Source organism: Coturnix japonica, chromosome 2 (genome assembly GCF_001577835.2).
Source record: "Coturnix japonica isolate 7356 chromosome 2, Coturnix japonica 2.1, whole genome shotgun sequence".
Lineage (NCBI taxonomy): Eukaryota > Metazoa > Chordata > Aves > Galliformes > Phasianidae > Coturnix > Coturnix japonica.
Genome location: NC_029517.1, coordinates 119,049,382 through 119,161,895, shown reverse-complemented (window position 1 = coordinate 119,161,895; position 112,514 = coordinate 119,049,382). Strand labels below are relative to the sequence as shown.

At 39.4% G+C, this 112,514-nt stretch overlaps 1 protein-coding gene across 2 annotated transcripts; it reads left to right on the top strand.

Moving 5' to 3' along the window:
- The first annotated feature begins 17,926 nt into the window (after positions 1-17,926).
- RSPO2 (R-spondin 2) lies at positions 17,927-110,858 on the top strand. 2 transcript variants are annotated; one of them, XM_032442879.1, is made up of 5 exons: positions 17,927-18,649; positions 65,862-66,050; positions 75,260-75,403; positions 77,153-77,338; positions 108,266-110,858. In XM_032442879.1, the coding sequence occupies exons 1-5, from the start codon at positions 18,556-18,558 to the stop codon at positions 108,373-108,375; spliced, it is 723 nt and encodes a 240-aa protein (XP_032298770.1). In that variant the 5' UTR covers positions 17,927-18,555; the 3' UTR covers positions 108,376-110,858. The 2 variants fall into 2 exon arrangements, with proteins under 2 accessions (XP_032298770.1, XP_015711646.1); XM_015856160.2 differs by having other exon boundaries at positions 17,931-18,649; positions 77,150-77,338.
- The last annotated feature ends 1,656 nt before the right edge of the window (positions 110,859-112,514 follow it).

Below are 112,514 nucleotides of genomic sequence, written 5' to 3'. Positions count from 1 at the left end.
GTCTTGGTTACATCACTTGAAGTGCCATTGGAGCCCTTTGGATAAAGGTGCTTCCTTCAATAGTATGCTGAAGAAATACCCTGATGTGAAATGAACTTTTCATTTTGACATCATTCAATCTTCATCCTCCCAAAAAACTATCAGGCAGCATCTTGTTATGTAATTTGTGTTAGCTCTGTCAAAAAAGAGAGCTTGTGTTACTTGGAGGGCCTTCATGCCAATTCCAAAATGAAAAGCAATGCACACTGCCAGTGCAGCAATTGCCTTCGGGCTTATTGAATTGCTGTCTTCGCTCCCACTCACCATCAAATTCGACTCAGGGAAAAAAGAATCCCCAAAAAAGCTTGTTAGAGGGCAGCAGAACTGAAAGCTGACAAAATGCTAAAACCAGAGTTTCCTGGGGAGGAAAAAAAAATTGCATATTATTTATAGCCTGTCATATAAGTGCTTTATTGGTGTATAGCACTAGATTCTATAGGGCTGTTTAACATACGGGCTGAAACCACAACGAGGTGTCCATTGTGTTAAGAACACAGATTTTGGTAGCCCACCAAGTTCTCTTTATCTTTGCTTTGTCTGCCAGATTCTGGATTTATTTTTTGGAGGGGATCATCACAGACCCCTCCCTCTTTTTACTCCCTTTACATGTTAACTCTGTATATGTGATGAAAGCAAATAGGGTATAAAAATATATCTACCATCTGGCATTATCCTTCCGTTTAGCTAACAGTATCCATCGATTTGTGCAGACTGCATCAACTTGGAAGTTGCTGACCACTGCATTAGGGAATTTGAGATGCACTGTGTGCCCCACACAAATTCTTTTCAGCTCTGTGATACGCTTGACCTGAGGATTTTTTTTAGAGTCTCACAAGGGAGTGCAAAGGGAAGCAAGCCATGGGGGAAAGTCTCTGCTCTAGAGGAGGGTTTGGAAGAGATGTCTGAAGAAATGGGATGCAGCAGTGGAGAAGATTGGAGAAAGCACAAACTATGGAATGTGTTGTGGAGAAGGAAGGCAAAAGAAGCTGTTAGATAAGAATCAGAATGTACTGAGCAAAATGGGAGGAAACTAGAGCAAAGGTGTGGACATAATAAGAAGCGTTAATGGCCATATATATGTGGAAGAAGTGTTAAATTTGCATTAGCGTAAGAGGATGTTGGCCAATGGTCTGGCAACTTTTTCTCTTAATATCTTTCTACTTCAGTTAGTGGTAGTGATGGGGCTGGAGAGCCAGGCAAAGCATTTGGGAAAAGAAAGAGGGTAAAGTAGTCTTTAGTGTTCATCTCTCAATTTTATCTCTCTGTGTGTGTATCCGTTGGCTCATTAAGAATCCCACCCATATTCCAAGAGAGAAAGCAGTTTGGTTTCTCCTTGATAAGATATTTCAGGCACACCATACTGTTTGCATGGAAATATTACAGTTGAGGAGTTAAATGGCAGAAACAGAAATGGAATAATAAGCTCGGGGAAAGTAGTCTCTGGCAGCTGGTTGGAGGTTTTGGTTAGTTCTTATAACAATCCAAAGGCTTCTAGTACCACAGGCTTCTTCCTTTCCTCTTTGGTTTACTTGTGATGAGAGAAGAATGACAGAAAAGATCCAATTCTAAATTTCCAGCATACTTTACTTTTTTCTCTTGTGCTGGAGCACTGATTTATTAAGTGACACCGAAGCAAGCTCTCTGCTGGGGGAACAGCTCTTGCTATCAATCTGATGAAGGCTCCAAACTAGAATTTTCATAGGAGCTATGAGTAAATAATACAGCGTGAGTACGGCTGAGAGCAAGGAGTGAGCACTGTCCAAACCTCCCGGAGTTAGAGGAGCAGACTGGCTGGGAGATCGTTGGCTTGAACAAGGGTGAGAATACTTCTCATACTGAAGTGGCCTGCCAGGAACTGAAAGAATCAATTTATTATTGCTAGATTGATCTAAAACGAGGGCAAAGATTTACAGAGTGTGATTGTTCCAGGTGGCTTGTGTGTCCTGGTGCTGTCAAATCACAGAATTGGAGGGATTGGAAAAGGCTTCTGGAGATCATCGAGTCAAATCCCACTGCTACAGCAGTTCTCTACAGCTGGTCACAAAGGCAGGCGTTCAGACAGGTCTTGAATATCTCCAGAGAAGTAGACTACAGCCTCTCTGGGCCGCCTGTTCCAGTGTTCTGTCAACCTTGCAGTAAAGAAGTTTTTCCTTGTGTACATAAGGAGCATTCAGTGTTCCAGCCTGTGCCCATTGCCCCTTGTCCTGCCCACTGAAAAAGAGTCTGATCCCATCCACTTTAGATATTTATCAACAGTGATGAGAAATCCTGCCTCAGATTTCTCCAGGCTCAGAAGTCCCGGGTGTCTCAACCTTTCCTCATAGAGATGCTTCAGGCCCCTCATTATCTTTGTGGCCTCACCAGGCTGGACTAGAGAGGGAGGATCACCTCCTTCGACCTGTTGGCTGCACTCTTTTTAATGCACTCCATGTCATATTGGCCTCTTTGGCCATAAAGGGCACACTGCTGGCTCATGGCCAACCTGTTGTCCACCAGGGTACTTACCCAAGTCCTCTGCAGAGCTTCTCTCCAGCAGATCAGCCCCTAACCTGTACTGATGCTTTTCTGCTGCCTGCCTGCCAGGTGATGCTCACAGTGCAGATGTAGTGTGTTAAAAACACCTACCTCAATCCCCAAAGCTATAGCAGAGCTAGGATTACTCAGTAAATACCAAGTAGTCAGGTCATGCCAAGGCTCCTATAGCAATACTGTCCTAGCCACACTGCACATTCCTAAAATTTTCTGCCTGGCTTTCTAGTGAGCACTGTGCTAACTGTACTTTTATATCCAATGTCAAGTAAATGGGGGATTTACTGCACATATTACTTGGATACTTAAAGACTTGCATTAAGGTGTTCTCTCCACGTTTCATTTTTGTATTTAAACATAACTCCATTGACAAAGAAAGAAACCAGAAGGAAGAAACGTGCTGCTTAGCACTCCAGGCTGCGTGTGTTGGTTCAGCAGGCAGAAACGCTTTAGAGCAGTAAGTATTCAACCATCTTCCTTCAGTCAGCCAGTGGGATCAGAGCGGTTTGGGCATCTAGCTGATAACCATTACAGCTTTTGTCAACAGCAGTGTCCCTGTGTGACCCCACAAGACGAATTAGTGGAAATCCCTCCTTTCACCCCCAGGTGCTTAAATCCACAATTTAAATCTGTGCTGCCTTTCCCAGCTGCAGTCCAACCTCTGGGGCTGCTGAACTCCCTGCGTGGCTGAGCTCCCAAGGCTGTGCATGCAGGCACAGCTTTCCAAGCACTCCTGGTGAGATGTGCGTGCATGCGGCGCCCAGCCTGCGTGGTTCACACCCTGAGTGCAGCCCTCAGACCTGGCCAAGCAGGAAAACAGAGAAACTATGAAGGAGGGAGGTTATGTATGATGCCTTGTCTCAGTATGTGCCTCAGCTGTAGGCATAATCTGTCATTTGCCAATTTAGAACTTAAATATATCACCTCTCAGGAAAGCACTGGAGTGGCTTTTTGTCTTTCTGTTTTTGTGCTTCCTAAATGGTTTCTTGGAGCAGTTCTACTCCAACAAGTGTTAGTTATTCCCTTATAATCAGTGTTTGCATGCTTTCTTGAAAGCCAAACAGCTGTCTCAAGGAAAAATAAACAGTCTATTAACCTAGAAGCCAGTAACACGAACACATACTTTTTATACCTCACATACAGAACAGCACGGTTTAGGGAAAGGTTTTAGCAAAACTCCCCAGCAGTTTGTCAGTAATGTCAAAGTTTTTGTTGAGACGTCAATTAATGATATCAGAGATAACTGAAATAACCACAGGGCAAATTATTCTTAGCGTAGCCATGCTAATTGCTAACTTCACATGGTTAACTCAGAGTTAACCTTCTTCCAGTGTTTGTTTGTTTGAAAAAATTAGCCAATACCACAGGATTTTTCTTATGTGTCCTCAGTCTTAACCTGGGCACATATGACGTGTATGGATGCATTTTTTACTAAATATATTTCGCTATTTTCATTAGCTGTTATGGTGTATTTTATCTGTTAAGATACTGTTTGCTTTCATGAAAGCTCTCTGCTTCCCAAGGAAGACTGAAAAACCAAACAATACTAATGAATCAACTCCTTCATCAATGTTATAAGCATTATAGTGACAAAAGCAAGAGCAAAACCAGATGCAGACCACTGGGGATATAATTAGGCAAGCTGCAGCTACCTCAGCCAGATTTGCTGACCTGGTGGTACAAACAGACTAGTCAGGTGCTGAGATCATACTTGTGTAATATTTATGTCGCCTCTATGCTGATGAATCTGGGACTGTATGTCATGGTGGCTTATCAGCCTGTCTGATAAGGTTCTCCATAATAAGACTCAGACCTGTTGTCTTTGGGCTTCCTGAGCAGAGTCAGGCCTGTGTCCATCTCAGCTGGCATTTCTGTGCCACCATTCATCTATCCCATTCAAGAGAGATATGGACGTACCCAAGTGAGCCCAAGAGAGACATGGACTTCCTGGAGTGAGCCCAGAGAGTGGCTACAGAGATGGTGAAAGGACTGGAGCATTTGACTGTGGCTGCGATATTCATCTCTGGATTTCAGATAGCTGAATGGAAATGTGCCAGTAGCAAGCAGTGCAAGTCACCCATACTTAAACAGAATGACACAGCCATGCTGCCATGCCAGAGATAAAGTCAGGCCCCAGGATGGGGCCACAGAGCTTGCTAGGAATGCATTCCCCAAGGCTGGTAGTATGTGCTCCCTCTTTCCTTGGAAGGAAGTCCAAGCTCTCTACCAGTGCAGCCTGTCCACATAAGGGCGATGTCCAAGATAAATTGGTCCCTACCCAGCAATTGCAGTATGAGTGCAGCCAGGATCTGGCACAGGACTGGCCAAGGCTGAGTTCTGGTGGAGGTCTGGAAAAATGTTTTAAAGGCACTGATGGGATCTCTGTAGACAGGGGGATGTCCTGCTTCTGTTCCAGACATCTGAGTCATGCTCTGGGCATGAAAGCAGATGGAGAGCGTTCTGGAGGAGCCACCTTCCTTCAAAATTAGTTTGCATTTCTCAGGAGAGAAGTTCAATACAAGAATGACATACAGCTTGAGTAAGTGAGAAAACCATTGCTGGCATAGAGAGGGCTGCTCTCTTGCCAGCACTATTTTGTGCTGCAACACTATTACCAGTGTACAGGTAAAAAAGATGATTTACAGCCCTCCCACCTGAAAGTGTAGAATTAGCTCCTCAGAAGTTTTCCTCTCTTTCCACATCCCTCTTTAATTATGGCTGATTTTACAGTTGGGTGTTGTGGGTTTGCTGTTTTTCAGCAGGTGATGCTGCTTCTGGCTGGCCCTGGCTCCTACTTGTGTCCCCCCCCCCCCCCCCAGCAGCACAATTTGTCTTTCTTCAGGCATCTTCCAAACAGGAATGAGCAGTTTGGTTGGGCAGTGAGCAGGATGAGCTTTATTGACAAAGCTCTATGTTGTGACCCCACCAACTTGGTCTTAGGCCTTTTCCATACCCACTGCTTTTGTTCCAGGTTGGTCACATTCCAGCACATTGTGACAATCTTGAGAATTCAAATGCAGATACAGAAACAGCAAATATTGCTTGTTACAGAAAGAGGAACATGGAAAAAAGTTGTCTAGCCATGCAGGTGTATGTGCTGCTCCCTGCCTTCCTATACCATCCATTCCTTTCAGACAAGGAAGATAATTTAAGCACTAAACACCTGACAAGACATCTTGGTGAATTTTAACCTGAAGTTGCAAATCAGTGCCATTTATTTCACTTCTTGTCTAACCTGGCAGGCAGCTACTTTGCCATATCAGTGCATCAGATGATATCAGGCTTGTAGATACTGGTCTGGACTTCCTGTAGCTTGGATGAAGAGGTGTTTCCATGCTCTGGATTATCACATTCTGCAGTGCTGAGGACTACAAGATTTGTACCAAAGCAAATGAGCAAGGCTCAGCAAACACTATTCGTGCTGTCTCTCTTTTTGACAGTTTTCTCACCCTTGACTCGTGATAGGTATTTTTTAAGACTTAGTAGGTGGATAAAAGCCTGCAAACAAAAGAGTTCTGCTCCCTTCACCAGTACCCCAAAACCTTCCCTGATCTGTTGCGTGGAGGGTTGCTCAGGAAACCGCTGAAGAAGTCCAGGTGGAGATGAGAGTTAACTATTAGCAGCACTGTGATTCAGGGTGGTGAGGAGGCAAAATAGGGTCCTGAAGACCAGCAGGAGATGTGTTACTTCCTTCACTTCCTGCAACTTCAACATTATTGACCACAGAGTGTTTGCATTCTGACTGCTCTAAAGGAGACACAAAGGAGGCTCCCTTCTGAAATGGTTTTAAATCAAAGAATCATAAGGGTTGAAAAAGACCACTAGGAACATCTTGTCCAACTGTCCACCTATCACCAGTGTTTTCCACTAAACCGTGTCCCTGTGTACAACCTTTAAACATTTCTTGAACAGCTGCAGGGATGGTGACTCAAGTACCTCCCTGGGCATCCTGTGCCAGCACCTAGCCACACTTACAGAGTAAAAAATGTTCCTAACATCCAACCTGAATCTCCACTGGTGCAATTTGAGGCCATCACCTCTAGTTCTATCACTGGTTACATGGGAGAAGAGACTGACCCCCACCTTGCCACTGCCTCCCTTCAGGTAGTTGTAGAGAGCAAGGAGGTCTCCCTGACCCTCCTTTTCTCCAGACCAAATAATTCCAGTTCTCTCAGCCATTCCTCATAATACTTGTGCTCCAGACACCTCACAGCTTCATTGACCTTCTCTGGACATATTCCAAAACCTTGATGAAGCCTTGTAGTGAGGGGCCCAAAAGTAATCACAACACTCGAGGTGCGGCATCACCAGTGCTGAGTACAGAGGGATGATCACTTCCCTGCTCCTGCTGGCAACACTATTTCTGATACAAGCCAGGATGCCATTGGTCTTCTTGGCCACATGGGCACACTGCTGGCTTGTGCTCAGCCAAGCATCAACCAGCACCCCCAGGTCCATTTCTTCTGCTCAGTCTTCCAGCCATTCTGTTCCAAAGCTGTAGTGATGCATGAAGTTGTTGAGGTCAAAGTACAGGGCCCAGCATTTGGTCTTGTTGAAGCTCATACAGTTTGCCTCAGCCCAGCTATCCAGCCTGTACCCAGGCAGACTGACACTTCCTCCCAGCATGGTGTCATCAGCAAACTTGCTGAGGGTGCACTGAATGTCCTCATCCAGGTCACCAGTAAAGATATTAAACAGGACAGGCCCCAGGACCAAGCCCTGGGGAACACCACTCATGACTAATTGCCAACTGGATGTGACTCAATTCACCACCATTTTCTGGGCCCAGCCATCATCCAGTTCTTTTCATAGCAGAGTGTACCTGTCCAAGTCATGGGCTACCAGCTTCTCTAGGAGAATACTATGGGAGACAGTGTCAAAGGCTTTGTTGGACAGTAGGTAGATTTCATCAACAGCCTTTCCCTCATCCTCATCACTGGAACGGGTTGCCCGAGGAGGTTGTGATGCCCCATTCCTGGAGGTATTCAAGGCCAGGCTGGTTGTGTCTCTGGGCAGCCTGGTCTGGTGGTTGGTGACCGTGAACATAGCAGGGGGGTTGAAACTGGATGATTAATGTGGTCTTTTTCAACCCAGGCCATTCTATGATTCTATGGTTCCATGATTCTGTGATATTGACTGAGTCTTCAAGCAAAACAGTTTCCAACAGTTTCCAAGTGGACCATTCCAAGAGATTTTCTCAAAATGTATTCAATAGAACACTCCAACAGGACAAGGGTGATAGACTGAAAATAACAATACACCTTTTGTGCCTATTCTGCATTTGGGGTTTGAGAATGATGCTGTCAGAGAAATGCTCTGCGTTTTGCTGGTTTGAAATAAATGCCAAACTGTTCTTAAAGGATGTTTGAAATCAAACTGAAAGTTACTACTGAGGTGACAGACTACAGGATGAGGAGCAAGTTGGGAAAGGCTTTAGTTTTATCATCATTTCAGTTTGGGATTTAGGTGCAATAATTCAGGTGAAATTTAGGTGCAGATATTCGGATACTTGATCTATCCTTCAGGGATTCAGTCCCCAGTTTCTATTCCACAAATATGTAGAACAAGATATATGGCGTCTTATCTTTTCCAAGTACTTAAAAATGTATTAACATTTCCAATCTTCAGAAAAACAGTGTCACTGCAAAGGGGATGGCAATAGCACAAGATGAATTCACTTTCAAAATCGGTTGCTTGAAGCTTTCCCAGCTACATTCCATGATGAGCAGATAAAATGTGGATTTTGATACTGCAACAACTTCTTACTGTGCAAGATGCTGTTCCACAGAAGAACTAAGCAGCAGGGGATGGGCTGGGGCCCAGCATTATTACTGGTTGTGTTCACCAAGCCAGTTATCAGTCCGAAAATATTCAGCCTGCAGTGGTGGGCCAAACCAGGGCTGGGGTGAAGGAAGGTTTGAGAGTGTCGTGAGGGCACTGCAGCTGATCAATAGCTGTTTTTAGACTGAGCCATGTGCTTTGTTATATTCCCTTTGTTAAATGTCATGCTATCTGAAAACCCAAACCTTGTGTTTTACCCGGGGAGAAAAGCTGATATTAAGCAACAAAATCATCACAAAGTTCCATCTCCAGTCCCAAAACATTCATTTAAGTGGTAATAAAAACGTCAGTGTTGATTTCAGGGAAAGCAAAGTGAACTATCTCTGGCATGGCCTCACTAATTCTGTTTAAAAGGGCCCTATTGAGAAAAAAAAAAAAAGAACAGTCCAAAAGGAAGCAGTAATTAAAGGTGGATATAATTTACTCCATTGCTGTTTGTATTATTCTGCCAGTGCAGGACTGAGTCCCTTAATACTTATTTAAATCTTTCAGTCCCTAAAGAGGGAAATTTATGGGCTCTCTGCTGGTCAGCAGAACATAGAAGCACAGAGCTATAGAACCACTAAGGTTGGAAAGACCAATAAGGTCATCTAGTGCAACCATCAGTCCATGCCTGTGACTGCTCTAGACCATGTCACTCAGCTAAAGGCGTGGTTAAAGCCTTACTCTTCTTATGGGGTGTGGTACCTCTAACAGTCTTCTGTCATCACAGTTCTTCTATTTTATAATTTCACACTGAAGAAAGGTAACCTTAAGATAGTAGTTTATCCTGCTGTAAGGACAGAAATGGGTTACATGTTTGTTCCAGAAGCTGTGTGATTTATCTTTCCAAAATATAATAGAGCAAAAAGCCATTTGAGGCCGCACCTCGAGTACTGTATTCATTTTTGGGCTCATCACTACAAGAAAGACATTGCAGCCCTGGAGCATGTCGAGAGAAGAGCAGTGGAGCTGTGAAGGGTCTGGAGCACAAGCCTTATAGGGAGTGGCTGAGGGAACTGGGATTGTTCAGTCTGGAGAAGAGGGGGCTCAGGAGTGACCTTATCACTTTCTACAGTTACCTGAAAGGAGGTTGTGGTGAGGTGGGGGTCAACCTCTTCTCCCATGGAGGTTCAGATTAGGAAAAAATTCTCCAAAAGGGTGTTAATGCATTTGCACAGGCTGCCAGGGAAGTGGTGAAGTCACTGTCCCTGGAGGTGTTCAAGAAATAAGGAGATGTGGCACTGAGTGACGTGGGTTAATAAGCATGGTGGTGATGGGTTGATGATTGGAATAGATGATCTTACTGGTCTTTCCCAACCTTTATGATTCTGTGAAAAACTGGCATTCAGCTCCCATCGTTATTAGCAGAGTATAGAGCCAAGACAAAACAGGATTCTACTGCGGTTTTTGCAGTTTTTAAATTAAAAACTGTTATGACTCTCAAGTTGTAAAAATACTTCCTTGGGGACACTGGTGAAATTCCTCTGGCAAAACTGAATGTAACTCCTTTTCTTGATCTGTCACTGAAAACCTTCTTTTCAGTATGTAGATATTTGACCCAACACCATGCCAAGGGCTGGTATCCTGAACAAGGTGATATTGCATGTCTGTTTCCTATTAGCATCACCACAGGTGTGACACTGGCTCCTCTCCGATCCCAGCTCTCTTCTCAGATGGGCTAAAGCAGGTAACAGGGTTTCAGAGAGAAGGATAATGAGTCCTCTTTTAATTTCTTTTCCTCAGCTTTGTTCACAAGATAAATAAGACATGGGGTAATCAACGAGGTGACAGTGGAAAAGTATAATATTCTGCAGATTATGCAAGTATCTTGGACATATGTTTTTATATTAATGGAGGCAGTTTTTCTTCGTAAACTCATTACAGATTAACTACACAATTTGTTAGGATTTTATCTAGGGATTCTTAACTGTCCAAAATTCTTCTTTAACTCCTTTCCTTACTATCACTTGGCAGAAACACTTCTCATATATTCCAACAAATATTGTAATCGCTTTATTGCTAAATATATATACTGGAGAAATCATGTGGTTAACATCACAACATTTAGAACTTTATTAGCAACAAATATTAAAAATCTCTAAGTTGTACTGGATCACTCCTCCAAAACCAGTTACAAAATCAGATTATTCAGATAAGTAAGTTGTTTTATACAAAATCTATCTATCTGTACAGTGCCTCTGCTACAAGTAAATAATCTGCAAACTCTGATGTTTTCACAGATGCTTTTTATTGCCAATGCTTATCCTTGAAACAACTCTCATTTTGTAGGTACTCAGTCATCTTTGTTCCTTTTTTCTTCTGTAATAAAGAAAAACAGAAAACATGAGGTAGATGTAATGTTGGTGAGTCTTGAAGATGTCAAAAAATAACTTCACCAGTTTCTCTGTATGATGTGTAGGTAGCAAAGGAATAGAGAAAGTTAAATGTAGAAGTAAAAGGAAAATATTTAAAATAGAATATGCCAGCATCAATACTTGGGACATGGTTTAGTGGGAGCTATTAGTAATAGCTGAACGATTGGACTGGATGGATGATCTTTTAGGTCTTTTCCAACCTTGGTGATTCTATGATTATATGATTCTATATTGATGTATAAATATAGGTAAATATAATACTGACATACAGATAAGGGTGGATTAAAAGAAGATGATGTGTACTGAGAAAGGCCAATGGGTAACGTTCATAGTTTGCACCGGATATATGGCAGTAATTTGAGAGGGTGAACTCAGAAGAGGTCTCCCAGAAAGGCTGTGGAACATTCATTTTCAGATATCTTCAAAACTCAGGTAAATAAGGCTCTCAGCAACCCAGCCTAACTCTGAAGTTAGCTCTGCTTCGAGCAAGGGGCTGAACTTGATGATCTTCAAGCTCTCTTCCAAACTTAATTACTCTGTGATCCTGTGTGGATGTCTATGTATGAGTAAAAGCAAGAAAGCAGTGGTTATGTGAAGCTTGGGGGAAAAAAAAAAAAAAAAAAAAAGGGAAATCTATGTAAAACTATGTAAAAAAATATGTAAAAAAAACAGTTCAGTTTTCAGCTTTGCATTCAAAAGGTCCATCCTTGTGAAGCCAGTTTTCTGAAGCTGTACTAGAGCAAATATAAACTCATATGTGCATGTTGCAAACCACAACTCTATAGTTTGAGTGTGATGAAAAGTATTCCAAAACAGAAAGTGTGGTAGGCTTGGTATGCAGTGATTTTTTTTTTAAAGTCATTTTCTCATCTATATGCTGGCAAATTGATTCACCATTCTCCAAGAGAAAAGGATTGTCTGCTACTGCCAAGCTGGCATTTCAGCTCTCACCTTAAGAATGTGATATCCATGCATGAGGAAACTGTATCGTGCACTCTCCAAGAGAAATATGGTGTCCACAGCTGGCAGACAGGATCTGGCTGTCTTGTGCCAGTCCAAATTGGAAGAGAACGACACACATCATTTACAGCATGTTTTTCTCATTACTTTTCCTGTGCTTCTTTTTTATTTATTTAATTTTGGTTTATTTTCTTGAAAGAACTGGAATAAGATGTCACCCCTTCTTTCCACATGTTTTGCTGTTAACCCTTCTTTCCATTTATTTTGTTGTCATGAAGACATTTCTTTTTAATGAATTTGTTCTCATTCAGACAATGTCTTCATGGATATTCTTGGAAGATTTTCATGAGGAAAACCTGAATAATTGGGTCAGAAACTGTGAAGTTTGATTGTTTCAGAGAAGTCAGAGTCAAAATGGCGACAATCTTTGATCCCTTACTCAACTGGTAAGAGAACTGAGTTGGACTGCATCTAATCTCAGACTCTTCATATCTACAATCTTCTTCTATATGTCATAGGATATTTTTTCTGAGAGTAAACTTTTTAAAAATGAAAATAGCTTTCCACAGAGATTATTAACATTTCCATAACCTGACAAAAGAGTATGGGATAGTTTTGTTTCACTGGCTTTATGCATAAAATAATTTCTATTGGTCATTGTAGCTTAAAACTAAAAAGAAGATGATTGGAATTCTTCCTGTTGTTTCAAAACCAGGGGACAGTTTTATGAAGATTTGTTTCTTTGCATACTGTGGATATTTAAGATTAACCAGGTATGGCCGGTTAGAGCTTGAAGTGAAGCAATGCTGGTGTCAGAAGGATGCACCAAGCAGACTTCTCACCCTATTTTGGGAACTCGTGGTTTCTGTAGAGTTGTCAGGGATGCTGGGAAGTCCTTCGTGCAACTTCCTGCTAAGAGCTGGGTCACCAGAGCTGAGATGAGGTTGCTCAAGGCCTTTCCAAGGAGAGTGAGCGAGCAGCTTCTCTGGGCAAACCTCCTCCAGAATTTATTCATTCCCATAGTGAAATTTCTATGCTGCAACTGAAAACCCTCCTATTTCTGTGCCATTCAGTGTCTCCTATTCTTTTGCCTGTCACGTCCATAAGCAGCCTGGCTTCACCTGTGCAGTATCCCTCTTGTGCGTTCAGGAAGGGGCCTTTAGGGCCTCCCCAGATGTGCTCAGCTCCCTCAGCTTTCCCTCACAGGGCCATACTCCTACCCCCAGATGTGTTGGTGGTCCTCCCATGGCCTTGCTCTAGTTTAAAAAGGCTTAGAACTGGGCAGAATATTCTCATACTATTAGTTCAGATCGTATTTTGAAGAATTCATGAATTAAGTATATTTCAAGAATTTAAAGGAAGTAAAAATTGACTCAGAAATACAGTGTTGGAAACAAGGTTGTATATGAATATTTCTTTCAGTTGTAAAGCTTATCAAGATAAGAACTCATTTCTTTCTCTGAAAATAAAAGATACATCTCCTCTACTGCAGTATAAAACTACATAGACTTTCATAGTCTTGCTGATACTCTGGTCTTGGGAAAGAGAGTGACTGAAGCGTGGAGGAGTTGAGTCTCCCAGGTACAGCAATTTGGAGTGATGTAGCAATTTCCCTTAAAATTAACTTCGGTATTGTTTATTTTAAATCTCTCTCTGCTACATGATGAAGTTAGGATGGTTAGGATGGTTGCAAATCACATCTTATGGAAACCAATAAGGAATAGAAAGATTCGATTACTTCATACCGTAAAAGCAGCAGCATTTCAGCTTAATATATCCAAATGTAAAAGTCAGTGAAACCTCTGTGGAGCACCACACATAAAACTGAATATGCAGTGAACAGAGCTCTAATTCTGTAAAATAATATGATTTCAGGATGACGTGTAATGAATCATTTCAGCACTGTTCAAGTGCATTAAACTGGCTGCTGAGACTTTTGAGTAAGCTATCAAAAATACACCCCTTCCAACAGCTGAAGCTGCTCCCCAGACTCATCTGGTATTTCAGTTATTGCCACATCATCTTCTTGGGCCTTGAGTAATGTATTCTTCCCATGAGCCTGTCCATCAAACAGCACTGTTCAGATCATTATCCCAGTTTCTCACTTTGACAAAACCTCCTGGAAGGCATAAAGTGTTGATTAATGACCTAATGCTGCGCAATGGCACACACACGGTTTAATGCCTACAGTGAGCTCTTCTCTGTTGATTTCAGTGAGAGTCCAAAGAGATACAGTTTTACTGTGTCCAACAGAATCCATCCCAGTACCTTTCCTTCCTCTGTTCTTTAAACTCACAGATAACTTGACTCTTTTCCCTCTCCTTGTAAACATGCTGTAGTCTCTGCAGTATGTAATTAGGCTTCTGAACCACTGACATCACTCTTTTCAAAATCTTTCATTATTTTTTCTTAATCAAATCTCAGAGTTACCTTCACTCTTCTCGATTTGCCAACCATCATAGACAGCTGGCTATGTTTGCAGTTTTGTTCTCCATTAGCTCTGTGGTTCCTCTTGTTCTTTTCAGCCTTTCTTTCCTGTTTCCTGTTCCTGTTACCATTCCTTCTGAAGCTCACTTAGGGGTGATCCTCATCCACCTTCCAGATGCCCAACATTTGTTAACTAGACTCTTCAAGACATTTCTGCTTTCTCCTTCTGCTTCTATCTCTGGGTTGTCATATTCAGGTGTCACTCCCATAACAGTGAATAACAGCTGTCAGTTTTTCTCATTCGCTGAAACCAAAATCTGGGCCTTTCTCAAATGTATCCACAAACAAAAGGTAAAGCTTAAGAGACTTCTCAGGTGCTTTGAACACATTTATTGTGAACAACACTATCACATTTGATTGGTGTAAAGTATTGTGGTCATTGCCTGTGACTTACCTTTCCATTTGTTAACCAAGCTATACCAAGAAAATTATTTCTATGCAGATGATTTCTAGACAAAAATTTTCCATCCATCGTCATGTCACAATTATTATTCAGATACTTATGGCCAAGTATCTTGCTTTCTGCAATACTGCATTCTGTGAACTTAAACCTAATTGTAGTCTGAAATCTGTTTGGACCACTGTTATTGGACATTGGCTTTGATTATAATGCTCACTTTCTTGCAAACGTCCCCTGGAAGCCTGTGCTACCCTTGGGGAGACCTTGGTCACCTTCAACGCCAGCAGGCCACCTGTTTAAAAGTTCCCATATATGTATTTCTAACACATCCAGGTCTGGAGCTGAACTAGCTGGAAGTGCTGGTGTCAGCACTTACACAAAAGACTCCCATGCTTATTTCCAGAGATGAGATTTAAACTCAAAGCCCCAAGGCTACAGGTTCATAGATCTGAAAATAAGAAACAGTGGTTCCCGAAGCTGTCTTTAGGGTGTGTTTAACACTTCCGTTTGATTTCCCATTCTTCTACATCAAAAGATGCTGCTACTGCATAAAGTCTTAGTCTTAGCTATCTGAAGCATAGCCAGACTTGGTATATTCACCCTGAAGAACTGTTTGTCCCTAAATATCCTCCACTAAGGTAAATTATGACCTCTGTTGCATTAAGCTCTGTCTGTCTGTCTATCTATCTATCTATCTATCTATCTATCTATCTATCTATCTATCTATCTAACCATCTCTCTCTATCTATAACTCCTTTGGAAAATTACAGTGTATAAGTATGGAATCATAGAATGGCTTAGGTTAGAAGGGCCCTTAAACCCCCTGCTGTGAACTGTATTCCACCCACTGCATCAGGGTGCCCAGGGTCCAGTCCAGCCTGGCTTTGAATGCCTTCAGGGGTGGGGCAACCACAACTCTGGACAGCCTGTGCTAGCACTTCACACCATCCTCAGAGTAAAAAAGTTAAAAGTAGAGTGAAAAGTAGACTGAAGAAAACAGTAAGCCACAAACCATATATATGCAAGCCTTATTTCTTGCACTTTTCCTTAGCATCCACTTTGAATCCCCTCAGACACCTCTGACACCGAGCTGGAAGGACCTTGGCTGACCTAATTCTTAGGTCTGGATGAGTTAGCTGAAGGTTCTGGCTCTGCAGAGTAGCAGAGTGGGACCTCATACATTCAAATCTCCAATAACAGTTATGGTAAATAAAGATTTGTCACCAGAAGTTATTATTCTATATTGAGGTCACAGAATCAGTAAGGTCGGATAAAACCACTAAGATCATCTAGTCCAATTGTTAATCCATCACTGCCATGCCCATTAACCCATGTCACTCAGCATGACATCTCCTTGTTTCTTGAATACCTACAGGAATGGTGACTCTGGGCAGCCTATTCCAATGCATTACCATCCTTTCTAAGAAATTTTTCTTCATATCCATCCTGAGCCTCCCCGGTGCAACTTGAAGCCATTCCCTCTTGTCCCATCACTGTTACCCAGGAGAAGAGGCCAACCCCCACCTCACTACAACCTCCTTTCAGGGAGTTGTAAAGAGTGATTAGGTCTCCCCTGAGCCTCCCCTTCTCCAGGCTGAACAACTCCAATTCTCTCAGCCACTCCCCATAAAACTTGTGCTCCAGACCCCTCACAGCTTCGTTGCCCTTCTCTGAATATGCTTCAGTGCTTCACTGTTATTCTTGTAGAGATGGGCCCAAAAGTCAATGCAGTACTCAAGGAGCAGCCTTACCAGTGCTGAGTACAGAGGGATGATCACCTCCCTGCTCCTGCTGGCAGTTTCTAAGGCAAGCTAGGACTCTTAGCTTCCTGGGCACACTACTGGCTCATGTTCTGCTTAGCAGTGATCAACATTCCCTTATCATTTTCCCATGCACAACTTTCCAGCCACTCTGCCACAGATCTGTAGCATTGACTGGGGTTGTTGTGGCCAAAGTGCAGGGCATGGCACTTGGTCCTGTTGATGCTCATACAATTGGCCTCAGCCCAGCAATCCAGTCTGCCCGGATCTTTTTGTAGGCACTTCCCACCCCAAGGCAGACTGACATTCCTCCTAACTTGGTGTCATCTGAAAACTTACTGAGGAGTACTTTCAATGCTCTTATACAGGTCATCAGTGCAGATGTAGAACAGGACAGGCCCTCAGCACCATCCACCACTCTGTGGGCTTGACTATTATCCAGTCCTTTACTGATCAGAGTGTACCCGTACAAACCAGAGGCAAATCATATAACTTGTAAAGATCTTCACCATTCATCCTCACAGTTACACAAGTGTAGCACTGCTGCTGTGCCACATGTGAGCACAAAGGAGGGCAGCCCAGGGGTTACAGCACTGAAAACTTGGGAAACACAGGACTGAGTTTGACTCTGTTCTACCCCTGCCTTCTGGATCCAGGCAAGTGACTCGCATTCCTTGTAACTCACTCTGCTGCAAAGGGTACCAATGCTTTTCTGCTTTAGAATATTATTATACTGATAAATATAGTCAGAAGTTCTGAGGTCCAGGGGCAGTGTGTTAAACACCATACAGCCAAACTTCCCCTCTCTGTGGTCAGATAGATCGCCCAAGCTGTGGAGGAGAAGCTTGCCTGGGTCCAGCAGCTGCCAGTGCAGTGGATGATGTGAGGAGATAACAAATGCCCCTGGACAGAGCTAAGTGTTTCTGAGAGCACTGGGGTACTCTCGTGTTCCATCCTCTCTTGGCAGTGCTGCCTGGTTCCAACTTCACCAGGGAATCAGCGCTCTGCAGTACCTTTGCCAAGCGGAGATGTGGAGAGGAATGGCTAAAAGTCACTCTGTGCACGTATACCTGGGGGTTTCAAGAATAACCTTCCCAGAACAGTGCAAGTGGGTCCTCAGTGGAGAGCTTAGGGAGATTGAGAGATGCGATTTTAGGAGCTGAAAGAAGGGAAAACGAATGGCTTAAAGTCTTCAAAACAGGGCTGAAAGAGAGAAACAGATTTAATTACTGAACGCTGCGGGAAGAAGGAAAGAAAGAAAGAGCGAAGTGAGCGTGCTCTATGCACGCCAGGAGGCTTTGCAGGAGAGGCAGCGCCGAGCCGAGCCCGAACCCCGGGGGTCGCGGGGCGGGCGGCGCTAAGGCCCGGGCGGGAGGAGGCGGGGGCGCGGCGCCGGGCGGCGCTAGGGCGGGCGGCGGCGGCGGCATGGCCGGGAGCGCGGCGCGGCTCCATCCCGCGGCCCCGGGGGGCGGCCCCCGCCGAGAGGCTGCGGGCGGCCGGGGGGAGCGGGCGGCGCGGCGTGCAGCCGGGCGGAGGAGAAGGAGGAGCGGGGTGTGTGTGTGGGGGGGGAACGCGGACGTCGCTCGCATGCGGCCGGGAGCTCCCTCCCCCCAGACTCGAGCCGGGCGCGGGGGGCAGCCCCGCGGAGCCGAGTGGCTCTGCGGCCCCGCCGACGGGGCGGGCTGGTTGCGGGGCCGCGCCGCGGAAGGTAGGGGAGGCGGCTCCGGCCCCGCCGTGCTGCGACCTGAGCGCGTGTGGGCGGGGTGCGCCCCTGAGCCGGGATAAATAGCGGCTGGCGAGGCTGACAGCCCGGCCCGGGGCGAGCGGGTCCGGAGGCTGCGCTCGCTGTAGCGCCGGAGAAAAAGTTGGGGGCACTCGGTGACTCCGCTCGGAAGCTCCGCTCCCGGCCGCAGTCGGACCGAGCTTTTTGTTTCTTTTCTTCTTTTTGATTTTCCCGAGGAAAGCCGGAGAAAGGGGAGGGCAAGAGAGGCTCGCGGAGCCCGAGCGGCGCTTTCCCCTTCTCTCTCCGCGCAGCGCAGGGGCGATGCTGGAAGGCGCCGCAAGTTCGCAGCTCGCGTTCAGGGCAGCGGGAGGCGCGTGAGCTCCCGCAGCAGCCGCTGCCCCCTCCGCCCGCCCCGCGCCGCCGCCGGAGGAGGCTGCCCGCCCGCCCCAGCGGCCCAGAATGCGGTTTCGCCTTTTCTCCTTTGCCTTGATCGTCCTGAACTGTATGGATTACGGCCACTGCCAAACCGGCCGCTGGAGACGCGGCAAGAGAGGTGAGTGAGGAGGAGCCGCGGGGGCCGCCGTGCCCGCCCCCTGCCCGAGGCAGGTGAGCCGACCCCGGGCCGGCTGCACCGACGGGCTCCGCCGACCGCCAGCCCCGCACCGCTCTCGGAGTACCGGAGTCCCGCGGCCGCCCCCCGGTGCCGCCGCGCGGCTCCGCAGCGGTTCGCAGCGAGCGGGGTCGCGGGGCGCGCTCTTAGGTTTGGGCGTTGAGGTTGAGGTCCGCCCTGCGGTCTGGTCCCGGTACGGCGGAGCCTCGGGCAGTGGTTTGCAGAGGTTTTGCTTTGTTGAGTGGTGAAGTTGGGCTCGAAGCGCGCAGAGCACATTGAGAAACGGGGAGAAGCGGTGCGTTGGGATCGGGTCTGTTTTGCTGAGATGCTGCCGCTGCGGGTATTGCAGAGTTGAGAGCGGAGCGGTGTGTCTGTACAGCACCCGTGTGGCCGCAGCGGTTACTGCAGCTCGTCCCAGCTGTCAGCAGCCTGCGGGCTGCTTCCCTCTTTCTTCCTTTTATTTCTTATTTTCTGTCGGACAAATCACCTTCAGTATAGAATGTTTCTATTTTCTACATGTTCTCAGTCGCTTTGCCGTTCGTTTCCCCGTTCATTTCACAGCCTTTCCCCCCTTTCCCTGCGCTAACCGTATATCAGGTGGCTCCAGCACTGGGACAGACGTTGGGATTTCGGGACAAATAGAACCGATGGGATATTTGAGTGGGGAGGGAGCGAACATCTACAATGTAAAGCCGGTACAGATAGCAGTGAAACTTGCAGAAGAGCTTGTATTTCCCCGCAGCCTCAGAGTAGGCACAAATAAAACTGTACGGCACTTTAATTTTGATGGTTCTCCAACAGATGGTTTCCAGAATTTAACTTCAGTGTGTGGCTAAAACGATAGCAGTCCTTGAAAGTGACCAGCCTATCTATGCTAACAAAGGGGATACTGTGTCTTTAATTAAATGTGGAACTACTTAGAGTGCTGACGAGACAGCGGAGGGTGATAGCGGTATTTCTGCTTTACAACAGAGCTTAAGGGCTGCATTGTGGGAGCGCGAAATGAATAGGCATGGAGCTCGAGTTGTGTGAATTGTCCTCTGACCAAACCTAAGCTGGTTTTAATTGATCTCATGTTCGACGATTGATCTCGGAGCAATTGTTGAGCTTGTTGAACAATTGGCTTTTCCAAGGAGATTGATTTAAATTAGTTTTTAGTTTAGTTATTGGATAAATAAGGTCGGTATTGATAGTTGACTTACTGGCACTGTTTTGTGCCATCACCTAAGGGTTCTGTTCTGTGCTTTGAAGAATGTGGTCTTTTCCAGTTAATAAAGCTGAAGAAGTAAGCGCAGCCAGTTTTGAGCACTGAAAGCAAAAGCTAAGAATGCATTCAATACTATAATAGACGTTTGCCATGACACATGCAGTCTGAAGTAATGCTTTCGTACAGGACTCAAAATTCCAATAATTTCACAATTTTTCCATATCCCATCTGCAAATAATCAGGCATTCACTGTGGGGTACTGGCAGTTAACGTTTCTTTGGCATTCTATTTTGTCTGTTACATGATCTCAGATGCTCCATAATATCATTTTCTTAATGAAATGAAAAGTTTGGCATCAATTCAGTCTCCTGTGTGGTAGAAATCAATTGCATTCAGTCTGGAATCAGGGCAAAAATCATGTGTAGCTGACTTTTTTTTCCTTCTGAAAAGCAGCTGAATTGTGTATTGTGAATGTTAAGTATATATATGGCTGCATATTTGTGTGTTTGTAACTACTGTGGGATACTCCAGTAAACAAGAATTTAGTTAATTTGGGTGGACGTTTCCAGACTTCTGTATTCCCCTTCTTCTTTCAACCCTTTCTCATACCAAGGAATCGTGCAACACTGCAGTAGAAGTGGAATGAAATACTGTTGCTTAGAATGTGGCTCCCTTCTGGCATTGGTTTTTGCCCTGTTAGTATGTATCCCTGCTTTAAAGGTTGTGCTTTATATGTATCATAGTCAGCAGATGCTGTGAATGCCACTGTTCCTCTTAGTTACTCCGGTGGCTCATTAGAATCTGCTCTGCAAGGTTCAGGCAGACCTTACTTCTCTGGATACACTCAAGCACCTCCTCCCATTAGAGGTCTTGAGCCTAAGAAGGTAGATATGATGATTTGCCTTCCTAACGGAATCTATTCTAAAAAGTATTGAAGGGTATGTAGTTTAAAAGTCCGTAGTCCAACCTTATCACTAGCTGAATAAATACCAAAACGCCTCCTTTCCCTTTCCTGTTTAATTGTTTAATTCAGTTTTTTCCCCCACTTATTTTGAATGGCTACTACTTGTTCTTTCTCTATGTTGCTCAGCATAAGATGTGTGACTCCATGTCTTAGGATTTCACTGAACGTGGTGGTGTGTTTGAGAGACCAATTATTTTGAGAAGTGAGGAGAACAACTTTCCTGAACTTCACGTCCAAATGGTAGTTGTATGTAGAAATGAAGATTGTTAGCCATGCTTATCAGGAGGACTGATGGTATTCTGCAGAAGCATTGACTGAGAGGAGTTTGGTTTCTATGGAAATGACCACCAAAAAAATGAGTTGCTGAAGTCAATGTGATAGCAATGTCTACGTGGACGGGGAGGCTTTTCAGTAGTAAGAGAGCCTAAGTGGAGCTGATGAGACCACTGCTGGAATAGTGCAGAGATACAAATGGGACACATTCACATGAGGAAACTGGAGTTTACCTACATCCCAGAACTCCAGAAAAAGCTGTGTAGAAAACTTGTCTTTCAATTCAGTTTGAGGCTTCATATTCAGTGAGTGTGATAAAGGCTACCGTACATCCTCATGTGCTAGATGTTTTCATTCTGTATTGAATAAAGGCTGCGTCACTGGAAGTGCATGAGTGGTGAGCAACAGTGGTGATGGCAAAATATCTGTAGGTAGGAGTAGGAGGAGGGCCTGGGAATGGAAAATCCCCTGTTTCCAAGTGGCTTAGTAGAGCTCTGCCTGGAGTGTCTGTAGGAGTATATGCATATATGGAGGAACATAGTCACTGGAATCTGATTGAATCTGCTTAGATGTGTATTACCTTATGCAAGATGAAGATCTTGACCACACATTAGTTATTAATGTGTTACATATGTTCACAGCTAGAGGAGAACTTATTGAGATAAAGCTATTTCTCAAACCCCTATATCAATTACATAATTACTTGAGAAGGGGATAATATCAGAGCCTTTCTCATTTGTATGTGTGGTCAGGCTATAGGAAGGGCTGAGGACTCAATTATGAGGGAAGAGGAATTAAGGAAAAATGCCTTGATTAAGGCATATACCACATCTGCTTTACAAGAACTGTAATGACTCCAAAGAGCGACACGCTGCCTTGAACAACAGCAGCAGTCATACAGACAGAACAGAGAACACCTTTTGATTGTCCGTCAGTATCCAGGCTTTTTCTCTGTGCTTTCTTCTCTTTGAACTTGAAACATGTGTTGCATTTGGAGGACTGTGAACTTTTTGCTGGTGGGTTAAGGCTTAAAATCCTTCTGGAAGCTGTACTTTGAACTCTGTGTTTTCCTCAGGTGTTACTTAAGTGCTTGTAACAATTTGTAAAAGACATGTTAACACTTGCTGGAGTTATTCCCCAGGTACTTGTGATCAGTACTAACGCTCTGGAGGGTCGCTTCTGTTCCTCAACCCTTGGCTACTTGGAGTAGTTAGTTATAAAACACTCTGTATATACACATCATATTACACCAGCAACAATATCCTAACAATGAATCCACTGAAAAGTCAAACTTGAAAAAAAATTTTGGCTACTTACACCCTATTGTCTGGTAAGTCTAAGGAAGCTTCTTACACTAAAATGTCAGCAGAAACCAAAACTTGTGTGAATGAAGGAATAATGAACTAGCTGATGGCACAGTGTCACTGAGGATAATTAGTGCTCAAGTGGATTGTGAGGGTTTGTGATGGGGTGCTCCAAATGCAGGGTGGTGTTCAGCTTGGAAATGACCTCTGAAGTCCAGGAGCTTGATTCAGTTGCCTGATGTAGGTTTCTAGTACTGCTTGGGATCTTTAAGCTACCCTTTTGGGCCTGGTAGGCTTGATGGGGATGTGTATGACCTTCTGGAGAAGTAATTGGAGGATTCCCATAGAGCAGCTCACATACATCTGACACCCTGAGGTGGAAGACAAAAATGGAGAGCACATCCCAGCACGTGCTATATGTATGCATGCTTGCCCATTCCTGTCTGCATCCACTAGCTTCCATTGCTGGTCACTTGGAGTGAGTATACTGGGCTAGATGGGTGTCTGGACAGGCATAGTATCTCTGTACTTTTACTTTCCTGTATTAAAACCTGTAGGAAGATTTGTAGAGTGCTTTCAGTGTATTGAAGGGTATATTTGTCTGCTTTTTGACTTATTTGAGTGCTTTCCAATGTTTGGGAATATGTCTTCCAAGGCTTAGCTGAAATCTATTGCCAGAGCAGGTCATAATGCATGGCAAGTACTAAAAGTGAGGGTGCTTACTGATTAGGGAAGTTAAGGCGGTGTAAATAAGGCTGTTTCACAATGAAGTCTATCATCTGCAGTATACAAGGACATGTAATTACTATGACAAAATACTACCATGCTAGTATACTTGACATAAGTCTTTGTCAGTAAAAAAAGTCATTATTTAAAGGGCAGAATGTGGAAAAGTGTTCACTACCAAAATTCAAGGCTCTTTTGCTAAGAGCCTGACTATCCAACAGAGGTCTTCTTTTCATTTCTTATGTAGCTATTTTTAATTAAAAAAACACACAAAACAAAAACAACACCCAAACACAAACCTTAGCTACTGATTAGTTTTTGTAAATTAGGGAGTATTGTCAAGTCAAAAGTGCAGATCATCACAGGTTACAATTGGACTGTACATCAAACTCAACAACTTACAGCTGAGTTGTAATACCCCTTTCCAAAATGCATCCTTGATTATAAATTTCAGGAATGGAATTTACTTGACTACACATAATTATCTTCAACATGAATATTGTATGTTTCTTTTATAGTTGATGGAACATTGGTCAGTGTGGTCAATGGAGCTGTTGGTACAAGTTGATACCTCCCTTTGATTGGGCTCCAGAAATATTAATAAACTCAATAAATGTTAAATAAGATCACTTACTTGCCTCTTAGTATATCTGAAGTATAGTTCGGATATGCACCTTTTTGTTGTTGGTTTCTGAAACAAGCTGAAAACAATACCAAATGAGAAGGGAACCCACATATCCGACTGTCTTACATTTTCTACACAAATTATGTTGGTGTAGCTCTCTCAAAAGTAACAGGTATAGACCCTGGAAAGCTCAGCTTTATTTTTTCTTAGAGGCTTGTTTTATTTCAGGCATTTTTAATATATATGAAGCTCGGAAAGTAATACCTCCTATTGGAAGGTATTTCCATGGACATTTTCATGTGGAAGCTACAATAGTTGCAAAGAGCACAATAACAGTATTTGATAGAGTAAATTCTCATCTGCAAAGCACTGTTTTTCAATATAGTAGTCACCATCATCAGCAGATTCACATGGGTGAACTGATTTAGACTCTTTGTTTTATGGTATGACAGCTGTGCATGGCCATCTGGAATATGGCTTGTCTTTCATATTGCTGTTGCCACTGCTGAAATGCACCATCCACTGCCTCACTGTGCTCACATTCACTGCTTGGTCTTAGTAAACATTTGGCAAGTATCAGTGAATGCCAATGGATGTCATTTTTTTTCCTGCACTGAGGAGTTCAGTTCCACCCCTTTCCTTCATAGGCACTTCCACGTCAGATACCATTTTGTCAGACTGTCCCTCTGCTGCCATCTGTCATGTGGCAACAACATGTAACGGGATACTGATGGGAAGATTCAGCCTCTGGTGTCATACCACCATCATCTGCTTCTGATGTTGTGGGCCAACATAATAAAATAGGAGGCATTACTTTTGGAGCAGCCCTCTTAAAATACTAAATTAAACCACTTCTTTCCCCCCCCCCCCACCCCCATTATTTTTCTTTTCACCACAAAGATGTGTTTGGGCACAGTTTGAGAACCTTCTGGTATTTGTCTAGTCTCCAAGTGTTTGCTAATACTTTTCTTAGTGAAAAAGTATGACTTCATACATGTTGGCTATTGATAATGCAAAAATGTAACAGTTTGATCCTTTCATCACAGGCTGCTTTAGCCCCAAAATTAGGTACTGACATAATGTGTATATTCATTGTCTGTGCAGTGCTTGTTTAGTAGATGCAATACTTTTGGAAGTGTTATTTGGGTGCTGCAAGGTCACCTTATGCGTGCAGAGTGAATCTATTACTTTTTTGGCAGTGATGTTGGCTTTATAGCCTGTTAAATCTCCTCTCTGAGTTCTTTTTTTGTTGTTGTTTTAGAGTGTGGAAATGGGTTGCAACACGACTTTTTGATACCTGGTTCCTGACTAGTCCATCTCACTAAGTGAAGTATCAGGTGAATCCTACTCCTGAGGCCCACTGGGCAGATGCAGAGTTTGGGCTGTGCATCTGCTTCTGTCTACATAATGGCTTTGTCCAGCCAACTCCTTACATTAGAACCATTTGTTGACTAGGGCTTGTTTTTGTATTTATTGAACTTCATATATCTGTGGGCAACAGGTCAACTTGCCCAAATTGAGAATGAAGTGATGGATCTATGTTTCTCTAAATCTGATCCAGCTGTCACTTGGTTTACCATGAGATGAACAATTCTATCCATTTCATTAATACACTTCATTAATACCTTTGCAAAACTCTGGGGACAAATGAAGTTGAAACAGCTTGAGGTATTGGCTCCCAAAAAGACACACTGGTACAGCAGTGTGTCAAGCACAGAAGAATGAGAGTCTGGTTGACAGGCATTTGGATTAATGGTACCTTTGCAATATAGTTTCCATATGGAGATAGGGAAGGGGGAATTACAAGAAACTGGTGTTTGTATGTATTGTATGCCAAAAGCTTAGTTGATGAGAAGGTCAGTAGAAGTAACCATTGTAGGTCATTACAAGTGCTTCTTTCTGCAGATTTTCTCATCCTGGGAGACTATGAGGGTTTGAGGCATTGTGTCCTTAGTTTTGGCCCATTTCAGCACTTTGGTTTCAGAGCCAAGCACATCTGAGCTTTGTATTGTCAGTGTTCCCTGGAGCAGGTGCATTTTGTGAACATGCACACCTTCCTTGTCCTTATGTCAGTACCGAAGTATTCCTGAAGACAAGACTGAAATTAATCTATGTAGCTTTGCATTAGATTTTTTATTTGTTTGTTTTTATGTGCTGAGTTGCCTTTTTACATTTCTTTTTGGATGGTGGCATGGGAAGATGTTGGCAATTTCTTGGTCTTTCCTCTTGGAGTGTAAAACCTGTGTGGAGTGGAAGAACATAAGGGAATAAAATGTTAATGTGGGACAAAATGGTCTTTTTCTCAGCTGTTTCTTTTAATCTATCTTAAGTACCTTGACTGTGTAATGGCAAAGGAATGGGAGGCTTTTAAGATCCAGTCTGTTAAGATGTGGTTAACGGTGTAAAAACAAGTTCATGATCTGCTTCCCTGTAATAGGAGAAGCTTGTGTTATATCCTTTTGTAGCATATAGTTTGGCATTCAGTAATTAATTAATCATGGCTGCCAGTAATTAATCAGTTATGTGTTACAGTAGAGCCAAGTGCTCCATGTATCTGTGAGATTTTGTCCTTTCATAGATGAATGGAATTCATGCTATTTAATGACTAATTTTTATTTGTTTTTTCTTATGGGATGGCATTTGAGTGGCTTTAGCGAGGACAGTGTAATTAAATACAACCAGTATTTAGAACAGGCATGCAATTCTGTAATTACTTTTCAGAACAAACACTCATGATTGCATTATGACCACTGTTTGAAGAGGGCACCAGCAAATATCATGTGCAGTTCATGTAGATTCAGGATGTTGTGAAAGTCTTTCCAGTAAGATTTACTGTTAGTAAATAATAACTTTTTGCGCTCTAGGATTTTTAAAATGTAAATCTAAAAATAATCCAGAGCTTATGGGTGAGGGATTAGGAGGCTTAAACTCACCTTGCAGAAACTTTTGTCCTTTTATTTTTTGGGGGGCTAGGGGGTGAATCATCATCCTGATGAAAAACAGACACAAATGTGGATGTAGTGAGGCAGAGTGAGGGCCTTGAAAGATGAATGATGCTTGGGATATCAGCAGTTGGGTATTGTCACTGAGAGGTTGCATGAACACTCACCCAAGCAGATTGGATGCAGCAGTGAATCTGTGCTTATGTGCTGGGTAAAACTTGTACACGTCACACAAAGGGAAAACAGCTTTTGTGTGAGAGAAATGCAGTAGTGTAACAAAGTATAAACTTCCTGATGCGGGTAAGTTTTTTTTTTTCCCTCAGTTGAAATGCTGTCTGAAATATGTTACAGACAAATACATGCACTAACGTATGGTCTCTGCAGCCGTATGGTTGCCACCTTTTGAAATAAAAAAGCACCATCCACCCAACCCCAGGCCGACCACATCAGACATATGGCTGCAGTGCATGCACACATCATCTGCATGTGTATTATGGCCCAGACTACAGCCAGTGCACCTGAGCTGGGATTTGCCAGGTAGGTTGGAAACCACAGAAGCAATGACTTTGCTTGGCGAAGTTAGATATCACTGACTTGCTCAGTTAGTTCCTTTCCAATTGCTGCAGATTTGATTGCTGTGTTTTTATTATAAACCTGCTAACCTTTCTGTTGGTGTACTGGCAAACCTGTAGCTAAGCTTCCATTAATGATAACTAAAGGTTACTAATCTTTTATGTTACCTGCAGCGAGTTAGCATTTAAGGATCCCAGCCAAGGTGGGGCCTGGTAGTACTGACATTGCTTAGCTGATGGCCAAGGAAGAAACTGAATCAAAGTCACCAGAGCAAAGTCTGGCCTGGATTTCCCTCCACTAGCAGGAATGATCCTTGGCCTTTCATTACAGCTTGTTCAGACCTGTTTTATGTCCAGCTGTACGCAGTACATGCTAATAACATGATGGACGTGGGCTTAGTTTTGACACAGCAAGAGGAACTGTAACTCAGCAGGAGGCTGTAATGTAGCCAAGGGGCCTTAGGTTGTGTTTACAATGCAACAAGACAGCAGCCCCTTGTTTTAGTTTGTTCCAAGCTATTGCCTATTATTGCAAAATGCTTACGTATGGCCTCTGACTTGAGGTGCTTTGCCCTTGCAAGGGGTGGGAAACCAAATGATGTTTTGTAGGTTGTTTGTTTATTTACCTAGCCTCTTGGAATTGCATATTTCAATGCCTTCAGAGGTGGTTTCACCTCTAAATTTGGTCCCCCCCAAAATAGTCTGATTTCCCCTGCTTGGAACCCTCTCTTGTGAGGAAAGCTGACTTGAGAAGGCATGCTGCCATTTGCAGATTTCCCATGCATAAAACTTTTGTTAACACATGTACACATCAAAGCCAGTGGTAACAGAAAATAATTTCCTGCTTTATGTAAATGTGAAGCAGCATATTGGTGTGGGGGAAAAATGACGTTATGGCAATATGGGAATTAATAATTAAAACATGCAGTTGAAAAGGTGCTTCTAAACAGGTGCTTTGGGTTCCAGCTGTGTTTCTCACAGCAGTAGTGAGGTCTGAAGAACTGCAGTGACTTCACTGATGCTGAGACCCCAGTGGCCATGGTTTCTTTTTACAGTTCTATGCTTTCCTTCATTTTAAGTGCTCATCGTAACTGTTTTATTCAGTCTCAGGTATTACTGTCTTCACTGGTGGCCTCCAGAGGAGGGATTGAATTTTAGGAAATGTGGAGAAGAGGAGGCTTGGGGATCTCATCAGCGTATCTTAGGAGGGTGTCAGGAGAACAAATCCAGGTTCTTTTCACTGTTGCCAGTGTCAGGAGAGGAAGGCAGTGGGTGTGAACTGGAACACAGATTCTCCCTCTGAGGCTGTAACATCTATTCCTTGGGGATGTTCAGAAGCTGCCTGGCCATGGACCTGGGCCCCCTGCTCTGAGTGTCCCTGCTGGAGCAGGGGTGGGCCAGAGGGACACAGAGTGCCCTGCCAGCCTCAGCTGTTCTGGGATTCTGGGAAAGGCAATTTGGTAACATGTCAAGTACATAATTGATGCCTGCTTGGTTTTGGAAATCATCAGCTGTGGAGAGGAAGCATGGAGTGTCCAGTCCCTTTAGGAATCCCTGGGGTACATGTGCTAAATTATCTGCAGTAATAACCTTAACTGTGTTGAGGGACTTAGTTTGGACTTAACATTAAGGTTATTGAGCAATGTAAAGGAGTTTCATTGTGTTGAGTGGTGATACAGGAGTTCTGAGTCCAGTCATTTTCCTTTCAGCAAGACTCTCAGGCTCGCAGAAGTCTTGAAGTATCATCTACTCCACCCTGACTTTACTTCTTCTCCTGATGTTAAAAAACAAACAAACAAACAAAAACAACAAACAATCAGACAAAGAAAACCAACTAATATTGTTGCACAGGGGAAATGAGATGTAGGAGGCAAAACCAAACAAGATGAAAACATGGGTCTATCTGGGTGATCTGTGCTTTTTCAAGTTATCAGGCAACACAAAATTGGGTTCTCGATATCGTACCAATTTTACATCATAGGAGTTTCTTTTCTCCTCAATATTCTTCTTTCTGAAGTTAACATTTTCCAAATACCAGAGACTGACTTATGAATGAGGTGACTGAGATACTAACTTTGGTCTCGCTCATTTTATCTGTGGATGATGCCAAACTGACTCTGGTAGAGTGCATACAACCAAAGTGGTGCTTGTTCTGGTGAGTATTGCACTGTCAAGCAGTTGTACTGTCAGGTTATACAGGAAGGCCAAATGTCAGGTATTTCTCTTAAATAAGAATTGTAGTGTGCTTTTTCTAATGCTGTATCTGAAAACTCACACTTTTTCATTCCTTTTTGTTCTTTCCATCAGACTCCTGGAAAAAGTCCTGCTGCTTCCAAGTTCTAGTTTTTGTAACTTTAGCAGTGGCATAAATACATGTAGGGTTTTTCAGCTTTTGGAAGAGGGTTGAAATGTGACTCTATTAAACCTGAATCTGAAGACTGACTTGGTTCATATTGTTTTCTCTTAATAGCTTTCCAAGCAGCCGTTAAGTGAAACTACTGCATATTGAGCCGGGTGTAATATGAGGCTCATTGGGTAAAATAACATTAGTCTGTGCTACTTAAACACACTCTGAAAGGCTTAAGGAGGAGAGGAAGGAAAATATTTGAAGAGATCAACTGGGATGTGGTGGAATACAAGTAATGTCACCTGAGAAGGATTAGAATTTGCCAAAGCTTGACCTGAATGAAGACCTCCATTTAGGGCTTGTGTTCCTACCAGATGAGCTGCAGTTAGTTTTTCCACGCAGGGCTTTCTACCAGCAGTCAAAGTGAAAGAGCCCAGTGATTTACTTGGCTTCTGTGTCTCAGTAGCAGTGAAGTTTTTTTTTTCTTCTTTAGTAAATAATAAAAATATGAATCCTAGTTTAACATTGTTTCTTATTAGCTGCAGCTGGCTTTTTCTAATTATCGAGGTCGTAAGAGAATGTAGCTGAGAAAAATGTTGCTATTTTCCTCACTGGCAGATCATTATATGCGCTGTAACTGATAGGCAGCTGCATATCCTATTCATATCCTTAGATGCAGAGAGCCTCAAAACTGTGTACTGACACCTCAAAATCCAGAAGACTATGGAGGAGCTGATAGCAGTGGCATTTTATCTGTTGTGATTTTTATTCATTTTATTTTATTATGAAGGGTCAACTAACCCAGCAGCCCCATACTCTTAAAAACATGCCTGCTGTGATAGTCTCTTTGAAAACAACTTATTCTTAGATACCTAGTGCCTCTGGAGTAACAAGTAGCAGTGAGGTGGGCTAGGGCTGGAAGTATACAAAATAGTTTCTCTTGTGTCGTGTTACTAGGTGGATGTTCACCCCTACAGGCCATTATAGCCTGTCTTGGAGGTCTGAGAATTGCAGCAGGGTTAAGTGTGAAGTTCTTTCATATGGAAGTCAACATGATTTATGCTTGGTATCATCATAGATCTTTAGAGGTAATGTTTTATCCTATGCTTCTTGGTTTGGGCTTGAGTATGAGAGGTTGGGAGTACCTGTGTGTGGAGAGGAATTTGCATTTACCAGCAAGAAGTTCTTTAAGCCTTTCTTTGAAGCATTATTGACTGCTGCTGCAGTGAGGGATGCTTTTGCTCTTTGCATCAATTTCCATGTGAAATTTTTGTTACCGCTTTTCTTTTCACTGAATAGCAAGATCCATGCCAGTGGTATTTGGTTCTGTATTTCTATAAGGTTCAGCTTAGCGTGCACCTTTCAGGGCTTGATTTTCCTGAAACACACCGTAAGTCACAGTTAAGCCTAGCAAAAAAGTAATGAGAAAAGGCACGCAGTGAAATGCAGCACTGTGGAGGAATATGGCATGTCTCTCCAGAGGCTTGTATGGGAATGATTTAATGTCAGAACTAGTTAGTATTATCCTTCTCTCTCATTTACGTCTCATTGCTAACTTCTGAAGCTTTGGCAAGCACTAACCATTTTGTTTAGCCACAAACATCACTGACTTGTTTTTTCATCAGTGCTTCTTACAGTTGTAACTCATTTCTCGATTTTTGTCATTCATGCTTAGTTTGTAACAGAAACTATATCTGCTCTCTCCATGAAGTAAACATGTAAAGATCCCCATGATATTCTACTGTATGGAGTAATTTCTGTTTTGTTTACATATTTTAGCCAAGGAGAAGCCTGATTAGCTGAATATTTAGTAGCATTCAAATACATCCTAGAGCTTTGCATTTGCTGTTTGATGTTCCATTTTATAGCTTTACTTAAATGCTCTGCAGGGATTGTGGTTTAGTGGTGGGAGCATGAAATTTGAATCCAAGGTGCCTGTTTCTCTTACCAGCAGAGCTGGTCAGTATGTTTTAAATGTCAGATTCTTCTATCCCACCACCCTCATGATGCATTTTCTCATGTATGCAAAGAGTTTTCTTTTTCCTTTTTTTTTTCCTTTTTTTTTTTTCCCTTCCTTTCCTCCCCCTCTTGTCTTTTTTCTTCTTCTTTTTAAATAAATGTTGAAGATTCATAGTTTAAACAGTAATTGCGAGTGCCTCAGTTTCCCTGGTGCACATGGCAGTGTTTCATTACACTGCATTTTAAGTTGTATCAGTGATTTGTGTGGCTGAGGGGTCCTAGAATGTTAGTCTCCAGGCATGTATACAGTCCTTATGAGGGATGATAAGCACATAAATGAGTTTCCTGCCTCCTCAGGTTCACTGACAGAGCAAACATCTGCATGTAGAACATTACATCCATGCCAGTGGTCTAAGAGATTTAGAAATGGTTTGTTCTGGCTGATGTGAAGTCTGTGTTCTCTGCAGATTTTTTTCATGGCAAGATGTGTCCGAGAGAGTTTAAATGCTTTTTTTTTTTTTTTTCCCTGACATATTTTACTAATTTTCAGACACAAAGGATAGAGCTCTTCATATGCAAGTAGTTATTTGCAGTAGACTGATTAATTGCAGTGTGAAAGATTTATATATGCATAGAGTGCAAGTGTATCTTATTTCATACCTAAATAAGATAATTACATGATAAATACTTTGGAAATGGCAAGAGATTTGAGGCACCTCAGACTTCAGCTTTTAAGTTGTTTCAAAGAGGTCTGCTTTTAGAGAACACCTTCCTGGTTTTATTTTTTATGGGAACTTACCTGAAAATGGAAGCATTGCTTTAAAACTCTAAGGAAAAAAAAAAATAAAAAAAAATCAGTAGCTTCTTGCCAAAGAGTAATCTTAATTTCTGCTTGAAATGTCCAGAAAGCTGAACATGTGGGGCACACAGGTAAATCATTTTTTATTTAATTGAGGAAATTTTATAGCCATAAAGTGGCAATCTTTCTAGGCTGCTGTGATATAAGTGGATATGAAATACAGAAGCTGTTTTTTCTTAATGTTATTCCTACTAGACGAGGAGATAAAGCTGTACGTATCTGAACAGCAAATGAGCTCCATCTGTTCCAGTTCAAGATCTCAAAGTCTGGTCCATCATTTTTTTTTTGATGTCTCAAACTCTGATGCCTTGAGTTGACAATAGGGAGGATGACAGAAGATTTGGTGGATGTTTTGAATGTGCTAAATTAGTGCAAGCAGGATGTAAAGTACAGTGCAGTGGGGATTGAATTAAAGTGAGATACTGCAGTGAACCATCTATTTGTGTAGTATGTAAACAGTAAGTAAGAGTTTGAGAAGTCTTTCTCCATATCTTAGTAAAACTTGGATATATACATGTATGATAATATATGTATATTTCTAGAGTTATATCTTTCAGGTTTAATGTTTCTCCACCATGTTTAGCGGCACTTATTTTTTCTTCCTCTTATCTTCTTCCTTTTAAAATGGATTACTTTGCTACTCCTCCTCTCAGTTATATGCAGCTTTGACATAATTTTTAGTATTTATTTACCCATACCATGTGACATCATGTGGAAGGCCATAAAGCTGTGTGGAGCCAGACAAGGGCCCATCTCTGCTCAGGAACTGGTTGGGTGTTGGTGAGTTACTGTAATGTAGATATATATCTATATACGTATGTTGTTGTTTTCACCTTTTTCTTTCCATTTTCCTTTTCTGTCTTAGTAAATAGCTTTTATCTCAGCCCACAAACTCTATTTTGTTTCCAGCTCTCTCCTTCTTCCTCTCTCCTTCATCAGTGGGGGTGAGAGAACAGCTGTGTGGTGCTGAGCTGCTGCCAGGTTAAATAATAACTCTATTTAATTAATGACACATCCTCCATTGACCTGAGTGCAATGAGAATATCACCACTGGTTCAAAAGTGTTTTGTGAAGAGCTGTGGCTGGGAATAAACTTCTTATGGGCTTTGGTAGGACCGTGTTCCTTTGCTTGTTTGCACAGTACTTTCTGTATCTTCTGTGGACTGTGTTTAGGCTTTAGATATCGAAGAAGTAGCTGAAGTGAACTAGAATCATAGAATCATAGAATGGCCTGGGTTGAAAAGGACCACAGTGATCATCTAGTTTCAACCCTCCTGCTATGTGCAGGGTTGCCAACCACCAGATCAGGCTGCTCAGAGCCACATCCAGCCTGGCCTTGAATGCCTCCAGGGATGGGTCTTCTACAACCTCCTAGGGCAACATGATCCAGTGCATCGCCACCCTCTGTGTGAAAAACCTCTTCCTAACATCTAACCTAAACCTCCCCTGTCTCAGTTTAAAACCATTCCCCCTTGCCCTATCACTGCCCACTCTTGTAAACAGGAATTCCTCCTCCTGTTTATATATGTTCCCTTCAAGGACTGAGAGGTCACAATGAGGTCTCCCTGGAGCCTTCTCTTCTCCAAGCTAAATAATCCCAGTTCCCTCAAACTTTCCTCATTGGAGAGGTGCTCCAGCACTCTAATCATCTTCGTGGCCCTCCTCTGGACCTGCTCTAAGAGCTCCACGTCCTTCCTGTATTGGGTGCCCCAGGTCTGGATACAGTACTGCAGGTGGGGCCTCACGAAAGCTGAGTAGAGGGGAACTATCACCTCACAACAAGCTGCTTCTAGAAGAGGCAGGTTTGTTCCTTATAAAATAAATAAAAGAATAGGACTTCTTCAGATTTCTGGATTTTTATTTACTCAGCATAGTTTTAGCATGTGAAATATTATGGGCATGAACACGATTTAGAAAAACTTTCTTTTGTTAGCATTGTTACCAGTTTGGCAATAAATAAACTGTACCCTGTCCAGTAGATAACTATTTCATATTTTATTAGAACAATTTGGCTCCTGACATGAACTGTAGTCCCATTAATCCTGTAATATAGTGCATAGGATTGGAAAAACACAGGATGTAAATATGTTCTTCATTATGCACTTTAATGCAAAACAGATATATAGAGCTCTTTCTAGAACATGGTAGTCAGAATGTACTAAGCAACTAGCAAATTGTTGACTAGACTCATCTGCTATTAGTTTATTTTGGGGTTAGGAGCAAACGGCTTAAGAAATCTCCATTACTTCATGTTACATCTTGATGCATACCATATCTTGCTGGACATAGCTTAAATAGGTAGGACCAGCATCTCTATTGCCTTCATTAAATCCAAAATCAAGGCAACTTAAAGGTTTTGGTAGGTCTCACAAAAGAAAAAGACTCAGTAATGAGGATGTTTGGCAGTGATGTTATATAATCATAAATAAAAATCTAGTCTTGTTTTGTTTTCTCTGACCTTTTAATCTGGGACTTTGTTATCCTTCCCAGGTTTAATCTGAGAGTTCCTTAGATCTTTCTGAGTGAATTAAGATTCACTGAGTCTGAGAGGTCAAGTGAATTAGTTGGTACTATTTAGTGGAAACTGGAACAACTTCTACAAGTAAATGGTTATACAGATTTGCTACAAGAAATATGGTCTCTAAAAGCTGAGAACCAGAATAACCTGAGTTGCTGGCTCCTTAAAGATAGATACTTAGTTGTGTAATTGCCTTTAAGAATAATGAATATTGATTGACATGAGGTCAAATGGAAAGTGTTTTCTGTTTGTGCTTACTCTAGTCATTGGTTAGGCTGGAAAGTATACTATAGACTATATCTTAATTTCATCTATGAGAACCATACATGTGGAAAAGAAGGTTTAAGGTCTTTGAATACAGTTATCATATTCTCATGCAATGTCTGCCTCTTGGATTGGTACTGGTGCTACCAAGGTGGCAGGCTACTGCTTCAAATTGGTTAACAGCAAAATGCAAGGTAAATTCATTATATGTGATGTTTCAAAATGTGATTCCCGAAATGAACCCACAATATACTCCAGAGCTTGATATAGCTTACTAAAAGCTATCTTTTTTTGGTGTGTGTTGGCTTCCAGGATAGCTGGACTTCCAATACATTTGTGTATGTGAAAGGACAGTTCCTTTAGAAATGAGTTTGGAGACCTTCTTTAGGGACCACTTAATTAATACTTAATTATAATGCTGCGTAATTCTAATGTGGCATTAGTGTGCCACCGTATTACCTCTTTTCCTGTCCTTACATGATAGGATAGCAGAATTTTCAGGTACTCTGAAACACTGTGTGTGTTAGAATATGATTTCCATGACACTGGCAGCTGAGCAAGAGGTGTCAGTACTAGTTGAGATGGAGTGAAAAAGAATCTGTATCCTTAATATTGTCCCTTTCTGAAGTCTCAGATCTTTCCTATTAGGAATGAAACCACTATGCTTCCACAGCACAGATATGGTTATTTGGGAAAGCAATCAAAGGATGTAGTAGATTTGGTGGAAAAAAATAAGGAGGTGTTTTCCAGTGGAGGAGGAGGCTAGACAGAAAATTAGGGAAGGGAAACAAAAAAAAAACCTTTTCATGAATACCGCTCAACTTTAATTAGAAGTATAACTAAATAAAAGGGCAAATAATTGCTAAATGAGACATCAGTGTAGTAGCTTACAAGCAGTCATAGAAATCAGCATCTAATTAATTGATAAGGGATTTGGGGGTGCAGCTTTTATTGGGTTTGGCCAGAATGTGTTGTGTCTCTTTGGAGTGAGACTTCATGGCAATACACCAGCAGCTAGTGCACAGATTCAGAAAACATTCCCGTATTTGAAGTGGTTTAGCAAAATTCATTTATCTATTAAATCAAGAGTTGTGTTTAGGCTGCAGAACCCGATGGCCTGCATAACATGCACGGGGCTCATAGCAGTCATATGTAAACTGACTAATTGCTCTCAGCTGTGTTAAAACAAATAGTCAGAAACTTAAAATCTACCAGCATTGGTACCTGTATCTCTAACAGTAGCAGACTTTCATCTTACTGCTTCCGGAAAGAAAAAAAGACAAGATACCTCAGGAAAAAAAACACAATAGTTTAGATTTCTTTAAATTACTTTTTGCTGCTACTGTTAAACTGCTCTTTAGAGCTTGGCTGCCTCTTGTCCTTGTTCCATTGTTTTCTTTGAACAAAAGCCAGTCTTTTTTTTTTTTTTTTTTCTTTTTGGCAAGTACTTTGCCATCTGAACAACTGTCAGTAGAGGGAGATGCATTTGTGTGTTGAGACAGTGATGATTTTAACGGGTTGTTAATACAGCACAGGATGTTCCTGGAGCATTCCTGGATATTCAGTTCCTTGCTATGAACCTTTCATTTTGAGTTCCCAAGGCACTGTACAGTGGGCAGGTTTGTCTTGTCTGTTGTGTTGTTTTCACATGGGTTAAAAGACCCGTAAACTCCTTTGCAATAACATTTGATGTTACTTAGTGCACATTTTATTTAGGTCTAAATGTGTGTGTGGGTTGCAAAAGCAAGGGGAAAAAAAACCTGCACCCTGTGTTATGCTGAAAGATTTTCTGTTTTTGTAATGTTATTTGATATATTGGAATTTTCCAGATCTCAAATTGAGAAACCCAAGTCTGCTGAAATGTCTTACAAGACCTGGGAGAGTATTCTGAAGGTATTGTGGTGGGCAGATGATACATCTTTGCACTTCTTTTAGAAACAGAAAGGACACTTTTATGTAAAAAATCGTGAATACTTTGCTTCAAGTTGTAATGAAATCTCTTGAAAACTCTCATTGCATGCACTTTGATTTTAATTCAAATATGAAACTGGTGTCTGTAATGAGAAATCCTTTTTTTTTTTTTTTTTTTTCTTCAACAGAGGCATCTAAGCAGATGTAGCAACTTCAGCATTCTGTAGTTAGCCCATTAATTAGCTGGTGATTGCTCAGCAAAGAATCCAACAAATCAAGAATACAATGCTTCATCTGTGATATTTGCTGCATACGATAGTTCAATTGTTTAGTGTTGGGTATATGATTACTGCATGACTTATTCGATGTTTTGTAACTTCAGAAAGGAGATAAAGTGTAAGAGTTTTCAAACAAAAGTTATTTTCTTGGATTCAAATAGAGATGATCTTTCTCTTTTTCCATTCAGGTTATTGTCAGCAAGACCAAAACAGGGAAAGAAAAAGCTGTACTAGTGCTAATGATAGCACCTGATTGATTAAACATTTAAATGGTAACTTTATGTTCATTTAACTCTGTTCTCAGCTTTGTTTGTAATATGCACAGATAAGTCTTGACTGCTTGCATGTTTCAGCATATGGTCACTTCCACTGGATCTGCTTCTAAGTTGATCACAAGCTAGTGATGAGCTCAGTTGAGAGCAGGACTGACTGCTCAACTGAGACCTGTGTGTACTTGCAGGTACATGGCCTTGTAACACTCCAAAGGCCGGACCAAAGAGAAGAGTCTTAAATGGCTTATCCTCTCTTTTGTTTTCAGTATACCCATTTCTAGTGGACAGTTTATCTTTGCAAACTGTTAGACATAATTAGTACTCCTGGCAAAAACTCAGTTTTTCCTGCTCAGCATTACTACATTAAATGGAATGTGATGGTAATATGCTCTTGAAAAAGTTTTCATGAAGACAAGAGAGTTAGTTCTTCTACTTTGGCTTATGCCTTTAGAAACCTTTCTCGTTTGCTATGATTTATTAAACCCAACATTTTCTGCATCTTAGCAGCATTTACAAGCAGTAGAGTTTTGAGTAAAAATAAATAACCCTTCCTGTCTTGCTTTCTTTTAGTTTGTTTTGTCTGTGAAGATTTTGACTCAAAATCCATACATGTATAAGTGTGCAATGCAATACAGATACATTTTTCCAGATATCTCTTAAACCTTACATCCTTGTTACTTAGGCAGAATGTTTTACAAGATAGTCACTTGAATCTTGAGCGTGCACCTCTGCCTCTTGAGTTCTTATAATGTAGCTCTGATATTGAGGGTATCTACAAGGAATTTTGAATTCATATAGAATTTACATACCACAAATAAAACTGGGGCCCAATTTCGTTAATCTGGAAGTCCAAAAGAGCACAGTGAAGAAAGAAGGGTGGCAAAAGATAAAGCAGACATAAGTGTGCTCAGTGTGGCACTGAGAGGAAGTAGCAATGGAGAAGGCAGTTCTTATTAGGGAAGGAGGATCGGTTGAGTTGATTGGTTTCATGTGTTGCTAAGATTATTTTGAAAATATTTGTTTATGAAATTAAATATAAATTCCTTGCTTGGAAGGAATATTGTGATTGAACATGGTTATGCATTTGTGACAGGAGATAGCAATGTATACATTATGCATGTGGGGGAGGAGGAGAGGGGGAAAGACAAGGCTGTTCAAAATACAGATTTATAGGGGAAGCACCTCTTCACTGACTTGTAACAGCAGCTAAATTGTGTTCCTGCCTTAATTAGTGTCGAAGTTATTTGGTTCTCATCATATTAATCTTTGTTACAGTTAGCTGAAATATAGTTCTCGACATTGTTCAAGTGTTAGGTGCTGATGAGAAAGTCTGTGCATCTTATAAATCGCATGCAATGTGTGGAGTTCTTATTAATTGGTGGTGGAAGTTACAATCCATATTTTAAATAAGTAGCATAATACAGCCATTCAGAATTACACCACAAAAAAGAGAGGGTTTTAATGGGCTCCATATGTCTGCTTTTAGAACTGGCTGAGTAAAACTTTTGCTATACCACATAATGGTAAACCATCAGTGCTATAATGTCTTTAGGGTCTTTTAAGAACCTTCTTTATAGACACTCTTTTGACAAAGATTAATTCATTAATGGATTCAAGCCAACAGCATTATAGTTTATACTGTTACGATAAGCAGGCATCAGTGCTGGTTGCATTATCCCTTTAAATTCCTGAAAACTGAAATGTAATAGCCCTCTCTCTGTGGGGAAAAACTCATTCTGAGCAACAAGCACTACTTCAATGCATTGCTTGGATTTTAAAACAATCGTTTCAATGCTTATTTTTTGCTTATCCTTTTTCAGAATAAAGACTACAAAGACTAGATGTATGTAGGAAGATGTAAATATAGGATGTGGTATTACTACCTCAGTGACTTGTTTGTTTTATATGGAAAAGTTAGTCTCTACTTCTTTAAAGTTGTTTTATGGCTGAGCCCTATTAATATCTAAGAAACTAGTGCTGGGCTGCTACTGGGTAGCTAACTTAAGGCCATGCTATGTTAAGAGCCTGACTGCCTGCACCATCCTCCAAGTAGCACTAACACCTGGGAGTATTTCATAACCCACTCAACCTGGCTTACAGAGACTGAGTTGCACTTACAGTGCTGCCTGGCCCAGCCACTCTGTAGTAAATACCAGATCACTGGTATTTACTAGTTTAGCATCAACGTTCCTGTGGGGAGCATGTTAAAAGACCTGCGGTGATCCCTCCTTCACCTCCTGACTTTAAACATGGGCAGTCCCAGTGAGACACTGGTCTGAGACTGGGCTTTTCCACACTTGTAAGTATATCACTAATGAGACAAGAATGCCTTGGTAGAAGATAAAGGCCATGGCTTTTTTTTGAAAGGGCACAATAGGAATCTAATCTTCCACTTGTTTGTTATGTGTCTTAAAATTATTTATTTCAGAACTGTGCATGTTTGTATGCGCTTTTAAATCAGCGTACTGCTGAAGTTCTTGTTAAGTTCTATTTTGCTAAGTTTAAAGACTAAAGCTTTACAAAATTTGGACACTAATGGACTTTTTGACTATCTAGGAAATTTTAGCCTATTACTTTAATTCAGGGTGTTTTTTGTTTTTTTTTGTTTTGTTTTGTTTTGTTTCACGTTGAGTTAATTGCATGAACTGCTTAGACTAAATCTAAGCTGTATTTAGAGCAATTAGCCTTTCAGACTGAAGCCCGGTGCTCAGATCCACCTTCCCACTTCCATCTCCACATGAATATTAATACTTCATCTCCTGGCTGTTGCCTGTGGCTGTGTGTGGTGACTTGACCTTGGCTGGTGGCCAGATGCCCACCCAGCTGCTCACACAGTCCCCCTCCTGCACCGAACAGGAGGAGGAGGAAATAAGATGAAAAAACTTATGAGTCAAGATACCAAACTCTTTTGCTCTCTTTTGCAGTATGGGAATAACAGCAGTAAAATCTACTTTTAGTTCCTGGAGAGGTAGAGAAGGCATTTGGGCCGTGTTTTGAGAACGGTATCACAGTACTAACTCATGACTGCAGAGTAAGATTGTTTCCTCAGTAGTTATTTAAATATCAATGTATTTTAATAAAGCAAGAGGGGGTAAAGCCTCTTTTTTGATTGTTTACTTTAAATCCCAGGGATCCAGAGACTGTATTTTTAGAATCCCATTCTTCCACATCCTAAGCGTTGGTAGTGCCAGTTTTGGGGACTGTGCTCTTGGATATCAGCAGTCTGTGTTTTGTTATTTTTTTTAATGGCAACTGGAACTAATTAATCTCCCAGGGCTTGTCTGTCCATGCATTACAAGAGAAAAACAGATCCCTGCTGGAAGGAAGGGAATGATACAGCTGTCAGTCAGAGAAGGAAGGGAGGGCTCTCAACTCCTAGCAGTTTAAGACCTCGTTTCTGTTTTCTTAAAAGGCTGATAATTAATTATCTTAGTTGTTTGTCAGCCCACATTTAAAGAAGAGGTAGTTACTGTAGAAGGAAGCATCCGTTTGTTATTTCAGATGCTGGGATTTAATACATTCTCCTGGTTACCTTCTGCACATATGTAATACATTCTAGCTTTTTATAAGGCTGTTGGTTACAAATAGCTTTGAAATAACTACCATGTCTACCAGATCTAAAATTCCATAATAATTATTCATTATATCACCATCATTTTTATTATACCAAAAGTAATTTCTTCACAACCTCTCCTACAGCAGAGTGATGCTGTAGAAGAGGTTTCATTTGCCCTCATTAATCCAGGATTGCTCAACGCAGCAGTACAGTTATGTCATTTTAGTTTTAAGAGAAACTGGACAGAGTGAGACAGCCACTCCATGAAACTTCAGTAATTGGATTCATATTTAAGCAATGTGTGGGCAAAAAAACCCCTTCAGCTTCCTAGCTTAATTCTTTTTATTATCTGCATGTAATCTGAGTAGGTTCTAACTAGAAGTTCTCTAAGAATTAGGAGAGCTGGTTTTATAGCTATAATTTAGGCATAGTTATACATACCTCCGACAATTCACCGCTTCCTGTTACATATTCAGAACAAGGCTGTTGGGACAGTAATTTGTTTCTGAGAACAAATTCTGACTCTTTCTTTTCAATTCAAATTTAATATTTAATATCCCAAATTTTAACAATATTTCTGGAGCTCAGGGCTATATATCTGACTTATTTTTCTCTCAAGTTTTTTTAATTTTAATGTGGTGTGTGCTAGTGTAAGATCCAACTGCTTAAATGTCTTTTAGGCTTTAAAATGCAGTCCGTTAAACTGCTTTAGTTCTAGAGTATCTGACTTAGGTACTTGTATGACACAATATGCTTTCACTTTATTTTAAGAAGTGAACACACAAGATACTACTTTTTTCTTTTTTTTTTCATTATCTGATCCTTATGCATTTGAACTTGGGCTTCTGTGACAAAGACACAGTTGTTTGTCTGCTGATTGAATTTAACAAGAAGCTGGTGTTCTGAGTGCCTCATTTCCTACAGCATAACCATACAGTAATGCTAAATGCACGTATGTACAAAAAAGCATTAAACCCCAGAAAATCCCCTTAAATCTCAAAGTTAGAAATTCAACCACTGAGAGGTAATTGTACTGAAATTTAAGCCAAAAGTAATTTTCTTATGTGGTTAGGAAGTTTAAAATGTAATAAACTGTGATAAAAGGAATCTTTAGAGGCAACCTAAAGGTGATGGTATGAATTCATGTGTATTGAGTGATCGTAGTTTCCATCTGAAGGTGAAAGAAAAATGATACCTTTAAACCTCTTATAAAATAATAAGCAAGATATCCCCCGTAGTACTGCAAATTCTAAATTACTTATCTTAGATATTTATATGTCTTTGGAGCAGTTGCCTACAAAACAAGTACTACGGGGAAACATCTGTCAGCCTACGCTGCAAAGTTTAGCCTCCCTGCATCGCGTAAGTTATTTGAGCAATCAGAGTACAAGAATGTCATAGAGTTCAGTGGGACCCATTTTGTGTAATTTTAGCCATCCGAAGGTTAGGTTTCATCTGATCTAGCCATGAGTCCATGAACCGTGCATCTCAGCAGGGAAGTTTGGCCCACTTAGTTTTCAGGTTCTTCTGTAGTCAGTGGAAGAAGATGAGTGTCTTCAGAGGGCAGTTTATCTTATCCTGAGGGGCTGACCTGTGAATGAATCACTGAGATTTTCAATTGGTCTTATTGGCAAATGGGAAAGGACCTATACAGGTTGTACAGTGTCAAGGCCTTTTCTACTTTTCATGTTATGTTTTCAAGACTCTATCTTCATAAAAGTAAATAGGATCTCTTTCACTGATAGTTTTTTGGTTGTTATACATTTATTTTAGAGTTGGTGGAATATGCTGTAATTTGTTCTGTGTGTTGTCACAAATGTTCATTTGCTGACTTTGAGAGCAAAGAGGAAAAGTACTATAAAAGAAAAAATTTGTATATGTTTTCTCCTACATTAGTAGTCAACACAATACAACATGGAAAACAGTTGTTTCAATGGACTCTCGGAACTAGACTTAGGTAGTTTACAGTTTCAGTGGGACTCAAGGGACCATGCATTTTCTGCCAGCACTAAAAGGACTAGAAAACGTGTTGAAATCTTGTGTATTGTATTTGTTTTGTCTGTGTAGTCAAATGCTTCTGTGTGGCCCTTATTTTCCTTGATTGTTTCTACAGCTGACCTTGTAGGTGGGTTTTATGTTTTTGGTGTCGATCAAAAGAAGTTTGTGAAGTGCATTTTAGAAGTGCTTTAAGGGTTGGTTGCACTCATGTTTCAAGGGTTGGAAGGATTTATTCAAAACATGTTCAACAATTTCAGTTTTTTATGTAAGGATTTAGAATAGTGTCTTGAGTAGTGTCTTTCCTTGCCTCCTCAAAGTTAAAAATAATTTATGTATTAAATAGAAATTATAATTCCCACTGTATGGTCTGACTATTTTTACTCAACTGTTGATTTTTTTCATGACAAATATACAGCCATACAGGCCTATGGCTAGAGTGTGCCTGAGCATTTCACTGTATGGCAGAAGTGAGAAATAGCTGTGTGAGATGTGAGCAGGTGGAAGGTTTGCTTATCCCGGTGTCAAGGCTACCTGATAGAACAGATGGACTAAAAAGCATCAAGGGGGCAAAAAGAGAGAAGAAGCAGAGGAACTGTGCTCTGCCCTTGCTGAGATGTGTTCAGCCAGAAGATTTAAGGTAGTCTGCATCTTCTCACCACTAGGCTGAAGGCAAGAACTCAAAGGAAAAAAGTGAATGGAGATAACCCCAAGCTTGAGGCAGCAAGCAAAACACCTCCTTGCCCATTCCACCCCTCAAGTGACTCTGTGCAGAAGGTACAAGACTCCGGTTGCATGTATGTGGGTACACAGTAGAAGAACAAGAAAACAACAAAACAAAAAGATAGAAAGCCTTCCTCCACTATCTAGGCTTTATCTTCACAGAATCACAGAATTGCAGGGGTTTGAAGTGACCACAAGATATCGAGTCCAACTGCCCTGCTAAAGCAGGTGCCCTACGATAGGTCATACACATAGGCGTCCAGATGGGTCTTGGTTATCTCCATAGAAGTTTCTGGAAAGAAGTTTCGGAAAGAAGTATTTCCGCAACTTGCCTGAGCAACCTGTTCCAGTGCACCATCACCCTTCTTGTAAAGAAGATCTTCTGCATGTTAGTGTGGAACATCTTATGTTCTAGTTTTAGGACATTATTCCTCATCCTATTACTACGTGCCTCTGAGAAGAGCCTAGCCTCATCCATTTGCATCCCACCTCTAGATATTTATGAACATTTATCAGGTCCCCTCTTGTCATCTTTTCCCCAGGCTGAGCAGCCCCAAGCGTCTCAGCCTTTACTCATACAGGAGATGCTCTAGGCCCTTTATCTCTGTGGCCTTCTACTGGACTTCTAGCAGAACCCTGTCTTTTTTGGGGAAAAATACAGTTTTACAGGGGAAATAGTTTTGAACTGTAAATGGGGATATTTAGACTGGATGGAAGGAAAAAATTTTTTGCTTTTTTTTTTATTGTGTTACAGTAGGGAATGGAGAGTTACTGGAACATGTTGCCTAGAGGGGTGGTGGATGCCCTATCCTTGAAGGGTAGAATGTGCTCTGAACAACCTGGAATGTTCTGGTCTGTTTGTGAAAATGTAGAGATGGGGGGGATCTCACAGAATCGTGCTTGAAACTGTTCCATGTTTGTATGTGGATGCTCTTCTGTGGCTTGTAAAAATAACTTGTTTCCCCACCTCCCTCGCCCCCAGTTCTATGCCAGAATTTTATTTCTGTGTACTTTTTGGATATGGTCTGAAGCTGACAGACCAGATCAGCAAAAATCAATCTCTTCTTCTATGTATGCTTACCTAATGTTGCCGAACACACTTAAATACCAAGCAAAGATGCTTGGTTATGCTTTTTTCATTTTAGGATGCATTTCTATTTATTTGTTTTGACACATGATACCTGAGATCACCTGTCTTCAGAAACAGTGGCCAGATGGATGTGAGACTAATCCTCAGTGCAAACAGTTTAAAGTCTAAACAGATTACTATTACTACTATTACTAAACTATTTTGCTGCTAAAATAATTTATTCACCATTTTTCCAATTCTAACAAATGTGATTTTATTTATTTATTTATTTATTTATTTGTTTTTATAATCTCTATTTGAGAGGGGGGAAAATAGGGAAAGAAGTAATTTGGGGAATTATAATAGGTCATGTATCTACATTTTTTCTTCTCTGTAGTCTTACTGAGTTTCATTCTCTTCACATTTTAAAGGCCTCTTCTCTGATATGAAGCATGCTGTTAAGCTGTGGTGCATGTGTACATATGTATTTATATGCATACAGGGTAATTTGAAGTTCTGCTTCTACTCTAAAAGTAGTTTGGGGCCCTAGGAGTAAGTGTGGAAGAATCTTATCCCCCAGAAGAGCTAAATAGCTTTGCATCATTTCTGAAATTTACACTAATTTCTCTTTCTAAGAATAGGTACTTTCCCCAAAGTCTCCTGTACTGAAGGGTTGAAATTTTCTGACCATCAAGTGGAAAGTGATTAAAATGGACAAATCAATTGGATAATTATTCCTCTTCATGAAAGGTGACCTTTTCAGAGATTGTTGGAATAGCTGACTTCATTATTCGTGTTCTAAATCTCACCTCAACATATCCTGTTAGTTTCTGTTGACTGTTGAGGTAAGTGAAGCTTGGGGCGGGCCCATGCCAACCTTATCAAGCTCAGCAATGCCAAGTGCAAGTTTCTGCACTTGGATTGGGGCAATCCAAAGCACAGATACAGGTTGGGCAGAGGGTGGTTTGAGAGCAGCCCTGAGGAGAATCCACAGAAATGAAGCACCTCCATGACTTCAAGCCCTACTAAGAGTGATCTGTTCTTCCAGTATGCCAGCCTGACAGTCCCTTCTGCTAAGTGATGGGAAAGGTTTGGGAATAGCACATTTGCAATTTATAGTTACAGCCTTTCCAATGTGGTTCTTCAAAAATATTTTCTTTTTGTTCTCTTTTGTAGACTTTCCTGGTAACACACCACAGGAGGTCTGGTGGTAAGATTTTAATGTAGCCTAAAGGTGATATGGTCACCACTGTGTGTGTGAAAGAGATAACAGTTGTTGGGTTTCTTTTTGGGAGATGGTAGCAGCAGAAGCTTGGGACAACCTTAACCTTTGTTGAAGGCCAACCTCTTATCCTTCTTGTTAGCTTCTTGTTGGATCCTACCAGTTAGTTTGTCCCAGCAGCACGCAGAACTGGCAGCTGTCAACAGGGAGATGAAAAATGTAAATTTGTAATTTACAACTTTTCTGAGAACCAGACTTGGACTGTGTAGGAAAGCAAAATGAACAGGGGGTGGATAGCAGAAGAATGTAGCAGGGTTGGCTTTAAGCATCTTAGTAATTGAAGTGTCATTTCACTATCAACTAAAAAAAAAAAAAGATAGGGAACTGAGCCACAGCATTAAGAGTTCCTTTGCTGAAATGTAACTTAGATTTTCTCTGTTTGTGGTTGTTAATATGCATCTTGTACAGTAGAGGACTGAATTAAGGAGCTCACATGAAGTGCTTCCTGACCTGGAGTGAGATTGTTTGCTTTTTCATCTGATAAAAAGGGTGGAATAACATGAAAATGGTGGAAATATGATGAAGTCATTATCCTCTTTAAACTACTTCTTATCTATTCATCTCCCTAGATGTGTTTTCTTTTCCTCCATAAAACCCTCTCACTTGCTTATCCCTCACAGACTTACTGGAATTCCTGTGTACCCCTTATCATCCTACATGCCCTCAGACCAACCATACTTTGTGGTCCTCTGAGGTAGGAAGCTGATGTGACTTTCTTCTGTGACACTGAACTGATTTGTTTAGATACTTGGGATGTATTCCAGCATCTCTGCTCCTGACTGAGATAGATGTTCCTCATTCTTCTCTTCTTCTCTAGCAGGAGAATGTAGGCCCATGCCTGCTAGGTTGTTTGACAAAGGCTGTGGGAGGACTCAGCAAATTGGTAATTGGTTGGAACTTTCACTTTCAAGGAAAGGAGAAGGATGAGCTGATGATGGAATGACCAGGTTTTCTCCAGGTCCAGTTTAGGGCCTTAGAGTTCTGGTCACTTTTGGCACATGCACCAGGAACACAGCTGTGAGGGTGACAATGTTCATCTTTAAAAAGAACAGGAAAAGGTTGACCACAGTTATCTGGATGAACCCTGAAATGTACTCATTATCAATTGAGACACTTCTTGCTGCACAGCCAACTATTTATGGTGAAGAAATCCCTTCTTGAAAAAGAACAACATTTGAAACTGCCATCCATTTATCAGAGAGTTCTTCTGAGCCTCCAATGGTTTTGCAAACATCTAAGGAAAAGTAAACAGCATAACTTGGACTGAAAGAGTTACGATAAGCCATTCTTTCTCTCCTAATCACCACATGCTCCAAAATGACATCTCCCTCCATCTGCACCAACCAATAAACAAGTATTGCTCTGTATTCCTTTTCTCTTGTGTTTTTGAACATGATAAACTGTTACTCTTGTGTGCCTACAAAACAATTTTATTTAGATGTCTGCTTTCCTAAAAATAGCAAATGAAGTGCTCCAAGCAGCTAACCGCAGCTTCCTGAGGTAGCGATTGCTGTAGCACAGCTTCTAGTTCTAAGATTGTTTTATAAGTGTTATAATATTGCAGATCCTACACCCAGTTTTACAGCATTGCCGTGCTGTTTGTTCATACTCATTTAACAGTTATTGGGTGCAAAGCACGTGTTGTTAGTTGACTAACAGAACAGAACATCTCTACTTTGTTGTATGTGTGCCCAGTCCACTGCTTGACGAGGTTTTTTTATCCTATGTGTTGTTTACTAGACTGCACTGCTCGAAGTACTAGCTGCATATTTGGTCATATATTTTATTGCTCACATATATACAGATAGTTCACTTCATTTCACAATACATTTAAGAATGAAAGAAAACGTGTGTTTCAGACTTAGTACTTTGACTCTTTGTACAAGCTGTTGTTCTGGTGTCTGAAACCTGCTTACTCAAACTCTGGTAAAAAGGGACCTGGCTGGGATTCAGTTGCCAAATGTGTTCTGAAAAGGCATCGTAAATGATAAATAATGATTTCAAGTCTGGTTGAAATCCAAGCATGACATATATTATGCTCCAAAGTTAATTCAGCAAAAAGGAGTGGGAGGAGCAGAGAGGAGAGAATGAAGTGATCATTTAGCAGTATCAAAGTACTTAATTTTCTTGACAAAGTTCTTAATGTTTTAAAAGATTTCCATTTTTTGGAAAGAAACCATGCACTCTCTAATTACTGGCAATAAAACGAAGTAAAGGATTTAAGACCTATGAATGTTACAGTTGGAGGAAACTATAATTAAGGCTGGCAAGACTGTTTCCCTAAGGAAACAGGGAGTTCAGGCAGCTTTTAAAAAGAGATGGTAATTATTTTTCCCACTGAACTTCTATGTATTGATAAATGTGTTCTCCAGTCACTAAGCAGTAAAGCATATCCCAAGTAACTTCTTAATTTGCGTTTCCCAATGCGTTACTTTAGTTTCAAGATGATTTATCTAGAAATAACGACAGCTTTTTCTGACCAAATAGGAATCTCCTATTTTTATACCTTGTGTTATCTGCTGGCAAGCAGAAGCAATGTAGAAAAAATGTGAAGTTTGGATACGTTTAAATAGTAAGTTGGCTGTGAAAGGCTGAACTACATATTCCATTTAGGATTAACAGTTACGAGTTTAAGCATGGTGGTAGGGATTTGAATGCTCTCTTTTGCAGACTGTGTGAGTCAGGGACTTCTACTGCTGAATAAGACAGCAGGGAGAGCTGCAAAATAAATGTGGGTCCATATAGGTGATGCCAGTCAGATGGTTGTTACATACAGCCAAGTCTGGGTTGTATCAGAATCACTGCAGAAATCAGTACATTGCTAAAGCCACCTTGATCTTGAGAACTTCCCTGAGGCAGCATTTCTTCTCCAGGAAAGATGCCTTGGAGGCTACATCTCCTGGAGATCTTGCTTGACCTCTGTGTTCTGGGGCTGGCAAGACTTGTACTGCCACAGCAGCTTCTCAAGTGTCCTGGGCCACATGATTGGTTGGTCATGGCACTGGATGCTGAGGGCTCCTCTTTAGCCCGCTGGAAGCTGTGAAAGGGAGTGAGTACTTGGGAAGCCCTGGGGATGCCAGGTCTCTGTGTCTGCCATTTTCTCTGGATGCAAAGATGTTATTTTTTCAGGTGGGCAGTGCATGAATTTGACTTTTCTTTGAGATCTTTTTTCCTATGATATTCTGCACTGGGGTGAAGACTGGTTTCTGAAACTGTAGAACAAGCTTCTGTGAAGCAAAGTTGCATTTTCTGTATATCCCTGAAAATGAGGTCCATTTTCTACCTGGGAGATTTGGATTAGTAGGGGTACTCAGATAAGAGTTATGCCAGAATAATTAAAAATAAATGAACAAATATGAAGAAAACATAGTAAGTAATCATATAACTAGTGCTGTTAAAGTAAAAATTCACTCCTGCTTCATAGAATTTGTGTAACTCCTTATTATTCACGGTTATTGGATTGACTGGTTGTGCTTTGAAGAGTAAAGCATTTGTGATTATTTTCTTTTACTTTTGGTGAGTAGAGTTCTTGGCTCTGCCTCTGACCTGTTCATTGTGTGAGTTTGTGTAACCAGACTGTTCTGCATGTGAGTGAGTTCATCTTGTCAGCTTCATCAGAAAATGGTTGGTCTCCACTAGAACAGAGTGCAGATAAATCTGTTGCTATAACTCTGTGGAGAGGAAATGTGGTGTATTCATGTATCCTTCTGTTTGTTTTTCCAGATATGAATGATGTAGTTTTTAAAAGCTAAATTATAAAGAACATGTTTCACAGTGCTCGCACCAAGCAGAGCTGGGAATTGCACAATGTTTTCTTGCAGGTCTATGGTACAGTATGTTTTTCTTTCCATCTTTGGAGATGGAGGAGACAGCTGTTCAGCAAGGGCCATAGTGGACAGTGTGGAAAATGTGATTTGCACATGTAATCAATCCTATTGATTTTGATGAAAACTGTTAAAACACAAAGCACCTAGCAGCTTTTAAATTAGAAGAAGGTCAGTAAGGTGGGGAAAGCTACTGCTCTCTCACTGTACTGCACTCCTAGAAGTTAGGAAATGTACAGTGATAGGTGTATGGGGATATCATAGGTTAGTCTGTGCAGAACCTGGTCTGGGTGGATGGCTCTTGTTTGGGTAGGTGACTCTATTGTTATATTTTGTTGTGCTCTGTATAACGTTCCATAAATTATGCTCTCAATGGATATTTTAACACCTTATATCTATTTCCTAAATCTTTTCTGCAATTGGTTCTTTTCCTCTGGTTCACCATGGCATTAAGTAGCTCTGGCACACTCTTCCAATTTACAATGTCTCTCTGACTCACCAGCTGGACTCCACACATAGCCTTGGTACTCCAGGAAGGGAGAGTTGGCATCAAGTGAGTCTGGGGTTAATGAAAGCCTGGAGTGGGATGTTATAAAAACCAAATGGTTATAGTAATTGTACAGAGCTATATGCTGCGTTTAATAGCTCCATGGGGAATGTTGATACATGCGGAGTCTAGGCGGAGAGAATAGGCATACCAAGGTGCCATTATACATATATATCACCTTTTCCCTCTGCTCCCATTCCATCTTTGTGGAATGGGTTATATCTTTTTTGCCAAAATCCAGTCTGCCTAGAGTGTGCTGAGTCATCTAAGAGTTCCTACAGAAAGTTTGAAGAAAGGGGAAACTGTTTCCAGGATCCAGTCTTTTCCTCTGGCTGCAATGAAATACGTCTGATAATCCATGTGATTATCTCATAAATATTTCATGATGATTCTGTCATCTTCTTTATCTTTTATCTTGGTCAGACACTAATTTGGATTTATTTATTTATTTATTTTCAGGCAGATGTAATACAACTTTCCAAAAAGAAAACAGCCACAAAATTAATATTTCCTTGTATGCATGTGTATCTGGAGTTCAGGGCTGGTGCTTCTGTTCAAATGGAAACAGGCAGTAGCTGGAGGCAGGCCTCCTCTATAAGGGGTTGATGCAATCCCAAAATCACTACCCCAGCTCACAGCTTGGGCAATTGTTCTGCCTACAGTGCTCATTGCTCCTCTCCCTTCTTGGAGGTGATGCTGTGTCCTTGAGCTTAATCAGCTGGGCCTTGTGCCATGACTTGCAGTAAGAAGACTGTGATGTTAATTTATAATGAACATCAAAGCCTTGGCAACAGAGGATGCTAAAGTTAGGAGCTGCTTCATGTTCAGCATCATGCTGCATCTGAATGGTTGTAATATTAGTTGCTGAAAAATGAATACATTGGCAACAGTTAGTAGTGCTACAATGGGATGTATTATAGTTTAAAGAAAGAAAAAGATGAAGCTATATTAAAAATATAAACACTTTACATAAAACAAACCTTTCACTCTAGGACTACCTGGCATGTATTCCTCATAATCCTTGCTTCAGAGTTTCACCAAAGTACTTGCTTGCCTTGTTGGCTTTGTAGTGTCAGTGTTTGCATCAAAAAATGCTTCAGATTCCAGCATGTATGCTTAGAGAATGAGATAAATTGGCATTGGCAATGTAAATTCTGCCTTTATTTACATCTTCTTTTAATCATGAAGGCCGTGATTTTCAACTGATTTAACAGAAAGCATAGTGACTCCAAGATCCCTAAGGGAGACACAAAACCTTCCACGTTACGATTTAATTAGTTGGTTTTTTTTTTAGGACTGGATTTGGCAGGGAATAAGTATGCATGTGTATATGTGTGCATGTACACAGTGAATACGTGCAGCTTGGAACCTGAGAAAAGCACTTGAGGCACAAGTGTGGAACACCACAATGTTGTTATTGCAGCCCGTGTTTTGGAGGAGAGGAGCACTTGAAGAATATCCTAATTGCAGCATTTATTCAGTTTTTGTTGAAGCTTTATTACTTAAGGTTAGGATAGCCTGTTCTCTTGTATATTTTACAATGTCAGGAAAAAAAACATACAAAATATCCCACTCTCGCACATTGTTTTTTTTGTTGTTTGTTTTTCTTAAAAAAGCCAACAATGAAAACAAAACCACCCCACCGAAGAAATAAAAACATCCCCAAACCAAACGATGGGGACAGCTTGAGTAACTCGAGGTTTCAGATGAAGCATTGAAGTATTTAAATATCAATTTAAATAGCAGTGTGTATAATGGCCTTTCTTGGAGGCAAAACCAAATGTCATTGACTTCCAAAAAATTTGTCTCAGTTGGTAAGAGTTCAAAACGTGCCTCTATTTCTCAGCTGCAGCTTTTGTGGTAAGGAATATTTCTTAAACTTCATAGTATGTCTGAGATGCAAAATGAGATGCGTTTGAATCTTTTTCATTCTTCCTTTGAAATAGCACTGTAAAGAGAACACGTCACAGGTGTATGAGGGGATCTTTTAAGCTTATTTTCACTTCTTGTATTGGAGCTCAGACCTACCCACAGCAACGCTTCTTTTTACAGCCAGTTATGTGTCTATGAGATCCCATGTATTACTGCTAATTTTTAGGATGCTCTTGTTAGGTGGTGGTATGTCTGGATCTCTGGCAGTTTTCCTAATAGTCATATTCTGAAAGACCTTCTGCTTGTCTTTACAAAAACCTCATCTCATCTGTTTCCAGTGCGAAAATGTTCTTCTGAGTAATTACTTCAAGTCAAAAATGTGATAGTGAGAGTGGTAATCATTGTATGAAATAGGTGGCTGACTTAAAGACAGTAGTTGCACTAAGGCTGTACTATGAAGTCCTCCCTCACCGGAAACCAATGACAAAGTATTTACCACTTAAAAAACAGTACATGGAGGGCAGTCCTGGAGTGGTCCTGGCTCCTCTGAATTTATTTGGAATGTACAGCAATGTCAGACATAGAAAACCTGTTTGAATATCAAAGTATCAATTTGGCTGCAAGGTTACAGGCACCTCATTTGAAAATACTAGTCTGCTTACTTTAGTAGTATTATTCAGTATTAAAGCAAAGTTGCTTGCTGTCCTGGTTTTGGCTGGGATAGAGCCGAGCTATGAAAACAACTGTGACAGCATTACAGCTTGAACAAAAGTGTCTTATCCTAAGCTCAGGGCTTCCTTGAGTAGTTCATTTCTTTCTCTCAGACATACAGCCTTTATAATAAAAGTGAATGATAATAAATACCTTTTTAGACTACATAAAGATAACAGTAAGACTGGAACTTGGAAGAAAACATTTCATTTCTCAAGGGACCAAACTGTGCTACAAACCACAGCAATAACCAAAGAGCCACAGAGCACTTAAGGCCTGATACCTTAACTGAAGGAGAATTGTCCAGACAGTCCTAGCAAGTAAACCACACCACATGTTGCATGTCTCTCGATTTGATGGAAGAAAATTCCTTTCTGAGTGAAATCTGATAACTAGCTTGATTCTGAGTATGGGGGACATACACAAACCAGACACAAGTGTTGATCTAGTATGCTATTTCCCCTAGTCATGGCCAGACTGATTACTCAGAGGAAGAGTGATAGTTTTCCCTTGTTCTTGGGAACTGTATGTGCCTGCATCTGAGTAATCTTTACAGATTACATATTGAGCTCTGAAGTATGAGACCATGTAAGATTTATAGCTACTGTTCTAACAAGTGTGAATCTATCAAAGGCAGTCCAGGCATTTGTGGTCCTTCATGGGACAGAGAAGTTTACTCACTGACAATAGATAGCAAGAAATGAAGCCCAGTAAGGATTCTGGGGACCTGGTGCTCACACTTCCACAAATTTCAGGGTTTTACATTGGACTGTCTCTGATCTGGTCCTGTGGTCTGAGTGATGCTGCTTGTTGAAGTGTGTTGTACACCTGGAGCATGCAATTCAGTTCAGGTTAATCTGAAGGAAATACAGCTCCAAATCCGATTGCTGTGGAACAAAACTCAGTTTATAGGTGCTTCTTCATAAGCATGCTGCTGACCCAAACTGACAAACATACAATTCCCATATTCTGAAGTGTTTGATTGACATGTATCTTCTGAAGAAAGCCCTGTTAAGACAATGTCTCCAAGCCTTTTCACATTTCATTCTCCCCTTGCCTCCATCCTGCCGGTAACATGTTCCAGTTTGCAAGGTGGATGCATTCAGTTCTATTTTGAAATCATCAGCAAGAGGTACTCTTTCCCCCCCCTGGATATCTCAGAATTACCTTTGTTCAACTGCATTTGTTGGACTGTATTTAGTCTTGAGTTGAGACTGTACCAAGGATGGGTCATTCTGGTGATTTGTTAACCCATGAGCTCTTGTCACTGGAAGACAATACTAGCAAAGATTTTTCATATTCATTGAGTCTTTTGTGGGTTAGCATTGATTTGTTTCCAATGTCAATGTACATTTTGAGATGTGTTTGTGAGTGGGATCTGAAATCAAAATGCTGTGTTCTAAGTTAGATGAAGAAGTGCAGCTTTACCTTGCCAACAGTTTTCTTTCCTTCTACATTCAAAGGGAGTAACAGTTTATTTTGATCCCAAACCATACTTATGTCAGTCTACATATACTGCACACATATGTATATATTTTCAGTCTCTTTATCTTATGTTGCAGCACTTTCTTAAGAACTCAGGTTTTATTTTTTTCCTCCTGAAATTGATGTTAGGTGAATTATTTGCTTGCCACATAGTTGCCTTCTAAACTATTGGGCTTTCCTGTTTTCCAACATTTATTAAAAATAAATAAACAAAAAATAGTGATTGAATAGCAGTGATAGTTGATTATTTCTTCTCTTTGGCAAATGGAATTGAATAGCTTTGTTTAGTAGGAATGGTAAACCTTGGATTAGAGTGTGTTATCACATTGGGTGGATACATCCTGCTCGATTCCAAACATGAGGTGTAACTGTTAGGGTCTTTTTGTTTTCTCTCTGTCTGTTATTTTAAGTGTTATAAATATGGTTTATTATTCTGGCCTTTATTCACTGTCCAGTTTGGGAATTTTGAGGACATAAAGGGGTGGTGTTTAGTTTTTCTTATTACTGTTTTGTTTTGTTTTTTTAATTATTTTTTATTTTTTTAACCCTTTCAGTTTTTTGTCAGTTATCTCATTTTATTTGCTGTTTCTGCCTTATTTTTCCATTCTTTGAGGCTGTGCTTTAATGCTACTTCCACATTATTTGTTTATTTATTGTTAAGAGGAGGAGACTACATGGATAACTATAGCTTGTTATTCATCCAGTAGAATATCCTCATCAGTTCCCAATTTTAACTCCTCCCAATGCCTAATTTTTGTTTTCTGACCATTATGCCAATATGTAATTTAAACTTTATGAATCTAGCCCTTTCAAAGTTCAAAATGTCACATTTCTGGCTTATCCTATATATTACTTGAGCAGTGGAAGCATAACCAGACCAAAACTCACAGATAACATGCTAATTTTTCATCAGCAGTTACCTATTTATTGTCTTAATCTATATATAATGTAATTTTGAATTGCTCCAAAGCAAACCCACTGAAACAGTGCTCTTTAGAAACCAAGCAACGAAAAAAAAAAAAAAAACACCTCTCCAAACCTTAGTAAAGATACTCTAAATTGTTATTTTTAATTCTTAATCAGGCATATCTCATATCAGATTTTTCCAATGCCAAAATTTTCTGGGATGCAGCTTTTCTTTTTGATAGCTAATGACCAAGGAAAAGTTCACCCTGTTCTCTTCAGAGGGCTGAAAGACCACCCGTCCCAACTCTGTTTTTGTGAGTGAGAGCTTTATAGGCATTGGAGTTGCTTCTGTGACTGTGACATTAAAAAGTAATTTTTGGCATTTGAACATATAGCTCTTTCTCCTTAGTCTTGGTAATACAAAATCCATATCTGCATTCAAGTTGTTGTGTTTGGTGTGTTGATAACGAAGCCTGTGTTCTGGTGACCAAGCCACCACAGGGCAGGTGGTTCATCATTGCCGGAGGTCCTCTGCAGTAAGCAATGAGTTGCTACCCGTCCTTCTGCAGTGTCCTTTCTGCCTTTTTCAAAAGAGAAGTATCTCTAAGGGGAAATCTCTGGGTGTTTTGTCCAATGGTAGGTGTCTTGTGTTTTTCTGAACTTCATCTGGTTTGAGCTGAATCATGTTGCTACGTGTAGGCCTTTTCCTTCTGTGAACTTTTTTTTTCTCTTAAGATGGTTCAATTTATATGGAGAAGGTTACTTCTGGCTGTGAAGATAGCTTTTAGGTTCTCTTACTACAGTGCATTTCCAAACTGCTTTGCTTCTGATTCCTTCCTTGATCCTTGTTGGCTGTCTCTGGAACCTCCTATAAGATTAGAATATGTCTGGAAATCCAGAAAACTTTCCTTGTCCCCACGTGCTCTGCTGCCCATTCCTCCTCTCTCAGAACAATGCAGGTCATAGCTCAGGTTATCTCCTCTCTCAAGCAAGAAGTCAAATCTGTGATGTCAGGCACAGGTCATAGGACCACAGGTAAGTAAAGCTTAAGTAGTTTGTGGAAGGTTGCCTCCATCAGGCTTGGACAGTTTACAGTTCTGCTTGAATAAAATTCTACAGAAGCTTTTGCCCTCATAAGGAACTATACAGCATTCCTTCTGTAAAACTTGCAAGATTGTGAATATAGCCTTGCATGTATTTGAATGGCTCCTACACAGGTTATGGTTGAGGCCATTAAAACTTCCAGACTACTCACAAATATCTAAACCTTAGATTTCTTCATTCTTAGTGGGAACGAGTTTCTCTACTTTTCAGTTTAATAATATTAATAAATAAATAGACAAGCAAAAAGCTACATTTGCAGTCTGTCAAACATTTCAGAAATTCAGTGTTTATAAAACACTCATCATCGTGTTCATTGCTAAATAAACTGGAGAAACAAGGCTTGTTCTTCACTATTGCAAATTTACAATCCACGGTCAATATTTATTTGTTTGGCATTCCCTTTATGTGCCAGTTCCTGTTGCACAATAAAAATCTGATAGTAAACAATAGTTGAGCATGTGGTCATTAGTTTAGTATGCCTAATCTAACAGTGAAATAGCCATACAATCTTCGCATTTTTAAATTTCTACTGGAACTGCTACATACCTTATCCAGCTTCAGAGTCCAGATTTGATATATATCTCATATAAATATTGATTGAATTTGATCTTCCAGGAAAAGAAGTGCTTGAGCTCTTTCTCTCTGTTTTTTCTTTCCTCTCTCTGTTCCTCAAACTTTTCTACCTTTTTAGGAATTGGTCAGTAAAAATGTGAAATGAGAAAGTGAAATGTCATGCATCTACATAAGGTTGGATTATATGTCACTGTACTTTCTGTGTTAAGCTGAGTGTTCTGGATCTTCACCTCTTTAGCTTTAATGCTTCCAATAATGTTTTGTCTTCAGCGGTTTGGGTGGATCTGGATTTGGAGCTGTGTTTTTGTTGGAGTGCCTCTATTTTGGATCCCTGCAGCTTTCAGTGCTTAGAAAAGTTATAACTTACAATAGAGGACAAAGTAAACACACCATCAAAGAGGAAAAACTTAAATCTCTGTTTATTCACCTGTGTGCTAGAGATGAATCTTATTCACAGCAACTAGTTGAAATATTCTAGATATTAAAAGGCTTGGCCAAAAATGAATTTATTTTAATGCCTGTGACTATGTTCCAATAGAATTTGTGTACCAGATGTCGGTTTGCAGAAACAGTATGCTAGATGAAGTTTGAATGTAGTGTCAAATAACAGCTCAGAATATATAGATGGGGAAAATGCATTCCTAGACAATTTTGTAATTAAGAAATAGACCGTGGTAGCCTGTGCATTTCTAGATGGGTATAGCATGGAAATTTTAAATATAAAGACTAGTGAGCAAGTGGTTTTCAAGACTTGACAGGTAGAGTTAGGCCGTGTGATCTCCCCCTGATGTTACCTACTCACCAGCATGGCATTGTGAGAAAAGCAAATTAGTGTTTATTGGTTTATCTTTGTGATTTCTGCTTTAACAATAAAAACAAAAATTTGGCCCAAGGTATAGTAAGTCACTGGAAGAAATAAAACTATTTATTTGTTTTAGCAGTAGAACTGCCTTTGTTTGAGAGTATATTCTTGCTTCCAAATGCAGTTTATTTTCAATGGAAGGCAAGTCAACTTAGCATTCAAAATAAACAGTCTCACCTATGTATGAGTCCTTGAAGATGCCCCTGAGCCTTGCCATAGATGAGATAGAATCATCATAGAATAATAGAGTGGCCTGGGTTGAAAAGAACCTCAAAGATCATATAGCTTCAATCTCCCTGCTATGTGCAGTGTTGCCAACAACCAGACCAGGCTGCCCAGAGCCACATCCAGCCTGGCCTTGAATGCCTCTAGGGATGGGGCATCCATGACTTTCCTGGGCAACCCATTCCAGTGTGTCACAACCCTCTGTGTGAAGAAATTTCTCCTAATATCCAACCTAAATCTCGCCTGTCTCAGTTTAAAACCATTCCCTCTTGAAAGTGGGCATTTTAGCTTAGGAATGTGATTTTTTAAAAATTAAAATACAAATTTTAAAAGCCAGACTAGGAGCATGTATGAATTGATTTAGAGTTCCCTGTTGTCTCTGTAGGAGTTTTAGATAGGCTCTGTGCAGGTGCAGGCTGTGGCTGACCAAAGTTGCCTGGCTGAGACAGAGGAACTGTGAATATCCCATCCTTGGAAGTGTTCAGCGCCAGATTGGAATGGGCTTTGGATGTAGTGGGAGGTGTCCCTGCCTATAGCAGGAGGGTTGGTCAAGATGATCTTTGAGGTCCATTTCAACTCAAACCATTCTATGGTTTTGTGAGTGTTGATTTACTAAGATTTACACCAAAGTCATTGAAATGAAATGTCACCCCACAGTTTATCTTCAGTGGAAGATTGTCGCTCTAGGGAATATGGGGGTTTTCCGTATGGTAGATAACTGGGAAGAAAATGATTCCATGTGTATAAGGATCAGATCGCTGGGTGATCTCCAGAATAATTGCAGAATGCATTGGGGAACAAAATGGCTGCTTCCTACACAGAGCAGTGTGGTACTTGGGAAGCAGCATCTTTGTGGTAAACAAATAAACAAGAAAAAGCAACAAAACAAACAAGCAAACAACCCCCCCCAAACTCAATCCTTCCATAATACATAAATGTTTCAAGTGAGTAGTATCTAGGAATAGTAGAAAAGTAGTATCACTTCTGTATTTGGCACTGGTACAATCACTTTTCCATTGCTGTGTTCTTTTTTGGTGTCTCTAAGCCTGTTGATAAAGTGGTAAGGGATTGATCAAAGGACTGGATACTTTGCCTTGCGGTGAGACATTCTGGAATCTTGCTCTGTTTATCTTATCCATGAGAAGGCTAAGAGTTGACCTGATCAGAGTGTCTGCATTGGGGAAAAAAACACTGAAAAACTGTTAACAATCTGGCAGACAAAGATATAAAAAGGTCCAGTGGTTGCTATTTGAAGTTCAGAATTCCATTGCAGGTTTTCAACAGTGAGAATGATTAGCCTCTATGATATCTTAACAAAGGTTGTGGTGGTTTCCTTACCACCGACAATTTTAAAATAAGACTGAATGGTTTCTTAAATGGTACGTTTCAGTAAAGCACAAGTTCTCTGGCTTTCTTGTACAGGGCTTTGGAGTAATTGATCACAAAAATACCCCTTGACCTTGAATATCTTAATTCTTTTAAATTAAGACAATAGCTAGAGTCAAGCTCGTCATTTTTGTTTTGTTTTTCATCCAAAATTTGTGTTTACATAACTCAAGTGAAAAATACACCATTTTCTTGGCCATCTCCTTTTCGTAGCCCATTAGATTATTTTCAACTATATGACTTTGCAGTCTCATAGAATTAGTACATAGGTATGCTATATAGTGTTGATGCATCTGTATGGCTGTATTCATTCTTCAATTCTCAGGTACCCTGAACTCATATGCCAAGCAGGAATGTAGTTTATTTTCTTGAACTTTAGAGAGAAGTATGGGATAACTTTATAGCATTAATTGAATTTCAGGTTATGAAATCTATTCTTTCTGCAATAAGTGCAGCTTACAGAGATCTTTTAGTTGATTCTCTCCTCCAAGTTCCATCTGTGTACCTCATGTTTTGCTTTCAGTGATAAGTGTCTCAGAGACATTCTTGCTAGATCTGAGCTAAAAATCCAATTACCAGAATTTTGTGTAGCTGCAATCACAGTCATTAATCTGACCAGTGTACAGATAATCCCAGTTTCTGAATTGAGAGAACTTAAGTGAACGGGCAATGAGCAGTAAGTATTGTAATGAGCATGGTGTCCAATTCTTGAAAGAAATTATTTTAGGGTGATGTTATTTTCTACTGCTTGTTTTTTTCTGCCAGGGCTGCTTCTATTTCCAGTTGATTTTGGACACATTTATCCAGCTGTATAAAAATACCATGTTCTTGGGGTGAAGTGAACACAAGATTCTGAAGAGACTTGTAACTACTTGCAAGTGAATATACAAGAAAGAAACAAATTGGTAGCAGTTATTGTGGTATGGGCTGCAAGACATTAAAATCCATAGGAAATTAAATGCTGCTAGCTCTTTTGCTCGCAGAACAACTTGTCTTATTGCGGGGAACAGGCTAGACTCATTTTGCACTATTGGTTCTCTTGTGATTTCAAATAGTCATAACAGTTCACTTTAAGCCATATTGCTGAAGTGGTTTTAATATTTTTGATCCAGACAAGAGTTAAAGTAATTAGCTGACATTTGATTTTACTTGATATGGATCCAAACCATGAAACTTTGAACACCCCTAGAGTTCAGAAGTGTTTCATTCAGTGTTTGGGTATTAGTCTGTGTTCTCAAGTAACCTTTTCTAACTTGGCGTATTTTATCCCAGTTTTAAAATAATAATAAAAAACCCAACTACGTAGGGAATTAAGTCTGTAAATGATTTTTATTTAAATACAGAGATGCCCTAGAAATGTAGCTATAGAAGCAGCAAGCTGAAGGAATAGAAAGAATACTGTCTGTGTAAAGGTGTGTGTTTGTGTTTACATGCAGCTTTCACACCTGGATACATATCTGTGTGGCTGTTCAAAACGTTACTCCTGCTGCAAGGAGCTTACAATGTTAACAGACAGCCAGGGCAATCATGTGCTTTGAGACCCAGAGGATGGTGCTAACTTAGAGCATGTGTGCATTTTTGGTTTTATGATGTGATGACAGCAGCATTCTGACACTGGTTAGCATTTGTGGGCCTTGTGGAAGGAGTGAGTTTTCATGAGGGATTTGGATGGAGAAAACCTGCCTGCTTGGCACACAGAGTCGAGGAGGGTGTTCCAGGCAGAGTTGAAATAGGGATGTGAGAACTGAGAGAGTAGTGTGATGTTTTACATTGTATATGACGCAACTGGTAACGTGGAATGTGGCTGAATGTGTTTTGTAAGCTTGTTATTTTTTTCTTGCCATCTAATACAGAAGGGGAAAAACATGTTGTTACTAAGAAACTCAAAAGGAAGCATATAGATGTTCCTGGTGAATGTAGATACGTTCACTTCCTCTTCCAGTTATCTGAGAATTGAGAAAGCTATATGCCATAAGATGTATTTGTTGTGTTGAGAGATGAGATGGAAAAAGAAGGCTTCCCAAGGGGGTGGGGGACTTGTAGAACTTGGTTATAGCTTGTGTGTAACGGGGTGAAGAGCTAAAGTTAAGTTGATATCTTCAAGATGGTATGCTTTTGTGATTCTGAAAACAGTGCTGGAATACTTGATTTGTTGAAGTATGTGTTCAGTATCCAAGTAATTTAGCAGCAGAGCATATCACGATTTTTCCTGCTCTGGGACAATTCTAACTGAAAGAAAGGTTGCAGAAGTTGTTTGCCTGCTTCCTATGAAGTTCTGCTAAGAATATGACTGGTGGCTTTGTAGAAGAAAGGCAGTTCTGTGACATGCCTCACAGTAATTTACTGTATACAAAATACTTGCAAACTGTTCAGTTGCCTGAATTAGCAGTCAGAAATTTCAGATTCTTTCATAAAGTTTACTCTGTACATACAGATAATACAAATACAAATAATGCCCTGTCCATATATTATTTTCCCTTACCATTGTATAGCCTCTCATTGACTTTATTGCCTACTGTAGTGAAAAAAAGTGAGAAAAATACCTGATGCATTTTCAGGTTTTTATTGTAACATAGTAAATAGGAGAGTGAGGGGGAAAATCATCATAGTGTGACCATCATGACCTCCATGTTATCTGAAATCAGTGTTTAATCATCAGTTGTTTAAGTAGCAATACACGTACTTCGTCTGTAACACCTCTCATGAAGATTTCAAAGCAGTTTAAAAGTTTTAATGCTGCACCTCGCAACAGTGTTCTGAGAAGAAAAAACACAGTGGAAAAATAACAAATTTGTTTAGGTTGTTCATGAGATAAAGAAGGCCAGCTGATATATGATAGTTCGGGGAACCTATACACAAGTTAAGATTTTGAGATAAATATACGCTACTTACATATTCATTCATATATTCTGTGTTATGTGAGGCTGTGAAAGATTTACCCATCATCTCCTGAGCAAGACTAATGTAAAATAACTGAAGACTATTTTATGCTGTTAGCTCCATGACATGTGAGAGTCTGTTGGGATAGAGCTATGGCTGAAATCCAGGGAGGTCAGCATAATTAAATTTTTCTTGTCAATTGAAGGGTTGAGGGAAAAAAATGAAAAACCAAAATCTTAACAGAAATAGGGAAAAAGAGTAACACATGTGCAATCATAGATAAAGGAAAGTTGGACAGTGGAGTCATTGGAGGCATGTTCTGTAGCCATGATGTCAAAATCTGATGAAATTCAATGAGGGTAGATCCATGACCTACATGGATCCTACAAGCTTATCTGCTCCGATGTCATCTGTGCTCCTTAGGCCACACTATTGAGAACTGCAGCCTTTAGCTTTATCCCTCCTGTTGTGCTGTGTTCCTTCACCTTGGGTGGTTGAACTGAGTCATAATCATACATAAGTTTCTCTGTGTTCAAAGCCTCTGCAATAATGTGAGGATTTTACTGTGTGACTGGATAGTGTTTTTTATGAAAACTGTTAATGTTGTGTGGTGTGACTGTACAGGGTGCTGCTCATGAAAGTCATAGCTCTAGTGTAAAGGGTGGGTCCTGCTCACATCTGCCAGAAAAGGGTGTGAGGGCTGTGGGACAGAGCTGGGCAGTCTTCCCACTGCTTACCTGGAGGATTCTCCAGGGCAGACTGTCACCGGAGGCATGATTGGGTTATGTTGTGGAAGGAGCTAGTTCATTCCAGAAGAGAGCATAGCGCCGGAGCAAAGTTGCACAGGTAGATGGGTGAAGTTGAAGCTGCCTTGTTTTATACCAATATTGTGCAGGTGCTCCAGAGGCACAAAGAGGAAAAAATATTTGAGGTAGAAACATCATTCTGGATATGAGATCCTGACTCCCACTGTTTCAAACCCCAGAAAGATATCCGAGTGGTGGTGAATAACTGGAAGCATGCTGTAACTTTACTTTTGTTTTAGTCCATTTTATTATTTTTCTTAAAGCACAGGGTTCTGTGAGGAACCTTGAATGAGTTTGAGTTACAGATTTGTTAAGGGTGAGATTCAAGGAAACTTAAAGAGGAATTGGAGGTCTTATCATGTGTTAAGCAACAATTGCTTTGGCATACACAGTCCTATGTTTGATCTGGTTACAGAAAAGCAGTCTCTGTGACAGTGAGAGGAGGGATACACTCAGGACGAGCTCATCACCTGTTTCCTTCTTGTACATCTTCAAAGAATTACAGTATTTGCAAGATGAACCATAGAAGTTGTGTCAGAGAGAGTGGAGAGTGGGTGCAACAGGATGTATGCACAGGTTCAGGGATTTAAGGCAGTTGGTCTTGTAGGATGTGTCTTTGCCGTGGGTGCATGGGTGTGAGAATTTAGTAGTATGTATACCAGAGAGGATAAGGATGCTATTCCTATCAAGAGAACCTCAGTATGCGAGCCTGGCCTCAGGGAACTCCACACTCATGTGTTCCACTGGCTGAGCAGCTTCCCACCACTCACTTGGCTACTTGTCCTGTCCGCCACCCACCCGGAGTGTTCTGCACTGGATAAGAGTTGAACGCTGCCATACTGAGTTGGGAGAGACGTAGGGTAGTGGGGGGAGGGAGCAGCCACAGAACGAGAATGTGGTGTGCAGATGTGTGAAGGTGAGGGTAAAGCTTATCAGCTACTGGTTCCAGAGGGTGGTGGGCTTTTTCCTTTCTTCTTTTCCCAGCTCAGCTGGTGAAGTCAGCTTTTATACATCCATGTAAGATAAAATTATTGGAGTACTATGTTAGGACATAGATACTATGAGATACTTTAAAATACAGCAATTAAACATAGTCTTTGCTCTTTGGGCCAGCTGCTGTCAGAATGACCTCTATTCAAAAGCTCTTGACACCTCAAAGACTTTTCCCTTTTCAGGCATAGTGCATAATGGTTCTCTTTTGTTTCTATTAAACTAGATATAAGCTGGCAGACTTCTGTGAAATCCCGTGGCCAATTTAATATCTAAGAAAGACCTATTAAGTTATTCTGGTTTCAGGAACATCTTGAGCCTTCATTCCTCTGCTAACCTGCTGTGCTGACTCAGCACCTGAGAAGGAGCTGACTGTGTGCAGTGCAGCCTGATGCTGGAGGAAGGCAGAACATTAAAGGCTCATAAGGGCAGAGAAAGATACAGCCATAGTTTGTTGCACTATCACTCAAGTCATGAAAAAGAGAGTACATTTAGTTGAAAACATAACAGCTAGTGAATCCACAAAGGCATTCAAGGCTAGATCCGACTCTGGGCAGCCTAGTCTGGTGGTTGGTGACCCTGCACATAGCAGAGGGATTGAAACTAGATGATGATTGTGGTCCTTTTCAACCCAGGACATTCTGTGATTCTACAATTCTATGACCTAAAATGGTGATCAGATGCAAATGCCTTTCTTCTGAGATGTCTGTGCATGTTGTTTTCAGTTCATTCTGGGTAGAGTCTCATAGAAAATAAATGTACAGATTCTCTATCTTTTTGGAAATAATGGTCTTTATATTTATTACAAAGACCTAGAAGTGACTGTAAGAAGGCACTACAGTAATACCTGAAAGATGTGTGTGTAATGGGTGTTGTACCCATTCTGTAGTTTGCTACACTTAATATTGCTGTGTTCACAAGTCAGAAGTTGCATCTGTGTTGACACTGGAAATGCTATTCCAGGTGTATAGATGAAGTTGCCAGTATCTTACATCTGTTTTGTACTTACATGCTCAGCTTCAAATTAGAATTGAGCATACAAGTTTTATTTATGTTTTGCTTGTGAAGTTTATGTACCTTGGTCGTCACTTGTTTGTACCTTTATTTAAAATGCATCAAGGTCATTAAGTTGCTGTACATACTAGTTAAAAATACAGAGTTTACTTTTCTTTTTATCCACTTCCCAGTGCAGATGCTTGACAATGAGTACACTTGCAGAGCCTTCTTTTTGAAACTACTTGTAATCATGAGGTAGAGAACACTTTACAGGAAAGAGGACTTACAGCCAAAATAATTTCCAAATGACCCTAAAGTGTAATTTATCCTCTTATTTTGCAGCTAGCTATGGATCAAATCCAATTTGCAAAGGCTGTTTATCTTGTTCAAAAGATAATGGATGTATCAGATGCCAGCACAAGTTATTCTTCTTCCTACGAAGAGAAGGAATGAGACAGTATGGTGAATGCCTGCATTCCTGCCCATCAGGGTACTATGGACTCCGAACGCCAGATATGAACAGATGTTCAAGTGAGTTGCGTGGGTTTTTTGTTTGTTTTGTTGATGTTTTTGAAAGCTTATATGCAGTTTTTATTGGGAAACCATAATTCACACTCTGTTTTTTGAGGCGATATGTTTTGGAACATAATATTTTTATAGAAGTCATGGTCTTCATAAAAACTTATTTGCTAATGTCTAAGCTCACGCTTTAGATCTGTTGTGTTCAGCAGGCTAAATAGTTGTTGTGTTAACCAAGCTGTTGTTGTTATTGCTGCTTTTATTTTAATTAAAAGGGAGGTAGGAAAGAGTTATGATTTAAGCAACTATTTTTGGTTTTAAAAAAATAATTCCCATTATATGAAAATAAGGAAAAATTAAGCATATAATTAACAATGCTTCACATAGCTACAAGCCCAGTATATGCACTGGGATATGAGTGGGCTTCTCATCATGCTTTTTGTTCCGACTTGATTTTTGGGTGACCAGACACCTCACACCATACATGTTTTAATATGTAAGTGTTGCTGTTTTAATAAAACAGATGTACTATTAAGAACAAACAAACAACCTTTCACTGTTAGTGCTGCATTTTATTTGGAAATTTACAACCTGCTAATGTGCAACAAGATTCCTTGTTTGCATGTTTGTGCCTAGCAGTATGGCTGTTAAGACCTACGAGTGCTCTGGTATATCTGCATGTTATTTTACCGCTATCTGGCAGTTGTGCCTATTTGTATCGATTTTTCCATATGCTCATATGTGGACGATTACCCATATGGACTACTAATCATTGCTACCACCCCTAATTCATATTTTTTTCATGTGTTGTAGTCTGACCAGAATTAGGTCACCAAACTGAAGAACCTGAAGTGAGAAACAGCTTCTCTTTGCTTCCTGAAATAATCAGACGTTCGTTAAATGTAGGGAACTCTCCCATGGGTCCTGCAGCATGTCACAGGGATGCACTGTGTTCTGAGGAAGTGGGTGCTGTCCTTCAGACTACACATAATCTTGACAGGCCTATGAGGTCATTCTGTGGCACTTTTGGCTGGAATATGAGCATTAACTGCAGTGCTCTGGCCACGTTCCAGCCGGCGTAATGACATCTCGCCTGTTTCTCCCCATTCTCTCTGTGGGTGCAGTGGATATGGTATTCTTCACTTTGTGATAGGTAATGCTGTTGAGCACTGCCTAATCTGTACCAGGTGGCTAGGTTTTGATGAAGAAGTCAGTGAGAGCAGAATAGCATTTATGCATCCCTTCTGTAAAACAATTTAGGAGCTTGGCCTTAATTTTCATAGCGTGGTTGTGAATTCAGCAACTTGTCTGCTTTCAGCCTTTCGAAAGTGGGTTGTAAAAGCTTGGCAACATGAACATGTTTTTGAATATTGTTACAGTTTTGGGAAATAGATGAATGTATTTATCTCCCAAAACCCAAAAGCTTGCAAGAGGTGCACTGTGAATTCAATACCACTTATTCTACATTTTTACCACTTACAGAAAGTGGCTTTTTTTCCCTGAATTACAGGATTGGTTTTGAAAAGCACAAATGTGAGGCTGTGTCCAATCTATATTGGCATGTGTTGAGTGCTGGATATTTAACTCACCCTCATGCTTTTGACAGTCTCTCCCTCTGAGAATAATAATTACACAGTTGCATTTACAGACCAGTGCTGGTTCCCCTCCAATGATTTTTGAGCTGTGTATTTTTATTTTGGTGTGATCGCCAACTGGTGTATTTATAAATTATATCTGCGTTTTTGCTCTTGGTTTGGTGATCTTGCATGGTACGCATGTTGCATTGTGGACATGGACATTTTGTGGATTCAAGCTGAGATAAAATAAACATTCCTGAAAAATAGAATAGGTTTCTTCCTACTTGATGTCAGATACTTTTAGTTACAGCTTGTTACAGACTGTTGCTCAGATAGTATTATCTCAGCTAAAAATAATAAAAATTCTGGCTCAGTTAAAATCTGTCTGGGAGTTACAGGGCTTGAATTACTTAGGTTGAAATGATTTCTGCCCTATTAATGCCTTTACAGGCACAAAAGCTGTTTAATGTTTTATTACTGGAACAGTTGCCCGTTTCTGTTCAAGAAGCTATAGAACGTATTTTTATGGAAAATGTTGACATGATTTTGAAAGCCAAACATAGTTGGTGCCAAACGTAACACAATAAATACTACAGCCAAGTGCAACAGCTTCAAAATTATGGAAATTTTGAATTTCAAGGCTGATTTTCTTTTCTACATGTAAGCAGTATGTGTCTCTTGAATTTGCTGAATGGTTCTAGACTGTTTTTCTAGTAACAGTGAATCATGTACTTTCTAAACTGCTTTTCCCTAGAAATCTATGTAGTGCTTCCTGCTGGAGCTTATTTTCTTCTGGAACACTGAAGCAGAAACACTTGAACATGAAACTGAAAAGTGTTGAGTCTTTCCTCTCGAAGAACACCCAATTGGAGTTCTAAACTATATTAATAATTAATAAGTTTGAAGCAAACTGGTTCAACAAGGGGGGGAAAAATCTTCTGAGAAAAACAAAACAATAAATCTGAATAAAAGAATAGAATGAACTCTGTCACCCCTGTGGTTGTTTCAACTTTGGATTAATTAATCTCTCAAACCTATCTTGAGCCTTTCAACCTGGTCAGTGTCTCTAGTAAGCTTCTAGGGGGAAGACACAGTAACAGTTTAGAAATCACAGTTCCCTTCAGCTTGAGTTGGCTACTCCATTTGTTTATGTTCACCTTCTTTCCTCGTGGGAGGACCAGACATTTCTAAAATTGTCATTAGCTGTTCTATGTGCCTTCATTGAAAACAAGATAAAAAGAAGCTTGTAATAGCTGGCTTGTCAATCCAGTATTTATGAAACACGTGCAGTTAATTCCCTGTGTAAAGAAAGGTAATGATTTTTTTAAGCTTTCTTACAAAATAACAAAGCATCAATTATATGTAATGGCTTAACTATTGCTTAGGTAATATTGCAGAACATACGAAGCTCAGAGGCTATTTATTTATTATTATTCTTACAGTATAGGCATCAGGCATCTTTCTCCTACTTTGTTTTCATTTATTTATTTATTTTAATTTTTTACCTTATTTTGTATTTTGATGAAATAGCATCCTTCCACCATTCTGGCAACAAAAAGTCTTAATAGTGCTTTCAATTAAAAATTTCTTAACTGTAGTCAGTTTAGACTTAATATAGCAGTTGTATATTTGTAAAATACTAATTGAAACCACAGTGGTTTTGGCAATTGTTTAAATGATCTCAACTAATAATACATTAAGATTAGAACATAATAGAAATGTATTAAGTGTTTAGTAAGTGAATTTATTAAAATAATAATAATCCCCATTATGGTATTTTATGAGCAGCATTTCATATTGCAAGCACTGATCTCTGTGAAATGATAGATCTGGGGAAAACTTAATGGGTAATGATTACTGGCAAGAAGCTGCATTTGTTGTTCTCCAGAGCTCATGTTCATCCACTGCCAAAGCTGCAGCTCGAAAAGAATTTCTAGTTTTAATCCTAAATCCTTCTGCTACTGAAGCCTCTACTGCTTAGGAATTTGTTAGCAACCTTGTAGTCTGAAGCATTTTTGCTTGTGATTTTCCTCCTCTGATTGATTCCTTAAAGCCAGTTGACACTTTGGTCTCTGTTTCTTCATAGAATCACAGAATCATTTGAGTTGGAAGGGACCCTTAAAGATAGCTAGTCTATCTCCTCTGCAATGAACAGAGTTTTCTACAGCTAGATGGTTTGCTCAGATCTTGAATGTGTCCAGGGACAGGCATACACATCTCTGGGCAACCTGTTCCAGTGCATCACTACTCTTATAGTAAAAACCATATCCCTATATTCAGCCTAAATCTCCCCTCATCTGTCAGTCACTCGGCTAATTCTCCATTCTCTACAAGAACTACTCACATCAAAGCTTACTTTAGCTCTGGCCATATCTCCTGCTCTTCACTGTTCCGTCTGTCCACCCACGTGCCTTTTAATTCAAGGTGAATTATGAAATCCATGGTGGGGAGTTGGTACTAGATGATCTTTAAGGATCCTTCTAACCTATTCTAGGATCCTGTGAAATGTGTAGTCCAGCTGTATTTTTGAAATGTCTACTAGCTGAAGAAGAGTGCCAACAGCCAGTCAGGATGGCAGCCTGGGGATAAGACTGTAGCACCAGGGCTGCAGAAGAAAGGTGAGAGTAGGAGTTGAAGCATTTTATGCTTCAGTTTGGTTTTCAAAGGTATTATGTTTCCTCACCATTCGACTTATTCTATCATCTTAAATGTTAGTGGTAGATGTACTGTGGAGGGACAGTGTTGTTTTAACAACATCATACTTTAACTGCAGTAAAGACTTAAGTATTCACAGGGGTGCTTTTTTTGCTTAATCATAGAAAACAAATGTACCTGGGTCAAAATTTAATTTATATTCTGAGTTCCCAGGCTTTTGATTTTTTATTTTTATTTTTTCCCCTTAAACATGAGTCTGTCAATTGTTTAATGCTCATTATAACAGAAGAATTAGTAGAATTGTCTTACCATGACTGTGAGGAAGTAAACACATGCCAGGGAAACCTTTTTATGACTGTAGTTCATTTAATTAGAGTGTATCTCTAATCTGGGCCTGACTTGTAATCTAGGCTTCTGCTTCCCACCAGAGTTCTTTAACGAACCATTTATGTAGTGCCCTTATAAATACTGGAAACGATATCCACCTCAATTAGATATACTTTTGTAATGATATACATGGTCACTATTCACATCAGTATAAATGAGATAAAGCCTAAATCAAATGTTTTATTGTTCACTAGCTAAGTACCCTTTTTCTAGAACAGATTGTTTTCTCTAATCTTGACTGATATATGCTTCATAACTATTACATAAAATAATAGTATAAAAGAATCAGTTTGGAAGAAAATTATTTCTAAATTGCCATGGGGTGCTTGACTTACTGAAAATGAAGTCAAAGGATAGTTTGGTTTCTAAGTTTTGTCCAGAATTAATTGGTTTTTTTGCTACTCTCTTTCCGTAGTCGAAGTGCAAAGTCTAAGTTGTTTTAAATTTCTGTTTTAGGAGTCTTTTGATAAGGGCCCCTTTGAGGGAGAGATTTTCTTCCTCCAGAGTACAAAAAGATTTTGATGCTCTGGTTCTGTTGGTCTCCTTACTATTGGTTTAGGTGGGAGCTCAGTACTAAATCATGGAGGGAGCGATGGTGATGCTTCTTTCTTGAGTATGTTCTCTAGCTGTTCTCAGGCATGGAAGGCCTTTGACATAATCTACCTTTGTGCCGTACTGAAATGTCACTTAACTCAAGCTCTTATTCTTAGGCTAAATTTACAGATTACACAGTATCAGTAGACTTTCCATCAGAGTCAGTATATATTTTGTATAACGAACCAAACTTTCAGAGCTCTATTGAAGGCATAAGTCTTTGTTTAGCTTTGTTTCATTTAACTGCTGAAGGCACTTGAGCAGCGCACTTCAACTTAGTTTGAGCCCATTTTAGCTTCACTAAAGTAGTGGCTTCTTTCCACCCTTTCCCCTGAGGGGTGAAGTCATGGGGCTGTGTATTCACAACCACTCCTGTGACGGTTTGTGATCAAAAATAGACTTGTAGAAAGTCAGCTTTTCTGACTGTTTGGTTTCTCATTTGTTGTTTTGCAAATGCATTTTTGTCATGACTAATTGTATCTCTTCAGGGTGTTTTTCATATTGTTTTTGCCCATTAGGGTAACTATAGTGTGCTGTGGTCTATCTGATGGTATAAAAAAAGTTAGTAGTTTAAAACTGCTCTTGCTGCAGCAATTAGGATTTTTGCCATGGACTTCAATGATGTCAGAATCTTGTAGCATTTACATGCGGCTTTGGTGGGAATATGGTGTAACACTTTAAAAAGTGCCATCTGTTTAGAAATAGAGTGTGATAATCAGGCATAACACCAGATTTCACTGAGTGCATTTTGAAATCCAGACATATAAAGATGGTAGCAGAGGAAGATGTCTGGCTTTCGTGTGATCTTATGTATATTTTATACCTTTCAACTGGTAGGACAAAAGCAATAATTTAACTTCTCTTTGAGTGCCAAGATAGAAACATTAGAAAAGAGAAAACTTTGTTAGATGAGATACAGTGAGAGTGCTATAGTGAGTCTGAGAGGTCCTGGCCATGTAGTAGTAGACTGTTAGTTCCAGTGGGATGTAGGGAGACATAATGCTGAGCAGGAATAGAAGGGATTTGGGTGTGGTAGGAAGCAGACCCACTCAGAATTGAGTAAAAGGGAAAGAAGATGTAGGGTTTCTAACCTACAGACTTCTTGTTGCTAGCTGGATGGGAACAGCAGCAATGGAGCCCCTTTTCTTCACTCAGATTCTGAAGATTGTGTCCTAGATTCTTGTTGTCCTGCAAGTACAGTTGGCCTTGCAAAGGTATGTGATTGTTCTTTAGGGTTCTTCTGCACTACTGAATTAGTCAGTTCATTCTCTTCTTGACATCAGCCTTCTGTATCTCCAAAGCATCCACTTCTAGGCTCCTCCTTCTTGCTACTTACAAAATTTCCCAGCAGTTAGGAAGCCTATAGTGACCACAGTTTCTGTTTATTTTTAGAGACAAAATAAAAGCATTTCTGAAAAATACTGGAGGTTGTGCATTATTTGTTTTCTTCCTTTATGAAACTGCTTCTGTCTAAAATCTTAATGGTACAATTAGATCTATAGGTAATAATCTTATACAGACTAAATAATAGGTGTTTCATATTGGAAACCTTAATCTTATCCCAAGAGCCCCTACTATGTCTCCAAAATATAATTGTCATGGCAAAGGCTCTTCTGTAACACAAAATAAAACTCCCATGGAAAGTAAAGCAAAAGATACAAATAGGATGGGAATTTGAAGTTTGATCAAGGAACTGGTAGAAGCCTGAGTCAGTAGTTCAGTGTTTAAGTATAGGATATTCACATGGGCTATTAAATAGCAATTGTTTTATGTAGGGTATCCCCAGTATAAGGCAAGGCAAGATTTCACCTTATAAGTGTGTTTATATGTTATCAGGCAGTGATGTTCTTTGTTTGATCCCTCTTCCATCTCAAAGAGTTCAAATGCCATAGACTTTAAACACAACACTCTCCAACGTAATTTGAAAGCAATAGTTAAAGCACTGCTTCAAAAATATATTTGCGTCAATTGGATGTGAGGGAGGGTTGCATGATGCTAATTTTTCTTTTCATGTTGGTGTTCTGTACCTCATCATTGGACTAACTGGTTTGGAAAAACCTTGAAGTCTTTTCAAACCGCCTTGTGTGGGTGTGCAAGAGGCAAATGTTTTTTCTGAATATTTAAACTCAGTGGATGTTTGATTCAAGCATCACAATTAATATTTGCAGTACATGTGGAGTATAACAAACCAGATTTGCAATTAACTATTGCAGTACATCTGCAGAACAGCTCACCTTATCATTTTGCCTTGCAGAAACATTCACCTAGGGAAGTTTTTTTGAAGTATTTATTGTATGAACACTGATATTCTGTTCTTTGGAGGCTGGTGCAAACCTCGGGAGAAGGAAATGGTAAATCTTGGGAATTTCTCATAGGAAGGCTGTGAGTAAGAATTTTGCTGCTGGTGTGCACAGAAGCTCTGGGAGTCCCTTTCAGAAATGCTGTATGCTGGATTTGCTAGTAAATGGATTGTGTGATTGTCTCTACACAATGAAATTTGTATCTTTGGCAGTGGAAGACTTCAAATTTTGATTTGTGAGTCCTTTCTACACCAAAGGTGTACCATCATTTGAAATTGTTTCTTTTTTAATCCCCTCTATGCAGGATACCTAATTTCTTGTCCAGTGTCTCAAGAAATCTGACTTGGAAAGTGCAATAATAGTCTAGTTTCTACACAGAACAATTTGTCACCAACACCCAGTTTCTGTTGTGGTATACCCTATTACCTCCTCAAATTTATGAATAAATATTAAAATCCATCTCATAGATTGGTTAAATTTACAGTGCAGGGGCTGGGAGACCTATTGGCGACTTTGGAAGTCCCTGTGATTTGTTAATTTTTTTTGTTTTTTTTTGTTGGTTTTTTTCATTTGGCTTTGGAGAAGAATGAAAAAGGAATGACGCAAATGACCAAAACATTTAGTACATCATTACATGAAATGAGTAACAAATGCTTACTGCTGTAACTTCAGCTGAAGACAGGATACAGATAATGTAGTTTACATGAATTAGACAAATTTACTTAAGGAATAGATAAAAATGACAAGCTCTAATGTGTTTATTATTGTTTCAGATACAATGACTTTTACTTTTGAAAGTTTTTCCAGTCTTTTTTTTTTTTTCTTTTTTTTTTATTTTTATTTTAGGTATGTTTGAGAGACTTCCATAACCTTCCATGGAAGTATTTCTGTTTACAGGTGTACGTATTGTTGTTGATATCTAGTTCAAATTTGCTGTGGTTTTGTGTGAAATAGGAGATTTCTGAATAGTCTGCTTCTGACTCTGTAGTCTACTGTGGAGGATATTTATCCAGAATTATCATTGAAATTCAGTATTTTACATGGCAACAGGTTTTTTTTTTTTTTCTTTTCTTTCTTCTTCTTCTTCTTCTTTTTTTTTTTTTTTTAGTGGAAATCTCTTAGCTTTGACCACATCCATTAATAAAGGTTATTTTTTATGCACGGACTTCATTGATAATAGAGAAGTTACATCCAGAACAGTTCTATTTATTTATTTGTTTTTTGCCTGTTAGGAAATGCTTATGTGTAGATATAGAAATCAAACAAAACTAAATGTTTTCATGTATTATTTATAGGAGAAAAAGTGAGGGAAAAATTTGTATCCTGCTTGCAGTGATAAATAATAAATCAATTGCAATATATGTAGCACAGATCTAATTCCCAAAATAACCCATTTGTCTTATGTTCCTTAATATTTATTACCTGGAAAATAATGTGCATTTTTCCTACAAAAAGATCAAATCAGCACAGAAGCCATTTAATTGGAAGCTTTATCAACATTTTTAATTAGAAAATAGAATTAAAAGGATGTATGAAACAGGCGATACAGTTAACTGGTTTCTCCTAAATAGTGGATAGATTTCAGGGTGGCAATATATCTCAGTGTGGTACTTAAGATCTTGTTATTCTATCCCTTTACAAATCCTTTCAATTTGAATCTTCTCCTAACTTAGCAGTATTTTTGTTCCTTATGATCCTTTTGATTCAGGATGCAGAATAGAAAACTGCGACTCCTGCTTCAGCAGAGACTTTTGCACCAAATGCAAAGCTGGCTTCTACTCCCACAGAGGCCGCTGTTTCAGAGGTTGCCCGCCTGGATTTGCTGCCTTGGAAGAGCTCATGGAGTGTGTGGGTGAGTCTTCCAGCCCAGTAGTGCTGCTGAAGCTAATTTTTTTTTGCCAAGTGTCCAGGTTTGAATGCTGATGACGATGTTTTTAAGCTGATGCTTAGTAATTCATCTACAGTGCCTGAAAGGAAGTTGTAGTGAGATGGGAGTTAGCCTCTCTTCCCAGCTAGCAGTGATCAGACAAGAGGTAATGGCTTCAAGTAGTACAATGGGAGGTTTGGATTGGGTTTAGGAAAAATTTATTCTCAGAAGGAGTGGTGAAGCATTAGGACAGGATGCCCAGGGAGGTGCGGGAGTCACCAACCCTGGAGATGCTTAAGAAAAGGGTAGATGGTGGCACTGAGTGACGTGGTCTAGTGATATGGTCGTGATAGGTTGATGGTTGGAATAATGATCTTAGTGAGCTTTTCAACCTTAATGATTCTATGATTCCTATTAAGAAATATTCACAAAAATATTGTATCTCGATCTCTTTCTCCAAATAACATATATATTTCTTCCAAATTTTGAAAGAATACACTATTGGGAATGCTGTTCAGCATCTGAAGTTTTGTCCTGAAAATCACCTTGTGTGTACATCTGTAACTCAGAATTTGTAAGATTTCAGGAAGGCCTCTTTTTGCTTAGAACTTGAATGCCCACTGGATTTTCACCTCATATAAGCCACCTGCTCCTTTTTCTTTTCACAGAGTCCAGAATCCAGGGGCACAGGGCAGGCTAATGCCCTTTTCATGAAGCTCAGCATTATCCGAGCTTCAGAGTCACTTTTGTTTTTTCTACAAACAAAAAAACCCAGCTCTCCCCTGTTCTATTTCGCAAGTAACAGGGAAGCAAAGGGGTGGGATATAGCAGCCCATCTAGGTTGCTCATTGTATCACACGTTGTACTGGGCATTCATTCTATAACTGACACTTTTCTGCTGGTGGAGGGGGAAATATAAAATAACAACAACAAAAAAACCCTCAAAAATAACCCCCCAGCAGCAACAAAAAATGTACAAGTTCTATAAGCAGGAATATGTGTAGGTGGTCACATCCACATGCAAGACAAGTGAGAAAGATGATATGGAGGAGAGTGAGAAGTATTAACTCAAGTTGGTCTTCTATATTTTGACTCTCTTGTTTCAAAACAGGGTAGATAATTCTTTGCAGGCTCTATAAAATCTGTAGCATTGAGTTTAGACTTTCTGTTTTACGTTTGAAAAAAATAAAGTGGTTTTTTTTGTTTGTTTTTTTTTTGTTGTTTTTTTTTTGTTTGTTTGTTTTTGGTTTTTTGGTAGAAATTTACTTTGTAACTTTGAGTCAGCTCTGTCAACTTTGTGAGTCTCATAACTTGGTGTTTTACCTTGAGGTGTGGAAGCTACCAGCACGGACTCCTCATTTTAGAAAAAGTCCTTTTGATGATGAACATGACCTAGAAATGTAAACTCGTGAGATTTACGCATCTGGGTGCAAACAAGTGGGATTTATCAAAAAGAGGAAAAAAAATAAATCTCAGAATTTGAGGAGAGCTTTGGGGCTGAAATGATGTTCAGACGGGCAGATTGATAGTGACTGTTTAATGCTTGGGTTGATGTAGACTGAAAAGATTCTTTCAGATTCTGTGAGATATTTTGTTTCTATGTTTTTGCCAGTAACTAGTAGAGCTTTTAAGTAATACATTCTAATTTAGTGGTCCTTGCTAATTAAAAATCTTTAAAAGAGATGGAGAAAAACAGAAGAATATCTAACAGGTTTTATTTTGCTTTATCAGAAGGCTGTGAAGTTGGTCAGTGGAGTGAATGGGGAACTTGCAGCAGAAATAATAAAACATGTGGATTTAAGTGGGGCCTGGAAACAAGAACAAGGCAAATTGTGAAGAAGCCAGCGAAAGACACGATACCATGCCCAACCATTGCAGAGTCCAGACGGTGTAAAATGGCTGTGAGGCATTGTCCAGGAGGTAAGCCTAGAGCATGCCACAAAAATCTTTATGAGCATTCCTTAACAGAAATCCTAGTTCTGACTTGAAAACAGAGCTATTTCATCTCAGCTCAAGCAGAAATCCTGTCTCTGCTCTGCTAGACAAGGCTGATGGTCAGTAGTGCTGCTGCGGACCTAATTTCTGCAGCAGGACTTGAGGGAAAGGCTCAGCATAGCAATGATCAGTCTCTCAGTGGACTGTGAAACCCTTTTCCTGGTGTGGTTTTTTAAAGAGGTATCTCATCAAAGAACATGTTATAGTTCGAGCTGCAGCATAAGAACTGTAGGGACTGTGGAATATCTAGTTGTGTTGCACACTGCAGGAAAGGTCATGAGTCTAACTGTTCCTGCAGGTGAAACATAGTGCTGGTGTTATGGGTATTTAAATTAAATGAAGAAAGTTACACATGGCATTGTTAGCTGGAACTATTAGCTAAAATGTTACTTGCTCTGAATATTTTGTTCTGGTCAGAGCCAAACTATGCTAAGTTTGAAATGAATAGAGCAGTGATAGACAATACAGTTTTTAGCATGAGACCTGCTTGTGGCAATTGTTACAAGCTGATTAAAGAAGAAACACGATGATAAAGAAATAAGATTCTAAGACTTCAGTTTTGTGGATCAGAAAATACAAATTGAGAGTGAAAGGTTGGTTTCCCATAAATCTTGAGGATTCTAGTCCTTTCCTGTTCTCCCACCACCTGGAATTCCCTGATGGCATTTTTGGAGATAAAAAATAAATATGTACAAAAGTGCAGGTTTGCACTCTCCATACTCAACGCTGATGATTGCTACTGTACCAAATGTCTTATCTCCTACTTTGTTGTTTGTTTCAATTATGATTTTCTACACGGTTGGTCTATAATCATGTTTATCAAATTTCATTTAGCTATCAGGCCACCTTTTTAGTCATTCAAAATGCTTAGCTACTTTCTCAGTCATGGTGAAGTACCAGGAAGCAGTGGTGCTGGTTATGGGGAAATTCCAGTCAAGTGGATTTTAGATTGCTTCTGTTAAAGAAGAGATTCTGCAGCATTTTTCCAATGTTAGAAATTTCATAATTCACATTTTTAACTGAGGAAATCAGAGAAAATGCAGTTAGTGGCACTCAATGACCGAAGAACCATAATCCCTAGAAATATCTCTTGAGAAGTTACGTTAAATCCTTTCATCTGAACCTCCTCGGTATATAGACTCACAGATTTTAATGGATTAAATTGAGCACAGGAAGTAAGGATGTTTTTTTAGTAGAACAGGGTCAAATAAAGTGCTTTTGGCATGTTTTCTATTTATGTACATTTTACTGTTGCTATTTATAATCCACAGTACAGAAAAACTTCTGAAACCCATTTTATATTTGCAAAAGAAATGGAGTTAAATTCAGTTTTCCTACTAAACACTTCAGTTTCATATTTATCAGAGATTAAGATGTTACCCATCTGGCCATATGGCTGTAGTACAAATCTTGTTGATGAAGAATTCTTTATCGCTTTCCTATTATGTGCAGAGTTATAGAGATGCAAGCTGGAATGCAAGTGAAAGATGATTTCACTTCTTTCCTACTGAAGCCAGCAACATGTAAGAGGATACTCTCCGTGATTTCAAAGTAGATATGTTACTTTGTAATATTTTCTTATTGTCAGTATTAACTGATTTCACTGTTATTACCAGATGGGATTGTCACATTTGTATATCTGTTAGCATTATGTATGCTACCCTGTGGCTTGGGTGTGACGTGACTCATACAGAAAAGGGTTAGACTTAGAAAAGGATGGCTTGGATCATTCAGGACACCTCCTACATATGTTGGTCTCTTTCTGATCGGTCTTTATCTCAAAAAGAAAGAAAAATAGATTATTTTTATTATTATTTAAAGAACAATTTGGTTACAGGGAATGGGGAAATTACCAAGCAGAAGTATGGGTAAATACATGTTACTATCTTAAAAGTTTCTTCATGCTTAGTACAAGTATTCACTTTTTCCCTCTCCTTTTTGCGTGCTACCCAAGTTCACATAAGTAAATTACTTCTTTAGACTTCTTTTGCTTGTACCCTTCAAGTATTTGCAGTACTCATGTTTTGTATTGAGCATTACAAAGGCAAGCTAAACAGCTTTCTACTTCTAATATTCCACAATGCTGCAGATCCTCAAGCTGTCTAATACACAAATACTACTTTACACAAAAATGTTATTTCTAGTAAGAATCAGTGTGTCATTCAAGAATGTTTATTTTGGACACGAGGATGAGATATGTCTGCATTAATTTCCTAATACTGAAAGGGAGAACATCATGAGGTAGGAGGGAGTTCTTTCCTCAACACAGACATGTAACTTGATGGACTTTATGCAGTCCATCTCTCTTCAGGAGAGGCTAATAAAATTTTTTTACTTGCACACTTAGTCATAGAATCATTGAATAGTACTGGTTGGAAAGAACCTAGAGAGGTCACTTATTCCAACTCACTGCTCAAGGAGATGATCACTTCCGTGCTCTCCTGCTAGTACTGTTAGTACACTGTTTGCCTTCTTTGCTGCCATGGCATACAGCTGGCTCGCATTTAACTCAGTTTTAAGCAGGGCATCTGAGGGCCTTCCCTTCAGCCAGTACATTTTTCAAGAGCTTCTTCCTTCCCACATTCAGGACTCTGCACTTTGTGTTGAATTTCATAAGGTTTCCTTCAGCTGAAATGAATCTCTCTTTTCCAAACGAGAATTACAAAAGAGCTCAAAATAAATGCAGCATCAGAGTAAGTGATCTCTTTGATAAGAGAGACTATTGTGTTTGAGCTTTTTGACTGCATCTCCCTTAAAGCATGCAATCTTGAGAAATTTGTAAGCCAAGATGCACTTTTCTATATTACACTTGTACAGTCTCAGTTCACAGTACTTACAAACACCATCTGCCTTTTGAGAGCCAATACTAGAGCTATACTAGAGAATGGACTCCATAAATATCACCACCACAGTTTGTTTCCATTTTGGTCATGCTGTATTGGTGCAAGAGCAGTTTGCCTGAGTGGCAAAAGCAATTCTTGCTGTTCTTGGACCTGTTCTCTTCTTGAGGACTGTCAGACACTGAGGTAGATTTGTCCAGTAGGCTGTGCAGTCACTATCTTTTGAAGTTTCCAGTGCCTAACTGGACAATGCCCTGAACAATTTGGTCTGAACGGTCATGACTCTTCTGAGATCAGGAAGCTGGACTGGAGATCAACCTGAATGAACCTGTGGCTGTGAGAAGCAGAACATGCTGTGGTTTTGGACTGAAAGAATACTGTTCTTCCTGACTAGATTTCCTATCTCTCCTAATGCCAGTTAGAGAGAGGCTAGATTGAATGCCTGAAGGGAAAAAGAACAAACCAAGTCTTTCCCATATTTGCTATAGTAGAAAGATCTCCTCATCATTTAAGTTTAACTAACATGCAGTGTGTGTCTAGTATTTGAAGTATAATTCTAACTGTTTCATGCTTTTGAATCTTTCACCCAAAATCAAAGCTTAGTTGGAAGTTCTGATTATTAGTTTATGTAATTATTATTTGATCTGTTAACTTGTCTGTCTGTGGCTAAATGCCTCACACTCTTAAAGAGACGTAACATGATGTATACTTCATTTAACATATTATAGCAGTCTAAGAAAGCACTGTAAAACTAGCAGATTTACTGTAGAGATGCAGATATAGTACTCCATGTTAGTTTCAGAGTTGCTTTCATATATATATATTTTTTTTAAGGGCTGTATTAATTTTCAAGAAACTCAAAAGCTTTATAATGCATGTAAGAATCTGTATTGGAGATTATGCCTTCTTCTGATGCCTCATAGATTTGCAGACAAAAGTTAGATGGTGTACCTCTGCCAACAGTGCATTACAAAGTAACTGAAATACAGCAGGAAACAAACAAACCTATGCAGGTTTTTTTGGTTGGTTGGTTGTTTTTTTTGTTTATTTGTCTTTTTCCCTCCTGCCACTGGGATAGGAAAATTAGTGATTGGTTATTGGAGGAGTGTACTCCTCAATACTTACATTTCTAAGCAGTAAATAAAACTAAGGTGTATTAATGCTGAAAGGTGAGCAGATATGTTCTTAGTGCTGATGGATGAATAACAAATCTATTAACTCCTGAAAAAAACAGGAAAAGAATATTGATGTTTTAGCTGTAAGATAGGCATGGAAAAGTTAATATGAACTGTATTTTTCATGCAGAGCAATGTGTTGTTTAGTCATATAAACAAGGAAATACTTGATGGAATTAGTCTATGAAATCTTATTTTAAAATTTACCTTGCACACAAAATATTTAAGATTAATTTATCTAGCCATCCTTCATAAATCTCTACATATCTATATAGAAAAAAAGAATGTCACTTCTGCTTTCATTTTGATGGGTGAAGTTCTGCATTTTATGAGTGAGCTCAACCATTATGGTAGTGGGTCCTTCAGGTTCAAGGTAAGATATGTGAAATGGTTACATGGCTATTAATTTAGTTATTTAATAATTACATGGAGAAGGCAAATGTTACATTCATCTTCAGAGGGGAAGGTCTGGGGAACTAAGAGGTGGCAAGCTTTACCTCACTTCTTGGGAAATCATAGAATAAGTCTTCAAGATAACTGCTTGCAGGCAAATGAAGGACAAGAAAGTGTTTTCAAATGTGGTGTCTTAAAGCGAGCATGGGCTTGAACCTGATTGACCTCCAAGATGAAAAAGCTGCCTCTATGAATGAGGGTAGAGCAAGGGCAAGTCTTCTGATAGACTCCTATAACATTTCTTTCTGAGAGATAGAAAAGGTTGCACCTTTATCATAACTCATCCAACAAATGCTCTGTGGTTTGGGAAATGGAGCATATTGCGTACTAGTAGAGGCTAGCATCAGAATCGTAGAAAGTCCTAAGTTGAAAGGGGTTCATGAAGACACCTTTTTCAACTCAAATGATTCCATGATTCTATGACACTGTGCCATGTCCATCTCCTGGCTCCACAGAGGGAGTGCTGTTATATTGAAACCTAGGCTGGCTTTGTTTGTTTATTTAGTGAATGGCTAATTTTGTTTTAAAACTTTTAAGAGTCTTAGTTTTTTGACTTAGCCAGAGCTAAAAAATGCGTGTACCTTTATAAGGCTAGAAGTAAAATCTACCTGAACAGACTGACCTTTAAAGGATATCCTTCAAGACATCTGATTTCTTTTTTAGTTTTCTAGTGCCTGATGAATGCCTTATAATGGACCGCATATACTTGAGTGCAGGATCTTAGTTTTATTCACCTTGACTGGACATTTCATTCTGGCCATTATGCATTGTTTTATCATATTGCAGCAAGATAATTTTTCAATTTATTTTCAAAAGGTTGCCAGTGAATTATTGGCGTGCTGTCTAAAACACGTTTTTCCCTTTTCAGTAGAAATTATAATTCACTCCTCTTTTTTAGTTAAAGCAAAGCGATAGGGAACTTTTTCCTTTGAAGGCTTTCATATTGTTTTTCCAATCATTAAAAAGTTGTACATTCAATTTACTTATTGTCATTGTTGTATCGTAGGCCAGATAAATACTTTCAACATGTATGTTTCCTTAAGTATAATGTATTTCAGAAGTAGCGTGAGTATCATCTGATGCAGCAGATCTTATGGGAGTTATCTGTTTTTAATGAATAACTGAATAAATGGCAGTGCAAATCCTCGTAAATAACCAGAGTATGAGTTAGAGCCGTCCCATGGCAATTACACAGTTCAGGATTGTTTAAAACGTGAAAAGAGAGCCAGATGCTAATCCACATGGAAATACAAATACTGGAAACAGTTGTAGCTGATCCAAGTGCATAAATTGCATTTGTCCATAAAAGGTACCTGACAAATTTTACTGTCCATGCCTTTATGAAGTAACTCCTGTTGGTTTTGTCTCTTGCTCATTTTGAAAATACAATTCACCTGTATGTGAAAAACCCATGTGCTTTCTCATTTCTCAGCCAGGCAGTCCCTTTTTATACAGTACAGTATTTGCTGGTTTCAGTCACAGCAGAGAAACCTGCAAATGTTCACCTACCTGAGATTACTTTTTCCTCTCTAGGGATCAATCAGTGAGGCACGCTTCTGTACATATTCTCTCCCAGACCATGGGCCTGGGTTTGGCAGATCTGGAGATGTGTCTGCTCCAGCTGCGGTATGTCTGCAGAGCATTCTGATCATTTTTAAGGACTCTTAGGATTCACTAAGCCTTTCCTCACACAGAAGTCAGTCTCTTCTAAAGTAATAAACATGTTGGGTTATATAGATATTATTCATTTTTGCAACATTGGTACAGGACCATATTCTGACAGTATATTTGGGTGGTTCTGATACTCCTTTTCAGTGCAGTTTATCATTCCAGCAGTGCTAACAATGGCAGTGTTCAGGTATTGGAAGTGTTATTCCATAAACAACAGCAACTGTGACTGGAGTACTGAGACTTCACCATAATGCACATGGCATTTACATATGCAATATTTAGATACTGTCTGCCTCCTCATCATAAAGAATGCTGTAAGAAAATGCGTGTGACTCTGTGTTGGGCCCTGCCTCCAAGATTGGATTGGTATCTCTAACCAGCTGTGACAGAAATAAGATTCTTTGGATGCAGATGTAATTGCCAACGTTATAGCATAATTTTAAGTAGTTAAAACTCTTCAGCTGAGCCACAGTTGTGTGCACACTTCCAATGCAAAGTAAATTATCCAGGTATACACCAACTGCTAACTGGCTAGCAGGGTACCTGCAGCTAATTGCAGCTGCTTGTCTGTTAAGCAAAGAGCTCATCGTGCTTCTGTAACTTGATTGTGATGGCCTGTCTGTACCCTTTGTGATAACTTTCTTCTTCTGGAGAATCATTTTGAGTGTTCTGTAGCCTGCTTGCTTCATAGCTAGTGGCAGCCTAAGGTAACCCACGACACAGGCCTCATGGATTCAGGTTGAATTCGACGGAAATAGTTAGTTTCTGTCCCACAGCCAGGTAGTTGAAACCTAGAGAGTAAAGAAAACAGCAAAAAGAATGAGAGAGGAAGGGGTCTGAGAAAGTCTGATACATATCAGGCACAGTGATATGCAGTTGGTAGTTCATAGGCTCTTGAAGTGGTGTGCTGAGTAAGGGAGCTCCAGAAACTGAAACAGTTTAAAAATGTCAGTGTAATGCTATTCAAGAGCTGATTGCCTCTACTGAGAGACAGGATTTATTAGGTCTTGCATTGTGCTATGCAGATTTTTCAGGACATGAGGTAGTGTTTGTGATTAGGAACTGTTATTTTCTATAGAGATGCATAGCTCACAAATGCTAACTTGGGGGTCTCATTCTCTTATATGTCTCATTCCTATCAAATAGTTATTACAGAGAGGCTTGCAGAATTCTGGAAGGGGACACTGTTCAATTTATAAATGCAACAGCCTCTATTGCTCTGCTGTAGGTCAGATTTAATTAAATTAGCTTGCACCAGCTGGCTTCAGGAGTCAAAGGGGAAGGCCAGCAGGGAATAGGTGGAGAAGCAGTTTCCCCAGCTGCTCTCATGTGATCACCACCAAGGTTAAACCCCTGGAGTCAACTGCACTGTTTTTTAAGGATGTGCTGTGGAAATCATTTGTTGATTGCTTCTAGATAGGTCTGCATTTTTGCCTCTTATGAGATGCACAGAAGGAGCAAAATGGTGGCTGTGATTATGTATTTTAAGAGCATATTTACCTCAGATTGGAAAGCTTGGATACTGTTAGTTATAAGTAACAGAGAAGAAAAGCAATAGAAAGCAAGTAGTGCTAATAATGGACAGGGTTTCCCTATTCTTTATTGATATTTCATATTATTATAGTCTCTCATTAATAATTTAATAAGGTTTAACTCATTTTTCAATGTAGTTGTAGAAATGAATTAGCCTTAAACGAGTAGTAACAAGTAAAATAGCATCGCATACCACCGGGGTAGTTCAGAACTGTGCCTGAGTCAGTATAAAATTTTGCCCCAAATGATCAGGCATAGAAGTGGTACTATGTCTGAAACAATATGCAGTCAGTATGCTTGCTCCCCAGAAGGGTCCTTTATGTTTTGTCAATCAGTCTTCTCTCTTAAACTTATTTCTTTGGGGTACCTAAACTGACTAAACTGACATAACTAATTCTGAAATTTCACGAAAGTAAAATATAAAATGTCTGATGATCTATAAGAATTTGCTATGTTCTTAACCATTTAATATGAGTGCATATCGGTTTCTATTTATTTACAAAGAGTGAATCAAATACAAGGAAACCAGAGCTCAAATTAAGGCTATGCTTATACTGCCTATCGCCTCCAAGTTTAAAACTTCAGTGTTATGTTCTATACACCTATTGTCTGCAATTCATGTATTCAATAGTACAGTCTGCTAAGAATGTTCATTGGAGGTGTTCATTGGAGGTGTTCTTTTCTTGTAGAGTCTTGTCAGCTTGGCTACTCGCGTATTTGTCTGTTTTCTGAGAGCATGCATTGACACTGAGCTCTTCAGAGGAGTGTGCAGGTATCTAGCTGCAGAGAGCAGCAGCAGTAGGATACATGCCAGAGCAGTTGCTTTATGTCATGTGGGATTTATCTAGAACTTTGTTTAAAAAGTTCAAACAAGGGACATGACTTTCAAAAACTTATGTTTGAGTTGCACTATCATGTAACATAAAGATCACCAGTATATCTAGTGACGTTAATAACCTATGATAGCACCATGACACGTGTTATAATAAATTTCTGATGAAAATGACAGGCAGCTCTTAAATCATTCTGCTTATATGTTAGATACAAATGTGAACATCTTGAATGGGTTGCCAATTGTATTTATGTGAGCACTTTCAGCATGGTGGAAATAAAACTGTGAAAACAGTCAAACTTATTTTTTGTTCCTTTGTTACATTTAGAGTGACACAATACAATCTTATTTCTTGCCAAGATGTGTATATCAGGCAGCTTTGGTCAGATTTAGCACAGTTGCCTGGAAGGTATATTTTATTTAGCTTTGATGCTATGGTATCTCCAATACAAAGAAATCTGCTCTATTTATCTGTTACTTGAGATGACAAATGCCTAAATAGTTTCTAAAACGCAGCTAGTTAAACTACCACAAAGATGATTAAATTCCAGCACTGTATTTTCACTCTGAATTTGTGGATTAGATTGTTACCTCCTGATTTACCATCTGTTCCTTATAACATCTGAACTGGAAGAAATGACTTTTATGAGGCCTAGCAAAGAAATCCCACAATTTGGCAAAATACAAAGAGTGAATATTAAGCATTGCAAAAGAGTGTTCAGGAGAGACATGCTAGAAGTCAGTTCACAACTTTGCCATATAGCACTAAGGAGTTGTATGTATGATATAACTCTTTTGAGTGTATTTGTAACAGAAGAAAAGATATTGTGTTTGGGAACTGATGGCTGAGGAAATGTATGGACCATAAAAACTCCACAGATGAAAAAGATCTCCTGGGCAAGTCCTGTGTCAGGCTTCAAACCATTGCTCTGGTTGGGAACTGGGATAGGTGGTAGTAGGTTTCTGGCTAAAAGAAAGCACAGTGGCAAGATACAGGGGGATAAGTCATGAAGCAAAAGGAAGTTGGTTTCAAAAACATCACAGACTGTGTCTGTTTTATAATACAAAATACTGACATTTTGATGAAATGTTCAGAATCAGTTTTTCATAATCACTGAAGGATCTCTACAGGATATAAGAATAGATGCTATCAGCTGTAATATGCAGCACTCACTCAGTACACGATTATTCTGCCACTAGACTTCCCTAATCGGCTCTGCAATCCAGTGCCAGCTTGAGCGTAGGCTGTAATACCTCATTTGAGAGCAAGGGAAGCCAGTGGATCATGAGTCCTAGACATATAAATGGAAAATTCCTCTGAAATAAGGTTCATTTTTCTTGCAGCTAAGGCAATGAAAAGGAGAACAGGGTTTTATATTTTTTTGCAGAACTCAGTAGTAGAGATGCCCAAAGAAGGGTAGCGTGTTTCATAAGAAGTTTTATAACATGCTGAATATTTCTTTCAGCTGGAGGGATTTTATTAAGTAAGTAATTGTTAAAATTTCAAACTCTAAAAAACATTGATTCATGCATTCTTCCCAGAATAATGTTTTTGGGGTGGAGTATGTTGTGAAAGATTAGTATATTAGTTCTCCTACTTTTCTTCCAACTATCAGAATTATGTTTTGAGGGAATAAAACAAAACGCCATTTTATTGAAAGTGTAGAAAACCCACCTCTTTTGTTACAGTGTCTTGAGCTAATTTTATCTCAGCCTGTGATTCCAGGTCACAAAGCAGACACAGCCTCTTTGTATGAGACACTCAAATGGAATAAGTCAGTGTTGCTCTATAGATGAGTATCTATTGATCTCTAACAGCTCAGATGAGTGAGAGCTTTTTCATGCCTACGGACAGAAGTCAAGAGAAGCACCAGCAGGTTTTCATTGTTTGAAGACTGGCATAAGGCAAGAAGCACATCTGACTGCTTTTGTAATCTTTAATTATTCCACAAAATAAATAGGATCTGAGAACTTAGTAGCAAAATTAAAGTATGAGGCAGAAAATAACTGCAGACTTTCACACTTTATTGAGAAATCTGTACCTAAAAGAGGGATGGTTGTCCCGTAATAAAGGTATAATAGAAATATACACTTTTCTCAACTGCATGAGTGTAGAATAAGAATCTAAGTAGAGCTGCTGGATTCAGCTGTAGCTGAATGTATCGCTGTGTACTCTTCAGAGCTGGGAGAAATATATTACAAAGGAACCTTTAGAAAATTATTTTAGACATTGTTCATTGTCCTCTTTCAGGGCTATTAGAATAGGATGTGGTTCCATTGGTAGGACTGTGTGTTACTACTTATGTGAACAAAATTTCATCTAATTAAGCAATTAATTGTGTGAACCAGAGGACTGTTCAGTATGTGGTAAAAACATCCTGACAATTGACTAGCATTTGAACTGTTCTGTCTAGCTTTTATACCACTTAAACTACATTTTTAAATGGTTTTGTTCAACAGTATTACACAAAAGAATAAGGAAGGGCCTATTTTCTGCATGGAACACTTGTGTTCCTTCCAAAAAGTAAACAGCTGGCTTCAGAAAGACACTTTTTCTTGAAGCAAAACTCTGGTACTGTCACCATTGCAAAGCTTCAGCTGCCCAAAGAAAGGTATGCTGTAGTAGTGAATCCACCGTAATCTGTAGGCTCAGCTCCCATGGACATTTGCAGAAAGCCTGGTTGCTTCTTTAAACAGAATGCTAGGAACCATGGAAGTTGCCATGCATCACTCTTGTAGTAAGTGCTTTAAAGAAGCTCTACCTTATTACTTTCTGGGGTTGCAGATGATTCAGAGAAGTAAATAAAATAATAATTAGGTCACTAATAAGAGTTCCCTTTCGTGCACAAGTTTTGTCACTAGTTGCCTTATTTCTTAGAGCTCAGCTGCTGAAACCACTGCATAATAAAAGTTTTCATAATGTAGTTAGTTTTCTAGTCTTTGTAGCTGGAAGAGGAAGACTGAAAACACAGACATCCTGAATGTTTCAGCACCAGAAATGAAATAAAAAGCACTGCAAAGTAATTAGTGCTTTAAAATCTAGTGATTTTTAATCTTAACTGGTGGCATTGAGACTAACTCATTATGTTTGACTCAGTGGGGTTGTGAATCTTGTACCTGACAAGTAACCCAAAAAGGTGCTCATTAGGAGTTCTCATTGTTTTCTATGTCTTATTCCCATAAAAGCTCGGATATATTTCTGTATGAAAGCACTTGGCATGTGTTTTGTGAAGAAGAGAATGATTCCATGTAGAACTGAGGATATGGCGTATTTCTGAAGGGCTTGCTTTCATTGTATTTAAGCAAAACCTAGTCAGCAACAAAAAATCAAGTGTTATTAATGAAGGAACACTTCAATGCAATAATCTGACATGCTAATTTGAGAAGATTAGAAATTTGTATTTTCATTTTGGTTCTGAAAATGAGATAACGCATTACATTGTGTCCAAGCTAAATAGCTGATAATTTACTTCCTCAGTTCCTGTCAGCACTTCCATTTGTATTGAAAAGGTATAATCATGTGTCCTCAAAGAGATTGTGCTAAAACTGGTGATGAAACAGTCAGCTTTTCCAAATGTTTTATGAAGCACAGCAATTTTTAGTTACTGATAAAAAGAACTTCAGTCTTCAGTTATATTTACATTCTGCTAGTAAAAAGTTGCAGTCTTTTAAAAATGCCTTATGCATAGTCTTCAAAGTTGATTTAAGTCATCCTGTCACATCCGTCGGGTTCATACAAATGTGGAGATGGACAAACTTTAAGTAATAATTAAAAGGCAACATATTTTTAAAAGCCAGTGAACAGTAATGGGACACCGTGGTACCAGTGGTGAGAGCCAATATTTTCCAATTGTTTAGCTGTACAAAGTTAAAAAGGGGAAAGTATTGAGATTTCAAGTTCAAACTGTTATACAGAAAATGAAGTGACAAAAGCTACTGCTGCTCACCACATGATTCGGTGCAATAATTTTGGGAAAATTTGTTTACATTTGTCAGAAGCTGAATACTAATCAAGCTTCTTTTCTCAGTTTTGCTAACAAAAATACTTTGCCTATAAAAAGGAGTTCAAATATACTTATGGTGATCTTACACTCCTGAGGGTATGTACTTTGCCTACAATGGAAGTTCCTTCCAAGTTTTAAAATAACAGTCAGATCTGGTTGTCCTTTGCTTGAAGCTTCATACAGTGTTTACTGTAGCCTAGTTTTATTTTGAAGGAAAAATAACAGACTTCTTAATATTTAATCATGTACATAACATCAACATTTGGAAAAATTTTCGAGTTACTGTAGCTCAAGAGCCAACGTTAATTATTCCGCTTTAATTTTCATTTGGTTAATGCATTTTAAGATATGAAAACTTAGATTTTGTACATGGTTAATTGTTTTTCTAAATAGTTTTGACATCTCTCTTGTTTTTCATTTATATCTATAACAAGTTATTACCAAAACCAAATGCTCCATTTTACAGAGAATGAGGCTGTAATTGTTTATAAAATGAAAACATTAATGTGTGAGTAGAAATAAAGGTGTTTGTGAGTTTCCAAACCTGTAGTATCTTCTAAATTAGGAGATCCTTATTTCTTGGTGTTTCTTTTAATACAAAGTTTTTGTTCAGGCTTTTGAAAACTCACCAAATACACAAGTTCAGTAATAATTTTGTTATTGAATATTTGCTGCTTGAAGAGTATCATTTCAGAGGTGTGTGTGTGTGTTTAAACAGATTCCTTGGCTTCTTTCAAAATGCGTTTTGAAATGTATTGACTTCTAGTTGCTGTTCTGAATCCCTCAGGTGCTCATGTTAGTCTTTTTTTTTTTTGTCTGAAGTAATGGTATTACAGAGGTTGCTGTGGGATTTCTGCAGTCTTAGATTTCTCCATACTAAAATTCATGACTGCAAACTCTTAGATTACAAGTAGATCATGTAGGAGGGGATTATTTGCTCAGAGGGCAATGAGAAACTGTTACAGGCTGTCCAGAGAAGCTGTGGGTGCCCCATCCATGGAGGTGTTCAAGGCCAGGCTGAATGGGGACCTGGTCAGCCTGAGCTGGGGGTGGCAGTTCTGCCTGCAGCAGGGGTTGGGACTTGGGGCTTTAAGGTTCATTTGAACCCAAGCCATCTTATGATCATGTTTTCTTTGGTTAGTTAGTTGGGGTTTTTTTTGAAGCAGTGGCCTATCTGGTGGTCACGTATACTGAATACTCCTCAAGGAATTGGGTTCAAATCCAGCAACAAAACCTTTCTTGAGCAATTCTTGGAATTGCTTTGACATCAGTGAAAAGTTTGCTTTTGAGAATTTTAAAACATATATTTAGAAGAGCTAAATCAAGCTGTGGAGTAATGAACGGGATGTAGACAGATTTATTTATTGTGATACTTGCAAACTGTGTATTAGTTTGAGCAAGGCCTTTGACATGGTCCCCCATCACATCCTCATCGTTCCAAATTGGGAGGGAAGTGGATTTGATGGGTGGAAAAACTAGATGGATAACAATTGGTTGAAAAGGCCGCAGACAGAGGGTGGTGGTCAAATGGCTCTATGTCCGCAGGTAAGGTAGGCTGGTAACGCTGCGGAGGTGGGTCCGAGGTGGTCCCTCAAGTGAGTCGCTCCTGTTTTGCCGGGGACCTGTGTAGGCCTTCTTTTGAACATCTTTATTAATGACTATGTTCAATGAGGGAATTTGCGTAGCATCCTCTAGCAAGTATTGCTGAGAGCGTACACCAAGCTGAGTGGTGCAGTTTACACGAGGAGGAAGGGATGCCATTCAGAGGGACCTTGACAGGTCTGGAAAGCTGGGCTTGGTGAACCTAATGAGGTTCAACGAGGCAAAGTGCAAGGTTTTGCGCTTGGCCAGAAGGAACCCAGGCACCTGTAACAGGCTGGGGAGTTGTCCTTGAGAGCAGCTCGCGCAGAGAAAGACCTGAGGGGTCCTGATGGCACAAAAGACTCAACATGAGCCAGCAGTGTGCCTCTGGCAGCCCGGAAAGCAAATGGGATCCTGGGCTCCATTCAGGAGAGGTGTGGTCACAGGGATAGGGAGGTGATTGTCCCTCTCTACTGCGGCTCTTGTGAGGCCCCATCTGGAGTACTGTGTCCAGGTGTGGAGCCCTCAGTACAAAAAAGACATGGAGATTTTGGAAAGAGTCCAGAGGAGGGCCACAAAGATGATCAGGGGGCTGGAGCACCTCCCCTATGAGGACAGGCTGAGGGAGTTGGGTTTGTTCAGCCTGGAGAAGAGAAGGTTGCAGGGTGACCTCATTGCAGCCTTTCAGTACCTGAAGGGAACTTACTCCCAGGAGAGGAGTAAACTCTTCAAAAGGGCTGACAATAGCAGGACACAGGGAAATGGTTTTAAGTTAACAGAGGGAAGATTTAGATTGGATGTTGGGGGGAAGTTCTTCACTAGGAAAATGGTTAGGCCCTGGAACAGGCTGCCCAGGGAGGTTCAAGCCCCGTCCTTGGAGGACCAGGTTGGACAGGGCCCTGGGCAATCTGATCTAGTAAAGACGTATGTTTGTTGGCCCTGCTAGGCAGGGGGGTTGGAACTACACGATCCTTGAGGTCCCTTCCAACCCGGGTCATTCTGTGATTCTGTGATTAGTTTGGAATAACAATAGCATGGTATGTCTTTGAGTAGTCATGATATCAGCCCACATCTCTTCAGTCCTAACCTACTGCCTTGTCTTCAAGAACATTTGTCTAGATTATGGCTGAAAAGGCTACAACATGAGTTAATTTATCTTACTCTTAAAAAAGTAAACATTTCAATAGGTAAGAAACTTCTAGAATCTTTCAGTGAATTAGTGCCATAAGAACAACCTTTCTTTTTTGTTTTTTTGTTTTGTTTTGTTTTTCTGAGCTTCCAGTATGGCTAAAAGAAGAATTGCAGAAGCATATGAAAATATTCAAATGGTGGTTAACGGATAGAGTTTTGTTTTCTATGATTATATTGTTATTGTACTGTGTATAACTGTTACTTGATATACAGCTATTTTTCTAAATGTCAAGATGTGGCTAAGTAAATAACCTTAAAACTCCATCTCATGGTAACAACAGTAAGTGAGTTTCAGTGGAATAATACAGTTTGGAGAGGAGACAGAGCTGCTGTGCACACTGTGCATTTTTGTTGGGAAATATCTACTTATTTTTTTTCCTTTTTCCCCAGCTCCCTATCATAGCTCTCTTCCTCCTCATCCCCAGAAAAGGGGTCTATTTTTATTTTTTTTAAAGTCACTTCAGAAAAAATGTCTGGTATTATTGCATAATAATACAGCTCCATTCAAATCTTCTGCATAATTTGTCTGCTCTGTGCTGAGATAAACTATTCTATTCTTTGATTGTCTGGTATAGCTATACTGCACTTGGGATGCTTACATGGAGCCAGAGTAGCTGGCAAGTGCTTGTAAAGTTTGTTTGCATGGTGTGTACTGCCAGTGAGAGCTCCAGGTACGTATGTCAAAGTGCAGTAGCTTTAACAGAAGCTGAATTTTTGGAGTGGCTGAATTCTGTAGATGTACATAGTGCTACTAGATTACTGCACTCCCTTAAATTAATGTAATTATTTCTTTTAAGAATAATATATTAAATGGATAATTACCACATTAGAAGGTGATTAAAAAAGCACAACATAAATCCACTCAAATTCTACATGCCTCTGCCTTTAGCTGTGCATAATGACTATCAGCATGTCTATCTAACATGTTTCAGAATTTTGTGGAATCTCCTGTTAATCTGGAAGCTTTCTTCTTTCTTCCATCTTTGACATCTTTTTAACAACATTCCTCCTACTTTTCCTGTTCTCTTTCTACAGCCTAACCATGAGATAACTTGATATTATATATCAACTTGATATTATATATATATATATAACATGAGATGTTATCCTATATTTATTAGATGCTGTAATGTGGGCATAATTGTACAGCCTTGAAGTAAGAACTGATGACAAACCTGTTTGTAGGCATAATTTGAATGCAAAAAAAAAAAAACCAAAACAATTTGAAGAGATGGTCAGTAACAGTTGTATTGTTATCTGTCTTTGAAATAAGGCTGTTGTCAGAACTAGGTCTGTGGCTTTATTATTCATTATGTGGTTCTGCATCAACAAGAGAAAAAAATGCAATGCTTATTTGTGCCTGTTTGCTGTACAGTTTAGAATATGTGATGTTTCAGTTCACCTGCAGATATTGCTCTATGGAGGAGAGGCAGTGTCTATGACTAGATGAATGATGGGAGTCTTAACTCTCATTGGAATATTAAGAAAAGTTGTTGGCATTTTTAGAACATATGGAGAACTGTGTAAAATTAAAACAATAATTTATTAAAATTCCCAAGATATAATAACAGAAGGGAAATACCTGCAGCCCATTGGATGTATTTTAAGGTAGAACATAATTGTTACATCTGTGGATGATCTGTCCTTACACATTAGAAAATAGCACAATTCTTTATAATCCTGAAAATGCTTCCTCTGGCTACCCGTCTTTCTATTACAATAATAATAATAGAAAATATTGTAGGTAACTGTAGAACCTGGAAAGATGCTCTCAAAGTGTCAGCATTAAGGCCTGAAATCCATTAACAACTTGGATGTTCTTTTCTGTCAGCCTACATTTTAATCTTCTCGAAATAATATTTACAACCAAAAGTTTACAGTTTTGTTGGCTGTGGCAGGTTGACAGGAAGACTCTGTGCTCAAAATTCTCTTCTAAAATGTTTACTGAACCTTCTGTCATCTCTTCTGTGGAGCTTTGCAATGCAAAAAGCGCTGATGATTTGACTGAATTATACGTAACAGCACATCTGCACCAAACAGTTACCATTTGCATTAGCACAATAGCTGGCTGAATAAGTGAGCATCAGCACAGAATATTAGCAGATGTCTTTCTCCTTTCTGACCCCATTAAAGCATAAGTAGAATAATTTTGTTTCCTTTTCCACTGATCATGAAGTTCTTACTTCAGATTGCTGCCTGATGTTAACAGTTTATAAGAGAGAATCTTAGATGTACAGATTTACAACAGAGAGAAGGCTTTGCCAACCATTCAGTCATTTTATCCAAAATTAGCATCTCTGTATGCTTTTCTGTTTCATAACTAACATTCAGGATTACTTTTCAAATCTGTAAGTAACTGGAAGCCATAAACAAAAATATGCAATACTTTCTGTGGCTGTAAACCTAGGATAACTGAAAAGCAGATCACAGAATCCTGGGACAACTGAGGCTGGCAGGGCCAGGTATATTATGAAGCTGGAAGTTTTTCAGTGTCACTCTATACAAGTGGATCATACTGTAGGTTGGCATGGAAGAAGAATTTGGTTCATGTCCTGTGTTGTCACAATATGACCTGATGCAGAGAGCCATCAAACAAGGTATCAAGCTATAACTCTACTTTCTTCCTCTCTCTATTGGTCTCAGATGAGACTAATATATATCTTTATTATTTATGGTCTCTAATGCCACATACTTTGTGTTTGAGACTTGCAGGTTTAGTGCACATCTTTTGATTTTCCCTTGGTAAAACTAGGTTTCATGTATTTTCATTGACATTCAGGCATGATCATCTGTAATTAGCTGAAAAAAAAGGCTGAAAAATAATGATACAAAATGTCATAATTGCTTGATTTTAATGAGCTTAGCAAGGTGAGGATCACAAAGCAGGAAAGAAGGAAATGAGCAGCAGAAATACAGCACAGCATTCACCTCCAAGTGTTCTACCAGAAAGTGCGTTCCCCAGCTAAATCCTGTTTGCAGTCTCTTCTGCAGAAAATTACTTGATATGGCCGCTTACATACCAGGCCTCATGAATGATGATGAAATTTTGGGGAAAGAAATAGTTTATTTTTGTCACACTCTTTTACCATTACAAACACATTAGTTTTGGGCCGCTGCTACAATGGTGGGTTTGATGGATCTTTGGTTGAGACAGAGCAGCCACTTCTATTATGCTCTTGTGTTGTAATTCTCCCAGCTGTAACATTGTGCACCTGTGCTTTTGAGGATTTGTCAAATTTAGGGCCAGTGCATTTTTCAAGACTTCTGGCCAGCATTAAGTGAACAAAATTATTCAATCTGTTCTGTTGTTTGAAAACTCAGTTGTGCTCTCAAGCAAAAATTTTTGTACGTAAGGAAAAAATAAATCAGCTCTTCAAAAATGACCAGATTTTCATTGTCAGATGAAGTTTTGGAGTAGAATCACTTACCAAAATGTTTTGGAAAAAGGATGGGATTGGGTCAGATAAGTTTTTCATTATGTCAATTATGGATAAAATCAATCCCATCTATTACCATCTAGTAAAAGAAAAAAACTGCTTTCCCACTTAGAAACGTACTGCATTTGTTCAGTGTTAGTTTTAGCTTCTGTTCTTGGCCTGCTCATAGATCTGCAGTCCATTACAGTGGCGCCTGTTAGGGCAAATACAGTTCAAGTTGGGCCAGTTTTTCTGTGATAAACGGTTTTTTCCAGTAATTCATAATAAATCATAAGAAAAAAAAATCCCTCGTATTTGACATTTGGCATGGAAACCATTGTTTCACAATGGTTTCATTTGTACATTTATACAGATTTGAAAAAATATATATATATTAGATCAGTCTCATTTATTGCATCAAAAGATTTTAAAAGTAATGTATTGTTTAAAGATAATGGACTTGTATTTGTTAGCAAAGAATAATGTAATGATCATTTAACCTAAATAGATGTATTTCCTGAAATGAGTAATCACTTCGTTGCTCATGTGTCATAGATGATTCTTAAACATTTCTTTGTGTTTCTTCTCTTGGATTGATCTGTTCAAAAAGTGGTCAAATTATTTTCAGCATACTAAAAATCACATTTCCAAGATGTTTTACTTTAAAAAGCCAATTGTGTGCCAGTGAGACTTAACTGTAAAAAAATAACCTTTATGGTGGGATGTTGATTTTTAAATCCTAATGGTATTTTAGAACTAAATTTTCACAATTGAATTGATTGCGTGCAAATAACCATGCAAGTGCATTCTTGAAGTTCATCATTGTGTGCCCCGGTGGTGCAGTGGTAGGAATGCCTGAAGTCAGCAAGGGAGAATTCAGAAATGTTCTCTGCTCTCAATTGAAGAGGGAGGAAATCGGTGTAAAATGTAGTTTATCTCAGTAGAGAAAATGAACAGCTGTTTAACTAATATGGTAATTATGTCACACCCTACAGTGAGCCAGTTGTCACCCATTATTAATCTAGTAGGACAGGTTGAATTAACACATAGAACAAACTGTGATGGAGGCACTGGCCAAGAAATGGGTGATTGCTAACATGATGAAGTAGTTAGCGTTCAGTAGAGATTAACTTTACTTCAGTGTGTGAAGCTGGTAATCACTTAGCTGAGCTTGGTTCAAATAAGTACTTCCTTCCCACAATTGAAGCAGTATTAGCACAACCAAATTATGCATTCAGATGTCTGAGTTCAGATCCTTATATTTAAGTCTCGGGGCTGAGCACAAATGCATTCAAAATCAAAACTGCAAAAACTGCTGCTTGAAAAACAGCTGCTAATTTGAAGTTGGCCATGTCTTAAAACTTACAGTTAATTTTTATTTTTTTTAATCATCCTTTGATCTGCGAAGAGCAGAAGGAATGTGCAGTCCTTAGGAGAATGACTTAGTTGTCACAGATTGGGAATGTGTCAGGTGTTTTGGGAGAGCATTCAGACCTGTGTTACCCTTGTGGTTGGCCACCAGTTTAGCAAGGTTTATGGCTGTGCTACTGTGCCAGCTGAACTCTGTGTCAGGATGGGCTCTCTGTTACTGACAGCCTGAATATCTACTCGTACCTCTGACCCATAGAGAACTGTTAGCATCAGGCATTTGGTTTCGATGCCTGAAATAAATTTCATTTGTGCAGTCTTTAAACTAACACTGTCACAAAATACTGAAACAAAGATCCTTCATCTATCAGATGTTTACCCTAAAAGTCTATTGAGAGTGTGACGATGTGGAACAGGAATAGCGTATACACTGAAATTTTCATATGGTTAATTAAACCCATAGACTCACTCTGTACATAGTAAGGTTTTATTGGTATTAGAATAAAGAATTTCTTTTTGGAAGAAGAAAGAAAAAAAAAAAAAAAAAAAAAAAAAAAAAAAAAAAGAAAGACTGATAATTACTTCTCTCTGTGCTTCTAATCAACAGTCTTTGATGTACATCTGTTTTTTGCATACATCTGTAACTTCCAGTCAGGAAAAGCCTTTTATGGCAAGTGGCCTTTAAGCTACATGCTGAGTTTATTTCATATATTCCTTTTCTTTTTCTTCCTAAGAAAGCATCCACAGTTTGTTGTTTCTTTCCCCCCCCCCTAGCTTTATCAGCGACTATATACTTAAAAATATTTTATGGAGGAAAAAAACACTCTAGTTTTCAGTTTAGTTTTGAATGACTTACAAATGATGGAGGATATTAGAGTTCTGTCTTTCTTGCAGATGTATATCAGAATAAGAAGAGAACCTAATCTGTCCACTCCATATGTACTATTAGATACCACAGTATGCTGCTTCTTATCATGTGATGCCAAGGCTGCATCCAGCTGCTGTGGATGTGAGGGGGGAGGACAGCCCCCTGTGGTGCTGAGAGCATCTGTGGCAGCAGGCTGTCCTCACAGCAGAGCGTTCGTTCCCCCAGCAACTCCTTGTCTGTAATCTCTGGGAAGAAAAAAAGTATTTTGGTGGTGTTATTCTGTAAATCAGGGCTAAATATTTATATATATGTAAATAGATATACTTAAATATTACATACTTAAATTCTGTTGAAATTTGTGCTCATTATTCAGTCTCAGTTTGTGAAACAGCATATGGATAAATTTATTGTCAAGGGCTGACCTCAGTTAAAGCTGTTTTCAGAGTGAAGCTATGTCCAATTTTGTATGTTTGCTCTATATCGGAATGGAGCACTGACTTTTCGTAGGTGTTCCTGGCCATACAGCTGTGCTGGGGAGGGACCAGAAGCACTCCCGGGCAGGCCTGAAGCATGCAGGGAGATGATTTGAGCAGTCCTGCAGGCCCTGTTTTGTACCTGTGTGGATTAGCAGTTCTTAGTGAAGTCTGCATACAAAACTGTGAATCATCGTTGCCAGGAGGTGGCACTGAGGTACAGCTGGGGCAAAAGTGTACTCTGCTTCAGCTGTAGGTAGGAAAAGGGTGTTCCATGCAGCCTCAGCAGTGCTGATTTCATTCTGTAAATACAGTCTATTCAGGCTGCTTGTGGCTCTATCTAGACATAAGTTCTAAAGAGAGCTTGGTATCTAAAGGGGAGCTATATGAAAGAAGGTGACAGGCTCTAGCAGAGCCTGTTGTGGTAGGACAAGGGGAAATGATTTCAAACTAAAAGAGGAAAGACTTAGATTAGATATAAGGAAGATTATTTATTTTTTTTTTTAAATAAATCCCTGTTCATTGAAGGGCAGTTGGTCTTGATGGCCTTTAAGGGTCTCAACTCAAGGGATTCCACGGTAAGCTTTTATGGAGAAAAAGAATTTCAGGTTCTGTGGCACTTCACTGAAAGGGCATGTTATTGTCAATTATTTGCAGCTTCTGACCTAAAGTTCATTAGAGGCTCTAAGATGCTTACAGTTAAGTCCAGCCCAATGGACTGTGCTGTTTTTATCATAACATCAGCAGATAACTTTATGAAAACAGAATTCATTTCAAGGTAAAATTTTTCCATATGAGGACTCAGCCTGTGGAAAGTTTCTGTAAAATCAATTGATCTCCTTTTGGCTTAATATTTGCATTTGTAGAAATGAAGCTAACAAAAGCATCACAGAAGTCCCAGGTGGAAATAACTACTGTACTTGGAATGATTTTGTTCAAACTTGGGATGATCACAGATCTATGTAGTTTTCTTATCTTTACGACAATAAAATTAAACTTAGTGCTGGCAGAATTGCAAGGAGAAAGAGTGGTGATGGCCCTAATATGCTTCTGTAAGCGCTATTTGTTTCAGTCAGTTGTATAAAAAATTTAATAAAGAAGGAATGCAAGTATAATGGTAAGCAATGCTCTAGGAAAAATCCTTTCTTTGCTCTGTAATTGGCGAAATGCAAAGTCATACAAGTCGATCAAACAAGTACAGACCTAGGAATGCATACCTGCAGGAGCTGCACATTAAACTGTTTCCTAACAGGAGTCCACTGCAGTTTTATGGGAACATTTCAAATTGAGTGTGAATTCTAGTGATGGATGAATAGCTGCTGGGAGTGGTGGATTCTGTCTCCTCCAGATCCAGATTGGAGGCATTCCCTGATTTGGTGATATTTCTAGCTGTCCTCAGCCAGCTCGTGTTCGAGCGTCAATTTCCAATTTGGTAAAAAAAAAAGTCTTCTAATGGTACTTCTCAGCAAGGCAGGGACAGTTCAAAGGGGTTGCTGCTGTTGCTGTTTTTGTTGTGGTGGGTAGTGGGGATGCAAAGTTTATCCTTTGGCAAGAATTATGCAAACACTTGAACCATTCACTGATCAAACATTCAGAAAAAAATCCAGGAGAGGGGTTGAGGAAAACCGTATTAGTAGCTTTAAATCCATGCTGAATGTTTCTAGAAATTTAATGGCCAGACTTTGAGGTGGCCTCTGCAGGCGCTGTGTGCCAAAAACACCAACATGCCGGGGTACAGCAAAGCCATGGGCTCATGATGCTTGAAAGCAAAAATAGGCATTGTGGTGCTTCTTCACAAAACAGAATAAATGAGTGCAAATATCCAATGGCCATACAAGTTCTTACTTTCGTGTTCTGGGCCTGGTCTGTCAGACAACAGGAGAAACCATTGCATAATATTGTAATCTCAATAAATGAACCAAAAAATGTAGTACTATTTACATATTCTCTTTCAGTAGCTGTGTGAACCCACAGTGTACCTTTTTGAACACCAGTTCTGGGGTAGGACGGGAACTGAGCTTTCCCTGAAGTGCTGAAACTCACTGTTCAGTCCAGCTTTTTCCACTGTTTTCTCCATGGTGTGTTTGCAGCAAAAAATAATGGCGTCAACATTCTGGGAAAGCTGTGCTACCCTGTTTTGTCCCTAGTGTTCCGTGACCTTTTTAACACAGTCATTCAGTTCCTGAAATTGTGACAATAGTTTGAAGATGCTGGGCATAAACAAAAGTTTTAGCAAGATGAAATGCCATATTCCATGTTATACCTGTCTATTTTTGATCAATGTCTGAACTGTATTTTATTATCTGTAAAAACTTATGTGCGACTATTAAGAAACAAGATTTAAGTATAAAAGGCACTTTTTTCCAAGCTTCTGGTAGCGAAGAACCCCTGAGCAGCTGTATGATACAGAAATAACTGGTTACAAAATCAACCAGCCTGGCATGCTATGAGACTTAGTGGGGTTACAGATGTGTAATAAATCCAGGAGCCCTCATAGGCTGTTGTGAGAAAGTGCCAATGTTTAGGCTGGCAATAGAGCTACCTTAATACATTTAGGGATGAAGCCATGTATCTCAGTACATCTCTTAAATCCAGACTGGCCATGACTGATATTAGTGACTCGGTCTGTAGCAATTAATTAAATGTTCTGGGGGTTGCTGTGTCACCAAAGTCAACAGGCAAAGGTTGCCCCACATCTGTGTTGCTCTGCTCAGAGTTCTCACACTAGGAACATAACTCTACATGAACAGTCCCTGGCCTATGCTGTCTCTTATGCCCCTCCTTGGAAGGGACAGAGGAAAGTGGCAACAGAGACAACTATTCCTTAACTGTTACTGTTGCCTATATAGATAGAGTATATCTAAATGTGTATGCATGTTCTTAATATTGTATAAATATTTTTTATTATTTTGAAATTTGCTTTATATTGAACTGCCAAGGGAAGAAAAGAAAACAAAACCACAAACCCTCCAAAGGAAACATTTTGCTTGGCTCTGCTTGCAAAGCATCTGATCTGACATATAACTGACTGAGAGAATACTAGTGAGTCACCTCTATGCCACCAGTGTCCACATCATTTGGATTCAGAGACAAATCCACACTAGGTAAACATTTAGAGTTCACTGGAGACCCACCTGTTTTCACATGACTGTGAAAGGATGATCTGATTCAGCATTAAATCATTTGTACTACTCAGTTCTGGCAGTTTTCTATGATTTCCATGTCACCTTGTGTTTTCAAGTTTTTCTCTTCCCACTCTTCTTCTTTTTGCTTTCCTCCTGAGTCTGTAAGTGTGAAATCCTAAGTTTTGTATTGTTTAATTAATAGATTCAGTTGTTTCTCTAGACAGAGTAAATGGTACTTCTGTAAAGAAAAATGAATATTCTTTGAAATGATGGAAGTGGAAGCCTGTTTTCAGTTAATGTCACTGCCACCTACCGTACATGTTGTAAAACTGCACTTGGAGAATGGACTGCAAAGCCAGAGTTCCTCTCTCAGTCAATTTGCCCTACAGTTGAGGAAAAATCCACTGGACTCTTAATAGGTTGTGGTGTGTAAATTCTATTCTTTTTGTAGGCCTAGTTTGTGTAACATTATTCAACTCTTGTAAATGAATAAAGAACATCACATTATTAATGGCTTTTCTGAGGTGTCCACTGTTATCATAATTAAGTGCTTTGCAAATATTAACCCTCCTTTATAATATCTGATATTTTGGGATTAGAAATGATGGTGTGGACAGCTGATTAAATTTTTTTTTCAAAATATCATTTCTGTTGCTTTCTGAGGCAAATATATGTGTGGAAGACTTCAAATGAGAGCAGAAATTCACCCAAGAATAACAGGCATTGCCTGCTGACACTTGGCCCTTTCTGTCCTGTGTCCTTAATCCATCTCCTTTTTTTTCAGTGTCCATCCAAATCTGTGTCTTTTGCTGCCTACCCCAAATGGCTGTTTTATGTTGACTGATTCCCCCAAATTATGTTGTTTCTGAAGCACACACTGAGCATAGATAATTTAAGCCTAAATTTGATGACATTAAAAATAACTGCAAACTAAATTTTTATGTCATGAACTACATAGCAGGTGATGTTGGTAGTGATGCCAATGATTTGTGGTCTGCTATGCTATTAAACCTCACTGTTTTATCTTCCAGTGTGGAAGATGTGTCAGAGTTAGTTGGTAAGCTGCATGGTTTAGCTTTAAGCTTGACTTAGCAGTAATGGGTTTTTGTTTTTGTTTTTTTTTTTTTGTTTTTTTTCCTTTCACTGCATATATGTTTATAAAATTTCTTAACAATGTATGTATTTCTCTGGCAGTTTCTGTATCCACTATTTTTCATCCAATTGAAAGGACCAGGAGATAAACTGCCTTTTGAGGATCATTTCTGCATGGAATCTTTTGATTATTTGAGTGGGTTTGTTTGTTGTTTTTTGTTTGTTTGTTTGTTTTTGCAGTCACTGCTTCTGCACAGTTTGATCTTTACTGTAAATGAAGAGGAAATGATTAGGCATAGAAGCTTTCCTTCTGTCATGTGAGACAGGGCTTTTTGCATCTTGCATCTTCTTTTTTCTCTTGATGTTATTTGGCTAGTACTAGTCATCCATCCTTCTGCTGTTGCCATTAGTTCATGCAGTGTCTACTCTCCTGCAGCGATCCCAATTGGGTCTCAGAACTTCCTTCCCTTGCTTACCCTGCAGAGGAGATGCTGCCACATACAGGATCTGAAGTAGAACTACATCTGTAGGAGAGTGATTTACAAGTATACAACATAAAAGGACAAATGGAATGGAAGAAAAGATCAAATAATGTATTTATTGAAGTTCATTTTTATCCCAGAACATCACTGTGCTTTTATATCTAGCAGCAGAAATTCTGCACATGAAAATACTGGAAAGGGAAGAAGGCATGCAATGTTCAATGCTGTTATTCAGTACTCATCAGTGGAAGAGAAAAATATTTTAAATAAAGGAGTATTAAGCACTTTGATCTCTGTAAAATAATTAATATTTTTAATACAAGAACACTGAAAAGTTGTGAGGGAATTACAGTGTGATGTAAATATGCAGATAGCTGCTTCTTTTTCTTTTCTTAAATGTTTTAAATTTAAATCCTTACTGCCCTCCTGTGGATGTAAACTGTTTTCTCCATCTGCTAAAACTGAAAATGGATGGGTCTCACTAGAAGAGCTGTACTTACAATAGTATTTATACTGCAAATGAAGGATAAATTGGCCACTGAACTAAGCCAGGGGTCTTGAGAAGTGTGGCTGGGGTCCTCTGTTGTCAGGCATGGAATCTGCCCTGAAGATTCTGTAAGTGGAAAGCTGTCTTTGCAGTTGACAGGAGTTGATGAAGGCTCCCCCTGAACCAAATGATGCGAGTCCATCCAGAAGGAGTATGCAGTGTTTCCAAATTCCTTTGAAACTGCCTGAGACAAACCAGGAAACTGAGTTTCTAATTAACAGAGCAGCATGAAGCTGCTGTGGGAGCAATGGTTGTAGTGTGATAAATAGCAACAGCAACAAAAAAAGAAGAATCACCCACAGAGTAGCAGTTATTTATAGCTCTTTGGTGTATGGACAATATCTGTGTATATTAGCATAAATAATTATTTTGAGGAATGGATGTTGGAATTGCAATACTACCTGTGTGTTTATGTACCTTAATCTATATGTCATTATACCGCTAGAAATTGTAACATGTTATTAGCTAACAATTAGCTGACTGTCCTCCTACCATAAGCATGTAGTCCAAACAGAAGTTTCATGAATAACATTGTAAAGAGACCAATGACTGCAATAATGTATTTAGTATAAAATGATGAATTATTCACTGGTAATTAATAAAGCAAATAGCAAAACCAAATTGTATATTATTGCAATAAAGGGTGGCTTAGCTTTGCCAGTGTTTCTTCTGTGTGGAACTTGTGAGTAGAAGGTAAGCTTATAAAGGGTTTTCTTTGCTAAATAACCAAATACCAAATGTAGGTGTGTTTTGGCTCTTTCCTATGCCCTGTACATATTTCAGTGTCCACACCAACTGTACAGTGTTAAACACATTTCTACCAATTATGTTCCAAGCTGTCTCAGATAGTGGAAGTTGAGGAGCCCTTTTTTAGGTGTGAGGGCTGTTCTGATATTTTCTTATGTTGGCTCACAATCCACCCTTGGGTGGATGTTGGTGGTACAGCGGTAGAGGTTGAACTTTCCTGCCAGTAAACCGTTAGATGTTGCTGTGTGACAGATGGCACACTGACAAAATGGCGTCTGACACAGAAGTGTGGTTGAAACAAAGGTGTGTGTCACTGAATTTCTTCGTGCAGAAAAAGATTGGACTCACTGACATTTGTTGGTGCTTACTGAACATTTCTGGAGACCAAACAGTGGGTGTCAGCAGTGAGGTGCTGGGTGGTTGGGTCACATCCAGGGGTGCAGATTGTTCTGAATGCAGCATGCAGACTCTTGTCTACTGCTGACAAGAATGCAGAGCAAATGGTGGTGACTATGTTGAAAAATGATGCTTGGTAGCTGAGAATTTGCTCTACTAAATAGCCTTATTGACCTCTTTGTTTTGGTTTCTATGGAAATAAATAGGAGGCATTACTTTTGGAGTGATCTACATAGATTGAGCTAAAAATATGCTTTTCAAGCTGGAAAAGGAAGTTATCTAACTAGTTAGCATGCAAGGGAAAAAACAGTTGAGGAATACAGTAATTTGAACAGCCTGTGTTCAGATATCCCGCTCTTCAGTTGAATTGCTTGTATTTCTCCTATTGCTGTTAACACTAAGGACTTTCAAGGATACGTTGTCTGCAATAATAAAATGAAGATTGTAGATCAGACCTGATGTGGAGGCCTATAAATTGGAGAGAAGAAATGAGGCCTGTGGCTATCTGCCAGCTGACAGGTGGGTGAGGTATCACTGCAGACAACCCAATGTCACCGGAAGAGCATTGCTGGCTGCAACCCCAGGCACTGCACTCAGCGATCCGCTCCCCATGGCTCTTGCTGATAAGGATCAGGCTGTGAGGATCAGGAATGCTCTGTCAGATACTGTTGCACTGTGTCTGCACAGTGATGCTGTAAATGGCTATTGATGGAGGAGGGCCAGGAAAAAAATGCTAGGCTGAAGAAGGGGCTGTGTCAGAGTCTGGTGTGAGGACCCAGTGCTTCTCAGCACATGCAGTGGGGAACTGTTGAGTTTTCCCTTTCTAACAGGCCTGGGCCGTGTAGGTTTCAGCAGTTTGTAGAGGCAGCTTCATCATTCATACCAGAGGGGTGGCTCGCTCTTCTGGAGGCTCTCCACAGGCACTGGGATTGCTACTGCAGGGCATCAGGAACATGAGAATGTGTTTGTTGCACAGTGGCTTCTCAAATAATTAGCATCTACCATTGTTCATTTCTGTATAAGAATGCTGTAATGGGGAGCATGCCAGCAATATGGTTTGGTACTTGTGTTACACAAACTACTCTGTAAGGCTTAGAGATGCACACCAAGTGGGTTGTATGTCCTTTTACCTATGCATGTCAGAGTTTTCAGAGGACAAAGAATAGATTCTGTTACTCTCTGAAACGAACAGTGAACATTTTACTTCACTGGAGGATACCATAGAGAAAACTAGATGTGGTGCTGACTGGAAATTGTATTTGCTTCGCTGATGGGTACAAGGAAACTTCTCAATGAAGATCACTAAGCAAGTTGGATAGGGAAACTCCAGTAAAGCTGTAATTGATTCTGGTGGCCCTCTGACTAGCAGCACTGTCACTTGTTTAGGATCATCTGCTACTTCTTTAATAATTATTTCCAAGATTCAGGTTAAAATAATTAGAACGTATTTAAAGTTCAAGAAGGAATGCAGTGTTCAACTATATATTTTGATGCTCCACAATATACCACTAGTAGAATCACATAATGAAAAATTGGTATGGAAATGTGTATAATGGAAACCATCTTGTTGTAATGCTGCTCTGTGTCAAGTGTTCCTTCTCCCTGACCTCATTAGGTGCGCCTAGTCATTAGATACAGTGTTACTAAAGAGTTTTAACTTAAAAGCGGCTTTGATTAATGATTGGTTGGACTGAGGTTTAACTGTGCAGGATTAACTAGATTTAAAAATGGCAAAATGCCATAGTAGCATTAATGCCAGACGTTAACAAGAAGCAGAAGTAAACTCCAAGGGTCCTTATGATTTTCATATGGGCTGAACTCATGTTCTCATTAACTTAATGTCTATCCTGTTTTGAAAGATGATGTCCTAATAATTCCTAGAGAATGGTAGCTTAGGAAGCACATTACAAATATGTAATCCTTATATGTTTAATGAATCATACGTTTTGATAATTTTAATATTAGGCCCATTCAGCCATGTGCTGTCATTGTAGTTGGAAAGCACATTTTCACATTCTCATGTTGCCTGCCATTTGAATCTTGTTTTAACATCTTCTTAGTTTAGTTTTCCTGAAGGTTTAGAGTTAGCATCTCTACAGCCTAATATCCTTATTTTTTTTTATCCATTGATCAAATATTTCCTTATATCATACTGCTGAGAAAATGCAACCAGTTTCACTTAAAGCTCTATTCGGTCATCTTAAATCCTACTCAAGCCTATAGGATTTAAATATAATATAACAAAATAAAAGTTAATTTTATTAATTCTGAATTGGGTCCATTCTGTCTTACATTTTTTCCAGTCCACGAGATCTTTACTTAGTTAATCAAAATTCACTGACTTATTATAAGAGCTGAACAAGAAAATAACTTTCTCATTTAAGGAATCTGAGAATTCTTTTTTCTGCATTGATCCTGATTTCATCATTTGGGTTATTTTTCATTCTAGTCACTAGAAGTGCGTAATGAAACTTGTGTTTCAGCGTAGTAACGCATTGTGAGAATTAGGCGCTGTTTGTTAATAATTAATAATAGCAGTTCCTTACAGAGGCAGCACTCTTTCTGCCAAATCATCCAGCCAAATACTTGGGCTGCAATGCCTAATTTCTCATTGAAATACGGGATATATTAGATTTGACTTAAATAGGATTACTCACTCAAGCAAATTTACGCAAGTGTATAAGGCATGTATCCAGCTTGTAGTGAGTTAGGAGTCTACCTACTTGTTTGGCTCTGGGCCCTAGGCACTTGCATAACGTTGCTTGCATGAATTATCCCATTAAACCAAGACCTGCATAAACACTGTTACTCATACCAACAAACTGTGTGTGTGGAAAGTGCTGACAGTCCAGGATCTTGCTTCCTCTTGTACCATATCAAAAGGCTCTGTTTTCACTAATGATCTGAGCGCATTAACTAAACTTTATATTTGCAGTCCCCATTGGTAATTCCTGTGCCAATGAGGTTTTTGGCTGCATTCTAATACTACCTTTGTATTTTTTGCTTCATTGACTCAGTGATATTTTTTCTCTTTTTGGTTTTCTTTTTTTCTTCTTAGGAAGAAGAGCAACGAAAACAAAGGAGAAGAAAAAGAAGAAAAAGAATTTGATGGAGAGGGCTCAGAAGCAGCACAGCATCTTTTTAGCTACAGATAAAACAAGCCAGTAAAGACTTGATTTATTTTTTTTAATATATTTTTGCAAAGTGCACAAAAGCTGCTATATGCTCCTGCCAATGGATGCACTACAATTCAGCTGCTTTAACAGTATTGGTGGCAAATAACTTGTGAAAAGAAGCCCACAAGCTTGTTTGTTTTTATTTATATATTTTTATTTTATTTTTTTCCTCTTATTTTTGATCTGAAGACTTCAAGGTCAGGAGCACACTGAGTTGAATCAGTGGAAGTGGTGCTGAAGTGTGTCAAAGATTTTGTACTGAGTGTTTAGTCAACGTGTTGACACTGAATGGAAGCAGGGAAGAAAGCTACGCATCACCATTAGGCGGACTTGTGCATATTTAAATAAAAATAAAGGAAGTCTTGGAGGTGTAGGTACTATTGCATTTATGGCCTTTGTCTCCTATATTTGTACATTTCAAGACTAAATGGATATGACTCATACTTAGCATTAACATGCATTGTTCTCAACTCCTACTGCGTTGAAACTGTTGTACGAGTATAATGAAACTGCTTTATGACAATATGCCACAAGAAGCACTGCTTAGTTACAGATGTGTAACAGACTTTATGTGTACATATTACTCTGTCTACATATAAATGAACATATTTACTGTACATCTATGCATTTCTATGTATAATACTTTACACATGTTTAAAGTTATGTCCTGTTGGTTCTAGTAATATACTTTAAGGTAATCCAGTAAATGTTTACTTTTGACTATGTTTTAAGGATCTTTTCATATTTCTCAATAGTTACAAATTGGATCTTTATCCTTTTTTGTAAAGCACATTCAGATGCTAGACTACCTTGTACTGACCCTCACAATGGAGTGTCAGCTCTGAAGTATACTTGCCAGACTGGTATAATGCAATTCTTTTCTGCTCTTCTTTACTCCTATCTCAGCCCTAGTGTATTTTGTCTCAGAAGAAGTAGGGTAACTTTTAAATATGAGGCATGATGATAGATGTTTTGAGTGTCAGGAAAGAAATTCTACAGAAAGTTCTTGGTATCTAAGATTGTATATGTAGTTTTTCAAATGTAATGCACAGTGTTTTATTTCTGTTAGTCCTGATCCAGTCAGATACAGCATCTGAATACCTGAACAGGGAGAAATCTGTCTGTAATCAGTTATTCCACAGTAAGGCGAGCACCAGTCAGTTTCCCAGTATTGCCAGTTACTTGTTGAAGTTTAGCAAATTTAACCTGCATCTGGGCTGGGGAAGGTGTCTTTTTAAGTAGCTAAAATAGCTAAGGATGTGTAATTTGGTATTCTTGCATTATCAGGCTTTTATTCCAGGAGAGCTTTGAATATCTTCTTGGAAAAGCCCACAGCTAAAATGCCTGCCACTTATGCTGTCACTTATAGATGTCACAGTTCTAGGACTAAAACTTGCATCACTACCTGCTCAAGGGTAGGTTTGCTAAAATTTATTTATACTTAAATTTTGACAGGTCTGGCTAAGACGTTAATTCTAACAAATGGATCTTCCCTAAATCTAGGATTCTGAATGTCTCCAACCTCTGCTATACTCACTTCTGAGCTAGGATAATGCTAGCTCCACTGCTACAGGCTCCACCAAAAGCCCTCTCTCCATATTGTCCACTGTGGCAATTAGCTTGAGGAGTCCAAATGGCTTTATTAACACAAAAACGATTAACTGGAGCTCACTTTCCAAGGGTAGACACTTAGCTTAGTTAGTAGTTGAATGGTTTTCCTCATCTCTTTTTGCTATCCTGAAAGAGTTTGTAAGTGGGTTGTCTGCAATCACTTGAAGAGAACTGGGAGAGAAAGAAGGCTGCTTAAATGTTCTTTCACTGTGATACTAGTCAATAAAGCTTCTGTATGACCTGGTTTAAATCGTACTTGTGTTAATAGGCACATGGAGTCCCGATGTTCTCCAACCAAGGAAAAGGCAAAACAGACCCCAGAGTCCTAAGAATATATTTTTAGAAAAATCCCCCAAATCTTAGTTTTAGTTTTATGGGTTATATGCTTCATAAGTAAACTAGGAAGCAAAGCATCTATAAGTACAAGCATATTCATAATTAGCTAGGAGAAGTGTTGCTAAAAAAAAGACAAACAAAGAAGTGCAGTATTTAGACACATAAGAACATTCCATGAAACTACTTGTGGACTTCCACTTAACCATGAGGTTTCCACCTTTCATTTAGAATATGACCATATTTATCTAGAACATAATAATGATAAGGACAGTAAGGATTTTCTGACCTGGACTGCTATTTCAGACTTTAAATGCTCACTTTAAGATAATAAGGAAAAAAAAAATAAAAATAAAAGGGCAATATAAGCTGTAGCTGCCTGTTTGCTTACCTGTAATCAAATCTGGCTGTAAGTGCAGTGAATACCCTCGTACCATCCTTCTAGTAGCAGTTACAGATGTTGTATTAGGCATGTCATAGAAAGAATGCTACAAAATGCAATAAAATGTTGTCACAAGCTTCTGACTAAAATATCTTTGGTCCTTTTTAATTCACTGAGAGTATTCCTTTTTAGGACAGCATGCGCACAGATGAATTGGAGGAGGTGTGTGGGTCCAGGTTTTCTCCTACTGTACAGGAAATTTTGAGGATTGTCCAGTTATCATTTTGTTGATACTTACAACATGTTTGAAAAGGATACAGGCATTGTGCATTAGATACACAATGATGTGTATCTACTTCCTAGTCATCTTCATATTGAGATTTTCTCGAGAATACAGACACAAGAAACTCATCCCTAAGAAACAAGTGCCCTCATATGTAGTTTCTTCTTTGTCCTAGACAACTGTTTCAATTCCCTTTTGCACAGTAGGTCCTATCAAAATGTTCATAACATTCAGTGTTTCATGAGATCATATTTCTCCTGAAGTTGGAAAGGACCTCAAGAGACCACCTAGTCCCAATCCCCACTTGTAACAGGACTAAGGATTTAATAGTCTCTCTATTTCCCATTGCAGTATTTGACCACTTTCACTGGGATTTTTTTTCTCATTTGTCCAATAAGAATTTTGTCATTGCAATTTTCGTCTGTTCCCACTTGACTTTCTACTGAGAAGCATTGGTTTAAGTCTCCTCTATAAGCCCAGGTAACTGAAGACTGCATCTAGATTTCCCTCCAGCTCTTTTTTTTCACATACTCACAGATAACAACTTTTTNGGTTTAAGTCTCCTCTATAAGCCCAGGTAACTGAAGACTGCATCTAGATTTCCCTCCAGCTCTTTTTTTTCACATACTCACAGATAACAACTTTTACAAAGCTGTCAGTACCTGTTGAATCTTGACATTTGTTTAAAATACTGGCAGGAATTGGAGCAGTGGAGCATCTGTCTTCACACTGTTTTTGTGCCCAAAGTTTAACCATCGGCTACTGGAAATTTGCTTAAAACTAAGATTCAAGTTAGTAAGATTAAGAACTTTCATTATATATCCATTGGTTTTAAAAAGCATTGCATTACAATTATGTGCAATAAGTCCTTTTTCCTAAGCATATATTCTCTTATATTGTACTCACCTTTCTCAGAAGAGACAATGGTACAGCCTATCTCTCCTTTAAGGACCACTGTATCCTTAGTATGCTGAGCCTTCTCCTGGCCTCCTAGTATGTTTCTGCTTAAATAAAACAACAAAAAATCTACAGAAAAACAGGTGCAAGGTTAAAGTAATTATTTTGTGGCTGAATGGTTTTTAATACATCTCAGCTGTTCTTGCTAGTGAGAGATTATTGCTACATTTCTCTTTTCTTATTACTGAGGAAAAGAAAAAGAAAAATTGTGCTCCACATTATGGTAATACAAACCTTCCATGCTACAAATGCCGGTAATGGAAAATTGCTCTCTGACACTGAGTGCTTAACATAAAGATGTCTATGAAAATTCAAAACTAAATAGATAAATAAATAGGTAAAGATAAATGCTAGATTGAAAGTTTCTAAATTGAGAAGACTTTTGCAAAAAATAACCCAAATCAGCTTTTCTTTCTTTGCTTCAACTTTTCTATATTACTGAAATAGAATATAGAATAAAATTGGCTGGGTATGACCTGCACAAATATCGTACTTTTTAAAATGGATGAGGCTGGTAATGACTGATTCTACTGCTTAACTGAAGGTAAAACAGCCTTTTGAATTC

Excerpts from the sequence above, each read along its gene's own strand:
- RSPO2 (XM_015856160.2), top strand. The coding sequence starts at position 18,556 with ATGCGGTTTCGCCTTTTCTCCTTTGCCTTGATCGTCCTGAACTGTATG. Across the intron at positions 66,051-75,259 it reads AGATATGAACAGATGTTCAA|GATGCAGAATAGAAAACTGC; the intron begins GTGAGTTGCGTG and ends CTTTTGATTCAG. Across the intron at positions 75,404-77,149 it reads AGAGCTCATGGAGTGTGTGG|AAGGCTGTGAAGTTGGTCAG; the intron begins GTGAGTCTTCCA and ends TTGCTTTATCAG.